General features: G+C 34.3%; 7 protein-coding genes and 1 non-coding gene across 21 annotated transcripts; 4 read left to right on the forward strand and 4 right to left on the reverse strand.

Annotated features, from left to right (window-relative positions):
* The first annotated feature begins 1,316 nt into the window (after window positions 1-1,316).
* On the forward strand, window positions 1,317-68,376 carry LOC126974894 (SEC14-like protein 2). Of its 2 annotated transcripts, XR_007731591.1 has the most exons (11): window positions 1,317-1,466; window positions 41,913-41,982; window positions 55,796-55,839; window positions 57,171-57,291; window positions 58,352-58,503; window positions 60,145-60,283; window positions 61,754-61,953; window positions 62,409-62,563; window positions 63,336-63,484; window positions 64,309-67,497; window positions 67,537-68,376. XR_007731591.1 is itself a non-coding variant. In XM_050822608.1 (10 exons), the coding sequence occupies exons 1-10, from the start codon at window positions 1,404-1,406 to the stop codon at window positions 64,452-64,454; spliced, it is 1,239 nt and encodes a 412-aa protein (XP_050678565.1). In that variant the 5' UTR covers window positions 1,317-1,403; the 3' UTR covers window positions 64,455-68,376. The 2 variants fall into 2 exon arrangements, 1 of the variants encoding a protein (XP_050678565.1); XM_050822608.1 differs by having other exon boundaries at window positions 64,309-68,376.
* Window positions 4,009-4,080, reverse strand: Trnay-aua (transfer RNA tyrosine (anticodon AUA)). The gene has a single exon. It is a non-coding gene; the product is annotated as a tRNA-Tyr (tRNA).
* On the reverse strand, window positions 21,130-40,624 carry LOC126974893 (armadillo repeat-containing protein gudu). Its single transcript, XM_050822607.1, has 6 exons — window positions 39,999-40,624; window positions 39,619-39,925; window positions 39,192-39,537; window positions 38,276-38,659; window positions 36,809-37,023; window positions 21,130-21,417 (listed from the first exon to the last, which is right to left on the reverse strand). The coding sequence occupies exons 1-6, from the start codon at window positions 40,595-40,597 to the stop codon at window positions 21,286-21,288; spliced, it is 1,983 nt and encodes a 660-aa protein (XP_050678564.1). The 5' UTR covers window positions 40,598-40,624; the 3' UTR covers window positions 21,130-21,285.
* A 1,271-nt stretch (window positions 68,377-69,647) lies between the features above and the next one.
* Window positions 69,648-71,628, reverse strand: LOC126974896 (thioredoxin domain-containing protein 17-like). Of its 2 annotated transcripts, none has more exons than XM_050822610.1 (3): window positions 71,210-71,628; window positions 70,503-70,584; window positions 69,648-70,048 (listed from the first exon to the last, which is right to left on the reverse strand). In XM_050822610.1, exons 1-3 carry the CDS (start codon window positions 71,352-71,354, stop codon window positions 69,895-69,897), a joined length of 381 nt encoding a protein of 126 aa, XP_050678567.1. In that variant the 5' UTR covers window positions 71,355-71,628; the 3' UTR covers window positions 69,648-69,894. The 2 variants fall into 2 exon arrangements, with proteins under 2 accessions (XP_050678567.1, XP_050678566.1); XM_050822609.1 differs by lacking the exon at window positions 71,210-71,628 and adding an exon at window positions 70,864-71,095.
* Window positions 71,629-75,881: 4,253 nt separating this feature from the next.
* Window positions 75,882-80,387, forward strand: LOC126975135 (uncharacterized). 2 transcript variants are annotated; one of them, XM_050822944.1, is made up of 5 exons: window positions 75,882-76,068; window positions 76,142-76,273; window positions 76,347-76,519; window positions 77,037-77,130; window positions 77,237-80,387. In XM_050822944.1, the coding sequence occupies exons 1-5, from the start codon at window positions 75,996-75,998 to the stop codon at window positions 78,316-78,318; spliced, it is 1,554 nt and encodes a 517-aa protein (XP_050678901.1). In that variant the 5' UTR covers window positions 75,882-75,995; the 3' UTR covers window positions 78,319-80,387. The 2 variants fall into 2 exon arrangements, with proteins under 2 accessions (XP_050678901.1, XP_050678902.1); XM_050822945.1 differs by having other exon boundaries at window positions 77,040-77,130.
* Window positions 80,388-92,719: 12,332 nt separating this feature from the next.
* LOC126975134 (PXMP2/4 family protein 3) lies at window positions 92,720-97,090 on the forward strand. The gene is made up of 4 exons (XM_050822943.1): window positions 92,720-92,953; window positions 93,034-93,126; window positions 95,790-96,075; window positions 96,594-97,090. Exons 1-4 carry the CDS (start codon window positions 92,865-92,867, stop codon window positions 96,687-96,689), a joined length of 564 nt encoding a protein of 187 aa, XP_050678900.1. The 5' UTR covers window positions 92,720-92,864; the 3' UTR covers window positions 96,690-97,090.
* Window positions 97,091-97,390: 300 nt separating this feature from the next.
* On the reverse strand, window positions 97,391-134,471 carry LOC126974889 (peptidyl-prolyl cis-trans isomerase G). 11 transcript variants are annotated; one of them, XM_050822597.1, is made up of 13 exons: window positions 134,336-134,471; window positions 133,918-134,168; window positions 129,114-129,215; window positions 112,071-112,286; window positions 110,934-110,993; window positions 110,837-110,863; window positions 110,055-110,087; window positions 109,049-109,172; window positions 106,964-107,016; window positions 104,799-106,877; window positions 103,903-103,992; window positions 103,007-103,123; window positions 97,394-99,511 (listed from the first exon to the last, which is right to left on the reverse strand). In XM_050822597.1, exons 2-13 carry the CDS (start codon window positions 134,154-134,156, stop codon window positions 99,388-99,390), a joined length of 3,264 nt encoding a protein of 1,087 aa, XP_050678554.1. In that variant the 5' UTR covers window positions 134,157-134,168; window positions 134,336-134,471; the 3' UTR covers window positions 97,394-99,387. The 11 variants fall into 11 exon arrangements, with proteins under 11 accessions (XP_050678552.1, XP_050678558.1, XP_050678554.1 ...); XM_050822594.1 differs by having other exon boundaries at window positions 103,007-103,156; XM_050822604.1 differs by lacking the exon at window positions 97,394-99,511 and adding an exon at window positions 99,787-99,986.
* A 475-nt stretch (window positions 134,472-134,946) lies between these two features.
* LOC126974828 (THO complex subunit 6 homolog) lies at window positions 134,947-141,327 on the forward strand. The gene is made up of 4 exons (XM_050822497.1): window positions 134,947-135,311; window positions 135,423-135,803; window positions 138,533-138,695; window positions 140,968-141,327. Exons 1-4 carry the CDS (start codon window positions 135,208-135,210, stop codon window positions 141,286-141,288), a joined length of 969 nt encoding a protein of 322 aa, XP_050678454.1. The 5' UTR covers window positions 134,947-135,207; the 3' UTR covers window positions 141,289-141,327.
* Window positions 141,328-144,179: the final 2,852 nt, after the last annotated feature.

Raw genomic sequence — 144,179 nt, forward strand, 5'->3', positions numbered from 1 at the left:
GCGCCCAATGGTTTGCAGATAAATCCCTCAAATCAAATCAACGTATAGCACATAACGCATATTGAGAGCGGTAGAAACTTCAAAATATCTACTATATTTCATATATACCCACAGATATGAAATTACTGACTCACTATATGGTGCGCTCCCGTCTCCCATTTCGTTAAACTTAGGAAAACGGTTGACCCTAAGGGCAATCCCTGTAACTTCCCGCTAATTCCATAGCTAAAAGCTTAAGCAAACTGTACCTATGACAATATTGAGCTCTTCGAGCTCAAAAGTCTGGTAAAAGTTTGATAAAGTTTTCACTTGGTTGGTGGCATTCGACGTTTTTTGAGCCTCATAAAGAATCTGAGTTTCAATTATTGATCGAACTCGGAATTTCGAAGCAATTCCGATTTTTCTTAAACTTAAATTATTATATTATTTATATTTTTTTTTTGGTTTTCTTTCGTCACCGGTAACTAACGAACGAATCAACTAATTTTGACCGGCTTGGTTGCGATCGACGTGGTTTTATGTGTTTTATGTAAAGAGCTTATTAGTTTTTGGAATCGATCGGTAAAGCAGGTCTAAAATTATTATAAAAAACTTTTTCGTAGGTTTTCTTGAGATTTATTAAAATCTACCGGTCCGAATTGTATTCAAAAACTAAGTTTGGTCAAGCCCTTTCGAACGGCGCCAACCACGATAAAATCGGTGGAGCCGTTCAAAAGTTATAAGAGGTGTACATGCAACCATACATACATACATAAAGACGTACGGACACCGTCGCGGGAATAGTCAGGTAAACTTCCAAGGACCTTAAAACGTCGAGATCTGATGAAATTTGATTTTCGAAAAACAGGGTAAAACCAATAACTTCTCGAACTTTCTTTAATTTTAAATTTTCTTGGGAGGAAATTAAAAAAACACACGCAAAATTAATTTTTAAGTCATTGAATTTCTAATATAAGTCTCAATAGTCAAGCCTTGATTATTCAAGAACATATATGTACAATCTAGATGTTCTCATTAGCATCGACCTCAAAACTAATGATCGATTGGCGAACTGAATACTAAATAGATACCTAGGTGGGATCTCCTTATGAATATAGTGTTTCATCCAAATTCTAATCGAATAATCACCAACGTTAAATATCACTTTTCTGCCTGCATCACCTGGATGCTCGAGAATGGATACCTATGTAGTTGAAAAATTAAAATCCATTCGTTCATTCATCATTGATCACTCGATCTATCGATCGTGATTCGTGTTTTCGTGTATCGTGAAACGTCGATCGTCATTCCGAAGCCGAACCGTCATTTAGCAAACCGCAACGCGCATTCGCGTCGTTGCGCGCGCAACCGTTAGACGTGTGGATTATTATATTTTGTGTTTGTGAAATTTATTTCGTACAACTATGGCTCCAATTTCCAACGGTGTCGTGGGAATAGATGATGATCAGCGTTTTGCATTAATGAAGGTATGTTACATAATTATCACCCCGTGATATATATTTAAAGAGGCCTTCGGCGAAGTAAAAAGTAGGGAAAGCTTTATAGATCAGCCTCATCGCAGGTTCTATGAGATTATTAACTTGTCGAGCTTGTTTTAACTATAAATACTGACGACAAAGTTATTTATAACTTAGTATTATTACTTATTTTTAAGTGTAACAATTTAAGAGTTATATATAAAATAGAACTCTAATAGATTATTATTTTATTTTTTTTGTACCTAGTCATTCAAAATCAAATATTTTTATTCATAATAGGATATGATATTGAAAGTTAAAAACTACCATCCATTTCAAAAAGTATGCCGCAGACGTTCAGACCTGAGAAAAACGGGAGCAAGAAACACAGCGGGTTTATTTTTTTTTTCTTTAAAAAATATGGTATCAATGTAGGTAATATCGTATAATAAAATTTCTTATATAATAGCCTAAGGGCAGTCGCTCCATTCCTAATCTGTGGTATCATAAAGTCATTAATTATTATGTTATAGTAATTTATAGGTACATTTGTTTTGAACATTTTCCGGGATCTTGTTATAAAAGAATACATCGCCCCACAAAAGACTTAGGTACTAACGTAGGTTCCTCTAACAATGTTTTTCATTGACACTGCTTATATATGTTTTTTTATATAACATGTAAATATAATATGTACTTAATAATCTATGTAATTTAATTAATATACTTACCCACTGCAACCAAAAGTGCAGGTTGCAGATAACAGTTATGATCGATTCGTTCATCGTAAGTTAATAAGTTAATTATTAATTTTGTAATCTTTTCTTGACCGCTAAAACAGATTTAATTACGTAGATAACACGATAAGTACCGATCAATATATCAAGCACATCTGTGCTTATCTGTAGCTTATGGCACGAAAATATAATAGGTATATTTAAAGGTACGCTTGTTTTTTTAAATATTAATTATAACTTACTCTTACTAGATGCACTAGTGTGTAAAACATACATTAATATTTATTTACGACACCTAAAAATTACATTTCATTAGTATATTGTCATGTATTTTGTTAGTTATATTGACGTTACGAATTATGTATTAGTTAGCTGTTAGGTATGAGTTCAGATTGTTGTAGAGAAACAAATTTGTTTTTTGTTTTCATTTAACACAAAAAAAAACTAATTGGTTCATCAACGGCGGTGATATGAGAACAAACAAGTCAAAAATTAGATTGCATAAGTACCTACTAATTACTTTTCAAAAGAATTAATTCGCATGTTATTTTGAGTTCCACATTTTTCACATTAACTATAGCGGAAACGAAGATTATTTTTATATATATTTACTTCGTGACCCATGAGGCTCGTAACCATGCAGGCAGTATAGGGCACGTGAAATAATAAGAGTCGAAAGGAGACGAGGGTAGTTTAGATAAACATAACTAAAATTTAAGCTTTGCTCTAGTAAATGTCATGAAAAAAACCAATTTGAACCGGTTTTTTATGACAATAATGGACGAGACTAGCAGAACGTTCAGCTGATGGTAATTGATACGCCCTTCCCATTACAATGCAGTGCCGCTCAGGATTCTTGAAAAACCCAAAAATTCTTTTGCGCTCGTCACCTTGAGCTAAGACAGCCCAATGCAAAAGTCAAGTTTGCGTTTTATTACACTCAGCTAAGTTTTACGTACCTAAGTAAAGCCTCAGCAAAGTCTGAGGCGTACCTACATAGCGTACATGTACATCTCAGACTCAGAGTCTGTGAAGACAATTAATTAATACCACTTAAACTAGAAAAAAATTATGTACTATTACATAATATTCTTTGGCTTCACGCGAACGGCTTACGTTACGACTATAAAATAAATAAGAATTACTTACACAAATAAAATTGCTATTGGTCTACTTAATCATTTCGTGGAATTCATAGCTAAACGTTAATATTACATATTTCATCTATATTTAATATGACAAAGTAAACATGTTGTAATCATCCTAAAACATAAAATGATGAAAATATACCGCTTACACTATATTTATATTATTATAAAAAATACTATCTGATACCCGCGACTTCGTCCGCGTACTCACAAAAAAATATGGTTGTTTCTTAAAAGTTCAATAACTTTATATTTAAATGATTTAGTGAAGATATCGATATATATATATTTTTATTGATAAGGGCCAAATGTCTAAGCAATATAACTTCAAGACTTAATTGTGTAACTTTACAGTAGTTTTCCGTGATGCGCGCACACATGAAAACCTCGATTATTTTATTTACCTCTATTATCTTTCAGGATTCCGGTTAGGTTATTAGTGAAATTACTGGGCTAATGTGAGTGAACATCCTCTGTCTTATACTATAAAGTGACGATTTGCAATAACGCTCAGTATTTTATGTTCAACAATCCTAAGCTGTACTGCATTGTAATGGGCAGGGCGTATCACACTTACTATCAGACTAACGTTCTTCTCGTCTCGCCACTTTTATTTATTTAATCGTCGTATCGGAAATATACAAATTTAATAGGTATTAAAATTTATGGCCGATGCGGGATTCGAAACCGCGCCTCTCGGTTTATGTCCCAGCGCTCTACCAACTAAGCCAACCGTCCGTAAATCGGTAAATCTTGGTATGCTTGTTCAACTCTCTGGTTGTGGCTTCATCTACAGGATCTACTTTACAGTTGATTACCTGCTCAACCTCAATAACCGACGGAACGTAGAGCACTGGGACGTTACCTGAAAGGCGCGGGCTCGAATCCCGATTGATTAATCGAATCATAATTGGCTTAAAAATATCTTATCGTATATCTGAATATATTAAATAGATAATACATCGTAACATGAAATTTTATTGCAGTCTATCGTTCATAAATTATTTAATTATTAAAATGGATTCATTTGACCATTTAAAATTTTCCCGACCATTAAATTAGGCCCGGCATCTGATCTGAGCGTCTGTTTTAAAATTTACGAAACGAATAAATTAGCGAATAATTGTGAATAATTGTCATAGGCTAGCCGGTAGATCATAGTTTCTCAACCTTATTTTGCTCACCGCCCACTTTGGGAAATGTGTTTTTTCTAGAGTATTTTCGTGTATTTTTTTGCCTTCTTAGACTATACTTTTTAAACTACCCGCGCCCCACCTGCGCCATATCAATGCCCCCTAGTTTTCTCTGGGTCTTCTACTGCCCCTCCGAAAGTCTCAAACGCAAACAAGGGGGCGCGTTATCGCCCACGTTGAGAACCTATGCGCTAGATGAATAAATAGCCACATAAAAGTTCCAAGTTACATCTGTGTACATTTCACAATCACCTCACCGCTCTGTTTATTTACGAGATGACTCATAGGTAGGACGATTTGGCAACCTCGCATTCTATAGTTCCGTTTGACGTGATGAAAATATTAAAAAAAAAAATCAATTAACATATGTGTGTATACCAGAGTCCACAGGTAAGAAGTAAAACTTCTTTATCACATATCATTTTTCTACTATTTACAATTTCACAGAAATTAGGTAGATAAGAATTAAAAAAATCGGTATTTAATTAAAATTATTTTATTATTATAGCCATGCATACAAATAAGTCTTTTTATTTTATCACATTCAAGCTAATATATTATATATCTTTACTTTGATAAAAACAAGATGGCGCGAAACCAAAAATCGTGACGCATTGTTATAAAATTTCTCTCATACGTCGATAAAGAAATTTCACTTGAAAAAATCTAGTACGAAATAACGAAACAGTATCTTAATAACTTTTAAATGCAATTTTTCATTTGATATCCTATAAAATAGTCAATTGGTATATTTTTGAATAGCAATTCTGCAACTTTTTCATAATCACATAATTGTTATGTACTTTCGTGTAACGAAATTTTAAAATGTCAACTAATCAATTGTCATGAGCCTTTCATAAGTCATAACCATAGACTTAGAATATACTAACGTATAGACGACCTGATGCCATGCGAGACTAATTTCGCTACACTAATAAAATTTTATCAACGATGCGGGACTCGAACACACGACCTCTGGCGTTCCGTGCCAGTGCTCTGCCAACTGAGCTAACCGTTCCAGTGACGTATCGCCATAAAATCTTGTATGCTTTGTTCAACTCTCAGGTTGTGGCTTCAATTTCGATATGTCTATGTGTGGTTTAACCTAGGTTACCACTAGTTTTAATACGTGCGAAATACTAAGGAGCTTAGCCCAAGCGTGGCGGACTGTTTACGACTTGTCAATCAAAATCGGTGACACCACAATAGATTTCTTTCAACCTTTTTCTAACCTACTCCGTTAGAAATGTTCGTCTCTCTTTCGTGCTTTGTTCATCTTCGTATTCTAAGCCGGTTACGATCATGTCATTCCAGTACTTTACATCAGTGTTTTCTATGTGGGTCGCGACCCCTAGTGGCGTCAATAAGCCGTACTTTGGGGGTCACCGGCAGAAGGAAAAAGGCGAGGTTGACTACAATAAAAACACAATTATAGTGAGCAGGATGTGCTTGTTTAACTTTCAAAAATGTATCAAGCCGTGGTGCGATTTTTAAAATGTTAACAAATAAATCATTGTAGAAATGTCAGTTCATACAGGTATGAAGTGTCGAATGGTACTAATATTATTAGAGCCTACCTTGCGAGCTCTGGATATTCTTGTTTTCTTAATTATTATTTTTTTTTTCTGATTGTCAAGGGGGTCGCCAGATTTTTTTAAACTGTAATGGGGTCGCGAAATAGGGTAGTAAGGTTGAAAAACACTGCTTTATTTTTTTTATGAAAATAAGGGAAGAGACGAGCAGTTCAAATCCGAACGTTCAGTTGTTGGTAATTGATACCCTGATGCCCTGCCCATTACGATGCAGTGCCGCTCAGGATTATTGAATAACCCAAAACTTCTGAGCGACACTACAACTGGGCTCGTCACCTTGCGACATAAGTTGTCAACTCTCATTTGCCCAGTAATTTCACTATCTACGGCGCCCTTCAGACCGAAACACAGTAATGCTTACACATTACTGCTTCACGGCAGAAATAGGCGTCGTTGTGGTACCCATAATCTAGCCGGCTTACAGGCAAAGGAGCCTCCCACAATGTAATAGGGGCGCGAAATAAGGTAGTAAGTTTGATAAACACTGCCTTACATAATTATAATTTAAATATTTTGACGATAATATTATAATTAATATTTATTTAGACCATGCAATAACTTTTTTGATAATCTTACACAAAGATGTTCATGATTAATTATTATTATGTTCATGTGAAACTCATTAACTGTAATACACAATGTTTATTACTTATTTTTAAATTGTCAACGGATAATTAAGAATAATGGATACTATGCTTAATATTATGTAGCTGGAAACAATTCCCATTTAGAATGAAAAATTACGGGTTTCTTTGCAAAAATGCCTCCCTCTGTTTGGTATAAGTACATTAATTGTACTGTAATGTCGATTTTCCATAACAAAAAACATTTTTAAACCTCCAAAAACAAATGAAGAGTTTGTGAAAAATTGATTTTCATTCTATTACTGTCTGTACTGACAAAGAAGGCTTACTATAGTATAGATAGACTATAGTAGATAATGATGCATGATTCTTGTCTGGTTTCTGTCACCTGGTGTTAAGTGATCACCGCCGCCCACATTCTTTTGGAACACCGGACGATTCACAGGAGTGTTACAGGCGTTTAAGGAATGTGTACGCGTTTATTTTGAAGGTACCCGTATATAATAACCCGTACATATATAAATTAATTGCTGTTCGTTAGTCTCGCTAAAACTCGAGAACGGCTGGACCGATTTGGCAAATTTAGGTCTTGAATTATTTGTGGAAGTCCAGAGAAGGTTTAAAAGGTGAATAAATAGGAAAATGCTGCTAAATTAAATAAAAACAATAAATTTGTTTTTCCTTTGATGTGTCCATACATAATTTCTATGAGAGAATTTATTGACGCACGGTTTGACAGTTCTGCTGTGAAACAATTTCATTAAGACAGCAGGGTGCATATTTTACGAAGTAATTTTTGATGTTATGATATATTATTGACAAATTCATATAAAAACATTATATTTATTATATACAGAACGTCTGTCGGGTCAGCTAGTGGTAAATAAATAAATTTCTGTATTGTGGAACATCTTTCATATTACTTTGGCGCGTTAGTGATGTACTAGTTATTGTGGTTACCGACAAATAAATCTGTCCTTAGTTTTACGTTGATGACTGTGGAAAACCCAAGACATTAAAGTTTATAATGACAGTTTTTATATTATGGTAGATTAATTTGTTAATATCTTGCATATTAATATAGTTTAATGACGCGTAAATCATTTATTTTAAAATTCATAATATTAATACAAAGGTGTCGTTTGCACTTATATGGCAATCAATATTAAATGATGTGATTGCAAAATGCACGAAATTTTTTGTAGATTATGGAGTTTCGAAAATTCACGTGAACAAGGGCACAGAAAAACAGACAGTTCATTTAAAAAATATGCTTCGGTTTGTGACAACACAGGAAGCTGTGACGAAAACGGTCGTTGATCATACCTTTATGAGGCTGACAATGACATTTTTGCATGCATTGAATTGCGTGTTGCGTCGTTAATGTTTCGAAAACGTTGCAAATTGATATTGAAGTAGGTACTTAGCTGTAAGACACAGTCTTATAATTCACTTATAAAATGTCGTGGTTATGAATGCTTCTGATAGGTCAATTTCAACATTGGGGTAAAGGGTCATTGGGGCATATCTGCGAAATTTTCTTATGCTGAGGCACACCTGAATGGTTAACCTACATGCTCATTCTTGACAATAAAAGGTGAAATACGTGTAAATTCTTATTATTTGAATATATTGTATCATAAAGGCGACAGACAAACTAAGTAAATACTTAAATATAAAATTAATTGTTCCAAATTTCTAATTATGCTCCGAGGATGCATTATATTATAGACTTAAATTTATATAAAAACGTACACTAATATTGGGGATGTTGATATGATTATCATCGATTCCGTCGCGCTTACGACACTCTGCATTATGATGAAGAGCCAATGTATTGGTGCCGCTTAAAGGCAAACCACTACCAGTGCGAGGCTCCTTTGCACAGGATGCCGACTAGATTATGTGTAAGCATTACTGTGTTTCGGTCTGAAGGGCACCGTGGCTAGTGAAATTACTGGGCAAATGAGGCTTAATATCTTGTCTCAGGGTGGTGAACGCAATTGTAGTGCCGCTCGGAGTTTGTGGGTATTTCAAGAATCCTGAGCGGCACTGCATTGTAATGGGCACGGCGTATAAATTACAATCAGTTGAACGTCCTGCTCGTCTCGTCCTTTATTGGCATAAAAAAAAGCTCATGCACACATGGACAAATCAAAAGTAGTCACGCATTATTGCATACAGCATCGTCTATACGCTCGTAAAAGTAGTAGTTAAATGTCCACCATCGCGAATTCGCGATAATGAATGGCGTTTCTCGTTAGTGTGGCCAGAGCGTTAGAGGACAAACGTGTCAAGCTCTATAGAAGAATCCCAAGTATGTTACCGGTCTTAAAGACCCTATCTTTTGATTTAAATATTTTTTTACCTTTGCGCAACTTTTTACCGTTTTACAACTGAGCAGTGCAATATTTTATGTTAAAATGATGTTTGGTAGACTTGAGCATGCTGTTTTTTTTAAACCTTTACAAGAATAACCCAGCGGAAGGTATCAGGTTGAATTGCCCTTTGGAACACTCCGCGTAAAACGGCAGAATTTAACGCATATATTTCATCGTAAAAAGTTATGTATGCAAAACATGTCAGTGGCAGGTCACAATTAAAATATCCTAAGTTGATAAATTTATCTTAGTTACGTCTACAAAAGTATTTAATGGGGACTAATAATGATAATTAATAGGCTTAATATAACTGGTTTCGTTCGTAAAACCTTCACAAATTTTGTTCAATAATAATATTAAAGTACAATTATTATTGTACTTGTGTAAATTGTTATTGTCATGAGAATTTTCTACAATAACCGTTACTATTACGCCAAGAAGAAACAATGTACAAATCTTAAAATATTCAAACATTATTGTTATCGTTATCATACACGCTGTATTGGCAGTTGGAACTATCGAAGCTGTTTGTTCTTTTGAATGAAGAACTTACTAAATATTAGAAAATAAAGTTATGTTTTTCAAATTTAATTTGTGTATTAATCCTAGAAGTGAGGGTTGTCACTTTAAAAACATAACATATTGTTTAGATTTACAAGAGCGACATCTCAAGTAAATTTCCTAATATACAAATATTGGGGTTGAGCAGGTTATCAACTGTAAAGTAGATCCTGTAGATGAAGCCACAACCTGAGAGTTGAACAGGGCAAATAGAATTTTATAGCGAGGCGGTACTGGAACGGTTAGCTCAGTTGGTTAGAGCACCGGCACGGAACCCCGGAGGTCGTGGGTTCGTATCCCGCATCGTTCATAAAGTTTTGTTTTTCAAATTTTATTTGTGAAGAACTTATTGTTTATCATGCAGTATTTTATCTTAATATTTTAGAACTTAGTAATTTATTTTAAGCGCTGTAGATATACTTTTTTTTCAACTATGTCAACTAACACAAGCAAAGTGGCTTAATGCAGTTTCATAATAAAACAAACTGTAAAAAAGTGCCAATTTAAACGAAAAAAAATAAGACTTAAAAGTTCTTATATTATTACTAGCTGTTACCCGCGACTTGGTCCGTATTTACCAGTGTAACCATTAGTTGGTGTTCCAGTGCTGCTACATGCATATATAAAACCAACATATTATTATCTCTCATTGTTAAGGTAGCGTTCCTAAGAAACGTTTTCGTTCGTTTTATCTCTGACTTACTTTCCGACCGAACACCACAAAAAATCTTTTCATTTGATTTAATTGTATGACAGCCTATAACACTCAAAAATAACGTCGCTTTCTATTGGTAGCAGAATTTTCAAAATCGTTTCAGTAAATCCCCCTACAAACTCACAAACTTAACCTCTCTTTTATACAGGGTGTCCCGTAATCAGTGGACCAACGGGATACCCGTGATAGGGGTGGTCATCATCTATCGAAAACACCAAATTTTACTGTTCTAGGGCCAGTAGTTCAAAAGATATGATTTTTTAAGCATTATTTTGAAAATTCTACCCTTATCAACACAAAAGTTGAAAAAAAATATTTTTTATTTTTATTTTGCCCTGTTTCTTAACTTAAGGTGGCTGAGGAAACATGTGTCTTCACAATTAAATCCATTTTTGTGAATAAATATTGCCAAATTAAAAATTAAAAACCAAAACATGCGCAAATATCAAATAACTAAATTTGCAACGTGATGTTTGAAGCAAGCTAGTGCAAAAAAAATGTATGACAGCCTTGCGGACCATTATTTAAAAAACATCTGCAGTTCATACTGATTCCAAAAAGGTATAATTAATCATTATTGTGAAACAATAAAAGACAATAATTATTTTAAATCAACATTAGATAGCAATTTCTTGGCGGAATTTACAATAAAACAAAAGTAAATAGTTAGAATTTTTTTATTTATTTCTTATAATAAATGTTCGAAATGTCTTCCTCTTACTCTAAGGCATAGCCGGCATCTTCTTATAAAATTTCTTTTTAAACTTTTTAACGCCCTTTCATTATTTTTGACTTTTTCACTCACCACATTCAGTTTTTGTCTTAGCTGTCTTTCGTTATCGTTAACGGTTTCATATACGGATTCTTTAAAATATCCCCATAAAAAATAATCCAATGGATTAAGATCAGGTGATCGAGCTGGCCATGGGATTGTACCTCCTCGTCCAATCCACCTACTTGGGTAAGACTCGTTTAAATATTCCCTCACTTGTCTGCAATAATGAGCGGGTGCGCCATCATGCTGTAACCACATCCTCTCACATACCTCCTGTGGTACATTTGCTAATAAATTACTTAAGTCATTTCTTAAAAATTGCAAGTACCGAGCACCATTAAGCCTCGGTGGGAGCTCAAATGGACCAATAAGTTTACCATCTAAGATTCCAGCCCACAAATTGACTCCAAACTGGTGCTGGAATCTATCTTCTCGTACAATACGTGGATTCACAACAGCCCATTCATGTAAATTATGAATGTTAAACACTCCAACTCTTTTAAAACACGATTCATCGCTCCATAATATTGAATTGAAAAATAGTGGATCTTGTCGGCATCGGCGAAGCATCTCTGCACAAAAATCTATCCTCCGTTGATAATCAGCAGGTAATAGTGCCTGCACTCGTTGAATATGATAAGGGTATAAACTGTTTCTTTTTAAAATGCGATGTACTGTTGTTTTTGCTATACCAGTACGTCTTGAAATACGACGAACACTCGTAGAAGGTTCTTCTGTCACTTCGGCCAGTATTTGAAGTTCATCGACTCTTCTAGGTCTTCCCACGTTGTTTGCAGCTCCGGGAATTCTGCCTTCTAAATACGCGTTATTTACACGGAGAAAAATTCGATGATCCGGATAGCGGTCGCGATTAGGATAGCGCTCACGATACGTACGGGCTGCTTGCCGAGCGTTTGCATTACACAGACCGTAAATAAAATACATCTCAGCATATTCACGAGGAGTATAGGTATTAGGCATTTTATAAAATCCGGGCAAACAGTATCCAAATCACAAAGACAAACAAGGTCCAATTCAAGCGTCAGTCACCAAAAAAAAGAGTCGTAATGGTAGCGAAGTAAAAAACACGTGTGCAGCTACGAGCTATGAGCAAGTCTCTGATGAAACTAAGAATAATTTGAAAAATTAGGGTGTGGGGATCATAGGCGTCGACCAATAGGACCCCGTAAACGAAAAAGGTACCTGAGCGAGAAAGAGATAGCATATTGTGTTATCTCTCTCTCGATAACAAAATAATTCTCAGAATAGATAGCGCTTAAATGTTTCTCGCAATTGGAGTCTAAAATTGGTTATTAAGTTATTTTTTTTGTAAAATGTAATATTGTTATACCTTTTTGGAATCAGTATGAACTGCAGATGTTTTTTAAATAATGGTCCGCAAGGCTGTCATACATTTTTTTTGCACTAGCTTGCTTCAAACATCACGTTGCAAATTTAGTTATTTGATATTTGCGCATGTTTTGGTTTTTAATTTTTAATTTGGCAATATTTATTCACAAAAATGGATTTAATTGTGAAGACACATGTTTCCTCAGCCACCTTAAGTTAAGAAACAGGGCAAAATAAAAATAAAAAATATTTTTTTTCAACTTTTGTGTTGATAAGGGTAGAATTTTCAAAATAATGCTTAAAAAATCATATCTTTTGAACTACTGGCCCTAGAACAGTAAAATTTGGTGTTTTCGAGAGATGATGACCACCCCTATCACGGGTATCCCGTTGGTCCACTGATTACGGGACACCCTGTATATTAAAAGGGTCTAACTGGCACGTTGATCACCTCACCTGACGGTAAGAGAAAACCAGCTGTGTTAACCATATCTTCAATACCAGAGGTCAGGTTTTGAGTATAACTCCATCAGAAGTTTATAACAGGACCAAATTAACCTTTCGACTATAACGGCCTAACAAATAAAATTGGCATATAGTTATAACTAATCATAAACCAAGAAAATGCAAAATATTTACAAGACATTTTGCTTATGATTGGTTAATTCGGACGCATAACGTTTCCCGCCTTTATTTGCAAGGCTGCTTGTCATTCGAAAAACGTCATAAATGTCATTGTATTGACAGTGTTGTCAACGATATTGTAAACATTATGCATTTTCTTTGTTTATGCTTATTTATAACTTTATATCAACTTTATTTGTAAGGTCGTAAAAGTTTTACCAATCGGTAACAATTATGAAAAAAAAGAGTAGATAACTAACATTTTTAGAAGTTGGTTGAATAGATAGTTGGCGAAGGTAGGATTAAACTGTTGTCCTTGTACTTAAAATGTACTTAAGTAGTTGTTTTGTACATTACAAATTCAGGACGCCTCAGATAGGGCCTTAGCCATTCTAATATTGCTAATAATTTGAACAAACACAAAAAACAAAACTCTTGCAATCGAAATTAATTTTTAAAAAGTACAATATTTTTTCTGAAATTCGAAACATTTTAAAAGCGACTCCGTTTTTCAAAGCGATTTTGAAGTAAATAAAATGGCGGCAAATGTCAATATTCAACCAAGACTCCGTTTCATTGTTGTCATGAACTATGAGTTCATTGCTCACCAAGTGTATCAAAATGGCATCCGTTTCAAGAGTTCGTGTAGTTTGGCTATTTTATTTTTCAAATACTTTGGGCTACTTTTTCGGCTTTATTTTTATATTTACGTAAACTGTCGAGTAAAATTTATAAGAAACATGTATATTCTCCATTATTGTTGATGTCAGTGACAGCTGAGCGGTTGACCCGCTGAGCGATAACTGTTCATTGCTGACCTCAATAACATCGTGGAAAAATAATCAATGAGTAACCTTAGTTTTATGAATAAATATGGTGGTAATTTGTTAAAGTTTTTGTATGTTTGTTCGGATGAAATTTTGCAACTGCATTTTGTGTCTGTTGTCCATGACAGTTGGAGGTGATAATTTACATGTTGGCTCAGTGCCGATGACATTTTTTTAAAAGGTAAACATGACCCGGAGCTCATGAAGGAATGAGGAACTCGTCCCTGGATATGACTCTTAGTCTGCTAATGTTGGCACCGAACGGCTGAATGAACGAAGGCTAGCCTGATCGAAGCGACCGAATGGCAAAAAAAAGTCGTTTTCTTTTAACACAAATTGACAGTTCAGTTCCAATTGTGATGAAGTTAACTTCCGATTTAGGGAAAATAACGGTTACGTCAAAATAACAGTTACTTCAATTGTTAGGAGATAATTAATGTTTACTCTTAACATCTATCGTTACCGATAGATTCAGAAAACACACTCAAAGCTTGGTAGTCTCTTTTAATGTGACTAAGTTGTGACTAAGTTGTTCACAAAAGCGACAATAGGATAGAGCATAGATAACTATAATTAATATTAGTCGAAATTTTAGATTTGGTAGAACAACATTGGTACCTTCGGGCGAGCTTGTTGTTCAAGTCGTTTCGATCGCGCGGTTTCGATCCAAATATTTCAGTTTATTTATCAAAGTTTCAGTTAAGATTCTAGGGAAATGATAGGAGAATATGAATCTAGAGCAAAATGTGGATATGATTGGAACTTAACGTCAACGATTTTAAAATAACGTGAATAGCACCGAAGATATTTTATTAAACCTCACGGTATTGTAACAATTAGTTCTTATCCGCATATAAGAACTCATCGTTCTATGGTTGGCCGTCAAGCTAAAGAATTAGATTTGAATATTGTCGCGACTGAGAACACGATTGAATAACGAGACAGATGAGAGATTGGAAAATGAAGTAAATCAGAACGGTCGGTCTTCGGCCTAATATTTAATATTTATAATAAATATGTTTAATAGAAAGTGAAAGTGAATATAATACATAATTAAAGAAGTTGTTTAATTATTTTAATTCTGCAACGATCCCGCGTGTGAGGGAGGACTCACGCGCTACAATGGTGGAGGCGCCGGGCAGGATGTAACTTTCCTGTATTATAGTATCAAAAAGATTTACTGAGAAGATTACGAAAAACTATACTTAAATTTAAAAAAAAATATCATTTTATTTATCATTTGTATCAATTTATAAAAGCTTCGAATATTCTTTCGCGTTGTACCGTATAATAATGTTGATATTATATAAAATAGAAATTTGTTTTTATATACTTTTTAGTCACGCTTTCAAACTTAGGCCGCCAACACATCTCTTGTACTGTTCGTTTTTTTTCATTTTCCATCTGGTGATGAATTACCATTCCCGTTTACCCCCTGTAAGTTTCGTCAAAGAAAACAAGAAAAACAATAATTATTATGAAGATAGGGACATAGGTTTATCTCCCTGACAATGCATGGATTTTGACATCGCGGTTCCGTTGTGCAAGGCCGCCATTGTTTAATCTGTGCTCGTATGTTTGCGTGTTGCGAGAGCATTTGGCAAGGTCAAGGGCCAAGGCGAATGAATGTATGAGCAACTCGTTTCTCACTGAACTTGCGTAATCGATATCGCTCTTGGTCGGTGCAGTTGCATCAATGATGCTTTCGTCGCGAGATTCCAGTTGGAGTCTATTATGAACAGGATGCCGGCTGGATTATGGCTAAGCAGTAATGTGTTAGCATTATTGTGTTTCGGTCTCAAGGGCGCCGTAGCTAGTGAAATTTTTTATTTATTTTTTATGATAATAAGGGACGAGACGAGCAGGACGTTCAGCTGATGGTAATTGATACGCCATGCCCATTACAATGTAGTGAAATAACTGGGCAAATGAGATTAACATCATATGTCTCAAGGTGTCGAACGCAATTGTAGTGCCGCTCTGAGTTTTGGGTTTTTCAAGAATCCTGAGCGGCATTGCATTGGCAGGGCGTATTAATTACTATCAGCTGAAAGTCATGCTCGTCTCGTCCCTTATTGTCATAAAAACTATCCTTCTACGGACTTTAAGAGTAGTACCAAACCAGGAAATCTCTGATTTCACCTGCGCGTCTATTGAGCTATGGAGCGATTGCAATAGTTTTTTTTGACAAAATTATTTAAAAATAGGCATTTCCAATTTTCATGGAGTACAAACAAATTTTTAAGGTCACCACTGGTTTAAAATGAATTTAAATTTATTATCCTTATACACGCGAAGATTCCCGAATTAAATTTGATGTGCCTCAAAACATGGTGTTATTACAAAAAAGTTTAACACGTGTTGAATACTTGGTTTAAAAAAGTTCTATTACAAATGCGTATCTTTCTGTTGTTTAGCGTCAATCTCTAGACGTCGCTTAATAGTTAGACACTGTTTAATGAGACATGTTTCTAAGCCATGTTTAATTTATTTTTTGTATTAGCACCGATAGTTTTTACTTAACATTTAACCATATTGGTTATATTATGTTAAATATAGTTCTTTGTAAAGCGCACAGTAGAGGAAGACCTTGTTGGTGACATTGATGGAATTACATAACATTGGCTAAACTCAGACTCACCAAACACTCAGAAAAATACTAATAAGTAGTAAGTACTACTAGTAAGATTTTGTGCGTTGACCGACAATAATGCAAGGACTGTAGACGCGTATAATCCCCGCGTGTTGACATGGGCACAGGCCGTTATGTTAGTGACGTCAGTTACGGGCAGACACGGCCGTTTTCAATAACCTATCTATCCTTAGTTTGACTACTAGAGGTAGACAAATCTTTCCTTTTACGCTTACTTACATTTCAATAACCTATTGACGGATAGCATTGGACTATAACTATATTGGACATAACTATGGATAGATAAGATCTTGTCATTAAACGGTGACAGCAAAGTATCCGTAAGTTAAACTAAGGATACATAGGTTATTGAAAACGGCCGTTAGAAATAGCGACCGTTAGTCTGGTTAGCAATTATCATAGTGATGTCACAGAGAGAATAATAATTCATATTATGCCTTCGTTCCAACGTAAGTTATACAACATTGATAATATTATTGCATTCACCGACAGATATTGATTGTTAACAGGGTGCAATGCCCTCGCGTCACTCAATAACACATTATTCTTATCTTATTAGCATTTAATGTGTGAATTGAAAAGGGAATATTTTGTATTTGTTTTTAAAACACGAACTATTCATAGAGTACAGAGAACATAACTGGGAGAGTCTCTCAGTTCTCTATAATCTCACCGTTGTTTCATTCAAAGTAATGCTTCGTGGTAAATATGGTAAATATTTAAGTTGCGCATCCTTGATCACAGACATGTTAATGAGCTTGGATACTTCAAAAAATTCTAACCGGTTAACGTTTTATGGTCAGAATTACTTATCGGAGGTTTAAAACGTAACTTTTTAAGAAATCTTCATAATCGATATCGTATTATAATACTTATTGTACCATTAGGTATTCTTTGATAATAATGTGACCCTATAGTTGAAGTTGGATGGATGAATGACCCACACATGGACCGACAATCTGGTCAAGATCGCCGGAGTAGACTGGATGAGGGCAGCGCAGGACCAATGGTCATGGCGATCTTTGGGGGAGGCCTTTATCCAGCAGTGGACGTCTTCCGGCTGAAATAATGATGAGGATGATAGTTGAAGTTTTCCGAAAAAAATCGAACTTCTCTGACTTTTTTTATTTAATTACGTTTAGCCAATTTATCGTTATAAAAGTAATATCTAGTATATCTTTGCTGTTGCAAGCGAGTACGAGTTAGGTCAGCGGTGATCAAATCAAAAAACCTTGAAGAGAAGAAGCTTGAGAACATTTTAAAAGAAGGTGCCTACCTACCTACCTAGGTACTATACAACTCATAATCTTACAAATTTCTAGCGACTCTAGTGTATAGACATTAATGAGTGTCCAATGCTGACTTGTCAATATGTGCATTAGCTTGCGGTTTAAGGCCATTGTATGTGCCAACAAGAGGTTTTCTCCGTGTAACTGTTCTTTATTAAGTGAATATAAATGAACAAAAAAATATATGTTATTTATAAGACATTAAATTTTAGTTTGAACGTTTGAAATAATTCATGTAATGTTATAAATAGATGAAAAAACATCTCAAAGTGACGCCTTTTTTGTTTGAATTTTTGTAACTACTTCTAAACGGCATTGAATTTCAGTATTTTTCTTTCGCATAAAGCTTTGACCTGATTTTTTTCACAAAGTGTACGATTGGCGACTCAATATAATGGCTGATTTGGTTAAAAATAGCTATTCCTTGTTTTCTATATAAAGTCGAATGGGCGGGTCCGTACCCGGGCGACGGGCGGCAGTGCAAGTCGGACTATCGGACGGAGAAGTCATGCTACATGTTGTAATTTTATGGTGCACTAATTCGCACATCCCGTCTTAGTGACACTTGTTTTGTTTTAGTATAAGGTACTTGTTGTGTAATAATAAAATATCATTTTCCGCGCTTGGACGCTTATTTGTATTGACTAGCTTTGAATGAGTTTTTGAATTATTGTATTGTACTGAAAATATCGATCCTATAGATAGTTTATCGATACTATTTCGCCTCAATTGTCGATATCTTATTAATAGAGGACTATCGAACTGAAACACTTTCGCATGTCCTGTCACTTTTATTAAGTAGGTACATTTTATTTCTATGGTACAACTCGGGCTTTCAATATTTTGGAGGAGGAGCTAATGCCAAGCGTGGCTGATTGTTTACGACCTGTTAATCAAAATCGGTTACAGAAAATCCGTTAGAGATGTTCTTCTCTTTGGCAAGCTTTGTTTATCTATACTAGTTTAGTATAAAATAAGTCTATGATAAAACTATAACATCTTTGAAAACATATTTTTTTACATCTAGTGACGTCATTTCCGTTGCATCATTTTCCTAATACAAAGCTCTTTGTACGACTTGTATTAAATAAAAGTAGGATTTTTACAGAATGCGCTTATTTACATAATATTATTAAATTTAAAGCAGGACATAAAATGCGAATATTTTTGCATTATCAGTTCAATAATTTCCTTGGCATTTCCGTCTGTTTAACCTTCAACGCCTTTTCGGGTAAAAATATATTAAATTATGCAGTCGTTTTTATATTATTGTTTCGAAAAGATATAATGAGCCCAAATGATTGCGAAACTGAAGTGGCAGTGGGCAGGGCACATAGCCCGACGGACAGATGGTCGTTGGGGAGTAAAGTCCTCGAATGGCGATCACGTACCGGAAGTCGAAGTGTTGGTAGGCCCCCCTCAAGATGGACCGACGATATGGTCTGATCTGGTCAAGATCGCCGGAATACGTTGGATGAGGGCAGCGTAGGACCATCGACGTGGAAATCTTTCGGGAAGGCCTATGTCCAGCAGTGAACGTCTTCCGGCTGATAATGTTGATGATGATACAATGATAAAGAAAATTGCTAAAACAACAGATCGATATGCCTGCAGCAACAAACAATCTCTAATATATCTCATGGTAGAAAGGCATTAACATACAGTACTAGGTCGTACCCCGCGACTGCGTCCGCGTACACACAGGTGATAGGACTGATCACGTAGTAGCGACATTTCAATCAAAATATTAAAATAAAATAATTTTGGAATTGGAAAAAATTTTAAACCAAATGGAGGTTCCATTCCATTCTGCATCGAACTAAAGTTAAAATAACGTAAATCGGATCATAAATCTCAGAGCAATCGGTGTACATACATAAAAAATACCGATCGGATTGATAACCTCCTCCTTTTTTAAGTCGGTTAAAAAAAATACAATATCATATGCACTTGTTTTTGAAATACTGTCAATTTACAAATGAATAAAAAAGGTCTGGATTGATTTAAATAGAGATCTCATAACTTTTTAACAGTAAAAGCAATATGAACCTGTGAGTTTTGCCAACCAACATTAAATGAATTGTTTTTGTTGCGATAGTAAATTTAGTAAACATTTACAATTTGAATTTCGTTTCAAACTTTAATTCTACTCAAAATAACACTCGCATAGCTCTTTGAAATGCAATTTCATTATTACAGTTGACTCGAAATACGCGGCAAAAATCTCGTTTTATTTATGGTTAATTACAGTTGATGAATACCTACAATTGAAAATTGAATGCAAGAGTAAATATATTCTCATAATTTTTATAATTCAAACGATGCGCGAATCATGATTGTTTTCGTGCAGTCAGTAAATAGTCTTGACCGTGACCGGATTGCGATTATTATATGGAAACATTTAGCTTGGATATATTAATCCTGAATAACAAGCCTTAGATCAAAACCTAAAACGTAATTTAAAAAATGATTTACGGGTTAGTAATTATAATAATATATTATAAACAATCTAAATGAAAACTCCTAAAAAGCGGTACACAAACTGTAATAATATCATCCACGTAAACAAAAATATTCATAAAAAATGTTCTTAAAATGAAAACTACTTGTCGAAACTATGTCAAATTTTTATGGGACCAAGTGGCAATTAATCCGCATCAAACCTAAAGAAGAATCACGAAAATTGGATCATAAATCTCAGCGTAATCTGTGTTCATACTTAAAAAAATACCAATCGAACTGAGACCCTTTTCGAAGTCGGTTAAAAAAGGCCTAATGTTTCCACTTAAGTATTTGCCACGACCTCTGCCCTGAAAGATGTAATGTATAAAAGTTACGCTATTCTAGCAAATAGCATTATGCATTTTGTTACTAACACGTAATGATCCCTTGTTGGTCGAAATAAATAATTTATTATTATTATATTATAATAGACCATCAGTTCGCTTCGCCGAAGAGTAGCATCGTGTCACGGTAATTCTATCGATTATCTCGCCGATTATTATCGAAAACTCGCCTAATCGAGTCATGCGAATCGCCTCGTCGATGCGTTTCGATTTGGCGCGCTTCTGCAGTAGTTAACATCAACTGTTACGATGTATTTTTATTATTTGAAGTTTAAAACACTTTTCGCATAAAGATAATTTTGCGATGACAAAAAGCTAGGCAACAACAACAAAAATGAATTGATTATAATGGATATAGTTATTAGAGCGATATAGAATGAATAATAAACAATTATCGATCGAGCAATAATGTAATCCACCCATAATATCCAATGTCATTTTCCGTTCACTATTAAACACAGTCATTATTTTCATGTTATGAAAATGATTGTCTCTATCTAATGATTATGTCTAGTTAGCGTAGCAATACTCTTTGGTCATACACATAACGAAATCATTGCTTCAGCTTTATCTTCTCTGTGGCGAGCGCTAATCTACGAATGTTGCCCAAACAGCCGGCCGACGCTTCTTGTAATATGTGATCCTTGGAACCGATCGTCTCTAGCAGGAATTGCACAACTCCCGCCTGAAATCATAAAAAATGTTTTTTTTGAGTGAAGTAACTGTTTGCATAGACTTACAACATACTAGCGTATAGACAAACAAAGCATGCGAAAGAGAAGGGGGACGAGACGAACAGAACTTTCAGCTGATGGTAATTGATACGCCCTGCCCTGACCCAAAAAATCTGTGCGGCACTGCAATTGCGCTCGTCTTGAGACATAAGATGTTAAGTTTCATTTGCCCAGAAACTTCACTAGCTACCGCGCCCTTCAGACCGAAACACTGCTAACACATTATTGCTTCACGGCAGAAATAGGCGCCGTTGTTACTCATAATCTAGCCGGCATCCTGTGCAAAGGAGCCTCCCACTGGTAACTGGACTGGTGCTGCATTCTGTCTTGAAATGTCGAGACTCAGTAATAGTTTGAGACGTTTATTATTTATCAGTAATAAATAATGAATGTCTCTCTTGGTTCCACATTCGGGTCGACATCCACGAACTCCGAGTTTTGATGATTTAAATTCCACCGGCATCGCGTTCGCACTTTGCGGCGGATTTTTAAGACGATTCTTTTAAGTTATTTAACGAAACTTGTTTTTTTTAAAACATCTAATTAAATTAAGTTCAATGAAGTGCATACTACATATTATGAATATTTTAATATCTACAATTTTTTTAGGTACGAAAAACTGCCGCAGGCTTTAATTAAATACCTACACCTATTCGTTGTGAAAAAAAAATCTTCTACTTATTTCAAATTCTTATGTCGAGCTACCTCCATACTGGGTTATGATTATGAAATAAAAAACGTCATTGTTTAGGGCAAATTTAATTTTCTAGACACAAAAGCTGGATAATTGATAAAAAAGAAACAAATAATTATTAAATTAATTATTTTTAAAGAAACAAAAACTACAAAATTCATCTCTCATTCAATTTGCATTTATGTTTTGCCATAATATGAATCCTCTTAATGACGTAAGACTCGAAACATCACTGATTTTATAGTTTTTACAATGTTATTAGCATATTGACCCTAGCCAGCAATTATTAGCCCCTCAAATTAAAAAATACTTCATTTCATAAATTATATTTATAATAATTGCTTGATAACTTAAAAGTTGTTATTTAACATATTATTTACAGAAATGTCATGTCATTTTTACGGAATATCATATCATCTGAGCGGCACTGCCCTTTACAATGCAGTGCCGCTCAGGATTCTTAAAGACCCAAAATTCTGAGCGGCACTACAACTGCGCTCGTCACCTTGACACATAAGATGTTAAGTCTCATTTGCATTACTGCTTCATAGCAGAAATAGTGGTTAAGTGATCACCGCCGCCCATATTCTCCTACAACACCAGAGGAATCACAGGAGCGTTGCCGGCCTGTTAGGAGTGTACACGTTATTATAAAGGTAGGTACCCAAGTCTCTACGTGAGAACAACTAATTATAGTCTTATTCTGTTGAGTAGGGCTTTGTGAGAACAATACAGACTATGAAGATATGCCTCTATTTTAAATTAATTAATTTTAATTAATGTAAACTGGTAGAGTGAGGAAGTCCCATGACAAGTGTCCTTGATTGCTTATTATAGTTTATTAAATAACACACTATTTATTGATGTAGGCGTTACTTTGCGGAAATCCATAATTATATAAATGATTTGAGTTTTCTTTAGTGTTAATTCCGCCAATATTTGTCTTTAAACAATTCGACACGTGTTTCGCCTCTGCACGAGGCATCCTCAGGACGTGTTGTCTCGCCAAAATCTGGCACGAGACTTAGTCTCTCAGATTTACGTGTCGAATTGCTTAAAGACAAATATTGGCGGAATTAACACTAAAGAAAACTCAAATCATTTATATAACACACTATTATATATTGTGGCTAGATTATGGGTACCACAACGGCGCCTATTTCGGCCGTGAAGCAGTAATGTGTAAACATTACTATGTTTCGGTCTGAAGGGCGCCGTAGCTAGTGGAATCTGGGCAAATGAGACTTAACAACTTATGTCTTAAGGTGACAAGCGCAATTGAAGTGCCGCTCAGAATTTTTGGGTTTTTCAAGAATCCTGCGCTGCACTGCATTGTAATGGGTATGGCGTATCAATTACCATCAGCTGAACGTCCTGCTCGTCTCGTCCCTTATTTTCATATATCACAAACATAGGTTTTAAAATGGAGGGCTAACAACATATAACTGTTATAAAGATATTTGTTTTTCCCAAAATCTAAACGTGCGAGTACTCGCGTAGGAACGTAAAAAAAAAATAGCCTATTCATGATAAGGCTGCTTGGCAGTGCAATAGAATTGGTGTTAATCCTTTTATTGAGTCTCTCTGTTTTTATAATATTATGTGATCAAAAAAAAAAAATCTCAAAGAGTTTCTTTTGGCTTCTTCTCAGCTGAGTCGCGACAGTGAAGTAAAGGCTTCACTATTGCTTTTCAAAGTGATTACATTGATCATATTAAAAAAGGAAATTTTGAATTTAAATTTTTTTAGTATTACATACGGCTGTTTCATTTATATGCGGCCGTTTTCAATAATCTATCTTTTCTTAGTTTAACTTACTAGACGTAGACAAATCTATCCTTTTACGCTTACTTACATTTCAATAACCTATTGGACTATAACTATATTGGACATAACTATGGATAGATGAGATCTTATCATTAAACGGTGACAGCAATGTATCCGTAACTATACATAAATTATTGAAAAAGCCGTTAATAAATAAAATAATACCATCGACTGACATTTTAAAATAACTAGTTATGTTTTACTGATAATCTTAATATATATAAATCTCGTGTCACAATGTTTGTCCTCAATGGACTCCTAAACGAATGAACGGATTTCAATGGGGATTACTTCATGGAGTGCAATTTAGTCCAACTTAAGAGATAGGATAGTTTTTATTTCGATTTGGGACCCAAAATTATTTTTATTTCCAATATTTGTTTTGTTTGGACATATTTTCTGTGAGAGTATTTTTGACGCGCGGTTTGACAGTTCTGCTGTGAAACAATTTCATTATAACAACAAGGAGCATATTATTGTTTCAATGAAAAATTATTGACAAATTCATCAAAAACGGTATTTTATTTATTATGTACAGAACAACGTCTGTCTGGTCAGCTAGTATTAATTAAAATAATTATCACAAGTGTTCTATTCTCATATAAAGTAATTTATGTAAATGCCAAATTCTAATATTTATAGCTCGCGCTTAATATGTATTTTTTGTATCTTTTTTAATATACAATAACACAGAAAGACCGCCGTCGCAAAAAAATGTGGTTTTATTTAACAAATTAAACGTTAATCGGGAAATTAATATAATCAACCTGCATGTGTGTCCTCCATTTTGTAACCCTGCGTTCACAAGGAAGACTTTTACTGCGAATATTACGACTAAAACAACATGGAAACACTTATTATTGAATAATAAAATCAGCCTGTTACAACAACATTTAAAAAGTTTAAAATACGTTTAAAAGCGCTTAAGTATTTAAAATATTTTTTTACTCTAGTTTCAGTCTTTATTTTAATTTTTCGAAATCGAAAACACATTGTTACTTTTTGGGCGAAGATTGAACCGGTGACAAGCTGTCAACTTTTTTTTTTATTTATTTAGATAGTTACACCAACAACGCATCATTATACAATTAAGATTTTAGCAAGTACACAAGGGATAGTACAATATGACATGCCTTTACAGGTGTAAACAACATTTACAATAGTGCGAAAAGAATAACAAAGTTGAACAATTAAACATAATAAAATTCAAGAAATGAAGAGTTAAACAAAAATGATGGTATTAAATGACTTAAATACATTATTACTTTAAAAAATAGAGATTTATAAAATTTATAACTATACATTAATACAATAATTTACTTTATATTTAACTTACGTGACTAAGATCTTAATATTTTAATGCAGTCGGTTTTAAATTTGTTGATATTAGTTATATGAAAAATATCTTTTAAAATATATTTTTGCACTGCTATCGTTATAAGAGCTCATAATTCTGTTTAAGGGGGCGTTTTACCTATATTAGTTCTGCTGATTGTTGGGCTGAAAATATTTTTAATAGGGAATCTTGGTCTATTTCTAGGGACTGTAAGATTTACATTTATAAGACATTCTGGGGATATGATTCTACCATGTATAATTTTATGTAAAGTAGACACATCAGTTATTTTTCGCCTTATCTCCAATTTTTTAGACCGAATATATAATTTTTTGGATTCAGTACCCAACAAATTTATTTTTAGACCATTTCTTTGAATACTTTTTACTGCATTGAGCTTTTATTGATAGGTTTTTATTTAAAAGTAAAATATTACAGTCATAACTATTTTTACAATCTTATTGTAGACTTTTATCTGACCGATACTGGCTCTTTTTATATACTTTGTTCATGACTGTGAATATGCGCTCTGTATGTTGATAAAATATAGTAGTTTCGCCTACTTCAGGCGCTTCCTAAAAAGTAACATTTTTGAAAAACTACTTAAAATACTTCTACAAATACTACGGTTCCAATTTTTTGACATGTTTATCTTCATTTCTTTTTCTAAATTTTTGCTGCAGTTTATTTATAAAAAGCGCGTACACCTTCCTTAAAGGCCGGCAACGCTCTTGTGATTCCTCTTGGTGTTGCAAGAGAATGTGGGCGGCGGTGATCACTTAACACCAGGTGACTCGTACGCTCGTTTGTCCTCCTATTCCATAAAAAAAAAAGTTTCGAAAACACGATTACGAAAAAAAATCTCGATAGATTTATTTTTTGAAAAATAGGCTTTTTTATATGAATTAGTTTAATATTATCATAAAACTATGATGGCTATAAACACAAAACTTATTTTATTCGATAGTTTATTAGTATTTATAAATATTCATCGTGGGTTTTATCAATTCGCTTTGTGAAATATCTTATACTAGCTGACCCGACAGACGTTGTTCTGTATATAATAAATAAAATAATGTTTTTATGAATTTGTCAATAATATAATATCATAACATCAAGAATTGCTTCGTAAAAATGCACTCTGTTGTTGTAATGAAATTGTTTCACAGCATAACACTGTCAAACCGTTGCGTCAATAACTTCGACGGGGGACGCATCAAAGGAAAAACAAATTTGATGTTTTTTATTTAATTCCTAGCATTTTCCTATTTATTCATTCATTCATTTATTTTATTCTTTTAAACCTTCCCTGTACTTCCACAAATAATTCAAGACCGAAATTAGCCAAATCGGTCCAGCCGTTCTCGAGTTTTAGCGAGACTAACGAACAGCAATTCATTTTTATATATTATATAGATAAATTTTTTTCCTAATAAACCAAACGCGACACCTTGGTTGCATGCTCGCTGTTTGCTGCTCGATTTTTAGTACAATAGTAAATTCAAATTCAAATATTTTTATTCAAAATAGGATGTGAAATCACTTATTGAAAGTCAAAAAAAAAAAAACTACCACCCATTCCAAAGTCAATGCCTCAGGCCTGAGAAGAATGGGCGCAACAAACTCCGCGCTCTTTTTTTTTTCATCAAAAATATGTTTTACAATTAAAGTAACATTTACAAAGTAACATTGTACAATTAAACTTATTATTTAATAGCCTGAGGGCGGTCGCTCCATTCCCAATCTGTGGTATCATTAAGAAAGTCATTTATGTTATAGTAACCTTTACCACACAAACGTTTTTCAACAATTCTTTTGAATAACGTAACACCTTTGTTTTGAACATTTTCTGGGATCTTGTTGTAAAAGCATATACATCGCCCCACAAAAGACTTACTAACTCGACTAAGCCGAGTAGTAGGCATCATCAGTTTATGTCTGTTCCTGGTGTTAACATTATGGCTATGACAGTTTCTGGCAAATTCACTTATGTGCCTATGAACATACATTACATTATCAAGAATATATTGAGAAGCAACAGTCAAGATCTTAATTTCTTTGAATTTTGCTCTCAATGATTCTCTAGGACCTAGGTTATAAATAGCGCGAATAGCCCTCTTCTGCAGCACAAATATTGTATTAATATCAGCAGCGTTGCCCCATAGCAACATACCATAGGACATAATACTATGGAAATAACTAAAGTATACTAGTCGCGCCGTATCTATGTCAGTTAATTGTCAAATTTTTTTAACCGCGTATGCTGCAGAACTAAGTCTGTTCGCCAATCTTTCAATATGGGGGCCCCATTGTAATTTGGTAGTACTACCTAAGTAATTAAGTAAGGGCTACCCTTACTGCCGCCGCATGAGAAGCAACGACACTAGACTTGACTAGACATAGTATTTACATTTTACATCCTCTTTGGACAATAGCCACCGACGCTTTCGGACCCGAGGAATATGAGTATTATAAAATATAAGTAGTTGCTACTTTATATTACACCACTTCAAGTTTTTAAACGTTAGACGTGCGTCAAAATTCATTGTTATTTAAAATAAAACTTATTATGATTGAAACTTAATTAGATCGTCATTTATAACATTTTAAAAAGTTAATTACATCATTTCATATAAACATTTTTGTCATGCTAATTTTGAATTATTTATTCGAAGACTTTGTCCCAGGCTAAATCTCCATTACTTGCGGTATAAATCTGAAATATACTAATTATGGGAATACAGGATGGAATAAGCAGATGTCACACCTGATGCTTAGCAGCATCATGTCACCCATGCGATCCCGCTCAGAAACGGCAAATCCGATTTGACTAAATCACTGACGAGTTTGTGAAAAATTACCGTTATATTTAATATGTAATTATTGCATTCTAATCATTTCACAAACAAAATAATACTACTGTTGTTAAAAACAATCCTGCAATCTATCCGGACAACGTTGGGCACGCCCGGGCCCGCTAGTAGTGAATATAATTATTGCTATTGTCCTTAAATGGTGGGTATTGGAAACATATTGGTAATGCAAATATAAGGTATGTCTTATTTCCATTTACATCCACACATAAATCGAACTTAATAGTATTGTCACAGATAATGTTCTTCTATATGTTACCCTCAAGGATAAAGGATGTTTAATGTTAACAACGTATACACATCATTTTTGTGTCAAGGAAAATCAAATATAGACTATGAGTAACATTACAACAATTAAAAAAAAAAAAAACGAACAATGTGAGGAGTTTGCGAATCATTTTATTATGTTTAGATTTTAGACGTCCGCGTCACATGTATTCGCATAGATAACGCAAGAAATAGGTATCAGAAATAATCATTGTTTACAAATATCTGTGTGTCAAGGAAAAACGTTAATTAGATAAATTAGGTACATACATTACACATTATCAATGAGTCAAGCTGTTTTTAATATAATAATATCTACGAATGTATTTTTTTCAACAAAAACTATCTGAGATCTAATTCGATATATATAATTGGGCTGAAGTAAATTTACAAATTACAAATTAGTTACTTTAAATTATTATAGACAGCTAGCCCGCTACAATTAACCTCGCTCGCGGAATAACGTGGGTTCACTTTATTATGCAAGTGTAATATAAATTTATTGTAACGGTTTTTTATTTACGTATACTCATAAAAGTATTTGTAAATAGTCAGAATATGTTTCCATTATAAAAACTGAGCGTAAAAATTTAATTACGTAGACAACGTAAACTGACTTAACAGGTTGGGTAGTAATTACAACAAGGGTTCTAGAAAATTCTAGATCTAGAAATAGACAAAGTGCGTTTAGAGACAACACTTTATATACTCAATAATATAATATCAAAACGTTTTATAATAGTGACATAATTGAACTGAAGCGATTGAACGACGATAAAATGGACTGCTCATGGCATTAACGTTATTATTCTGAAAGGGCATACAAAGACTAGTCGTTGTGCAAGTGTTAATTATTATTAATATGTTTGGAGATATCATACAGCAACGAAAGCAAGTTGAAACGACTAAAAGTACAAGGCACTATCCTGAAAAGGCAAGCAATGACTAGTGTCGAAGCCAGATTAATATCCTCAACCGTATTACGTTTAATTATATTATAATATCGAGCCAGACACCGCAACCAATAAAATTACTTAAGCAGTACTGCGTCACTTGTCAATGACACTATGTCAGTTATACTTCATCTTTCATCTAACTGTCAAATACAACCTTTATTCATCCAGTCAATTCTACTTCAACTACTTGAACACGACACCCACGAAAAGACTATAATTGTAAGCCTGTTAAGATAGACAATATACATATTTGGGAAGATCAAATCTTTCTTTTATAAGGTAATTGGATCGATTAAAAGTACAGGCACTAACGTTTCTATCATGAAAAGGCGAAAAAAGACTAGTCATTGTGCAAGTGTTATTTAATTATGTAATTGGAGATATCATACGGCAACGAAAGGTAATTGGAACGATTAAAAGTACAAGGCAAAGTCAGGTCAACGTTCTCGCGACCGATCACCTACAAGATAGGCCTGCCTTATAAAATTGTCTATAAACTTCGCAAGGGCATGTGCTTATTGGTTAAGTTAGGTGAGTGTTGCCTACCTTATAAAGCGTCAAATAAAATTCTATAATAGGATCAATCTAATGACTTTGAATCGTCAGAATTTAATACTAAACTTTTTTATGGAAGAGAAGGACAGACGATTGTACGGGTCACCTGATGTTAAATGATCACCGCCGCCCACACTCTCCTGCGACACCAGTGGAATTTCAGGAGCGTTGCCGGCCTCCAAGGAAGGTGTACGCGCATTTTTAAAGGTAACCATGCCGTATCATCCCGGAAACACCGCACATGGCAGCTCATTCCGGCTCAGCTTTGTTGTACGTTGAAGAGTGTTCCTTGAAAATCGAAATTTGGAGGAACGCCACACATCCAGATGGTAGGGATGATATTTTAATTCGGCGGCTGGCATCAGGCCAATAGCTCTTCTGTTTTCTTCTGTGCGCCAGACCAGAGATGACAGCAATACTCCATACAGGGCCGGACCTGCGCTTTGTAGAGCGCTAGAATGTGGGCTGGCTTGAAGTATTGCCGTGCTCTATTTATGACGCCCATCTTCTTCGAAGTTTTTGGCTTTGCCTTCCACATGACAGCGGATTTGTAATTAGTAATAATAAATTGTAAGGTATTGCCACCTCGAGATTTCGAGACTCAGTATTTCTATAAGCATGGCTTGAAGGGAAGTTTGGCTTTGTTGAAGTGCCAAATTACCAATTAAGACCATAGCTAGTATAGCTTTGGGTTTAGGTAAGCTACGGGTGCTTGACAACGATATATTGTATACCATATACATACGTAAATATTTGTATAAACATCCATCACTCTAAAACAAACATTAATATTCATAATACGAACGTTTGCACCTACCGGGATTCGAAACCGGGATCCCTAGCTCATTCAGGATAGCTAACCACTGGGCAATATAAGTCGTCAATGTATATAAGTATACATATGAATAGAGAACCGGAAATACATAGGCGAGGTTCGAACCGGGAGCAGAGCCAACGGTTGTATCTATTGAGATGACATCGCGCATGTCAAGGTACCCTCTCTGTTCCAACCCGTAGGGTATGACGAAGTGTTACTTTACAGAATGTACACGCATTGCCAAAAATAGAGATAGATTGATGTCTTGTAGAAGCTACACCCAATCTGTTAGCTGAATCAGGATTAGAACTACTCTGCCAGGACACTCCTAGACAACGAAGACGAGTTATATTAAACATTGTAAATTTACTATCAAATAATATTGCCCGTTAGGAACGTTAAGAAGAAAAAATTGTGGCGATTATTCCATACAAACGTCCTCGACTCTTCTATCCTTGGTTTCAAACCCTAGATGAAAATTATTTTCAAATAAATCAGTATCATCCCTATCTGTGTCGCTCTGTTTTGTTTTTTTGATATTTTAGTTTTTGTAAGTTCTAGAGTACTTCAAAAAGTGTTCAAAACGACTAAATCATATTATAGGCTGCAAACAGAGGACCAGTATATAAATCCGACAAGGCGCGGTCATACCTCAATATCCACAAGAATCGGTTTTTTGAGAGTCGATTACAACATAACGTAATGAAAATATTCCGACGCAAAAAATAAATTACAAAAAGAAGGACTTAAAGAAAAATTGGATCCGAATAGAATATTTAAATATAATTAGAAAAATTAAAAAAAAAATTTGGAAGTTGCTTCCCAAAATTAAACTTTGGAGTTAAAAATCTCTGAATTTTCAGCGATCAACATTCTCTTTGTAAAGAATTTAATAGAATTAGTATTTTTCAAAAACTTAAACCGAACAATTATTAAATTTAATATGTATATTTTGAATAAACAAACGAAAACCAGTAAAAAAATATGTCCATTTGCAGCTTAGACACATGATCAACACCAATATTGTACTATTGGTTGTACGAGCATTTAAAATCCTAGTCATTCCGCGCCTTAAGCGAAAAAATTAAGACGATTGGTTAGGTTTTTGGGGGAGGAAATTGTCGAGAAGGGAACCCTGATTTTTGAGTCTTTTACTCACGATTTTTAGTCGGAGCTGAGGTTTTCCTCACCATACTGATGATTGTCTCGCCCGCGTTAACGCGACGATATGTTGTTATAGAATTCTTAAATCTAAAAATAGTTGGGAGCAGAGGCTAATGTTCTTCTTAATATTTCACACAAAGGAGTAGGCGAATAGAACTTATAAATGTTCGAAGATTTATGGTTTAATAATATCAACATAATATTAATTCAGCTGTTTCAATATATATAAATTATTCAAAATGGCAATGGTTTATTTTGTTTTGCTTCCTTCCACCTCTTCGTTCTTGCGAGAAGTAATTAAAATATATAAATCCAAGTATTAAACACCCTTTATTTGCATAAAATTTTGCTTTGTTTTATACAATATAATTAGTTGTATATATAAACAACGAGTATTGTTAGGACAATAATTATGGCATCGTTACTTAAACCGGACTGAAGGCCTTGACTACAAACTGGATAATATGATCAAAGTTCTAACAAGAATGAACTGTATAATTATGGTCTCATAGTAATGTTTAAGTAATTAATAAGATTGTTAATTAAGCAGTGTTCTTATCAAGATTACATTAGCATCTAATTTGTCGTTTCTTTAGATTTTGCAGTATAGTTTCTAAAGAACTTTCTACCAAGTAGGTACAATCAAATTCTGGATTTATCTTTCTAGCACGGTGTTTAGGACCAAATAGCAAAGGTACAAAAAAAGTGTGTGTACTTATGTGGGACCATAACCAACCAGTGGGAATACACAGGATGCCGGCTAGATTATGGGTACCACAGCGGCACCTATTTCTGCCGTGAAGCAGTAACGTGTTAGGATTATTTTGTTTCGGTCTGAAGGGCGCCGTAGTTAGTGAAATTACTGGGTAAATAAGTCTTAACATCTCATGTCTCAAGGTGACGTGCGCAATTATAATGCCGCTCAGAATTTTTGGGTTTTTCAAGAATCCTGAGTGGCACTGCATTGTACTGGGCAGGGCGTATCATTTACCATCAGCTGAACGTCCTGCTCATCTCGTCCCATACTTTCATTAAAAAAAATGTACGCACACAAGAAGGCTGCATTGCCCTATAACAATATATCATAGGGCATAATACTATGAAAAATTAAAAAAAAACATATGAAAATGAATGTTCACACTAATGAATTTTTTGTCACGGCCGTAGCGCATTGTAATTTCTACTCCAAAAAGTTTACATCTAAAGAGTTCCGTAAGCCAAGACGAGGTATTAAAAGATGAAAGCAAATTCAAAGCATTGCATAATACGATCAGACAAATGCAACGTAGAATTATAATTTTCGTAACAAGTACTTATCATCAAATTAAATGAGCCAGTTAGAAATTAATGATTCGTGCTCAGCATTACTAACCATAACACGAAATTGAAAGCATTTCAAAATAAAAATTTTACACCGTTATTCTCAGAAAATATTTCGCCATTTCTATAACAGTTTATAGGTGCATCAATAATAATGTCACTCTAGTCTAGACATAAATATTGTTACAATCTAAAAATTATTGATTATATAATAATTATATTAGGTATTCGGTTTTTATTTTATTTATTTCAAATTTAGAACGCGTTAATAACGTAAGAAACTTCGTTTATTTCCCGCCATATGACATATTTTCTACGAGAATAACACATTTTTTTTTAATGAAAACTTGCAGCTTAATTTAAAGAAATTAGTCAAAAAAGTTTCCACACATAGAATTTACATATGACAAAGAAAAGACACTCAACTGGGAGAAAGAAAAGTAATAAGGAATACAGGGAAATAAATTGCAAAAAATAAATAAATAATAAAGCTATAAAAAACGCTAATTCAAACAGTAGCAAACGAGTTTCTTAACCAAGTTTAAGGAATTATTTATATGCGTTAAAGAATTGTGTTTTACGAATGGTGGTGGCAGTGATGCAAAAAAGATCCAAATTCTTTATTATTTTTACAAATTTTATTCAAAGATAAGGCAGATTTTACGATATTTGTTAAAAAAATGTTCATATCAAAAGCATTACAATACCTATAAAAACGTTTGTGTGGTAAAGATTTCTAAACCATAAATGACTTTCTTAATGATACCACAGAGTGGGAATGGAGTGACCGCCCTCAGGCTATTAAATAATAAGTTTAATTGTACAATGTTACTTGGCAAACAAATTTTTTTATGAAAAAAAAAGGCCCGTTGAGTTCGCTGCGCCTGTTCTTCTGAGCCATTCATTTTGGAATGGGTGGTAGTTTTTGACTTTCAATAAGTGATGTCACATCCTATTTTGAATAAAAATATTTGATTTTGAAAAATATTACAGAGACTATTGCGTGGCTCTTTGTTATAGGTATATAGATGTGCCTGGAATGCGTTACAATGCCACGTTAAATTATAAAGAGTCGAAAAAAATCATTTACATATAGATAATTTGGGCCAGCAACCGTTGCGGTGTTCCACTGAACACTATGGACGTTTCAATACAATCTGTACAATAGTTTCGGAACGCTAAATAAGTAAACATTGATTTTTATTTATTAGGTATAAATTAAAAAAGGTAGATGACAATATTGTTCAACGTAGCTTTAAGTTGTCTTGATAAAAAAATAAAGGTCCTGCATCACATGAAAGTTGGAACGGCAATCTAAACCTTAACGAGTTTTAAAGTTATTAAATGAACGCATTTCCTTATTACTCTTATAAGTACAGCTTCCGTATAATATCGCGAATAGCTGTTCATCTATCGCAATCAGCTGGTGTTGACAAACAATATTGTGTTCACCTTACTGTTAGCGTTACACAACCTTACCTAACTAGTAACTGTTTAGTAAGCCTTGCTTTGTGAGTGCTTTTCATTTGCAATACTTGCGCACTTGTCGTCATAAAAGACTCATCACCCCAAAGGTCAGAATTATATAAATCTAGCGATTGTGGGCGGTGATTACGACTGTGTTATGTATCAACTAATATTATATATTTATAAAAGGAAAACCTACATCAAATGATACATTGTAATATGTATTACAGAATATAAAACAAATAGCTAATTAACGGTTTTTCACATATAGAAACGGTGAGAAAAAATTAACTAATATCGGTCTCAACTTTTCAAATTCAATTTATTTATACAATATTGAAGAAAATAATTAATACGAAAACAAACAACATTCATATGTACCTCATACCCAAATTATAAGAAAATAAGTACAAAGTTTCCGTAATAAACTAATACATAAACATACAAATGCCTTTCATCCATCCCTATCACAAAAACTCAAACACGTTAAAATGATTTGCATCTATAAGGGATCCGCAATATATCACAAGAGGGCTGGCTTCCAAAAGAGCGTTGATAAGAGAGAGTGACCTCGCTACTATGTGTTGGTTTGAGCCACAGTACGACGAAAATAGAAATAAATAAAAAAGGGAAGTAAGACTCCGCCAATAGTTCGACAGTTGAAATTTTTTCGAACTCCGAACTACCAGAGACGGTATTACTATTGTCGATATAACAAAAGTCACACAAAGTTTATTAGCATACATTTAATTAAAATACTTAATAATATATTCCGAATTTGCCTACTATATCCTATTCTATGCCTGTTTGTACGGTTAGACCAATGAAAAAACCGGAAAAGTACGATGCACCTACTTTTTTCATACTTTTGTATAGAATCATCTATTGTTGCGTGGCAGCCATTTTGAAATATGTCATTTTGTTTTTTTTTATTTGTTGTTATTGCAAGAAATCATTGGCGACATTGGTTGATCCATACGCTCGTTTGTCATTCTTATCAAAAAAAGTTGTAGGTATTTGAAGAAATAATTTTAAATATGAAGAATATTATATTAATAATGCATATTGGTCGAATGTCTATGCCTGATGCCAGCTATTAACTTCACTACACAACAGAACTATCACTTTCTGATTTCCACGAGTACGAAATGGAATCACTTGCACTTTCCAACGGTTTTCTTGTACTTTCGCTTTTACATAGAAGTTTTATATTTACTTGCATCATATTATTATTATCGTATCGTTAAATAAATTGACGGTTATGAGTGGACAAGGGGTCGCATCTAATTTGAGTAGGGATGTACTATCGACAAAATTTAACCGTGATCCCACCTTTATTTAATTTTACTACAGTCTTAATACACAACTTGGTCGAAATTAGTTTGAACGTCATAGTTTATAGGCATATAATGATAGTCCACCAATTGTCATACAATCTTTTTCTTGCCAATATATAAACATATAGTCAATGATAGTCCACCAATTGTCATACAATCTTTTTCGTGCAAATATAAACCTAACTGTTTTTTATACTTATTTTAAAAGAAGTATCAGCGAGGGGCGTCATGAATAAATTTTGTCGATGGAACTGTTTTCGACCATGATAGGTATGACATGCGTCAGTTGGCCTATAGCCCTGAAGTTTAATTATAAAATTAAAAATATACTCCATCAAAGATGTACAGTTTACAGACAGAAGTTATCGTATTGAAGAATAAACGTGAAATAGAAAAAAAAGTTCGTAACAAAAACCTTCCAAAAATTATTAATCGATTAACAACATCGATAGGTATGTACCAATTCCGTTCTGCAATCTGCTTGAAAAAAAATTATATAATTTTATAAAAGTACTAGAGTGATATATTATGTAAGAAAATTCTAAAATTTTAGTGTTTGCTAACACATAATCGTTTAATTACAGTTGAATAATTAAAATATAAAATATACAAAATACACACTACGACAGGCAGATTGTATTTAAAAAAAAAACAATATAATATTTTGCAAGATAAATACCTAGAAATTTTTGGAATAGTGTTTTTTTAATAAAAACTTCGAAGACTTACCGCATGCATTGTGACACAGTTGATAGAATAGAAAGACAGGTGGTAAAGCGCCAGAGCGGTGGCCCGGTGCACATTGGGGTCCCGTGACGTCATGTAGTTGACCAACGGCGTGATCGCTCCCCGCTTTCCAAACTCCTGCCGGTTTTGCGCCCAGTCGCAGCAGTACGCGATTGCGACGCCCAAATTCGCGCGGAGATGATCATCTGTCGTGCTCACTAAAAAAAATAAACGATTATGTGTATCTTTACTTGAGCAGAAATGAAGCTTACATCGATTGACCAAAGAGCTTGTAAAAATATACACTTTATATAAAACAAAACCGGTTTAAGTAATAGGTTATCACGGGCTACTTCTCGACCATAGTGTGCCTATTTTACATAGTGGGGCTGGCTTCTGATCCTGCCATCCCAAGGCCTTAATATCAAACCTCTGATGTTTGATGAACCACCCATGACCTCGGGGACCCAGTTTCATTTCAGTCCTGCCACATTTGCAAGACTTTAAGAAGTTGTGCTTAAAGTGTCTTGTTGCACACAAAATATACTTTTTTATTTACAATTCATGGACAATGCGAGATTCGAATCCGAACCTCTCGGAATACGCCCCAGCGCTTGGAACCACTTAGCCAACCGTCTGAATAACGCGTTATCGCAATAAATTTTCTGTTGGGAAGAATCACATAGCAATGATATGATATAAACACTTATAATAACAATAGTGTACACACTTTTCTATTTTTTCTCAAGGAACATTAATAAACTTTGATACTGGATTAACATGCGAAATAATTTTGTAAGAATAACAAGCTAGATAAGATCTTGCACCGTTTTCAAGTATCACAATATTATTATGCCTAGGACACTATATCATTCATTTGTAAATGGTGTTTGTCATGACATGATTTCAATAGACCATTACTAATAAGATCAACATTTTTATAATTTTCTTATGCTGTTAATAGTTGTCAACACAATTCCTAAGTATTTCTATTCCAAAACCCATGGCGGCGTTAAAAGCTTGCCGTCTTAACAATCGTTCCTCATGTTACATGTTATAAATTTTGCATGAACACAAACAATAGATTCAATGTCGAACTTGTTCAACATCCATATTATTAATTGTGTATGTAAATGTAGGTAAATTATGCTTCAAGTAATATGTAATTTTAGTCTATAAAACTTGAGTTTGCTAATATTATCCTAGTTCAACAAGGTCATGATTGATATACGTCAACAAGATACTAAGTATTAATCGTTTGCTAATCTCATACATTGTAATCTGTAGCGTATGACAAGTATTGCGTAAAAGAGATTTATAGCTTTAAAACCGTTTTTGGTCATGAACGTTTGTAATAAAAGTAAATGGAAAATGTGCAATATTTCAACTCTACGCCATTTAAAGTTGCATGGTGCAGACAATTAATACTTAAATATGCGTCCTTGTCTATTGATTATTTAAAAATGTTACCCAATTTGGAAAGTTTCCCAACGACTCCGTGATCAGATATAACCGCCAGATTCTCGTGATCCTTTGCTATAGTCGCGATTGCAGCGCAAACGGCTGAGAGGACGTCGTGATCGTCAGAATCCAGAAGATCCACTGTTAATTCTAGGGCTCCGACAAATGAGCGCACCATCTCGCCTGAATCAGCCGCATTTTGGACGCAGGGACTCAATGCTAAGGCGGCGTTTGTCTGCACTTTTGTAGAATCATTCTTCAGCAAAGACCACACCAATCTGACACCATCGAGTTCATCTATTTCACTCATGCAGTTTGCATCTTTCGCGCATTCCATCAAAACTAATGGTACATTCTCAAGTAGAGGTTTATGTGTATTATTCAGATGATGAACTAAAAAATTATAATCAATCCAATTAATTAATATGAGAGGTATAATGTATGAATTAATTTGCATCACATCAGCCACTATACGATACATCGTCATCATCAATCAAATCAACATGTACATTACATAGTTTCCGGTTTCCCAATTAATTAGTCCATCAAATTCGTCAAACCAACAGCTCGTTCGTATTTAGGCTACTTTTGCATAAGCAGATTTTTTATGACAATAAGGGATGAGACGAGCAGGACGTTCAGCTGATGGTGATTGATTACAATAAAATTCGTAGGGTTCTTGAAATACCCAAAAATTCTGAGCGGCACCACAATTGCGCTCGTCACCTTGAGACATAAGATGTTAAGTCTCATTTGCCCAGTAATTTCACTAGCTACGGCGCACTTCAGACCGCAACAGAATAATGCTTACACATTACTGCTTGACGGCAGAAACAGACGCTGTTGTGGTACCCATAATCTAGCCGGCATCCTGTGCAGAGGAGCCTACCACTGCTAAGGGGATATATTTTGAGGATTTACTTACTAAGCATAGGTATACCGCCTGCAGCTCTAATTTTTTCACGATTGCTCGGACATTTAGCGCATTCAGCAAGTGCACCAGCCACATTAGTGAGGACACCTTCGTTTTCATCGTCCAACAATCTTACTAGAATTGGAACTGCACCGAGCGAGTCTAATCTCTTCACGCTTTCTTCACTGTTAGCACATTTCCAAAGAGCGCCTGTCACAGCAGCTAGTAGTGGCTTGTTTGCTCTATTGGTACTGTCTTGAGCTGCTTCCACTAAGAGCTCCAAACCACCAGCTATACGTATCATGTCTCTTGTTATAGAATCACTTGCACATTTGTATATGGCTAAGCTGCAGTAAGTCTGAAGAATTAAATGAATATTTATTATTGAATATGATATTAATTCATTTCAAAATAAGACAAGTCCAATATTTTAACTAACCTTCAAATCTTTATCATCATTTCCCAAATGTTTTATTAGATCGTCGACCATTTTTTCAGTTTGGATAGCAAGCTGAAAAGAGGTTTCGTTTGCACACATTTGTAATAAACCGACGGCTGGTATTGCAACGTCTAAATGTATAGTCTTCAACATGCGAGCTATTAAAGGAATCATTCCATATTTCCTCATTGCTTCTCTGTTTCTTTGCGAAGATGACATAGACCATAATGCCTTAGCACCCGCTCTTCCTATATCAAGAAATTGTAGTTCATCTTGATTTAATTCTTCACGAGGGGATATCAAGCATCTGAAATCCAATATTTTTAGTGAACAGAGCACCTTAACGAAGCTTTTACATAATAAAACAATAATTTGCTTACTTTTCCTTCAGGTCTAATAAATCAATTAGTTTGGGAATTCCTCCGAATTTTCTGCAAAACTTTCTGCTTTTTCGAATTCTCCCGAGATTTGCAATTGTTTCGGCAGCCAGAATTTGCACATCCCTCGCTGGATCAGACAACAATCCTACAAGCAATGGTATAGCACCTAGATCTGTTACTTTCTTTCGTATTTCCATGTTTGGAGTGATGTCTTTTAATACAGCCAGTCCACCTAAAATGCAACATAAGTCTCGAGTTTCCAGAAGATTTACCAACAATTCTAATCCACCAATCTCTTGTATGGCTCTCTGGTTAACTTCCACAGTTAGATCATGATCTTTCAAGCATGATAGAGCCACCATGGTTGCCGTTTGATTTCCTGCTTTCATATACTTTACTAGCTTCTGTATATGCCAGTACTCGGGTGGGATTTCGGATGATTTTATAAGATCTCCCCAATTGTCTTCCGATGAAGATGTTGATGACGGTGATGATGCTGAAGTGTCTGAGCCTTCAGTTACCATTACAATACGAGGAAGGCCCACTGTGTCTTGGCCACCATCAGCACTAAACGTAGATATGTTATCCCCTTCCGCCATGGTAAGAATTACAATAATAGTGTAAGATATGTACAGGTATCTGTACTTTGAAATAAATCACTGGCTGTTTGATCAATACGGTTGCTAAGCAACTTTTGAAAGTATTGGCAGACAGCTATAAACTTCAAATCTAATTTTTGATTTGAGTCTTGGAACTAGTGTAAAGATTCTAGGCTTTGAGTATATTTTGTAGACAAGCCGACAGCCCGATAATGCGTGGCAAATAATTTTGAATTGTCAATGTGTGCGTTGGTATAGTACGCATTTCGGAGCTAATGCCAAGTGTGGCTGAGTGTTCCGGTTTCCGCTCCTAAGCTCTTGCAAAATCGAGGGAATTACAGGAGCGTTACCGTTATTTAAGGATAGTGTACGCGCTTTTTTGGAAAATACCAAAATTGTTTCATCAAATTCATTGGTGTCTTTAATTTACAATTAATTATTGCATTCAAAGGTGGAACAGAAAAATACAAGTTCAAAATCGGTGATGTCTATATCATTGTAGCGACTGAAATAGATTTACTTCTCTTTCTACTTTATCGCAAATTTGTGAGGGAGTAGGCAGGATGTTAGGACGTAAAAAGTCATGGACCGTATACAGGGTGTAATCGTTAGTGATGTACATAATGTCAATACTCGATAGAAACATAAACTCGCAATTCCATCTACTAGGCTCCGTAAAATTGCTAAATCTTTTAAAGGGGACCGTGTTATATTTTATGATAAACTCCCAAATGATATTAAAATATTATCAATTAGAAATTTTAAATGTATCGGAAAAAATAAATTAACATCTAAGGCCTATTACAATGTAAGAGATCATCAACATTTGAATGATAAAGATAGTTAGGATTAATGTTTTTAAATTTATTGTTACACTCATTTGAATGCTATTGTAACTTTTGTACTTAATCCTTGCACTAAGTAACATAAAAAGTTTTACAGTGAATAAAGTTTTTTTTTTAATTTGAATTTGAATAAATATGACCAGGCGATTATTCCGTAATTATTACAGCTATCAAAAAAATTTCAACTGATATCGAAAGTACGTTACCTAATCAGTAAACGACATCAATAACTTTTTAAAAATCTAACGAATCTCTAACCGTTTGACGTCAATTTGCCCCTGCACACGTTTTTGTGTCACCACCATAACTCATTAGTTCGTGTTGTAATGTTTTGTTTATAATGAAACTATGGAATATCATTGTGAATATTAATAATGTTTATGTTCAGTTAGAAGCGACCTTTTAGAATAATAATGCCAAACGCGATGTTACTATTGTTAATTAATTGTATTTAATATTTTTTGTTACAGTTTCGGAGGAGCGTTAAAGATGTACTCAAGCCCGAACATAATGATCATTTTTTGCTGAGATGGCTTAGAGGTATTACTTTTACTACATTATTTTTTTCGAGCCACTTGTCTGTCTATTCATGACGGATTAAGGAATATTATATTATATTATACCTTGAGGACTAAATTTGGGTGTCTCCGGCAGAATTTTAGTGAGCAATACCTTGCTTTTTCAAAATAAATCAATTCGTGGTGCTACTTTGCAATGTAAAAAAAATCACATCATTTTCTAATTGAAGTATATTTATCTCCCTATCTCTTTTTAGTTTTAATATCCAACATAATGTCAGTTCACACAGGTATAGAGTGGCGACTGGTACTTAATAATTGTAGAGCTTCCGTTGCCATTTCGGAATATTCTTGGTCTCTTTTCATCCAAAACACGTCGACACTGTCCATAAAATCCTTACAGAAGATAGTAGATCTTTTAGTAGTAATGTGAAATCATTATTGTGTTTTAGTCTGAAGGGCGCCGTAGCCAGTGAAATTACTGGGCAAATGAGACTTAACATGTTATGTCTCAAGGAGACGAGCGCAATTTAAGTGTTGCTCAGAATTTATTTATCTAACTGAAATAGGGTCGTCAGAATTTTTCAAGCTGTAAGTAGGTAATGGGGTCGCGAAATAAATGAGATTGGAAAACTTTACTATCCGAAGATTTTCCGGGCCGAAGATTGTGTTTCTAGTCCCCCACAAGATGGACCGACGATCGCCGGAATACGTTCGATGAGGGTAGCGCAGGACCGATCGTCGTGGAAATCTTTGGGGGAGCCCTTGTCCAGCAGTGGACGTCTTCCGGCTGATGATGATGACGATGATGAAGGAGAATATTTAATAAGACGAAAAACTAACCACCCTTTAATATATGAGTATCTTAGTCTTATCCTAGCTCTCTAACCTTCATTACACATTTGATTTAATTTGGATGTATATATTTTTTATTTATTTATATATATTATTGGAGAATCTACAGCTGAATACTTTACAATAGTTACATGATAAAATAACCGAAAGCAATTTACAGATTCTCACGAGTAGCTATGTAAAATATAAAACAAAAACAATGTGAGAGTTACGTATACGAATATTGGAAAAGGAAGAGCAGTAGAATTACAAGAATATGTGGAAACTCTAATGTGTTAGGACGATGAAAATGAGACCTTATACTAGACTATTAATAACATATTAATGTATAAATGCATGCTTTGGTGATAAACCTTTAAACTTGACACGTCTGCGCGACACATGTCAGTATTATGATTATTCTATCGATATAATTATTATTATGATAACCTCAGATACATAATTCCATGCATAAGTTACACAAAGTATCCTCAGTTGTTTTTATATGTAGACCGTACTTATAATTACTATATATAATACTAGCTGACTGGACAGACGTTGTTCGGCACATATTAAATAATACTGTTTTTTATGAATTGTCAATAATATTTCATAACATCAAGAATTATTTCGTAAAATGTGCTCCCTGTTGTTATAATGAAATAATTGATTCACGGCAGAACTGTCAAACCGTGCGTCAATAAATTTTCTCATAGAAAATATGTCCATACAAAATAAATATTAAAAATAAAAATAATTATGGGTCCCAAATCGAAATAAAAACTATCCTTTCTCTCAAGTTGGACTAAATTGCACCCCATCAAGTAATCCCCATTAAAATTCGTTCATTAGTTTAGGAGACCATCGCGGGCAAACAACCTATCACGTAATTTATATATTAAGATAATATAATCTTCTTAATCTTAATCATCTATTAATTGAACGTATTAGACATAAGGACCTACAAGCTTAGGGCATACTCCCAACTTAAAGGCCGGCAACGCATCTCTTGCCCCAGCTGTGTGGATGTCCATGGCCTTAATACCACATCCTATCACGTGAGCTTTAAGCCCGTTTGCCCCCTCTTATACTATATATATATAATTCTTCTGTACGTGTGTTGACAGTGAACCTAAACGGCTGGAGCTATTTTTATAAAAAATCTATGTGTTATTCAAGTGGATTCGAGGATAGTTAAGATTCACAATTGAACTACCTCCTAAATGGCTGGATCGATATTGATGATTTTTTTGTGTGTTCCAGTGAATTTGAGAATAGTCTAGATCTCAATTTTAGTCCATATATAACTGTCCTGCCCAAGTGAATTTTAGAAAACGGCTGGACCGATTTACAATATAATAAGTGTGTGTACTACCCGGTTACATTATGATCACTGGACCTGTCACTTGACGTCGATGACGTCACAAAGTCTCTTTGTTACGGAGTGCAAAACCAAAGAGAATGTAAATACATACCTTGTAATAAGAGGCGCGACTGCCTTAGTAAAAAATTAAATTAAGTATGAAACGTGAAGTAATTTGGCATACGTTTGGAATAGTCATTACGATTTATGACAACGAAGTATAATCCGGCTACGTTTGAAAGCGAACAGTCGCTTAAAACGTAGTGGATTTCGGCTATCTCCGTTTTTTACAAGATTATAGCCGTCATCTGTAAATCTATCAATCACTCCACGTTTCAGAGAGTTTCGCTAGGCTGTGCAAAACAAGCATCACTTGTTCTTATATGAAATAATCCTATTAATATTATAAATGTGAAAGTTTGTCTTTTGTCTTTGTTTGTCTGGATGTATCTTTGTACTTCTGTAATGCAAAAACTACTGAATGGATTTTGATGAAACTTTGCAATAATATAGCCTTAATACCACATCCTATCACGTGAGTTTGCCCCCTCTCATACAATACATATATATAATTCTTCTGTACGTGTGTTGACAGTGAACTCCTCCTAAACGGCTGGAGCTATTTTTATAAAAAATTCTGTGTGTATTACACCAGAATAACACATAGGCAAAACAACGTTTGCCGGGTCAACTAGTACTACTATGTGTCACTATTATTTTATTATTAATAAAAAAACTACGATTTTTTAAAATTACGATTACATCAATATAATAAGGTGTTTTCTCAAAAGTTTTGCTACTCAGCATAGGTATTAGTTGGGTATAATCCAACAGCGATGTTCACCTTCAAGAATCACGACATGTACCTAACTATAATGAAACTGGAAACCGTACTGATGCAACAGGCTGAGCGCGAGAGGGTGAGAGGGAAACCAGAGTGGCTTTACGTTCTAGCGAGGTCCAGCGAGATAATGTGGCCGTGTAGTACTTCTATACGCAAGAAGTAATACTTCTCCGGCGTAATAAAAGAAAAGTCCTTAAAAAAGTATTCGTCGTGCTGTTTTACGTTTATAGAATTCTTTCTAATATTGTAATAAATAAGGTATTAAATACTTACGAAAATATTATTATAACGCACAAAGAGTTACATGCTATGTATAAGAAATATCAATCTTAATATTATTTTAACTTATTTAAATCACAAAGGTCTCTGTGTAAATCTCTCCATGAAAGAGATGAAAATACTTTCATTAGGGAAACTGAAAATTCGCTTCTTAGTGATGGTTTAAATTTTTATAAATATGTTAATTCGATTGATAGCTGGAGAGAGTTACCTTCGTATTTTCACTCAAATGATATTATTGCCGATAATGGTCAAGATATAGTTGATTTATTTGCCAATAAATTTGGAAGTGTTTATATGAATGTTAATCTTGGCAATACTGAATTACCATTTGATTTTAATGATTGCTACGGAAACTTAACACTCACCAGGGGTGACATTATGATGGAAATTTGTAAGCTTAACGTAAATACAAGTCCAGGTCCAGATTCAATTCACCCACTGATGGTTAGAAAATGCTCAAGTTTTTTTGCCGATCTATTGACTAAGCTATTCAATAGCTCTCTTAAGATTGGCAAGTTTCCTACTGCCAGGAAACTTTCGTATGTTACTCCTTTATATAAAAGTGGGGATAGGTCAGATGTTAGTAATTATAGACCAATTAGTAAATTAAGTGTCATTGCAAAAATGTTCGACTCATTGGTTTATAATAAATTGGTTTCCTACTTATCCAAGTTTATCATTCCCCAACAACATGGTTTCTTGGCGGGTAGATCAACAATGTCCAACCTATGTATCTACCTTGAGTACTTAGTTTCTAATATTAATAAGAATCTGATTGTAGATGCCATTTACACGGATTTAAGCAGAGCTTTTGATGTAGTTAATATTCAACTCTTGATTAGAAAATTAGAGAGATATGGTATTACTGGAAGTTTGTTAAAATGGTTTGAATCATTCTTATCGAATCGCATTCAACGTGTGAAAATTAAAAACTTTTTATCAACGATTATTCATGTCAACTCAGGTGTAGCGCAAGGTACCCATCTAGGTCCATTGTTGTTTTTGGTTTTTATAAATGACATTAATGTTTGCATTAAGTATAGTGAATTCTTGTTATTTGCGGATGATATGAAAATATTTAAAGCAATCGCTAGTGACCATGACCGAATACTCTTACAACTTGATATTGATTCTTTTCAATCTTGGTGCATCCTTAATGGGCTTTCATGCAATATCAAGAAATGTTTTTGTATTTAATTCGGATGGAAACAAGACTCTTCCAGTCGCTATTCGATACATAACATTGCTTTACCGAATGTAACTTCAACTAAAGACTTAGGGGTAATTTTTGACAGCAAACTTTCATTTAATGATCACATAGTCTATATAAAAATCATCACTACAAGAAGAATAAACTTTATTAAAAGATTCACCAAAAAATGTAATAATATTGCTAGTTTTAGAGTGCTTTATTATTCATTTATATATCCCAACTTAATGTATGGTTCAGTAATTTGGAATCCTTACTTAAAATATCAGGTTGATACGCTCGAAAGGCTGAATCATGTTTACTTGAGATATGTGGCTTATCGAATTGGATCTCCTATGTCGTACTCTATTCACGATTATGGTTTTATGCACCGAGTCATGAATATACCCACTCTTTATTCGGCTCGGCTGAGATGTGATTATATTTTTACATTTAAAATTTTATCAAGTAATATTGATTGTAGTCAACTTTTAGCTTTATTAAATTTTTCTGTTCCTAGTAGAATCTTGTTAAAGAGTGACACTTACTTTTCTACTCAATTGTTGAAAACAGGTGTGTATCATCACTCTCCTATTTTTGGCTCAGCGAAGCTACTAACAACCAGATAAACTGGATTGATTTATATAATACTAGTTTACTATCTGTGGCAAGACACACTAAAACCATGTTTATTTATAATTAGAAATTAAGATGTGTTGGTAAATATAATTATTTGTTAGTTAAGTAAATATTGTATCAGTTTCATAGTTTTAATATTGTAAAAAGGGTTCGCCCGTATATAATAAATAAATAAATAACGCATAATTTAGTTAAATAACGTTCTTATTTAAATATCTTTAAATTATTTTTATACAGTTAGAAAGAAATTACACAATATATTGAAATTTATGTAATTCTCGTTCATTGGTAGTGGTTCAGTAGACATTATGAGTTACAGGAGTCTTATAGTTGCTGAAGTATGATACAAGTTGTCTAGTTGACCAACTAAAAAGAAGTATATTCTTCATCATATTAGCCGAAGACGTCCACTGCTGAACAAAGGCCTTCCCCAAAGATCTCCACGACGATCAGTCCTGTGCTGCCCTCATCCAACGTATTCCGGCGATCTTGACCAGTTCATGGATCCATCTTGTATTTTGGTATTTGTGTGCCATCCAAGAATGTCAATCTATATATTTTTCCCAGTATCAGTACTACTTTATCAGTTATGCCTACTACTCGGTTGGGTCGAGTTAGTAAGTCTTTTGTTGGGCGATGTATATGCTTCTACAATATGAAAGAAGAAAGAAAGAAAATGTACAAAACAAAATGTGTTACGAAACTTAAAAGAATTGTCAAGAAACATTTGTGTGGGAAAGGTTACTATAGCATAAACGATTTTCTTAATGACACCACGGACTGGGAATAAAGCTAACACCCTCAGGCTCTTTAATTATTAATGTTTATTGTACGATATCACATTGTAATCCATATTTTTATATAAAAAGAAAGCCCGCTGAGTTTCTTGCGCCCATTCTTCTCAGGTTCTGAGGCAGTCTCTTTTGAATGGGTGGTAGTTTTTGACGGTCAATAAATGATTTTGAATAAAAGTATTTGAATTTCATATTTTTATTTAAATTTTTATGATATATACCTACTGAGAATTGATAAAATACATAATATTGATAAAAACTAACATTAGTAATAGTAATGTTATGTTAATTTATCATTGTTTTTTTATGATAAAGTTATTTATAGTATTTATTAATTGATAGTTTTAAGAATGTTATACTTTCCTATAAGACTGTGATCTTGTGGGGACGGGCCTGCCAACACTGCGTCTTCCGGTACGTAGTCGCCATTCGAGGACTCTACTGTCCCATATCGCAGTGAAATAACCTTGAACAACAATTATTTGCTGTAATTAAAAATACACCGCCACTGATATTAATCTTGAATTATCTTTCAACCCATTGAGGTTCTTGTATTTATGTAATAAACGATTAAAGTTGCAACAAGGCAGTATCTTACAAAAATCAGATAACTCTTGTTCGTTTAAGTAATGTTCTGAATATTTTCGTAGCGATTTGACGTTGTTTATTAAAATGTTGAAATCTTTTATTGAATGCTTGTAAATCTATCTATATCTACACATATACCAGGTCCACATATATCATTTTCTTATTTAGGAAAACAAACTGTTTGTTACAAATTATATTAATATTTAAATTAAGCACAAGCAAACTTAACGTTCCATAAAAAAAAACACAAGCTAAAATTCCAAAGTAAAAAGTAGATCGTTAAATATATTTCACAGAAATTCACTTACAAACTAACATTTACACTGTTACCTACATTAAACATCTAATAATAAAGAAGAAAAAACATCTTAAACAAATATCACTTCACTTACTTATCTTTTATATAAAGTACTACTTAATAATAATATGTCAACATTTTTTAGATCATTTATACGTCTATATAGACTATGACAAATTCAAATATTTTTACTCAAAATAGGATGTGACATCACTTATTGAAAGTCAAAAACTACCACCCATTCGAAAATGAATGACTCAGACCTGCGAAGAACGACACAAACAACAAAAATATTGTACAATATATAAAGTAATAATGTACAATTAAACTTATTATTTAATAGCCTGAGGGCGGTCACTCCCTTCCCAATCTGTATCATTAAGAAAGTCATTTATGTTATAGTAACCTTTACCACAAAAACGTTTTGATTAGCTGTGAAAACGTCGAAAATATTGTATTTAGAACTAACCTCTATTTTGAGAAATGCATGCGCACTGACAGTGTCATACAATTTTTTTTTAATATGATGAAATTGTTGCCCAAGGTTCTCGGGGTAGTAGAATATACGACCATTTTTTAAAGGCTGTTGCATCGTTTATTATTAGTATAAAGATTATAAACGACACACTTTCGGCCTAGACAAACACGAAAGCTGTAAAAAAAATCAGATTTTTTTAAGTTTACGAAAAAAGGGAAAAAAATATATCTGGACACTTTTGGAAATTTGGGAAGTAAATACTAATATACGACGGTAAGTATAGGGAAAATACTGAAAAAGTATTATACAATTATAATTAAATCATAAAAAAAATTACGGAATCGTCGGTGGGCGAGTACGACTTCCACGTGTCTTTTTTTTTTGTAATATATTTTTATTAAAAATCCATTTCTGTTCTTGATTTAAACTAATACAAAAAATATTTTTTTCTGGATGTGTTGCGTTCCTCCACAGTGCAGTTTTCAAGGAACTTTCTTCCACGTACAACCAAGCTGTGGAATAAGCTTCATTAATACGACATGGAAATCTTCAAAAAAAGCGCGTACACCTTCCTCAAAGACCAGCAACGCTCCTGTGATTCCTATGGTGTTGCAAGAAAATGAGAACGACGGTGATCACTTAACATCAGTTGACCCGTACGCTCGTTTGTCCACCTCTTCCATAAAAAAAAACAAATAGATATTTTCACTGTCTCTAGTTTTTACAATGGTCGACTGAGTTAAAAGCAAAAATATCATTGGAATTTGCGAAAGAACATGATATTATAATACTTATTATTATTAATGTTTATCTATTTATATATTTATTAAGAAGCCAACGTGCATACAACTGTCATAATCTACGAACATATTTAAAAAATATTTTATAATGTTGTACACTCCACTTATAGGCTAACTCGACATGCTTAATTCGTATAATATACCTTCTTTGTAATAACAATGATTCGAGGAACTCGGATTCGATATCCATATTGTTGCAATCATAATTTTGTGCGGCGGCCATCTTGGATTTCATAAATGATCCCAAATTCGTTCTCTGCACCCTCGAGTACGTCGGATGCGGTACCCATGTTGTTGAAATCATAATGTTGCGTGCCGGCCATCTTGGATTTCAAAAATGACACCATCTTCGTTCTCTGCACCCACGGGAACCTCGGATACGATACCCATATTGTTGAAATCATAATTTTGCGCGGCGGCTATCTTGGATTTAAAAAATGATTTCAAATTCGTTCTCTGCACCCTCAAGAACCTCGGATACGATACCCATATTGTTGAAGTAATAATTTTGTGCGGCGGCCATCTTGGATTTCAAAAATGATCCCAAATTCGTTCTCTGCAGCCTCGAGAATCTCCGATACGATATCCATAATGTTGAAATAATAATTTTGCTCGTAATATAACATTTCTCTCATACGTCGATAAAAAAGATTTACTTCAAAAATGCATAAAAAATATCACAGTAATTCGTACTGTAAGTTTTAAAAAATATTACGCGGTCCTTGACCCGCATCGCATTTCGTTCTCAATCATGCCCGTGTCCATGCGTACCTATCGAATATTTTAGATATACGTTCGAGCGATTTTTGCCTAAAGTGTTGGGAAAACCTCGCCTTAACCAATACTTTTTACTTTGTGTTACTAACAGCTAAAGACAATTTTGAAAAATATAACATAAGTAAAGTCACAAGCAAAAAACTGTTAAAAAAAATAATTAGGTTTTTACATAATAAAAAAAAAAACAACAATAATTAAGAATAATGACTAACCATCTTGCAGTACTTTCTTAATTTTTTTGACCTCCTTTTTTAAACATGAGGCAGAGTGCCGAAAAATATCTATGCCAGCTCTTTTAACCAAATTGTTGTAGGTGACAACTATTATATATATGACAACTATATACTACAACCACCAATCGAACCCTACTTAACAGATTTGGGAAATCGACCCCTCCATCTTTAATATTTTTCAGGAAAGAGAGATTAATAAATTCTCTGCCATCAGACAGTGGTGACGCTTTGTAAAATTTTAGAAGATGTAGGTGTAGGTGTTAACCATTTTAAGTTTATAATGCCATCACATTATAAACTTGATTTTTCTCCTTTGTTCAATTCACGCTAACGGTAACCAAAGTCGCGCCTCATTGCTAATGGAGGAACAAACAGAAAATATCAAATTCGTATCAATGATTTAGTTATTTGCTGTCTCTTATATTCACGATGTAAAGACAGTAACAAAATATACTTGAACACAGATTAAGTATTCATACACCTTCTGGGATGCAAACTTTAATGTGTTCACTTTCACTAACATAAATTTTAAAAATGAAGGCTATCCGGCTGTGATCACTTAAGGCGAATGGTAAGCAGAAAACGGGCAAACAAGAAAGAAAAGGTTTTTATATAGCTTTGACAATTTTTTGTGTAGGTACATTTATTCAGATTAGTAATCAATAATGAGAATTGTAAGCATATAAACTGTTTGCGCCTGTTAAAATATTACGATTTCCACGCAAGAATTTACAAAATGTTGGCTTTGTTACATAGATCGCGGGCCGGCAGCCGTGAACTCATATCGCTCAAGGTCGCTAGCATTTAGTGTCGCCTTAAGTCCTTATAATCAGATCATCTGCTATAGTGTGCGCGGAAGCGCTAGTCACCGCCTGATGTATGTGAGCGGCAGGGCGGGGGAGGTAGACAAACGTCAATCTAACTTAGTATGCCGTCGACTATATAATATATCGTGTGCGTGTTGTTAATCGCGCCCTCCTGCGTCTCACCACCACCTTGTGCTATCGTTCGGTTGTCCTTCTATTCCATAAAAAATGGGATGATTTTTTTTTATGCGAGAGGGTCACATTCTCTTGCAACACTCGTCGCTTTATAAGGTCGCCAACGCTCGTAAGTTCCTTTGGTGTTACAAGAGCATATAGGCTGCGGTGATCACTTAGGTTACACTTATTTGTCCTCCTCCTTATTAAAAATTAAAAATGTCAAGGAAATAGGTATTGACTGAAAATCCTCATTCAAGTTTGAGATACATAGCCGCTGAACTTTGTGTGTCTCGCAAGTAAATCCGAAATCATTTTAAATAATGACTTGGGAATGAAACATATTGCCGCAAAATTAGCCCCAAAAGATCTGAATTTTCTCCAAAAATTCAATCGTATAAGAGTCGCTGAAAACATTCTGGAACAAGTCAATTATAGCCCAACATTCATAAATCGCGTTGTTACTGGTGTCGATGTGGGTTTACTAGTTTGACATGCAAACTAGTAAACAACCTTCGTATTGACGGCTTCCCATTACTGAACCGAAACCGAAAAAACCATGCCAAAATCTCCTGCAACACCAGAGGAATCACTGTTGTGCACTCTAAATTCCTTCCGGAAGGTCAAACTGTAAATAAGATATATTATTGCTGCGCACTCTAACCCCCTTATTCATAATGGTCCGCTAACTTTAAACAGTCACTTAGGAGTGTTTTTTCTCATTTTGACTTAGGTCAATAGAAGAAGACACAGTGAGAGTTAGCAATGCTATAAGTTAGCAGACTATTATGAATAAGGGGGTTAATGCCGTATCAGAACGTATCGAACTGTTCACATGTACGTTGACTGAGTTCCCAAAGGGGGTCTCTTGTATATTAGAAATTATATGAATATTAAGACAAAATATTGTCTTGTTAAATTTTTTTGTCATATTATGTTCATTACAATTCAGTTAGTTCTATTATATTTCAACTGTTTTTGACATTTGACATTGTGTGACGAATATCTATTTATTATTATTCTTATTGTGTGACTATAACCCCACGTTTACACCAAGGTACTGCGGTAGGTTTACACGTATTTGACAAGACAAGTTTCATACAAATATTGTCTACGACAAGTTTTATGTTTTTGTATTTTGAAAACATTGCATACCACGTCTTGTATTTGTAATTTGCATGGAACTTGTCTTGTTATTTGTATGAAATTGTTTGTACCTATTAGTTGTCTGCATGTATATGATCTAATGTTTTATACTTGTTGTAGGCTTGTTTCTAAACTTGTTTAAGACAGAAGATAATGAATTTGACAACACAATAATTGACTACTGGCACATACTATAGAAAGTGAAGGTACTGCGGAACTTTGCTTCATAAGTGCAGTATACTTGTAGGTACATCATACAGAATGAAATTCAAGAAAACCACGCAAGTACTGGTCGCGATCATTTTTGAGGAGACGACAGCAAGAAGGGGCCTATCGTTCCTTACCTATTGAATGATTTAAGAATAGAAGACAGAAGTGAATTCAGAAATTTTGTTAGAATGAGACCAGTTTTGGAGAATTTGCTTCAAAAAGTTGTACTATACTTTTCTTAACAGAATTCACAGTATGAGACTCCATCCTCTCACGAGACTCACGAGATGCCATCACTCCAGCAGAGCAATTATTTTTTTTATGTAAAAGGAGGACAAACGAGCATACGCACGGGTCACCTGGTGATACATGATCACCGCCGCACACATTCTCTTGCAACACCAGAGAGGCTACTGGTGACTCATATTCTTCTTTGTATTTGCATCGGATATCAAAGGCAAAATGTAGTTAATGCATTACTTACTTATTGACTATTTACAAAATAATAAATTCCAATATTGACTCGCCCTATCTCGTTGAATCGCTTAATTTTAACACTTTTCATAATTCCAGATCACAAAGGACTTTTTCTCTGTGTGTGTACAAAAATAATACCTCGTATTATAATCCCCTTGTAATAATGTAATGTGTAGATATTATAATGAATTATCTCATAAAAATAAAAACCTAGAGATCAAAGAGAGTCAAAGTTTGGCAGAATTCAAGAATATTGTCAAAAAATAATATATTTGAAATTATATTTATAAGACACAATATTGTAATCATTTTAAATGGTTTATGTATAGTTTAATATTTTTCGTTTTTATGTTTATGCTATATTCAGATACTAAAATTTTGTTACCTTTGTAAAAAGCATGCTGTGCACGCTGTTAGTGAACTACAATACAGATATGTAAATATATATATATATATATATATATATATATATTGTATACTATATTATTTAATTCAAAATTTATTGTAGTTTGTTTGTGTGCCTAAATAAATAAATAAATAAATAAATAAATTACTCATGCTTGAGAGTATCGAGTACTAAAAGTATCGAAAGAATCTTAATATAAGCCGAGATAAATATTGCTAAAAATGCTTATGTCTTTGACCACTCCATTTATCTTCTTCTTTTCCACTAAAAAGAAGCGGTCTGTCCGGTAAATGATTAAAACTTTATCCACCAAGCATGGATAGAGTATAAAACTTGTTTTAGATAAGTATTATACATAAACTTCAATAAAATTAACAATATTTGTTAAAAACATATATGTTTTATGTTGGTGTGAACGCAGTCAATGTAATCAGACTGTATCAAACATGTCTCAAATCTATATGTGAACGCACATGTGTTTTATACTTGTATAAAAACTTGTTTGCAACACAGTGTGTACGCAAGAATGTTTCAGACAATAGCATTACATGTTAAAAACAAATAATTATGTTTTGATAAGTATTCTACAAGTTTTGTATAAAACAAGTTTTTGACATGTTTCTTGGTGTAAACGAGGGGTAATAGATATGACTAAGCTTTTAAATTGTACCTATTAATTTGCCATATTGTACCTATTAATTTTTATGGACAACTAGCTGACCCGGCAAACGTTTTGCTATATAAATTATATTGATCTTTTCCTTGCTAGTTGATAAGAGATGGCGCTAGTTGTATTCATTAGTAACAATCACACTTCTTTTATATCTTGTATTATTCGCACTATAGTATTATAAATTATAGCCTATTTGTTATTCTGGTGTGTAAGCTATACTATTGTAAAGTTTCATCAAAATCTATTCAGTAGATTTTGCGTTAAAAAAGTTCAAACATACATCCAGACATACAAACTTTCACATTTATAATATTAGTAGGACTATACTAACGCATTAGGTTCATCCTGTAATGTTAGTGTAAAATTTAAATTATGTATAAATAAATAAATAAATTATTTGAGCGTTATGCGGCGTTTAAGAGGCCTAATTCCCAGCCCCACCAGTGTAAATGTTACGCTGTGGGTTTGGCCACCACGAAAATGGGCAGATTTGTGGAAACAATAATCTTGGATTTTGCAACTTACGCCTTCGCTCAAGGCCATATGAAAGTGTGCATGAAATCGTGCATCGAGCATCGAGCAACCACCTCATTTAGATTTTTAGAAATGGTTCCAGCGTCATTCATTCACAAAAAAGGAATTACAGACAGATGATACAGATTTATATTTTAGTGTTGATATCGATGTTTTTTATTCATATTTTACACGGCTGTGTCGTAATCCCGATAAAGCGAAATTAAAAGTTGCCCAGTGATAAATATACTTTATGATATGAATAAAAGTAGAAATATATTTTAAAAACCATCATTAATTCTTAATTTCAGCGCGACAATGGGATCCCGTAGCAGCGGAGAAAATGCTAAGAGATGTAAGTGTTTTTGATTTCATTTTTTTAAACCCTATAGTGCTACCGGATAGGCTATAGGCTATCCGGTAGCACTATAGAAGCAGGACACCCACATGTATTCCATAATCCTTATTTGTGATTGCCCACCACGTATACAATATGTTAGTAACGCTTTTTAGACTTATCTAGACGTATAAATTATCTAAGCAACATTTTTATGACAATAAGGAACGAGACGAGATGGACGTTCAGGTGATGGTAAATGATACGCCCTGCCCATTACAATGCAGTACCGCTCAGGATTCTTGAAAAAACCCAAAAATCTTTTAGGGCAATACAATTGTGCTCGTCTCCTTGAGACATAAGACGTTAATGTCTCGTTTGCCCGGTAATTTCACTACGGTGCCCTTCATCCGAAACAAAATAATGCTTACAAGTTACTGCTTAACGGCAGAAATAGGCGCTGGTACACATCCAGCCGGGATCCTGTGCATAGGAGTCTCACACTGGTAATTTTTTTTATAACTGGTAGTTATTGTTTCGATTTTCGATATTCTATCTGACATCGTGTACTGGTTTAGGGCTAATAACCTATTGTTAAATAGCAAGAAAACGAATTATATAAAATTTACCGTGCCAAATGTCAAAAATGTTGATGCAAGTGTTTTGTTACGCTGAGAGGTGATAAAACCAATGGAATCTGCTAAATTTCTTGGCATTACTCTGGATTCCAAATTACAATGGGGAAGGAATATAATTAAATTGAAGGATTGGCGAACAGACTTAGTTCTGCAGCATACGCGGTTAAAAAGATTAGACAATTAACTGACATAGATGCGGCGCGACTTGTATACTTTAGTTACTTCCATAGTATTATGTCCTATGGTATATTGCTGTGGGGCAGCGCTGCCGATATTAATGCAATATTTGTGCTGCAGAAGAAGGCTATTCGCGCTATTTATAACCTAGCTTTGAGCAAGTCACACACACTAACAAAGTGTCATACAAATCGCGAGTGTAAGACGTAGCTTGTCACGCACATTAAAGTAATAAACCTGGCCTTTTTTTATCGGTTGTTTAACAGCAAAAGACTATCTAGACGTATAAGTTATGTAAGGTCTTAGATATTCTTCTTTTATTGTATTTTGGTTTAAGCTGATGATCTTGTTACCAATGCTATAAATAAAAGAACCTAACAAACTCTATTGTAACCGCTTGGAAGCGGATACAATAGAGTTATTATTATTTAGGTTCATTAATCTTAACAATAGCTTAGTACATCCATGTATCCATTCTTAAAGCTGACGACGATTTCTTTAAATATTTCCATAACATAATAACAATTCTTGCAGTCAATGAAATGGCGGGAAAAATGGGGTGTAGACACAACCCTGTCGTCATGGCAGCCACCAGAAGTTCTCTTAAAACATTTCCCTAGCGGCACTACGGGTTTTGACAAAGAAGGATCACCAAGTAAGACTAAAACTATTGAATTTAATCAAAATAATAAATATTATTATTATTACTTACAACTTACCGGAAGACGCAGTGTTCTTAGGCCCCCCACAAGATGGACCGACGATCTGGTCAAGATGAGGGCAGCGCAGGACCGATCGTCGTGGAAATCTTTGGTGGAGGCCTTTGTCCAGCAGTGGACGTCTTCCCGGTGATGATGATGAATTAATATTTTTATAGTTGTATAATTTTTAATATTTAGATCGAATGGGTACTTACAACTTAAATGGCTCATTTTGGTCGACACATCAATGCCGCCGCCCTCATTCTCTTGCAACACCAAAGGAATCACAGGAGCGTAGCCACGGCTTTTTAAAAGAAGTGTATACGACAATTACAAAATTCTTAAATAATATCCCAAAAAATTACAAGACCATGGATGGCTGTAGGTATATACACCGCACACTAACTTAGATATCTATCCCAAATACATTAAAATATTGCAGTAACTTCGTAATCATTGTTAAAATTGTGAGTGAAAACCTTTTCTTCTCAAGAAATTGAGCTGTAGAAACAGCTACAGAAACAGAAGACTATGAGCTATTCTTCCTCAAATTGTTAACAATGACATTAAAATAAATAATAGTTAAAAAAAACTAAAAAGCACGCTTTATATAAAATTCAACTAAAAAATAGAAAATAAATTTAAATTGAAAATAGTGTAAAAAAAATATATTGTAAACAAAGCGTGGGGACTTTATCAAATTAGTGTAATGTCATCGGTCCTCGATAAATCTACAAAGTTTGAACGAAAAGTGGGTCAAAATCGCGCCAGAAGAAGTCGGTTACAAACATACAAACATACAGGTGAAGCTAATATAAAGCGTATAAAAACAATACCTTGAATCTTAGTATTACCTACAGTAGGCCGGCGACGCTGTAATTCCTCTGGTGTTGCAGCAGAATGTGGGCGGCGGTGATCACTTATCATCAGGTGAATCTACTATAAAAAATGTATCGAATATAGTAAGTACGAAATAAATCCAAAAATAATCAAAAAATATAATTTACTTTTCAGTTATAATAGTACCATTCGTCGGACTTGATGTTTGGGGCTTACTGCACTCCGTAAGCAGGACCGATCTACTTCGAATGATAATACGGCATTTAGAGAACTATTTGGCTATGGGCAGGAAACAGGCTCTGACGCATGGACCCGCTGCCTTAAAGGTAATATATAATCCATAAACAATTATGTGTTTGATCATATTTATTGTGCTGTCAATCTCTAAATCCTATACTTAGATTTATTTACGTTGAATATAGTTTTAAAAGGCACCACAAGCAGCGACCGTTTAAATAAGTAAATAGCATGCAATAATACAGATGCATATGCATCTATATTATGTGCATTGCATTTGAAAAACGGTGGATTACGACGAGCGACGCAATACGTGATAATTATATTATGTTTATAAGAAAGGTTACATCGAAAAGATAAGAATATAATTAATAATTTCAAATTGTCGGGCGAAATGATAAATAAAAAAACAATGACCCCAGATAAAAAATATGGCATGTGTATGTCAACCCTATTACTTACACTCCGCCCCTTCTTCTGACAGCAAGCTGGTTCTCATAAATTTTAAACTTACTAACTAGCTGTTTACCCGCGACTTCGCGTTGACGTTAAAATGTATCTATCTATGTGTTAGTCCAGCTAACATGTTTCTGTCTGTTTATATCAAATTTCATATAAGCATCCAGCCGTTTTGGCTTAATCAAGGAATAATCATCAAATTCAAATTCAAATATTTTTATTCAAAATAGGATGTGACATCACAAAAGTCAAAAAAACTACCACCCATTCCAAAATGAATGCCTCAGGCCTGAGAAGAATGAAGAATGGGCGCAACAAACTCAGCGGGCTTTTTTTTTATGAAAAATATGTTTTACAATTAAAGTAACATTTACAAAGTTACAAAGTAACATTGTACAATTAAACTTAATATTTAAAAGTTGTTTTATCATAATATAGATATATAAGATAGGCTACATAATGCTTTAAGGGTAAATGTATACACTTTTATAATAAAGTCCCAGCCACTGTTCAGGCATTATCTATATTAAATAAATTTAAATGTTGAGAGAATTTCTTGCGCCGCTTCTTCTCTCTGTGCGCGCCATTTGTTTCCGAAGCGGTCGTAGTGTCTATTATATATTATGCTCTACTAACTACGTATTCTTTTTTTCTCCTCTAGGGTACTTATTATTATAAAACTTACGAGTATATTACAATCTAGCCTGAACTAATAAGTAATTCTACTTTACTGCTAGATAGGATAAACTAATATATATAACTAACTAATATATATGTGTCCATTAACACTTTTCTTGATGTCTCTATTAAGGGGAAGTAACTTTATTCATGTGTCTTTTATAGTATAATAATCTACTTATTCCTAAAATTTATTTAATAAAAAAGTTGTCAGGTGTGGGGTTCGAACCCACACTCCATCTCGGAACAACAACTAAAATCTGGCGCTTTGAGCCTTTTGGCCAATCTAATTTGACAGCAGTACCTAGTTGAAATTAATGATTCAACTTCACCCCATCACTTCGCGGGCGGCTGTGATGCGACATGCGATAGATGGACGAGAAAATTTGAGGCGATGTATATAATATAATAATTAGTTTTACTTTAATATATTAAAAATCATGTTATATCTTGCAGAATGGCACGGAACCCTTCATTTGCGAGTCCACCTAAGAGACAAGTTCTTTATTCTGCTGTTCTTTATGCCCATATTTCTTCTGGAAAGATCTGGCAATTCACTTATATCGCTACATATTATACCAATAATGTTACAGGTGACAGTAATATTTGACTTGGAAGGTTTTAACATTCGTCAATACGCGTGGAAACCCGCGGCTGAAATGGTCTTCACCTTACTGCAGATATATGAAGCGAACTACCCCGAGATATTGAAGACCTGCTTTTTAATTAACGGTGAGTATGTTTCCAATCAATTTTATTGTTTTATTTGACAGGGCGCAACTTGATGAACAAGCGCTTTAAGATTCACATTCAGCCAGTTGTCAACTCGGTGACGCGGACGTCATGTCGTGACGCATACGCTAGTCTGTAGGTACATATATTGCAAGTCTATGATTAACCCATAGACATAAAATATATTAGGGTATAGACGACCTAATAACCCGTGATTGCTATAAATGCTTAGCATGTGTTGACTACAACTCGTGTTACAAATTACAAGGAATAAAAATGAGACGTTTTCTCACTTTGTGTGAACTACATGACCTTCAATAATGTAATAATATAATTTTGTACCTTACTATATAAGTAAAAAGTTAATGTTGTTTTTAGTAATCGTATAATTGGTGGATATACTAATGTAGATACTGTTTGCATGTGTTATATTCTGTACTTAGCTAAGTAAGTCAAGTTGAAATAAACTCATATGAGTTTATAATTGCACAAACCGAATACATGGCTGTAAGGGCATGAACCCTTTGCCTGTCCTAATAATGGAATATTAACCAAAAAAAAATGTATACAAGTCACGACGCATGTTTGAGCAAAAATCTGTACCTTCTTTTTAAAGCAAGATAATACATATTTATAATACAATGCTTGACATTGAATTATTAAATTTATCAATAATTAGTTATTAACTCTGAAAATGATAATGTACTATCTTAATTAATTATTTTTTATGGAAATTACGACGAATTAATTATAAAGGTATTAAATATACAACTGATTGATAAACATTAAAATGTATTTATATTTAGGAAGTGTCTATTCATCCGATTTTCGGCGGAAACGAATTCTAGGCGTTTCCGTTTCTTTCCTCCCCATAAAAATTGTTCCAACCCTTAAAAATGTAATAATTTGTGGTGAGGTTATAATGCTTTTTTCTTGAACTGTTCCAGCATTGTAATTAGAGTGGTAGCATTATAATCGTGGACTAAAGCTCTATCAATTACAATATTTTTTACCACATAATTCGTGTTACGGGATACTAAGTTTTAACCATTTGTCCGACAATTTTTAAAATAAATTCGCTCATTAAAAAATAACTAATATATAATTGACTCTATTTTCATTAATACAAAAATTGTCGGACAAATAGTTATTTATTATTCAGACGATAATCGTATGACTAGAGACAGCCAAGCCAACAGCTAAGTCACTGTTTGGTGTGGAGACATTTGGCCCGTGGGGCCCAGAGGCGCGGAGAATGTACAAAGTGCTATCTTCTCGCCTCAATAGGGCTACTGATAACCCAAGCGGTGGCAGCTATTTCGGGCACAGAGAAGCCTAGCTATCCAAGGCGGAAATGCTGCCAGTATTCTTGGTACGCTTCCCCGTAGTGATAGATTTAATTTTATGTAACCATAATATTGTAAATATAGTTATAAGATTTATATTTATATAATCTATATTATTTTACAGCGCCGAAAGTCTTTTCTCTCGCATTCTCTGTGGTGAAGAAGTTTATGCATGAGTACACGATTTCGAAAATAAAGATATACGGTACGGACCCGAAGAAATACCAACCCCATATATTGGCTATCATTGGCAAAGACCAGCTTCCGGCTCATTTTGGCGGGAACTTAGTCGATGAAAATGGCGACCCGAGGTGTAGCTCTATGGTAAGGATTATTTCGAACTTTCGAATGCATAATTTTTTAAAACAAATCTTACAGGAATATAATATAGAAAACAAGCTGCTGCCCGCGATGTCGTCCACGTGGATAAAATACTAGTATTCTTGCAAAATTTGCCTAAAAATCTATTCTGTAGTTGTGTTTTATCCGGGCAAACACACTGGTAAACAGACAATAATTCTATAAACTACATTTAAGGCTTCCGTATTTATTTAGAACACACAGCGAGTATTTTTGTAAAACTTCAACTAATAATTACTTATTTAGAATAAGTTACAAAAACTCAGTGAGCAAATTTTTTTTTGTGATCACACATAAAAACAGAGAGCCTGAATAAATGATTAACAATTAGAATCAATATAATTGCCAATCTATTTCACTGCCAAGCATCCTTATCTTTTGCTTTCACACTCACCAGATTTCGATTTTTTTTTCATAAGGTTAAACCAGGAGGCAAAGTTCCTAAGTCTTACTACACGCGTAATGCATCTGAAGAAGACGCAGAGAGCAAGTATACCAAAGTGACCGTGAAGACCGGAGAGAAGCACATCGTAGACCTTCTGTGTCCAGACGATACGGACGAGAGCCTCCTGAAGTAGGTTTTTTTTTATTTACTTTAATTCTTGATACAGTTTTTACTGCCGGATTTTACGACATAAAATAATTTAACATGAAATTAACACTAATGAATCTCAAGATTATACATTTTTGGGGCACTTGGCAAATAGTAGTAAAAAGTTGAGCTTTGAAGATTGATTAGAAGAAGTGGCAACTAATTGGGAACCACCATTCTTTTAAAGCAACATTTACAGCATTTGGCATTTTACAAAAACAATATACATTCTATGCAATGCGATCCACCAAAATTACTACCTACTCTACTAATTTATACTACTCTCAAATTAAATACTTTTTTTTAATTTTCATTACTCCAATTACTTTATGACCCTCTCTTTCATTAAAATTTATGAATTTTTCGATATTCAGTTATATCAATATTTCCAAAGTGTTCGTTGAGTATTATGCTATTACCTTATGCACGGTTATTGCAGTTACTAATATCCCACACAAATAGCAAATTATAGACTAATTTTGTTAAATGCACAATTTTGTTCAAAAATCGCTAGTTCCTCGCCCCGCGCTCCTCACTTCCTGCCACCGGTAGGATGCCTAAATTGAAACACTTTCATTAATAAGTATTTTTTAACAATAAGTATTATATACGATAGTATCCATCACCCTACTCTGTGGTATTGTGCCCTCAATTTTAGTCGGGTACTTTGAAAAGTTTTATATGGACGTAATGTTAAAAATTAATGATGAATAAAAAATATTCGTCCAATAATGTATGTGTTTATTATATCCAGGTGGGATGTCGGCGTAGAAAATCATGACATTAAGTTCTCAATTAAAAGACGCGATCAGGAAGGAAACGAGACAGTAGTGGAGGGACCCAGGAAGATCACCGAGGGACCTGCGGATATTGGAGTCATGCCAGTCACTGGACCTGCCACTTGTATGTATTTTATAGTAACTAAACATGTGTACATACCTATAGAGAACGAGCCAATGCGCGCGACCCCGCCGTTTGCTTGGACTGTAAAGCAGCAACAAGACTATGCTTGCATCCATGTGATAATAATTATGTAGCCTATATGTTGTCTCGACATCTTGTTAATATAATTCTGCGATTCAGTAAACATTCAGTAAACTAATTTATGGTGTATGTGGATGATGCAGCTACTGTACTCAATAACTTTTGTATTAATTTACATTTACTTTTTTTACTTACTCGTGTAAGACATTGACTAATTGATGTTTAAGTGTGTTTGTTGCATCATTTTACATATTATATTGTAATTGAAATGATTTGTAAATCGATGTAAATGTAAAACTTGATATAAAAGAGTGGCAATGAGTTTCTTGCTACTTCTTCTCACTAGCTCAACCGTTTAAGAAGTAGCGGTAGATTCAATAAGAAAATATATATATTTTTTTGACATTCATAAGTGTCATTTCCGTGACCTACGTGAATAAACTGATTTTGATTTGATTATAACAAGAAATATTTTACCTCCTCTTCGGAAAAGTTTGAACTTTGATTAGAAGTTTTAAATCTAACTCTTAACAACTATTAAATTAACATTTACAGCTTCATCGTTTTACAACTTATCACTAATTACTATAAGGTGATGCGACAAAAATAACAAATATTAAATACACAATTTAAAATACAATTTCAGAAGCTTTTGGATATTTTTTTTACTACGCACACTACGCTTTAGTTTTAAGAGAATTTAACCTTGATTCTACATAATATTATTATTTTCTTATTTTCAGATTCCGTGGTATTTGACAACAAGAGCTCATTCCTGCGGAGTAAAAAGATCTTTTACGACGTTCTTATTTCTATACCGAGCAGAGATCTGAACATGACAGACATGCCGGAAGATATTGACACTCCTTCTAGCTCTAATGGGCTGTAGGTGGCTTATGGCTATAGGAGTATACACTAAACAGCCTGTTTTACAAACTCTCTATGTGGATTTAAGACTTATTAATACAAATAGGGCATTTATATGATGTTTAAACTAAGTGTTTTATATAAAGTTAACGCGCGAGTTGAGTGCATTCGGGTCCTGGGGTTGACTCACCTCGCGCGCCTACTGTGTAGTGTTGTGCCGTGGTCGTCGATTACCGTGTTTTTGCGCTAATGCAATTTTTTTTTTATTGTAATAATGACTGATCCGAGCCCATCAGGTTCAGTTCCAAAAAAAGTGTGTGTGGACTTAAGTATGTATGCTCACAAGAAGTTATACTTCTTTAGCCAAACAAAGCAAAAATCCTTTAAATTATTTATTCCTCGTGCTATTCTACGTTTCTAGAAAGAACAATATGAAACAAGAAGAAACCAAAAAAAAAATAACGAATGTCGCAAACGTCAGAAAATGTTATGAACCAACTTCACCCTACTTTACTTTTGTGTTACAGTGATGCGCGCGCATCTTAAAATTTCACTCTCATCAAATATATTTTCATAACGCGCCTAAAGAAGTATAACTTCAAAAAACGAGTTTTTATTCATCGCCAAGCACGAGAAATGGCGAAAAATGTTTTAGAGATGTGTGTGGAAGAAAGGCAGAACAAAAATATGATATTTAAGTATTAGTTTAAAATGGTAAACTTAAAGCATTGTTTAAACTTATCGACACACGCATGATTATGGTCATCAATTATAATTAGGTCACATCACTATCGCATTTCTCAACTCTGCATTCAACTCGCGCTTATCTGTAGATACTTATATAGTTAATGAGACAATAAATTTGTAAAAATTGAAAACAGTGGGTATTAAGTACATTTTGTTACGCATATCTTAGGACTACATTGTTTACGATTGAAGTGTAGGTAAATATTTTCTCATTAGAATGAGAATTGTTATAGAGAAATTAAATCACAAAATATTATTAAGATATAAGTAAATATAAAAACTGTTAAATAATTGAAACGCTGTGGTTGGGGCTTTTAGACTGTAAGTTATTAAGTAAGTTTCACAAAAAAAATGACTTAAATTATAATACCAACATATGTAATCGGCCTAAGTGTGCAATAAATTAAACCTATGTAGCTTTAGAGACCCCGCAAACTGCAGACTTTCGATCGGCCCAGAGTTTGGTTGAGTTCGGCTGTTAAGTGTGCACACTGGCCCGACTAAACAGTTGGGTCTGTGATGAGTGCGCATACTAAACAACTATCGGCCGACAGTTTTAGGGACAGTTCGCTATTAGTTTTAAATCGGCTATTGATGAGTCTGGCCGACTAAACAATCGGTGGTGTGCGCGCCTAGAAGAGCGCTGTACTGATTTAACAGTCGGTCGATAATTTGCTGACTTGTTCAGTTTGAAGGCAACCGTGTAGCCCATCAAACTTTTTTGTTGGCCGATACCGAATCGTTATAATGTGCGCACTCTCATACATTTTCATACTGATTAAGATACAATCCGAACTATCGGCCGATCTAAAGTCTGCAGTTTGCGGGGTCTCTTTCTTATATTACAATGACACCAAGTGAGTTCATATGCCGAGAACTGCTACTACAATTTGAGGAGAATACCCAGATCACCATACACCCATACACGGACATGGGAAAAGTTAGTAGGCAACAACCATTTTGTCTTTTTCGTAATTGGTACGTGGTTTCTTTTCTAGGTCATCCAGACTCCCGACTCCAGAGCGCTTAGTTACGTTCTGCGCGCGCAGTCGTGTTTTTTTCGTTTCGTTTCGTGCTGTACGTTTATTTACCAACGACTGTTTTGTATTCTATAGTGGACATTTATTTCGAGTCTTTGTGACATTGGCAATATTATTTCGGATTTTATTCAACAGAGCTGCGTGCGAAACCAACGAATGATAACACAATAGTTTTACTTGTATAATTTTTGACATAATATTTTTGAATGTAGACCAAACTCCATACATTTTTCGGGCATTCTCCTTTGTTTAAAATCTTCATTAGAATACATATTAGCACTTTTGGGTTTGGAGTTGTAATGTTACTTATATTTAAAAAAAACTAGAAATGTTTAGTTAGTAGGTAATTTTAAACAGGGAAAGGAACCTATTCATAAATGAAAAGGCCGTGAAGTTATAATTTCTATACTCAACAGCTCAGAATACAGGACAATGCATAAGGAGTTTTGAATCACATTTGTATTCATCGCTCGCCTGCACAGTGTTACCAGTGTACGATGACTTCACCACTTTCCGGTTACAATTGAAATTGTATATAGGTTACTATAAGTAATTATGAAGTCACTTAATAAAAACTTTAAAAAAGAGAAATGAAAGTATGTAAGGTACCTATGGATTTTGATTGATTGACAATATAATATAAGAAACTTATACTATAGGTACATTGTTTATACTGTCTCACTATTGATAGTGTTGACGGTTTCTGGTTTGTTCTGTACTCTGAGCTCAAAAGCTAAATAAAGTAGATTGGCAGCCCATTATTAATGATAATGATTATTGATCTTAACGCTTAACGCCACTTCTCTTGATTTAACCTCAACGTTTGTCGGTTGATGACTGACATAAAAAAATATAATTGATAATATGCTGAAACAAAGCAAAGCTTTAGCCTGTGATAAATATATTTTGGGGCGACAAATGATAGAATAAAATTAAGAGAATACTATTGAAGGATTATATTATGCAAAGCGGATGTTAATACTACATTATAATATTATGAAGCACATTTGTGTCTAGATTTCTAGACAATACGCAAGTGTTGCCCATCTCTTAAGAGCTTTTTTGCCATTATTTCACAAAACTAACGAGCTGATGATGCAAGTTTTCAACCCCTGATTTGAACTCTTTTTGGCATTATTTACAATTACCAATCACCGAAATAAGGGAACTGTTAACTGTAAAAAATTACAAGGAAGTACCTATGCCAACCTCATGGGAAGTTAAAATAATATTTTATGGGTATTTTAGGTTGAAAACTTTAACGTAAACATAACATTAGTACAAAAGTGCCTACTGCTAGCTAGATGCTAGCAGTAGGTACTTTTAATTGGTGATATTTTTAGCGTTTGCTGCTTGGGCTTGTGATATGAAGTTGCTTGCTATGAAAGAATGTATAAGTATAAAAATAGGGAAATACACTAGAAAAATTAACAATCAAATATACCTAATCTTTAGGTAGTAATAATAGATGCAATGAATAATAAACTGTTGTAGTTTATATATTGGTAACTGAAATATTACCTTTATGTAATTTTCTTTAAGAACATAGAGAACTTATATATAGTAGAATGTATATAGAAAATTCATTTGAAAATACACCAGATACAAGGTGCTAAAGTACTATTTAAAAAGTACTATTTTTTTTTATTTGATGAAGATATGGTTATGTTCTGACATCATTGCTTCTTCATCCTATCCTTACGATAATATAAAGCAAATGTCTTCTTGACCTTGTAAGTTGTTATTGTTTTTTTGTATCAGTTGGCATCCTGAGAGTGTGCTCCTGAAAGATTTAGGGCACCTATATAACAGTTAGAAGGTATTTGTAGTGTCTTCATAATTATATTATTTAATTTTTTAATGAATAATTATTAATTGTACCATTTTTGCGTTTTGGAAAGGAATAAAGGAATCCCGATCCAGATGAACTTTGAAAATTTTTTGCAGATTCTGTGATAAAAAATATCTTATATTAGAACAATTAGTGTTATTTCGGATTTTTTTTATTTATTAATTCCATATAAAAAAATCTACTGCATGCACACTTACATTGAGATTAATAATACATATTTTGACATTATTGTTTTGATATTACATAGACTTTGGTCCTGTTGAATTTATATTGATTGGTTATATAATAAAGATATCATATAAATATATTATCTTTTATTTCTACTTCAAAAAGAGAATAGCATTAAACTGCCTATTATTACAATTATGTTTTTCTAAAGTTATATTTTTATAAGTGACAACACAAGTGGATGACCAACCCGATATGAAAGTGACCATAAAACACATGTGTCAAAACACATCAATAAACATGTTGATTACCTAGTACCTACTACAACATGGCAGTCACACCCTACAAATCAGAACAATAAATGCACCTATATTTAGTAGCACTCTACCATAGAATAAAAGGTCTAGTAACAGAAATTTCACTCAATTACACCTTTTAAAGTAATTGGTACCTTAGGTTTCCACCAATAAGGTTCATATTAATTCATACTCAGTTTGTGACTCCGATGCGCTAATTATACCTACATTGAGAAATTACTTTACACACACCATCATGTTTCACTCTATATTATAGAATCTATAATATTTAGTACTAGCACAGAAGTCTCCTTGAACCCTATTAAGTAAATATCTACTTTATCCCCATGCTAATAAGGTGCTTTTTAAACTGTGCACTTTGTTCACTGCAATGGACGCCTAACACATTGATAAATCACATGAAGCACACTATTATCTACTCGTATATACTTCTTCACAATCAGCTCAGAGGTGACATACCGTTTTTACTAGATTTTTACTAGATAGCTACCCAGTTTAACACCCCCATTATTAATGTGGTAGAAGACACACAATGAAGTGATGTACGCAACTCTTAAGTTTTCTAGCCATTCACAGAGCACTGGGTCCTCAATATGGCAAAACTATAAGAAAACATTTTTCAAATTCACTGAAGGGCTTATATCCATGGTCATCATGTCAAAAACTATGTCTCATATTTAAATGTGATGATGAATATATTTTTTTCTATTCATGACCCAACATGTGAAGAAATTATATACTTTCTGACACATCTTGTTTGTTGTATCGAAAAAAGTAGAAGTGCATAAGCATAAACAGATAATTGTTTTTTTTTGTGACACTATTCATTGTTGTTGATAGCATTCCTAGAAGTTATGCATATAAGTCATCTATGACAAAATATAATAATAATAATGAGAAATTAAGTTCTCCTGAGAATATTTAAATAATAATTCTGATTATTATGTTTTTAATGTACTAGTCATGATATCAGTAAGGATTTAAACCTTAATTATCTTAATCCCTAAACATAATGGATAAGGTAGCAAAACCAAACTCATCAAGATTTGCATCTGGTAATAGATAATGCTCAATAAATGATAATGCAGATATTATTAAAATAATATAATTCATTTATTGAAGGTAGAAGATAGGTAGTGGTAGATATTGTCTTCTTCGGAGCCAGATATTCATTACAGTATAATATTATACTATTATTAATTAGTAAGTTTGACAGTAACAATATGATATATAACAAGCACAATCCCTGGGGACATTTCTCTTAAATACAAATGCATAATTACCATTTTTATCTATAAACATTATTTTTGATTTGTTATTATATACAAAACTATATAATTATTCATCATCTTCAAATAACATTTGCAGTAATTCTCTTTTATTGCATTGGCTACCTTCAAGCCTCTGGACTCCTTTCCATTTAATAAGTGTTGGGATAACCATGAGTTTTATGCGGCTGTCAGTTCTAAATGGGCAAGCCTTGTTCTTCCAACTAAAACACAAATGAATATATGTTTTGTTAACTGGTAAAGTAATATATGCACTCTTATAAAACATGTGATCATAAATCTACATGCAATTTTTTTTTAAATTTAAATGTCTAATTCATCATAGTTGTGCCAAATTTAGTAACTAATAATGGTAACATTTTACTAGTTCATCAATAAAAATATGGTAGTAACATCTGGGTCTACTCTCATGGAAAAATGTGGAAACCAAAGAAACAATAATAATTTGTTAAATTGTATTTATTTAATGGCTCTACTGCATCATCACCACAATCCTGCGAGAAGTGGAGGATTTTGAGTGTAATAGAACCTTGAAAGTGTGGTAATAGAACCAAAGCAAATATAAGAAACTCTATATACTTTAGAATCTCTTCTAGTAGTAAATGTTCTGCATATAAAGCTGTACCAAAATTTTGTATAAGTTTAAAAAATACTTACTAGTCTCTATCACCAACATCAACATACACAAATATTATATTTTTCTGTAGTTCAGTAAAATATGATTTTATTACAGGTTCAGCTGAAAATAAAATGAGTAAATATGACTAAACTTAAAGCTATTATTAAACCTATTATTATTTATATACCTTTAAACTACTACTAACTTCTACTAATTGTGGAAACCTATAATTGGCTCTCTGTAATTATCTTAAGTATCATTTAAGTTTTTAAGGCTGTTGGTTTTCCAAATAAATAAAATAAACATATTATATAGAATATAGTTCTATTTTATCTTATCTTTTTTAAATCATTTTATACAATAATGTAAAAATATGAAAATTGCAGTGTCATGCAGTACCCATTTGACAATAAATGCACCAACTTCTTCCATTCTCCTTGTTGCTACCAGTAAAGAAGAAATACAAATTTTTACTCTTCTTATCAGTTAGCTTATCTATGTAAAGTGTAAACTCATCATAATTTTTTAATTCAATAATTTTAATTTTGGTCATCGTTTATAAAAAAGAAATATCATTTAGAGAAACATAAATTTTGACACTTACATGTAAGTCATTAATATGTAAACAGTATGCTAAATACAACTAGACAAATACATATTTATTTTGCCTTAGACATCTATGGTAGTTTATGTACCCTACCTTTACGTACATACTACAAATATTGATGCTGATAAAACATTTTACCTTCAACACAATCTGGACACCAACTATTGCCATCAGCGTTCTTAGATCCACTGAAATATACAAAAACCGGTGGTCCATTGATGTCCAAACTCTCTACATATTTAACAAAATCCTCATAACCTTTTATATCGACAAAAGCAACCATGGTAAGCCTTTTGCTTGTAGAATGTAGGTTAAGTACCTATTTTGTTATCAATGTTTATTTAGCTTCGCGACAGTTCAGTTTTAAGGGATTGTTAAACAATAATAAATGTACAAAGAATATATTTTGATACTGTACGAGTTTGTCAATAACACCTATTATTTATAATTATTATATTTAGAAAACATAAATTATCAAATTAAAATTTCAAGTTAATAGCCAATTTTAATTATCTTTGTACACACACTTTATGGCCCGGTTACTGGGATTTTTAAGCAAGAGGAACATAGAACGCTTATATTCTCTTTGCAAGAGACTAAAATAGCCGACATTTACCACAGAATAGTATTTTTTATTGATAGACATTAGCATAGTCTATTTAAATATTAGGTACAAGTCCTTACTCAAGTCCTTGCTCGAGTTAATAAGTGCTTTGTTGGGTGATGTACATGCTTTTACAACAAGATTCTAGAAATAGAGATCCCGGCTCCAATCAGTTCTGATCCAGTCATTTGATAAAACAGAGAGTCCAGCGGTGCTATTCTCGTAATTTCAAAATCGTTACGTAATGTTCCAATCCTCTTCACGATTCCTCTAGATTCATATTCTCCTACCATTTCCCTAGAACGTTAACTGAACTATAATTGGATCGGAGCTGAGCGTCAACAACCACTGAACGACAAGCTCGATATATTGCCAATATAGTTCTATATATGTTATTATATCTAACGACCGATATAGCCGAGCGGTAAGGCGATCCTACCTACTAAACTAGAGGTCCCAGGTTCGAATCCCGGTAGGTGCAAGCATTTATATGATGAATATGGATGATTGTTTCCGAGTCATGGATGTTTATATGTATTTATGTATGTTTAAGTAAGTATATTCATTAAATATATCGTTGTCTTGCAACCCATAACACAGCCCATATATGTGCCTAATTTGGGGCAAGATAATTTGTGTAAAAAAAAGTGTGTCAATATTATTATTATTATATCTATAAATTATACTGGAAATTAGTTGTGTGTGTTTTCTATTATATCTATATATTTCTATTATACTGTAATTATTTGGTGATACACGGAAACTGTAACTTTAGAAGAAAATAAACCTCAGAAAGAAAATATGGAAGTTGCTTACATGTTTAAATATATTTATAAATAAGTATAGACAATGTAAGCTAATCCATTTTTTTTCATAAGGGTTAGAATCACTTACTGAGCATAAAATCACAAAATGCATCCATCCATCTTGATAGATCAGCTTATTATCTAGAATTTTTGTCTAATACTTTTTTTCTAATGTCCATACTTTTTGACTTATATGACGTTTAATGTTGGACTATCTGGCGTAAAGTCCGAAATTTCAAGTTAGGTGTACAATATAATGTTACAAATTCAACAAACAATTAATTAAAACAATATCCCGATTGTTTATGTCCTTAAAAATAAGTATTTCATTTCCTTGCCTGCAATAGTAACGAACTTTTTTATATTGAATTTTATTATATTCCGTACAAATACAAAAAATTATTAATTATTATTAATAATGTTCAGATGCAAGAATAAAATGTAAGAAAATAGCATGAATGTAGCGTAACATTATAATAATGAATAATAATCTACAGGTGCTCAGTGTGCTAAGTTGCTAACACTACTATGAGGACGACGGCGGGCTGGGGAACGCGGAGATGGAGAATGGTCGCTTCTTGACTCAGGTCCTGAGTTAGGTTGACCGAGACGTACTATCTATCCTTTATCAATACTTAACATAACATAAGTGCGTACACCTACCTTAAAGGCCGGTAACGCTCCTGTGATTTCTCTGGTGTTGCCAGAGAATGTGGACGGTGGTGATCACTCAACCCCAGGTGACACGTACGTTCGTTGGTCCCTCCTTCTCCATAAAAAATGAAAAAAAAGATGTACTTTTTATTTTTATGACGATATATTGTCTACAGACGAGACATCTGTATTCAACCCACTTATTATTAGGTAATGTAATTGTTTTGTGATTTGGTGGCTGTAGATGTGGTTTTTTAAGGACAAATGGGCACATTGGTTACCTGATGGTAAAGTGATCACTCCCGCATATTATGCTCTCTTGTAACACCAGAATAAATAAAATATAAATGTTATTGTAATTAACATCTAAAACATACAATGATGTAAATAATGTCAGACTTGAAAATTGTAGGCATATGTAAATAACTATTATGTAGGTAACTCACTGTACGAATATTGAATAGATAATTATTAGGTCTAATATTATTATTTACGGCGCGAGCGTTCCCTAGTCTTATCAATAAACCTATTTATTTCCAAAATTAAAAAAAAAGCTCAAAACTTTTACTTCATTCACATTAGCTTAGTTAAACAAAAGTTAAAAATAGTATCTTATGCTCAACAACTCTTCAATTGCCAAAACGTCTAATTGATTTGTCTAAGCCTTCGCACTTTAAATGATTACAAGAATGCCGAAAGCAGGAGTGTTATCAGGCTTGGGTCAATGCGGTGGTGTCTAAGGATGTGAATTCCAGCGAACTTAAAAAACACTTCAATCATGCCTCCAGGTCCTTCAAAAGAGTTATTGCTGACGCGAAGTCGAAGCACATTGGCAGAATTGGCGAGAGACTTGCACGCCTTCCCTCGCATCCAACTCGACTCTGGATGACCAAGGTGCGCTACCACCGCATAATCCGCGGTGCAAGTCATACATGCCGGAGGTAAAAATCCGACATGGCGCCGTGCTTAAGGCGCTTCTCACCTTGGACATTCACAAATCGAGCGGGCCCGATGGCATTCCCCCGATAGTGCTGCGGACATGTGCTCCGGAACTGGCGCCGGTCCTTACCCGTCTTTTGATTCCAGCGGCCGAATTCCACCATCGGACATTACGTGCAAAGTACCATACGCATCACGTAGATGTCTGGCATTCCACAACCACGCGTTTTGTTCGAAATTTCTTGCCTCGCACAGCCACTTTGTGGAATCAACTACCGGCAGCGGTCTTCCCGAACAGATACGACTTAGGGACCTTCAAGAAAAAAGCAAAAAAAAAAATAGGAATTGGGAATTTTCATGGCCTGCGAACATTAGCTGATTGATTCAATTATGTTATGCTACTAGTTAGTGAAATTTTTTGTACAAGTTTGGTTCACTCGAATTAATATAGCCATATATTTCTATATAAGAATTATTCCTATTTTCCATATCCTTATTTCCTTTTAGATTTATAAGAAATATATTATGGCTACAGTAGTTGGACTGATTTTATTATATAGCCATATTTTTGTGTCATAATTGATAGATAAAATATTCAACAACGATAGAAAATATTTGACTGCTAGCTAACATGTTAGAATTGAAAAATCATATACTTATATAATATTTTGAAAAAGTTGAAGTTGAGAGCGAAAATACACCCGAGTATAGAGCTTTATTATAAAAATTAATAAAAACAAATTATTATATTTTTTTTTTTATGGAATAGGAGGACAAAAGAGCATACGGGTCATCTGGTGTTAATGATCACCGCCGCTCACATTCTTTTGCAACACCAGAGGAATCACAGGAGCGTATCCGGCCTTGAATTGTTTATCACTTTTACAAAAAGCAGTCTTCTAGACAGTCCCTAAGAAGATTGAGGCTAACACCTGACCATATGTTTGTATGTAATCCAGTATCGTATTCCGTCAAAATATTCAATATCCAAACAAAACAAAGACATTTTCACTTGGTTCTTAAAACATAAGACAAACTTTCGTTTTTATTTTCGTATCCAATAAAATCAAGATAGCTAAAGATTTTGTAGTGCCATGAAACGGAATGGAAGCATCAATCCACCCTCATAATTTTAGAAGCTTGCCTTGAGAGACGTTTAATTTAGCTTAGATCAGTAGATCTTTTACTTGACAAGAATAAGAAATATTGTATATTAGACAAAAAGAGATAAGAATTCAGGTTCATTATCACTAACCGCAGAAATTGAGCCACTTCTCGCGAATTTCAAAGACTGCACCACTAGTAGTTAAAAGAATTCTTGAGAAAGTGCGAAGAAAGACGCTCGACGTTATTTTTGGCTCATTTTTGTTTAGTTTGTATGTTACGCAGTTGACATAAAGTACGCACGAAATTTCGTTGAGAAAATTCGCTCCCATGCCATTCCACGGTAGTATAAGATGAACCTAAGTTATATTATCATCACTTCTTTGACTCTCTGATATAATCATGTTTTACGATGTGTTATCCTTGGGTAACTTAGCAGTTCATTCGAGAAATTAAGTTATTAACTATAATTTTACACTACGTTACAAGATATTAAATAACCCTTCTAGCTAGGTCCAATGAAGGCTAAAAACCCCAATCAATAGCTTTCATTCAGTAACTATAGAAGCAATATACATCGTTTCCTTCTCGAGTTATTAGTTATACTCTATGGAATTGTCTTCTCCTCCTCCTCCTTGGATGTAAGAGTAGAGTAAAAATATTCTTTGAATGTAACGGTCAACGGTCCTACTGTCAACTGACACTTAGCACTGTTAGCAGCAGATAAATTTTCAAAATTTTGATCGCAATTTTGTTGTATGTTATTAAAAGACGTATTTGATCCTTATGATTCTTGTTTTATATTGTTACTGTTAAGATGGATGCAAAGGTTAACGATAGACCTATGTATCAAGCTAAACCGTTATCAGAATTAATATCTTCAATTACATGTATGTACACTTGCTTACTGTTTTTGTTTTCATTTCGAGCAATCATTTTAAATGTTCATAAATATTCCTTCAGGTCTCCTATCGGACAATGATATTAATTTATTGAAAGCTAAGCAACAAGAAAGAAAAACAATGGCTGTGAGCAGATCTGTAGGCAAATTTGTAAAACCTTTTACTCGTGATGAAATGACTCAAGCTTGCCACGGTAAAGTATATTGTAAACTGCAGTAAGTATAAAGGTTTTTGAGCATTGTTGTTAATTAAAATGCGTAATTTAGATATTGCAGCATCGAGAAAATTATCTCCTAGAAGACAAATGCAATCAAAATCTACATCCAAAAAGAGAACATGGAACTCTTCAGTGAAAGTAGAATGTAAAACTAAAAGTGTTACTGCTAACGGCCAAATGAAGAATACGAATGTCAGAAAGAAGCTTAACTTTCAGCCAAAGGTAATAAAAAATACAATTATTGGTACAAAACAAAATTTTATTAAATGCTACTGTTATCTTACTATTGATAGTATGAGTTGTAGTTACTACTTAGGCTTTCCAGGTTAATTATTTGCCTATTGTATTAAACTAGTTATTGTATTAGATTGAAATTATTATTTTAAAGAATGATTGTTAAGATAATTGTTTTGTTAATTCTTGGAAGAATCATAGCATAAGAAGTTTTATAACAAAATAATATTAATAAAATATGTATAACATACTTAAGGACCACTCAAGAAACACAAACTTAATTATTTTTTTAATGTAGGATTTTTAAATTATTTTAAACTCTACTGTTTAAAATAATTTAAGAATCCTACTTTTTACTATAAATCCTTTGCACTATTTTATTTGCTTTCATTCTATAATATATTTTGTTATGTCGGGGTAAATTTACTGTATGATGAATAATTTAATAAACTGTTTCACAATATTATATATTTTTATATGATAATAGCTTATATATAAATTTTAGCAGGTAACTTATAGCAGGAAGACAGTTCTGAATCCTGAAACACCAACATTTGCAAAACCAGCACCTAAAATAAAGAAACCATTAGATTTCATGGGTAATATTTTTTATTTTATTATTATTTAAAATACAGTGTGGTAGAATGGTAAGTGTAAATTAATTATTTATTTTATAGTTTTTAATATAAAATGTATCTCTTTCAGCTAGGATTAATGTAGCACATAATGATACAAGCGGAATTCATAAACTTTCAGAGACCCCAATGCTAAATCATGGAGTTAAAAGAATGACAATTTTCAATAAAGAAAATGTGAAATTTTCTCTAAACAGTATGAATAAGAAAGCTGAAACTTCTCTTACTCCTTACTTGACAAAGAAACCAACAACACCTAAAAGTATCCTCAAAAGGACTCTTAAACAGCCAATTTTTGATGATGTATCACAGGTAAACTCTTCAATTAAGTCTGATGAGAGTTTTTTACAAAAGGAGAAGGAAGCTAATGAGATAGAAGAAATACCTCAAGCTACCAATGAAAACCTCAACAGAATATCAGTACTGGCACCACTTGCACTTGTTTCACCATCTTTAGAAAATTATAGGAATGTCAATGATTATTTCAATAGTAGTGATAACACATCTGTCATGGCTGATGACTCTACCCTTTACATTGACAGCACTATTTTATCATTTGAGATAATGCCAAATTTTAATGAAAATAATAATAAGGAACAGTGTGATGTATCAAATCTCTGCCATCTGTTAACTAAAGCAAATATTAATATGTTGGAAAGTAAAAACACAGAACTTGAACAGCTGCTAAAAATTGAGAAGCAGCTTGAAAATGGAAGAAAGCTATTAACAAGTATTACAGAATCACAAATGGAGGCATTAAATTCTGTAAGGAAGTTGATTCAAAATCATAAATCCCGAGATGTTTGTGAAATTCAGAATATGGAGACACAAAATAAATGTACGGAAAGTCCAAAGACTAGTCAGCGTTGTTCAGTTATAAAATCACCATCATATAAAATACCTAAAAAGAGTGTAAATTTATCTAGAAAGGTGTTACATGCATCATCGCCAAAGGTGTCTGATATTAACAAAACTCCAGTTAAAGGTATGGATACTAAAGTACTGAGTATGTATATGAAAATGAAAAAGAAGATGAATTTCTTAAATACACCATCAATGGATCGTCACAGGGAGATTCAACCTGACACACCAACAGTTACATCACATAACCTTCAAAAACAGCTGGCAAGCTTATATGATGAAAGCGACTAGAGTTTTTAGTGACTTGGACACTCCTTATAGAATATATATTTTACGAATATTTATTTTAATGAATTTAAATTTTATAATGTGCAACCTGAGCCAATAATAATTCTCTCAGGCACTGATGAGTGATAGTTATTAATTCAAATAGGTATAGATACTTGTACAAATTCACCTCTGGACCTATCCAAGCCAAGCCCTTGATACCTATATCAAGGGCTGTGTTCACTTTTACCAACTTACTGAGCCTAAAATATTAAAACACAAGATCTCAAAATGAAATATTGTCAGATAATATTGCAAATGCAGTGTTTCGTTTTGTACAAAATAATAGCAGTCAATCACAAAACAAAATTTGTCATTTAAAAAAATAGTTCTTGTATAATTTTAAATGGTCTAGAGATGTTACTTAAGTAATTTGGTTAGATTATGTATAACTCATTCATTCCCTCTTCATTTTTATTTTGTATAAAGCTTGAAAATGGTCATATGACATAGCTAAAATGATTGTGTAACTGAAGTGGCCGCTGGGGCAGAAAAGTCGGACCACATACCGGAAGATGCAGTGTTGGTAGGCCCCCCCCCAAGATGGACCGATAATTTGGGCAAGATTGCCGGAATAAGTTGGATGAGGGCAGTGCAGGACTGATCATCATGGAGATCTTTGGGGGACGCCTTTGTCCAGCAGTGTACATCTTCCAGCTGATGTTGATGATGATATTCTTCTGGGGTTTCAAATCCAGTGGTTAATTCATCCAAAAATATGTGTCTTTAAAATATGTCTTTATTAGTTGTTTTGAGAGGTTTGTGTATATTTTAGGCCCAAAACAAAGATATCTCTATTCTGCTAGACCAATATTTACCAATCAACGAATAATATGAACAAGTCTATAATTGAAACAGTGATTGGCAGAATAGCCTATTTAAAATTTCTATATACTTTCCAATTATTTTATTATTCTATATTACTTCCTTTCTTGTGATGTTCATATTCATGAATACCACCCATTTGAAATTGACTGTGACTTTAAAACACTAGAGAAATTGAAAACATTATTAAGAACATTTTAAGATTGTTGAGACCTTAAACTCCCACTTATCTTTGTTAGGTAAAGTTGGCTTCCCATTGCTGATAGTAAATCAAAATATTTATAAAAATATTTCTGCCTGCCACATTGACTTGCTTGAATAAGTAATGGAAACTAACAAATAATTAAAAAAATTGGTTGTAGAATAAATTTTATAAAATTATAATAAAGATAATTATTCTTTATTGAAATTTACATGTGAAGACATACAAGTGATTGCTTTCGTATCGCAGAGTTAACTGCAATGACCACCAGTGTGTAAGAATAGTTTGACACAGACTACCGATTCGAATTTCGCCAGCCACGTTCCAATGTTCATATGTATGGTTATATTCGACGCTTTATAAAGTCGCAACGCTCTTGTGATTCTACTGGTGTTACAAGAGTAAGTACTGTGGTGATCACTTACCATCAGCTGACTTGTATACTCCTTTGACATCCTCTTACATAAAAAAAAAAACAAAATTGTCGGAGGCACCTCCTTCCAGGGGTTGATGACTTCTTAGAATAGCGTTAAGGTCTTCAACGCAGCACTGCCATTATCCTGGAGAAAATCCTGGTATTGTAACCACGCACCTACTCTCCTTCGTATAGTGGAGACTACTTTCTTTAAGGCTACACGCGTGCATTGAAGTATGAGCTGTCAAGGCTATTTGAGTTTAGTTTTGTTAATTGTATGTTAAGTTCAGGCCAAGTTCATAAGTTCTTAACTCTGTGTAACGGCAATTGGACTGTCCGTAGCACGAGTAATACGGTACTCGTGATTTCAAATCACAGTTCACTCATGTTCGTCTTTATAAAGTAGCTTAACTTTTCGACTTATGCATTTATTATTGTAATAATTAATACGTATTCAAAGTATAACTAATTTACTAAAAAAATTATGTAGATAATAAAATATTATATTGAATTTAGTTTAATCCAGTTTTATTTAGAGTAAATTTTAATATAATATGGAACTAACTGGAAATAATAAATCTTTACTTGGTATGCGTGGTTTTTATATTTATTAGATAATAAAATAAAATAAATAGTGGGAGAGTCACGCAGCCGTCTTGACGTCAGCACAATCGGGCCAGACTCGTCCGGGTTAATTACCACACTCGCACAGAATACCGGCGTGAAGTAGCGGCCTAGTGCCGCTATGTTTCGCATAGGTTAATGTCGAGGACCGGAGGCCACCCCCCCCCCCCCCCCCATCCCCAACAAAGATTATGAAAGCGGTCCCTAAAGAGATAGTACCCCAGGAGGGTACCGGCTCTACCAGAGTCGGAGAATCCCTCCCCGAGCACTCTAGCTCGGGCTGCCCTTCGTATTCTGGGGAGGGCACAGTACCGCGCATGACCAAGGACAAACGAGGCAGTAACACCACGGCACCCCGCTCCACACTCAACGTGGACTTTTGCAATACCAGGGGAATTCACTCCAACTTAAACGCCGTCCACCACCACTTTGAGACGGCGAAGCCGGCCTTGTGTTTCCTTACGGAGACGCAGATATCTCCACCTAGCGAAACGTCATATTTAACGTACCCCGGGTACAAAATTGAGCACAATTTTTTGCCTCATGCCGGGGTATGTGTGTACGTTAGGGAGGATATCTGCTGTCGCCGTCTCAGCAATTTTGAGGGTAGGGACCTGTCCACTCTCTGGCTCCACGTAGATTTAGAGGACCGCGTCCGCATCTATGCGTGTGTCTACAGGTCCCATAGTGGTAACGCAGAAACCGATCATCTCATGGGCTGCGTTCAAGCGGCAATTGACGACGTGCTTGCACAGATCCCCTCCGCTGAAATCGTAGTCTTGGGTGATTTCAACGGGCACGATGCCGAATGGCTTGGATCACGTACCACAGACTACGCAGGGCGATCTGTGCATAATTTTGCATTGGCGTACGGTCTGTCCCAATTGGTTGAGTCGCCAACGCGGCTCCCGGATGTGGATAGCCACATGCTGTCCTTATTAGATCTTCTGCTGACTACACATCCCGATGGTTACCAGGTCAATGTCGACGCCCCTCTCGGAACGTCCGACCATTGCCTGGTCAGGAGTGTAGTGCCTATCCGACGCCCACGTCGCAGACCACCAGCGACCCGCCGCGTTTGGCACTACAAGTCAGCAGATTGGGATAGGATGCGTTCCTTTTTTGCATCCTACCCTTGGAGCAGGGTTTGTTTCCCTTCGGATGATCCTAGTGCCTGCGCCGTTACAGTAGCCGATGTGATACTACTGGGCATGGATATTTTTATACCAAGCTCTGTAGTACCGATCGGTGGCAGATCACAGCCCTGGTTCGATGCGTCAGTTAAAGCAGCATCTGACTGCAAAAAACAGGCGTATCGAACTTGGGTTGCGGCGCTGGGCACAAAGGATCCGAACTGCATAGTTCTTAAGAGGAAATACAACCGTGCTTCCAGATTTTTTAAGCGACAAATTGCCCGTGCAAAGTCAAAACACGTCGTCAAAATCGGCGAGCAGCTTTCCAGTTACCCGACCGGAACACGCAAGTTCTGGTCGTTGTCGAAAGCTGCTCTTGGTAACTTCAGCCAGCCGTCCATGCCGCCGTTGCACATGAGGAATGACACCCTGGCCCATACGGCAAAAGAGAAAGCCGATCTCCTGTGCGCTCTTTTCGCCTCCTCAACTCGACTCTTGACGACAACGGAAAAACACCGCCGACCATCCCGCGGTGTCAGAGCCTTATGCCTGAAGTACAGTTCAGACAGAAAACTGTTAGGCGAGCTCTGTTTTCGTTGGAGGTCAGGAAGTCGAGCGGGCCGGATGGCATTTCTCCAATCGTGCTTAGAACTTGTGCCCCTGAGTTGACGCCGGTGCTAAAGCGTTTATTCCGGCACTCTGATTCCAAAGGCGTAGTCCCTGACTCATGGAAGTCAGCCCTTGTCCATCCGATCCAAAAAAAAGGAGACAGTTCGGATCCGGCAAACTACAGGCCTATTGCTATTACCTCCCTGCTCTCCAAAATCATGGAGAGCATAATTAGCCGTCAGCTCTTGGTATACCTAGAGGGTCACCAGTTGATCAACGACCGACAATACGGCTTTCGTCATCGTCGGTCGGCAGGTGATCTTCTGGTATACCTAACACATAGATGGGCTGCGGCTATTGAAAGCAAGGGGGAAGGCCTGGCAGTTAGCCTGGATATAGCGAAGGCCTTTGATCGTGTATGGCACGAGGCGCTCCTCTCTAAACTTCCATCATCTGGGCTTCCCGAGAGCTTGTGCAAGTGGACCTCTAGCTTCCTGACTGGGCGCAGCATACAGGTCGTTGTCGACGAACATTGCTGCTAGAACCCGAAGCACTGGAACTGGACTGGAACTGAAGCTGGAGTGCCCCAAGGCTGTGTGCTATCTCCTACGCTGTTTCTTCTGCATAGCAATGAATGTTGGAGGTGTCCAACATATCATTGATAGATGACAGCACTGGTGATGCCGTATACACGGGCCATGCACGTCTCTCTCGGGAAATCGTCGATCAGTGCCGGGAGAAACTTGTGTCTTCTATCGAGTCCTCTCTTGAGAAGGTCGCGGAATGGGGTAAATTGAACCTTGTCCAATTTAACCCCCAGAAGACTCAAGTTTGCGCGTTTACCACTAAATAAACCCCATTTGTCGCATCACCGCTCTTCGACAACACTTCCCTAAAAGCCTCGCCTAGTATCGGAATACTGGGTCTCGAAATCTCGAGCGATTGCCAATTCCGTGGCCATCTAGAGGGCAAAGCCAAATTGGCTTCAAAGAAACTGGGCGTCATTAATAGAGCACGGCAATACTTCAAGCCGGCCCACATTCTAGCGCTGTACAAAGCGCAGGTCCGGCCACACATGGAGTATTGCTGTCATCTCTGGTCTGGCGCACCCCAGTATCAGCTCGATCCATTTGACCGCGTGCAAAGCAGAGCAGCGCGAAATGTCGGGGACCCAGTACTCTGTGAACGGCTGGATCACTTGGCGTTGCGTAGAGACGTCGCTTCATTGTGTGTCTTCTACCGCATTTATCACGGGGAGTGTTCCGAAGAGCTGTTTTACCTAATTCCTGCCGCCGAATTCTACCTTCGCACGACACGCCACAAGTTAGGATATCATCCTCACCATCTGGATATGTGGCGGTCCTCCACAGTGCGGTCTACAAGGAGCTTTCTTCCACGTACTACAAAGCTGTGGAATGAACTTCCTTGTGCGGTGTTTCCGGGACGATACGACATGGGTACCTTCAAAAAAAGCGCGTACACCTTCCTTAAAGGCCGGCAACGCACCTGTGATTCCTCTGGTGTTGCAAGAGAGTATGGGCGGCGGTGATCACTTAACAACAGGTGACCCGTACGCTCGTTTGTCCTCCTATTCCATAAAAAAAAATCCCCGCAACATCATTAATGTGTATATGCCAGTGGATTGTTTAGACAATCTCCCTGAGTATACTGATGTGTTAGCTAACATGTATTCCATAGTGGAAGACAGTGGCCTGGAAGTGTCTTACATGCTAGGAGACTTCAACTCACATCCCGGTACCAGATTCGCTGATGAAATGTTATCATTTTGTACGGAACAGCAGTTGCTGTGTGCGGATATGGAGTTTCTAGGATCTAACACTGATATCTTTACGTTTATGAGTGACGCCCAATGCCCATGGCTCACGACGCTGGCTAGACCACTGTCTAACTACTTATGCTGCGTGGGACACTGTTACTAAAGTACAGGTAGACTACAATGTTAATTAGTCAGATCATTTCCCACTATTGATGCATTGGAATATGAATGTAATCATATCAAAATCTAGAGTGACCGATGTGCCAAATATTATTAATACTAAGATAAAATGGGGTAAAAGAAATGATGAACAAATTGATAATTAATAAAACATGTAATTATAATTTTATGACTATGCCTCTGAACTGTGATAATTTATCTAGTGATATATGGTTTATTACGTCTATTGACACCTTTTATGCTAAAATTATAAATGTACTTTACACTGCATCCATTTTAACTAGTGGTACTCGCTGTGGTCGTCAGAAAAACAAAAAAGTAGTGGGCTGGAACTACCACGTTCAACAAAGTCATGCAAAAGCGCGCCAAGACTTCACACGTTGGCTTAATAATGGTAAACCTAGAACCGGTTTTATATTTGAAAGAATGTGCAATAGCCGTAAAATTTTTAAGAAAAAGTTAAGGTGGTGTCAGTATAACGAAGAATCTAATGAATATTTTAGCCGAAAGCAGAAAGAATAAAAATTTTAGACAGATACTAAAGTTTTAAATGGTAAATCTAGTGCGCCAATTACTTACAGTTGAAAATTTGGAAAATCGGAAGGATATTGCAGACCTGTTCTCTAAGCATTTCAAGGTTGAGCCATCAGCTCCCACCCGCACTGCTTTGTCTGTGACTGAGGCAGCCACCGACGGGGCTGACGACGTCGCGACTGTAGTGCGTCAAATGAAGCGGGGAAAGTCACCTGGCATCGACTGCCTCAGTATCGAACATATACAGTGTGCGGGTGTTGAAATATCTAGAGTTCTTTCCGAACTCTTTTAATGCATCGCCGAGGCAGGAGTTGCCGATTTTTTTGCGATAATGCGTCTCCGCATCGAGTCGTTCTGGAGTCGTCTGCACGGCGCTCAGAATCGTATCCTTCGAACCATCGGTGATTGCCCGGATAGTCATTTCTTCAGACATTGGTTGTCTGTGTACCACAGCGAGAACCAAAAATGACCGTGTGTAATTTTATTATTTTTAATTATACACTTTTGTTTTATATTTTATATCTTATGTTTTAAACTTCACTTAATATATTTATATCTTATTTGTAATTTTATTTTGTAATATGGATTTGCTCTGAAATAAATGAATAATTATTATTATTATTATTGCTAATTGGTCAAGCTATAGGTAATTACAAAAACGGGACAAATGCAATTTAGTCTTAATATGTTTATAATTACTTTTAATTGGATGTTAACAATGCAAAACATTTTTGTGTTTACTTGAAGATTGCAGGGCTCTCCCTTTCATTCAATATGGTAGGGTACCTGGTTATATATTACAGAGCTATATAACTTTTTTTGTAGAATTGCGCAATCGTGCTTTTGCACTTGGTTTTGATCAGCTTTTAAAGTTTTTTTTATATTTTCTGTAAAATTGATTTTGTAAAAAATGGGAATTGGTTCACAGTGGACTTCTGGATACACATTGAGCCAGGCTATCTACTACAATGAACCACCTTTATCATCATACTGGAATTATGGCGGGTATTAAATATTTTGGTAATAAAATAAAACGATTTGTAATTAAATGTAAAGTATTATTAAACATCTAATTATTATTAATCTGTAATCACTAGAAGGGACCACGGCCTAGTAAAATGTGATATTAGCAAGTGCAGCACCTTTATGCTAGTGTGTGTGCGGTTACGGGGTATACCAGTTACACAATTTTTTCTCCCTTAAATAATCATATATCCACAAATACTTTTATATTGTTGTTTTTACACTTTATCACAACGCAAAGGTTTTTACGGCGAGAAAAATTCGTATAATTGCCGGGAAAACCCTAAAAACAGCTTTTTTATTTTTCCCATACAAACGTTTTCTAACTAAAACGTAGAGTCAATTTGAGCTTTATTGCTATTGTATAAGGTTATATTAAATTACAACTGTCTGTTGTCTAAGCAATGTAGGTGTGTTACTAACGTCAAAGAGTCAATTTGCACTTTAATACAGCTATGCAAAGTTCAAATTCGATCATATCTATCAAAACAGTGTGCGTTGGAGCACAGAATACATCATTGGTGGATTTAATGTCGCGTTCCGAAACACAACAAAAGTGATATCGCGGACCCGACCAAATTGAATAGTCATAAAATAAAATAGATCATTGGTACTGACTTTCAATTTCGTCAGCTTCGCGATATTATTTCTTTTGTTTTACTTTCGGCACGCGACAAAAATGCATCAGTTTTCACGTCATAACATCAGTCAAACACAAACCGCGTTATCAAAAGTGTTTTATTATTTTTAATTATTTATTTTAATTATTCAATATCCCTATTTTATATACAAAAACATTACGGCTTATAGGATTTGACTCCCAAGTCATATCAAATTAAAAAAGCGCGGGAAACTTTGAATCGATTGGTCTTTTTTTGGAATTGATTGGAATTTTTATTTTCGATTTTATCAGTATTAGTATCGTATATTAGTGTAAATTATATTTATATTTAGTGTTAATATATTAGGCTTAGTGTTTAGCTAGAGTCCAGGTAAGTTTTTATGTATATCATAATATGAACAAGCCTTCTGACTTAACCGCCCGGGGGGCTGATATAGTTCCCCCGGCGGTTAATTTTATTATTGTATCGACAGTTAATGAATCGAAAATGGACACGGATAGTTCTCTTTCTTAGCGTACAAGTCGCAAATGATCTCATTTACATAAAATTTGCAAAACCTGTAATATGAAAAAGAGGAAGCACGCTCAGACGGTAGTTGGTTAGACTTGATGTCGTTGTGGGGGCAATGAAATTAGTGATACATCAATAGACATTACTAATAACCCTTTAGAAACATCTTATATCACTAGTAAAAATATTCCAATAATTCCCTTAATACTCTCTATTCGTTCAGATCCCAAAGCTTACATTTCTATTGGAAGGATAAGTAGAAGCAGCTTGGCACTTTAGGAGATAATGCGCATGGGCTTTGTACGAGGAGTGCTCTCGGACTTGTAAATTGAGGATGTTATTGAAAATGTGTCAGTGCCTAGTGGTTGTGGTAAGGTTCTCAAGGTCAGACAAATTATATGACTTTAGTGGAGGGTTCTCCTGTCTGGAAACCTACTCAAAATGTTGTTCTGACATTCGACGGCGAGGTCCTGCCGGAACGTACTCGTATATTGGTTTGTTTTAATTCCTTACCAGTAGAGCTAAACACATACCCAACTATACAATGTTTCAATTGTTATCGATTTGGACATGCGAAATTGCAATGCTAATCAAAATGTAAAAGAGGAGAATGTTACTTGTTGCTATTGCTCAGGTAATCATTTTGCTATTAGTAGATCTTGTCCAGAGTATGAGCGTCAAAAACAAATTAAAATTTCTATGGTACAAAAATGCATCTCATATGGCGAAGCAGCAAAATTGATTCCTCCTATTAATAAATCCTATGCTTATATAGCAGGAAGAACATCAGTTTTATAATACTCCAGTCCATCTATCTACTCGCCCTCTTTCATCTCATCAGTCACAACCAAATTGTTCACATAGGAAAACAATCTTTAGAAATCGTCGTACGGGGTGTACGACGATTTCTAAATCAAATAATGTTTATGATCAAGAGGCTCATCAAAATAAATTCAAAGAATTTCACACTCCTGCAGCCCAAGATGGCTGTGCATTGGAAAATACTTCCACATTGACTACATCAGATTTCATTCAAATTCTCATTCAGACATTAACCCAGTCTAATATTAAAATACCGTACAACAATAATCGATATGTTCAACAATCCAGAAGACCTTAAAAATGGCAGTACTTCAAAAAAAAATTACAATGGACCTGTAGAAGTGCAGTTTTAAAAAAAACCTGAAATAATATACTAAACAAGTATAAGGTTTGTTTATTTGCAAGGCTCCCCTTTTAAAATCCACGGATTTTCTTTCTTAAGAGATGATAGGTCTGATGGGTCTGGTGGTCCCGCTTTACTTATCAGAAACACTATCTCTTTCTATCCTCTATATACACTTCACACACACAGATAAATAATGTTTGTGTAGTTTCTATATACAGTATGGAAACAGCTTATATGAAATAAATGAAAATACAAGTCATACTGGTCCATGGAAGTATAGTTAAATTAATGATTAACTTAAAATCACTAAATTATAAGAAATAAATTTTCAAAGAAACTAATTATCACAATTGAATTGGAAAAAAGAAAACAGTCTGTTTAGACTACGTACTTTGACCCCGACGAGCGACAACGTAGCTCACGGCGGCGAATTGGCTGTTACTTCTCGTAAACAAGCTCCTAACAATAACATAATTATTAGCGAATAAATGAAAATTGATTGAAACATTTCACTTGAACTTTAAGAAAGTTAAATTAATAAATACAACTTTAACTTTTTCAACAAAAACTTGAAACAATCGCGGGCTGCGTAAGGCACTCGCTTGGACGCTCCAGACATCGTACACACATTCCGAAAGCTCGCGTTAAACTGAATAACAAATTACAAATACTTAAATAAAATGGCGAAAATAAATAAAGGCGTAAATAGGGCATACACACAATTCTAGTTTATCGATACTTTATTTACAAATACTAACCAACAATCTAAAAGAGACATTAAAAACTAGTAGTTTTGTGTTATTCGAATGTTTTTATATTTTTAACAATTAATAAATTAATGAATGGATAAGCTTTGTAAAAAAAATTTTTTTTTTACAAAGCTTATCCAAAAGTTTATTTTTGTAAGTTCAATACTTACGAAACCATTGTTTTCTGAGTGATTTCCTGAGCAGGAAACAAGTGGGAGGCTCCTATGCACAGGATGCCAACTAGATTATGGATACCACAACGGCGCCTATTTCTGCCGTGATGCAGTAATGTGTTAGCATTACTGTGTTTCGGTCCGAAGAGTGTAGCTTGTGAAATTACTGGGCAAATGAGACCTAACATCTTATGTCTCAAGGTGACGAGCGCAGTTGTAGTGTCGCTCAGAATTTTTGGGGTTTTCCAAGAATCCTGAGTGGCACTGCATTGTAATGGGCAAGGCGTATCCATTACCTGTTGTGCTGCTGTGCGTCCTGCTCGTCTCGTCCCTTATTTTCATAAAAACAAAATAAAAAAAAGTTGGTACGATTTTTGATAGGTTTCTTTCAAATTACAAACAAGCAATAAATTGTTATTGTTTAGCTCTTCCTTATTCACGATCATTATCTCTAAACTACTTCATAATTTATAAAAATAAAAATTCTGAAGCTGCTTACTTTTAAATACCTAGTAGTAGGTGTAGGTGTTAGTATTTTTACAATAATCATTACAGAAAAATTTCAAAATAGACTTAAACAGCTTATTATTTAACGGTTACAACTCACTTTAAAGAAAGCTAATTATCGATAGAAGATGTCCTTCCCTTCCTTTGAATAGCGCCGCAGTCAAAGAGACACCGCCGGCACGTGTATCTCTTTGACGGCCGCGGGCGGCGCAATTCAAAGGCAGCTAGGAAAGTGGCAACGCCACCTATATTGAAATATTAAAGTTCATTGAATCATTGACCCAGTAACACAAATCTTACAGGACGTTTAAATTTGTTCAAAGTGAAAAGCCTACTTTTTGAAAAAACCACTGCACGGATTTCGTTAATTTTTGGTATATCGTTAGCTAATATGCAAACAAATATGTACCTACATTTATTTCATATAAGCTGTTTCCATACTGTATATTCCTTCCACTTCTTCTTCAGTAGTGAAGAGCACTACTTTAACAGTCTTATCACACGTCTTCCTCGTCCTTTTATAATTTAAGGAGATTTCAACTCCCATCATATTTCTTGGGGATGTTTTATCTCTACATATTGTGGTGAAATGTTGTTAGACATACTTGATTCTCATAATATTTGTATACTTAATTCTGGTGCTCCTACCAGACGCACAGGACCAAACGAAAATATTAGTGCAATAGATCTTGTTCTTTCTTCGCCAAGTTTAGCTTCAGTTATGGCATACGTTATCTAACCCAAATGGAAGTGTTCATTTCCCAATTGTTGTTTCATTTCCGACTAATGATTCGCGTTACTTACAAAATTCTTACAGAAAGCCACATTTGAAATATAAACTCGAAAATGAAAAAATATGGGATAAATTTAAAAGTGCCGTAATTAATATTTCGAATTGACCCAATTTATCGCATGGAGTTAATAATTGTAGCAATGCATTTACAAGTGCACTACTACAAGCTGCAGATGAAACATTCCCTTTGAAAAAGTCATCTAGTCGCCATGTCCCTCCACCTTGGCCGGATAAAGAATGTACTGAAAATAAAAAAGTTAAATTAAGAAAAGAGGCTGAGAAACGGTACGAGACATGTCAGAGGAGAACTTTAGCGCCGTGTCTGATGCAATATCAAGTGCACGCAAATTACTAAAAGAAAAAAAATGCACGGATCGAAAAAAAATTACCTATCCATTTCTCATCATGTTAATTCATCTATTGTTTGGCAAAATATGAGACGATTTAGAAATGGTATCAGTGATAATCGTATTATATCATTAGCTCCAAATTTAAGCCAAACATTTCTGGATCGTCTAGCTCCACCTTCAGTTCCGGAACACAACCTTTTTTGTAGTAATATTGCTTCGTATATCTTCCAAAACCAATGTATCATTAATTCTACCTTCACTATGCAAGAAGTACAAGGTGCTTTAACTTCGATCAAAGACTCTGCCTCAGCTGAAGATGGTATTTCATATTACCACTTTTTTAGCAAACCTTAGTCATCATCATATCGCCCATTAGCATTATCATCTGTAATCGCAAAAGTTGCTGAGAATTTGGTAAAAAATCGTCTTGAATGGTTCATTGAAAATCGTGGAATGCTACCCGAATCACAGTTTGAATTCAGGAAAGGAGCACTTTGGATAGTGCCGGTACCTTTACGACAGATATACGATTGGCTTTTACACGTAATGTATCAGCTATTGCAGTCTTTTTAGACTTGCAATTAGCTTATGAAAATGTCAATCTCCATATTCTTCAACATAAAATGAATAAACTTGCCATTCCGGATATTCTAACTTTATTATAAACCTTCTGTCAGGTAGAACAATAAAACTTGACCAACAACGGGATCAAAGTAGACTTGTATGGAAAGAACTTCCACAAGGATCTGTACTCAGTCCGGTTCTATAACCTATATACTTACTCATGACTTCGAATCTTCACTTCCAAACTCTATTAACATGCTTCAATATGCTAATGATTTAGTAATATATGTCATGGGTAACAAATTTAGTTCATGATGTAGCCGAATAGTATCAAATTCCTTTGATTGTTTAAAACTTTTTATGGTTGAAAATGGTCTCAGCATTCGGTAAGTTCGGTAGTTATCTTCACGTGTCAACATTTACATCCTCCACTTTCCATATTTTACGATAATCGTAGAATAGCAACTAATAATCGTGTCAAGTTTTTGGGACTCGTTTTAGATTCAAAACTGACAGGAATTGGTGGTGGACAGTTTGGTGGGGTGCACATCTGTTTTCCCTGAAGCTATTTTACAATTCTACAGTACGGAGTATCCTTGATTACGGAACCGTCTTGTTAGAGTCCTGTAATTTAGCAGGTCTAAGAAAACTAGATTCTATCCAATCAAAAGCTATGAGAAAAATAATAACTGGGAGCCATGAAATCTAGTCCTTTGAGTGCATTACAAGTAGAGTGTAACGAACCCGCGCTTTATTTAAGGCGATTTTGTAAGTCATACTGCAAGCAATATAATTCCGGATGACAAGAGTTGTCGGACAAAATGAAGCACGGAGATTCCCCGAGCGATAGAGGAGCAAAACATTATGTCCCGACTCCCAAGGTGACCCGAGTACTCTGCGATTAAAAAACCGATTATCAAGTATTTCGAGACGCGATTTTCAAGTACTACTGCATGAATTATACAATAATTTTCTTAACGAATATTTAGTTAACTAGCTTTAATTTACCGTTATGTTATAACCCTAAAAAGTAATTAAGGATCAAAATTAAGAAAAGTCGCCCGGGTTGTTGCGCGAGGCCCCGGGCGATGCCCTGTTCGCCACCTCCTAAGGCCGCCACTGATCACCAACACATAATAACAGAAAAACCTTATTTGAAACTCGCTGCTACTAATGGTACAAATATCATTCTAATCGGGTCAGTAATTTGTCCCAGTATAACCGAAGGAAATAAATCAGCCATACATTTATTAGTACAATATAGATTGTTGATATAGAGTCTGACATCACAGAAACCCCTCGCAAAATAGCATGCTTGAATAGCCGAAATATATTGCCCGGAAAGAATCTTAATTTTTAATTCAATAAGAATGTTTATATCAATAATTTAATTGTGTTTTTTAGGATTTAAAAAATCAAATTAGTTTTTTAAAAATCATACCCTACCCTACTCTAGTATCAACTTTCGTTAGCCGAACTATACTATACACATTATTTAGAATCGTTACATTATTTAATTAATCATTGAGACACTAGACAGTGACAGGACAATCTGAAATGCTTTAATTTGACACTTGACAGTAAAAAATAAATTGACGGCTGATCACTGAAGCACAAATAATAGCTAGTGACTACCTACCAACTATTGTAGTAAACACTGATAAGTCGTGATAATATTTTGCAAATGATAACGCTTCATTATTAAATTATCATTTCAGTTCGCGATTAGCTAAGTACACATATTCTCTAAAATGTCGCTATCAAAACCTGTGATGAATTTAGTTGCCTCGTATTTACAAAACCTTTATTTAAATCCAATAAGAACAAAATCAATTACGAGGCAAGTTGCTTAGACTTATGAGGAAAATCGTAAATGAAGATTTATATATAGATTTAATTTTAACTGAATAAATATTTCAGCTGTGTTGTCGGATGTGCTGGAAGTGTTGCGTCACAAATAGTAGCAGGGGATAATTTGAAGCTCGATCCTATAATTGCATTTGGATTATATGGGTAAATATATATTATAGAATTATTGTATGTATGTATGACGTAGGTATATTGTTAGTAACCTTTGCACCCAACTTAAGTATCATTTTGCACCTTTCTTTTTTGTATGATTTTCATTATTATCATATTTTATACACAGTACATATGAGTTAATAATATTATAGAATCATTGTATGTATGTATGACATAGGTATATTGTTAGTAACCTTTGCACCCAACTTAAGTATGATTTTGCACCTTTCTTTTTTAAATGATTTTCATTATTATCATATTTTATACACAGTACATAAAGTTACTATGATCAGCCTTTTACTATTCACATATGTAGGTTATGGGTTGTAACAAAACATTGACAATTAACTTACATACATATGGCGCCACTAGTATATGTCCTATGGTATATTGATGTGGGGCAGCGCTGTGTTAGTTGCTGCAGAAGAGGGCTATTCACACTATTTATAATCTAGGCCCCAAGGAATCATTGAGAGCAAAATTCAAAGAAATTACCATCTTGACTGTTGCTTCTCAATATATTCTTGATAATGTAATGTATGTTCATAAGCACTTAAGTACATTTGCTAGAAACTGTCATAATCAATGTTAACACCAGGAACAGACATAAGCTTATAATGCCTACTACTCCGCTAAGTTGAGTTAGCAAGTCTTTTGTGGGGCAATGTATATGCTTTTACAACAGGATCCCAGAAAATATTCAAAACAAAAAGTATTATGTTATTCAAAAGAAATGACTTTCTTAATGATACCACAATTGGGAATGGAGCAACCACCCACAGGCTATTAAATAATAAATTTAATTGTACAATGTTACTTTGTAAACATATTTTGATATTATATATTTTGAATAAAAATATTTGAATTGAATTTTAAATTTATTAACATGTTAATATTCACTTGACTTAGATAAATGTTTGTCTGACAAATATTGATGTGAAATGGGTGATTTAAATGTTATGTCAACTTTGCATCATGACCTTAAGTAAATATAAAATCATACTTTACTCTGATTTCAAAAAAGTTTTTAAAAATCATGATAAACATTTACCCCCTTATTCATAATAGTCTAACTTAAAGCATTGCTAATTCTCACACTGTCTTCTTCTATTGACCTAAGTCAGAATGAGAAAAAACACTTCTTAGTGGGTGTTTTAAGTTAGCAGACCATTATGAATAAGGGGGTTAGTTTACAATACTCTTGTTGGGCATAAAAACTTAAAAAAAGTATACTTTATATAATTATTACAAAACTGCGATATTCTATTGAGGGACAATAAATGACTAATATTAATATTTTTTGTGCCTAGTCACAGATACAGATAAGTAAGAAGCATATATGGGCGCAAATTGCCACCTACCGGCAATAGTTTGCAACTATTGATATTTGTTTTAGATTATCGTTAAATAAATACCTGAAAAATATCAGATTAAAATACAAATAGCTATTTGTAAACATAAAATCATTATTTATTAAGGTCTGATATTTAAATTATATTACTGTTTTGAAGATGTTTCATTTTAGCAGCATGTGCATTTAATTTTTAAGAGTTAAATTAAACTTTATACTCACTTGTATATTTGTTTACTTTCCCAACACATCAATTACAAATTACAGAAATTCTCATTAATTGTTATAAGTAGTAGTAACAATAATGTGTTGTCGATATTGCTGTGTTCTTTACTCTCATGATTGAAAAAGTTCAAGTCTCAAAAATTGCAAACTTAGATCATTTATATGTCTAGATGAGCATTGTGCAGCTAGACACCCAATGAAAACAGGCCACATTTATTATTTTACCCCCTTATTCATAATAGTCTGCTAACTTGAAGCATTCTTCTATTGACCTAAGTCAGAATGAGGAAAAACACTCCTCAACTGTCAACCTCAATTATTTCTACTTTTTCATAACTGTCACAATCTTTCTAGACATAATTATATAAATGAGCTAAGATACCAAATAGTCTGCATAATTTTTTAAAAAATAGTGTAAACTGTATTATAGGGTTATTGGTAATTTGATGTATTCTCATTAGAAGGTGAAACCACTATCTGTTTTATAAGCTTTTTTTCAAAATTAGTTAAAATGCAATATTTAATAATAATAAAACTTTTTATTACAAATTATAAACAGTATTTGAAAGAATAAATTTCTTTATAAATATTCAGTATATAAACAAAAAGCGCAAGTACATAGCTTCTTTCAGCTTCAATTCTTAATTCAGCAAATTACTAATTAAGCTTTTTACACAAAATTTTGATGATTTAATAAGTTTGTCAGTATATTTTATAAGTTTTATCAGAATAAATTAAATTTACACCATATTATATGTAATAATTAAATTGTTGCTCCTCATCTTTTAATAAAATTAAATCTAGAGTTTGAAATAAAACTTTTTTTATGAAGTATTTTATTCAGGTTAATATCCTCAACTGAACAGAATTGTCATCAGACCATATGTAATGGTATGTCGCATTATTCATTGCACAAAATTATTATTATTACCGTCTGGACCCTACCGAGTACGACACTATACCTTTTGGTGAGGGGCGCCCACCAGATGGTTAAAATAAAAAATGATTCTTTAATTATGTACTTATATTTGTGTTTAGTTTATTGGTGTAATATATTATTGTTAATTTTATATTTCAGGCTAATATTTGGAGGAACAATACCCCATTTTTTCTATGAATTCATTGAAAGATTGTTCCCACATGAAGTAACAGCTTTTCCCCTGGCGAAAAAATTAATATTTGAGCGCCTTATATTTGCTCCAATTATGCAGGCTTTTTCACTCTACACTCTGGCAAGGTTTGAAGGGAAGACTCATAAAGCTGCATTGAAACAGCTTTCAGCATTATACTTAACGGTATTAGAAGCTAACTGGAAGTGGTTAACTTTATTCCAAGTGATTAACTTAGCTTTTATCCCACCAATGGTATGTTGTTTTTGTTACTATTTTCCTGTACTTAAAGTTGCAAATATAATTATTATATTTTACGTCCAAATAACCGTAATGCTAATAGTAATAATGCAAAATATTGTTACACATATCATCTAGTATTTATATAATCAGATTAAATGATACAATTAGATGATCCAACAGATGTTAAGAGGCATCATCTGCCTTTGACTGTGTCTATATGATTTTAATGCTTCACAAGCTGACCTTAATGAAGCATCACGTTACTGTGGTACATTTACATCATCATGTGTACCTGTTATTAGACTGATATCTCTGAAACATCAGAATTGTACTGACATATTCTACAATTCTATAATATATCAATCAGTATTAGAATTTTAAGGCTAAAATTAATTATTATAAAAAAATTAATCAATCTGGTTTCATTTTATATTTCTGAATTAAAGTGAATATTTTTACTGATTATATCCTAGAATCTCGATTCTAAACAGTCAAATTTATCATACAGTAACACTCCATTTTTTTTTCAGCTAAGAGTTCTTTTTATGAACTTTGTTGGATTTGGATGGGCAATGTTTCTAGCTACGAAGAGGCGTCAACAAGGAACTAAAAAAGAATCATCATAATTATTTTTTATTATAAGTGAAAGGTTACGGTCACAATATTGGGATAGAATACATAAATGTTATCAGGTTGTCAAGAGATAACTTATATTCATAATAAATGTATGTAGCCTTGGCATTATCATATTTTGCTCGGCACAATAATATTAAATTCTTATAAAAAGAAATTATTGAAATATATTTATTAACTTAAAAGACATTCCTATGTGATTATACTATTAAATTTAGGTTTATTGTAGATTAAAACTATGGGTGATATGTTTTAACTATTTATTTTACTATATTGCTGGCATTTGTCTATGTGAAACTTATCTATTGATCTTGAGATGAAGATAATCGACAAAGTCGAAACATATATTTTTTATATACTTATTTGTATGTTTATAATAAAATTATTCCACTGACTCGCGAGTATTATTCTAACAACATCCTTCGTTCCATTTATTGCTTACTTATAATTAAATTAAATAGAAATAATAAATTAACATTGGTAACTAAATAATATGTTTATTTTTGACTAGTAATAATATGTGTTACTATCATATATTATCTGCAATTCAGATTCGTATTGTTATCACAACAATATAAGATCAAATGAGTATTGTTTTAATATTATATTCTATCAAAACAAAACCGAAAAGGGTGACTAGAACTGATAGGACATTGTACATAATGTAATATATAATATATGTATAATATTATAAATGTTATTTACTTGGAATGTATTTTTAAAAATATCAATGAGTATTCACCTTTTATACATGTTAATGTAAAGAACATTTCACAAACATCAATGACTAGCTTTACTTTAAATAAATTAAAGTTCCATCAATAAATATATTGCACATTATTCTAAGACTTACAATATATTATTGTTTTGAGTATTTTGTGGTGCATTTTCTTAAATCTAATAAAATAATATTATCAACAAATAAAATAAATAAAGTAACAAGATTGTACATATTCTAATGTTTTAAAAATGAATATTATATTTCGATTATTACCTATGCAGGTACTTGAGAAAATAAATAAAAAATATCATCCTTTTGACTAGAATCATAGTAATTAATACATAAAAACAATTAGCTATTCGAAATTTCAATATCAATTTGAAAATAGATTTCGCATTGTTTCATTCGATCCTCTTCAATATTATGAACCCAACTGAATCTAGTATGTGTTAGCCTATGTTGAAAAAAATTTAACTAATGATTTACATATTATAAAATCAATATCACTGGGATTAATATATTTAAGTACATAGCGAAGCTTAAGGACATACATTCAAAGTTAATTGAAACCGCATGAGTGTGGATTTATCCGTTTTCACCCTTTGTGGTGGCCTAGGTAGGTACTGACCTAGCAAGAGATAAAAGTGAGCAAAACCGTCAAAAATCAACGTAAGCGCCATATAGTATCTTGTAAAAAACAGTAAAATTTTAACTTTAGTTATATAAGTTGTGAAGTAGTGTATTTTTTTTTCAATATTACATATTTCGGCTCTGTCAAATATTATAAAACCTACAGAAAATAACTCCATTTTTTCAAGGTTAACTCTTAAGCTTCTAGCGTAAATCTTAGGTTATTAAAAGAAACTAATAAAATACCAGTATAATAAAACCACCAACTTATACATGGCGTTTGATCTTATTTCCGTCAATCTGGAATCTACCCACTTCACTGTTTCTAACCATGTCTGTGCTAGGTACATGTCAGGAAAAAAATATGCACTGAAAAGTATGAGCATATGTCCATTAAACCGTTACATAACAACCAACACTGCCGCGTGCACATAAATCCAAATAAGAAGATACATATACAGATAAGAAGTGTTAATTACTTGCGGACCGACTGTCCCCTATGCATTACAAGCTTGCAACGTTTCGGATAATGAGAGACTTGTGCAATAGAGCGCATAATGACCGCAATACGATTACATTAGGAATATCATAGTGTAAAACGATAACCAAACATTTTTAGTCATAAAAACGTTACATATGCATCGTTATGTTGTGAATGGTATAATTGCTGGTTGTGAAGGTAAGAGTTACCGCCGTTACACAATACTAAAACACACCCTATTACGCGTTGTTTAAAGTCCGCCGTTCCGATTGATACTAAACCACTAATTAGTCACAATTGGTTTATAAATCACCTGCGAGGCGTCTAATTAAACGGAGCTGTAACTCCTAGTACCTACCTTCTTATTCAGATTTGTATGGTCACGTGTCATGCTCAGCAATTCAACAATTTGAACGTAATTCCCGAACGTTCCAAACCACAATCAAGTCGAAATTCAGTTAAGAACACAAAACTGGTCACGTGATTCATATCAACGGACTGACAAAAAATGGCAGCCCTACTGTCACTCTTTAAATGACATCATGACTAGTAGCCCAACACACATGTATGGAATACAATAATATTTATTAACTTTAAACACTTAAAATGTAATGTTTGTGGCTTGGTACGTTTTTCAGGAACTATGTCCAATTGTCGTATGATGTGTTGTAGTGTGTGTGTCGTGTTTATTTCCGTTCCTTATGTTCTACTATTAGCATGGTATGGCCTATGGTATAGTGTAGTGGGCTTACTCCTTAATGCCCCAGTCTAAAGTATGATGCTTGTGTTTTTAGCACCACGGCGACGCTACTTTTACACCACATTTCCGAACGACATTAGTAAGCAAGGATTGTTTCTTTTATTCTTTACGATCTGGTCCAGGAGACTGCGACCAACTCTTCTCCGAAGATCTGCTGCTGTAACTTCCACTGGAGGCCGACGACGGCGTGGGTCTTCTATATGGGATGGGGCGTTTACGAGCACTGGTAGAATTAGTAAGTGTTAGTAAGGGAAATTGATTAGTAACAGTAGTAATGATATGAGTCTGCAGATCAATAGATTAATATTATTAATTTTTGAGTAATACTTAAATAAAGTAAAAAATATGACAGTTATGAAATAAAAAATAAAGGGAAATGTATTTATTTCTTACCTTATTTTTTAACTTCTAAACTAGCATTAGAAGCGGAAATATCTAAATACTCAATCGTTGTAAGCCTCGTTCTACCATGCAAGAGCGTAAAAAAATAAACAAAAAATGTGTACAATAAACTTTAATAACACAAATACATATTACATCAAAAAAAAAAACACGCTCGAACTAAAATGTCACAAAAATAGCACATTACAATAATATATCTGGCAACACTTTCACTTTTCCCTACATTAAACCGTTCCGGTTATCTTCTTCTGTATTTGTATTTCTTAGACGAATAAGTTACATCTATAATGGGCGCGCTACGAAAGAAGAAACAAAACATTAAATATATTATAAATAATTAAGCTTTATTTACAATGAATATTGCCCGTTATTAGTTAGTAATTCACACATGATCATTCAAACAAAAAAGAAACACTAAACCGGGTTATTATAACCGACGCACAAACAATTAAAACGAAGCATATGAAATTTATCCAGTAGGCATTATGCAATGCAATGTCGTTCTATACACATTTAAGGACATATCATTCGCGGACTGATAGCGCAACGGCACATTTCATTCTTTTATCGTCATTAGCACATATTTTCTCCTTAGTCGTGTGTCAACTGTCACTGTCAAAATACAAAAACTGAGTTGAGTAAATGTTTTACATAGCTGCTTATTGACCAAGAATATTTTAAACAACTGGAGTAAATGTGTCATTTCATAGATGTACCAGTCGAAGTTCCATATTTCGGCTTTGTTTTTATATGACGTGATTTGTCTATATACATATATAGAACGTCATTGATGCTATGTCTACTTCTGCCTTTGTTACTCCCATGAATAATAAATAAGACGTTCTAAAATCATAAAGCCTAACATTCGTAACAGCCACTTTTATCTCTCTTTATTAAGTAAAAAGCTAATAAGCCAATATAGTAAGTCTTCAGTCAATTCAAAACAAAAGGCCGCGTTCGCCAGTAATAAATTTTAATAGGTCAAAGCGATAGTAACAAAAAGTGTTATGTTACTAAAATAATATTTACAAAATAAAAGATACACTGACACTTAAAACTAAACATAATTTGAAGCAAGCCGCTAATCAGAGCTACTACTAGTGCTGTCCTCGGAACTCGTGCTATATTTCCTTGATTTTTTTCTACAAAAGAAAAAACACACATGACTAAAAGCAAAAATAAAAATAACGAAAGAAAACTGATAAGTCACTTTATACTGATACGTAGTTAGTTGTTGATTGGGTTATTTTAAAAACTAACCAAATATTATTATAAAATGACTTAATAGATAATATGGTCAATGTTTTATAGCTCTTAAATTTTACGCGAATACTAAATGTAGGATTAATATTTGTTCCTAATAATGCCCACTCCAGACACTCACGAGGCGCCTCCTAAAGGCTCTGGGCACGAGACTAGGCCAGTGGATGCGCCAGGAGTTCTACTCTACATTTCTCAACACTCTCTATTTATTCAGTTGAGAGCTACGTCTACTATATATATATATGAACATTGATGATGGATGACGGCGTTAGCTATTCCAAGTGATTGGATGGGGAGTGGTGAGGCAACCACGCATGGACATCCACAACAAGAGGTGTCAAGAGATGCATTGCTGGCCTTTAGGTGAGAGTATGCTTTTTTCTTGCAGATCCCTAAGTCGTATCGGTTCAGGAAAACAGCAGCTTGTAATTGATACCACAAGGTGACTGTGCGAGGCAAGAAATTACTTGAAAAACTCGCGGTTGTGGAATGCCAGACGTCAACGTGATGCGGGTAGTATTTAGCAGTTTGAAGTAATGTCCGGTGGTGAAATTCGGCGGCTGGAACAGCTCCGCTGAGCACTCCCCGAGATAAACGCAATAGAAGATGCAGAGAGAACGCACATCTCTACGCAACGCCAAAGAATTAAGTCGATAGGAGATGAATTGATCGTCGATAGTTCGAGCCGCTCTTCGTTGTATGCGGTCAAATGAAAGAAACTGGTACCCTTATCCTATTTCATAAAAGTGGTGCACAAATCGTTACTTCACTCCCTCATGATAAAAAAAATCGCAAGCGTCCTTACTGCAGCATTCAACAACTCGCGCCCGAGAAACCGACACGAGGCGAAACAACAGTGAGGGAAGACGAGGGGACAGTAGCACATCGACCTCACTCCCGCACTAATGTTCCCTTGAGGAGACTCTGGACCGGGCATAACGTTTTTTAAAGAAGTATTATTATGATCATGCAATGAAGGTAAGTATTGTTCTCATATAAAACATCAACGTCATAGTGAAACTTAACTTAATCCAAACAGACCTCACAGATAATATTAACAATTGTCTAAAGTATAATCCAACCGAAGCCAAACTGCGGGTCATTCTTATAGAAAGTATAATATTGTAATTGAAATTTTTCCTATAACTTTTGTACATGTATGCTTCCAAATAATTTTTGTTTTATAATTTAATTACCAAGGCGACGAGCGCAATTGTAGTGCTGCTCAGAATTTTTGGGTTTTTCAAGAATCCTGAGCTGTACTGGGTGGGGCGTATCAATTACCATCAGCTGTGCGTCCTGCTCATTTCGTCTCTAATTTTCATAAAAAAATCCTCATGGAAAACCAGTTTAGGTCCCAACCATACAATTCCTGAATTTATAAAATATACCTAAAACCTTTTATAGGGAGAATGAAAGTTATTTTAAAACTATTTACACAATATTATCTGTGATTTCTGTATAAGTAACTAATGTTATTTGAATTCCACCCATAAAAGAAAAAACAAATTGCATTTTTCATGTTAATAAAAAAATAATGTTAATCTAAAATAATATTGTAAATGAAATATCAAAGTCTGTTTATAGAAGGCCCTACCGTAAGAAAAAGTGTATGCGTTAAATATCTCCGGTGAATAAAAGTAAACTTGTTCATACCTACACTGGTCACACACTTTGTTATAGATTAGTATAAAAGCATTCAATATTCTACCTGATTGATAATCCAGAGTACCAAATTTACTTTTACAGATTTTTTGACATAGTGGACGTACCTATTCCATCTTTTGAGAAAAAATATTATCGGTAATAGACCCGAGCACACATGAGACCTGTGCGTTTGGCTTCAACTTATCAGATTTAGGTATGGACCGATATATGAGACATCAAACAATTTAAGCCGGGACGCAACGCTCAAGTCGTATGAGTGCCCGCGCTATGAAGAAATCATAAAAAAACTGAAAAGAATGTGCTAGAAGGTCATGAAAGAACAGCAACATAAACACCGTGCGCAACACAAAAACAAAGTGGCCAGCTGATCAGGAGCTAACGGTACCTCGTGATGCGACGCCTGTCTAGGAAACTGGGGGAGCCAGCTCGGCGGGGAATCGACGGCGACCGCGACTTTGACCGTGACTTAGATCGCGACTGCGATCGATGCGATACGCTCGATCTGCGGTAATCCGCGTACACGCCCGTCATTGTTCTGATATTTCGCATGCATGCATATACGGTCACATCGTAGAGGTTTTTGTTTGAAAACAATGATAAATTACATTTTAGTCTCGCTTCACTTATTCACTAATAATATCTAAATCAATACATCACGCCCACGTTACACACTTAAAAAAATAATTCACAAAGCTCATATTAACTCTTCATAATACCTCTATTAACAGTTCAGAATTGTACTTATCATAAATTTTAAAACTGAATTAACTATGGGGTTTCCTACGTTATTATTTATATTATATAGTACTGAGTCTTATATCCTTTTTTATATACATAAAATACGGCTGGCTCTTTTTTAACAACATCATCCGTCAGTACCATTTCTCAATTTCACAATATTATTTGTATGAGTTATAAGGGGTAAACATATTCTGTCGGCTGATCTCATGACAGAGCATTACGAAATGCATTTTTATTTGCCACACAAGATATATTATTTAAATCGCTGCCGATCTATAAGAACGATTTAATGTATGGTAATTTGATTGCTATTAATAATAGCCATACAAATCTGTAATATCAGATGAGACAAAATTTATTGCAAGGCAAGGAAGTTTCATGCGAACCGGATGGTTGTGTAAGGCCAGTCATCATCTTGAAACTAGTGTTACATTTCGCATCTTGGCTTATTAAATTATGTCTCAATTTTTAACTACCATCTACACTCCTTAAAAGTTATATAACGTGGTCGTGACGGCCTCCAATATAACTATAAGTCACCTGGAGGAACGAGTGGAGCGGGAAGAGCTGCGACTCGAGCGAGACGAACTGCGGCTGCTGTACGACGAAGAGCGACTTGAGCGGGACCCTCTGTAATACGATAAGTTGTTATGATATAGTGCAATAGCTCAAATTCTTGGTTAATGGTAAACAAACGGGAGTATTCGGGAGCTATTTTGCGGGAAAGCACTCTGGGTTCTGGTTTAGCCTTTATAAGCCCAGTGCCAGATGGTCAACTTTACACACAATTTATCCCACGTGTGTGTAGGAATTTCTTACACACACATTTCCTCAAGATGTTTCCTTTGCATATTAATTTGAAAAACCGAAAAGACATTAGTACAAAGCGGGCAGGGTTTTAACCAGCGCCTCCCGGATGAAAGGCAACGGTACTCTAGTAGTAGTAGTGGGTATTATAAATAAAAGTGTTGGATAATTAAGTAACATTGATTGCTACGATTACGACAGTAAATAAGCGCACGGGTAGAGCTACTTAACCGTTATAACCATTTTATTCACCTAACTAAATAAATCATAATAATCATAATCAATTTACCATAATCATTTCGGAAAAACCTGTAAGTAATCTGGTAGGCACGTGCTAGCATAGGTACAGCGCGCCGCGCCGTAATCGTTCAGAACTCGTAGGTGAGTTTCTTTGTTTGGAAATTTCAATTATTTACATCAATTTTTTTACGGTAACGGTTAAATAGTAGAGCTATTTCGTGCGTAAAAATATTGGTGTTACTGAAACTGTCTGACAGCCTGACTTGCACACCGAGTGTGAAGCTTCCATTGTATTATAGTTTCTATTTTTGTTAATTTAGTACAGGAAAGTAACGCTAGACCTAGGAAATTAAAATATTAGGTTAGAATAAATTACTGATTATAAGTACCTTGACGAAGAATAAGACCTAGATCTGGACCGCGAAGACCGTGAGCGAGATCTTGATCGTGATGCCGACCGTGATTGAGAACGCGACCGTGACGACTTGACACGAGATTGCGACTTGGATGCTGAGCGTGATCGTGACCGCGAACGCGAACGGGATGGCGTCCGCGACCAGCTTCGATCTGTTCTTTTCTTTGGTAATTTGGTTTCAGGTGAACTTGCTACTTTAACAGGACTTTCTTTTTTAAGAGTTACAATCTTCTGCGAGCTCATTTCAGTAGGAGACATCTCTTTACAATCTTCTTTCGGCGACTTTCTTGCAATGTCAAAATTATTCAGCTCAACATTAGCACTTTGCGACGTAGACGGTTCTATCTGTTCTTCTTCACGCCTGTTTCGTTCGATTGTAGCCTTCGTCAATTTTGCTAACCTCTCCTTGAGTCTATCCAATTCTTTCATATTTAAATCTTCTTGACGCGCCCGGTCATTTATCCTTATGAAATCATCTTCAGAATCGTCATTCTCACTGGACGAACTCCTCATGCAGACTGTCTTCGGTTTATAATTGGCTGAATCTTTTTTATTCTTCTTTTTTGACTTCAAAGCCGATGGTGATTTAATATATTTTCTCTTATCCTTTTCTGGGAGCTTTTCAATAATATCACGGTATCGTTCCGGACTTCTCCGGGCTGGTGAGTAGCTGAGACTAGACGAACTTCGACTCTTCGGTTTTGAACCAGATTTTGAACGTTCACGTTGAGATTCTTTGTGTTCATTGCTTCGCTTTTTTACTTTCTCTTCCTTCTCATTAGTAACTGAATGGTCAAGCTTAGGCGAAGAGTTTCTTCGGTCGGTTCGTGTTCTTATTGGTGTGATACTTTTTCTATCGGTTGGCTGCCTCCGCGCCGATGTAGACCTGCTTCGGGAACGTTTCAGGTTCGACTTAGATCTGTTATTATCTGGAGAGCTTGATCTATGGCCCGATCTACTGCGTTTTCTTTTTTCATCTCTTGATCTGCTATCAGGTTTATCTTTATACCGACGCGGAGAATCTTTACCATTACGTTCTTGTGATACGCTTTGTCTTCGGCCTTTAGATGCACTTCTTTCTTTGCGGTAGGTTTCCTTTACTTTGGCTACTGTGCTTTGCCTTTTTCGAGGAGGTGAAACATCTGAACTTCTCGATGGTGATTTTTCTTCCCTGGACTTTTTGCGAGAACGACTAGGTTCGCGAGGGTCATTTTTATTAGATTTATTAATCTCTCGGTTATTTTCACGTCTTTCCTTAGATCTACTTCTATCTCTATCGCGTCTACTTTCACTCTGATTCTCACGGCTGCTATCCTTTTGTCGATCATTATAAGTTTTCTGCCTATTATCATGATTCGAATTTGACTTTTTATTTTCATTTCTTTCTGGTGTTTCATCTCTTTTTGACACTCGTCTTTCGTAAGAGGGACTTTCTCGACGATTTCTATTGTCTTGTCTTCTATTGTCTTTTTGATAGTAAGATTCATCTTTTCTAGAATCTCTTTGATTATACGAATCATCTCTTCGTGGTTGTATGTTATAGTAAGAGCTTTCGGGTTTCTCGGTGTATGAAGGGCTTCTTCGACGCCTCTTTTCAGGTGGCGGGGACTCACTTATGTCTCTTTGTCTTCTATCTTTTCTGGTTGATTTTACGACTTCTACATCTGAAGACTGTGATCTCTTACGATCTCGTTTCGATTGTCTCTCAGTTGGTTTAAGTATATCTAGATCATCCTTATTGGTTTCATTTCTTTTATTAATTTTATTTACGTATGATCTTTGCTGACGTTCCGGTGATCGACGTTCATTTCGTTGTCTATGCTCAGGCGACCGACGGCGACGGTCGTTAGAATGACTTCTATCTCTCTCCTTAGAATGACGTCTCTCTATATCCTTAGAATGACGTCTCTCTCTCTCGTTAGAATGACGTCTCGCTCGTAAAAGCTCGTCGTTTTTATTGTCTCGATCGTCACGGCCGCGATATTTTCTTTGGTCGACATCTGAAACATCTCTGGAGCGTTCCACGGACTTTTCCTTCGCTTTTTGTGGAGAGCTACAACATTCAAACAATATATTATACAAACATGTACGTATTTAATTACATAATGTCAGCCATTTTGAACAATACATTCTCCATACCTTTCACGACTGTTCTGTTCACTACGTGCACGTCGTTTTCCGCCCGACTTTTTCTGTTTAAAACAAATGATATTGCATTACAATATTGTAGAAATAAGAAGGAACCAAACACCAGTGCCAATACAAGTAGTCTAGTGGATTTGCCAACTAAATTCTTGCTATTAAAGAAATTCCTCAATAAGTCTTAAAATTATATCATTGAAGAATTTCAACAAAAAAATACAAATAAAATTACACATGCACTCTCGAAAACAATATAAATGACTCAAACAAAAAGCTCAAACTTAAATATTTAACAACAAAAGCTACTCACGAAAGCTATTATTACAATAATTATCAATTAATAAATTATTTATATGATATTTTCATTGTATTATTTATTTAATCGTTCAAATAATTATATCCATAACATCCTCGTTTTTTTAACGTATTAAATATAGAAATGATGTTGGCAGTAGTAGTTGAAAAAATATTTTGATGTATATAATATAAAGGTTAGGAATCAGAAAATATTATGCATGGAATAAAATAATTGCTATCACATAGAAAATAAAACACTTAGGGACGTACCTTATACACCAGTCGGTGGTAGTGAATACCATTTAAACATGACGATCCTTAATAAGTTTCGTGACAATGAGAAGAGAGAATGTTATGGATTAGTTAAAATATTCCAAAATCATCTACATACATTTTATTAGACTGGTACAAAAAAGTGCGGGTAGTTTTTAAACAGAGTAATCAACTTTAAATTGGCGCTGTTATGTTCCTTGACACAATAAATTTATATGGTAGCACCTAGAACGCCATGCATTAGATGGAGCACACACATTAGTCCAGCAGTCGTCCTCATACACCACACCTCTCATAGTTAGTCACAGTACGTAGTAAGTACAATGTTAGCACGTAACATGTTTACGTTAGCAGTTGGTCGCCTAACAAGTTTTCTTACGACTGTTATTGCTTTGTGATATACTTACAGTATATGTTATTTCTTCAGATAAAGATGGCTATCCTATGAAATGATGCACAGTTAAACAGATAATTTTTACTATCTAATTCTTGTATGTACAGGAAAAAAAAAATAAAAACAAATTGTTTAAATCGTTACAGAGCACACATAAAGAGGAATGACCCCCACTGGACATTAAAATAAATGTGGGTAGTTTTAAGCAATTTAATATTAAGCTGTAAAATTTGTAAAGCAAATAAATGTCTTTGATCTCTAAGAAATCTTTTATAGCTGCAAATGTTTACATGAAGGAATTGTTCAGATATGTATCAGGTTAAGTAAGGATCGTTGTCTAGAAGTAAAAGTATGCAAAGGAAATACTGAGTATAGGTTGTACGTACGTGTTCATAGTTTCAAGTAAACAAAAAGGGAAAGTGCTGCTTTGAGTTCTCAGTTAGATTATTGATATTCAATGACTATCAACTATTACTTAAACTTCTTATGTATATGTATAGCATCCAAATAGCGCATGTCAATTGAAATACAAAATATTATCGTAATTTTATTAATATTTCTTTTGGTTTTCAAAATAGTATTATAAATCACTCATTGAACTTTAAAATATGTCATTTATTTATATTATCGATGTAATCCATTCTAAAATATATGCCTCACATCCCAGAAAAACGGGCGCAATAAAACTCAGAGGGCCATTTTTTTTAAATTTCGTCAACGTTCATAAAATTTACCTAATAAATCGTTTCTATATAAATGTAACAGTCAATAGTCATTGATGTACCCAATAGTCTAACCTATATTTTTGATCTACTTAAATGAAACAAAAATCCCTAGTGTTTTAATCGTAAACATCAAAAAATTTCGTTAAACAAAATCCTTATATGATTCATTTATATTTGAAGATAATGTTTCAACTATTCAAATAATATTTATAACTTCAATTGAATACAAATAAGATGTTGTTGGCTGATTAAGGCTTGGGCTTTTACTATCATTTATTTACATCTGTGAACTATTAATAAAACATCATCTTCAAAGTATCTCCCCAAAACAAAGAACTTGTGACAAATTAAAAATAGGCAAAAAAGAAATCCATAAGCTTCAAAGTAATTTACCTTTTTATTTTTTTTCTGTTTCTCGTCATCCGAGGAATCCGAGTCGCTGGCGTCGTCTGAGCTACTCGAGGAGTCGGATTCAGAAGATTTGGCACGCTTCTTCTTTTTCTTACTTGATTCGTGCCTGCAAAATAATTAGTACCTATTATATAGACATAGAGCTAAGGAAAATTATGTGACTGAAAAAATATATAACTAAAGGGCTTTAGAAGTGAGTTTAATAAGACATTCAATAAAATAAAAGCATAAAATACGGCATATTGATATTATGTAGACTAAAACACAAATCGGAGTGAATGACGTCACTGCTCAGTAATCACCATGTCTCTTTAAGTATTGTTGTTGTTTTAATTTGTTTTCTGAATTCTCCGTCACTAGCGACCACTATGAAATTTACGACGATTTTACCCAAAATTCCAAGTATTGATTGAAAATGCAATCAAGTAAAGTTTTTTTAAATTTTCATTGGCATGTCAAAGAATGCAACATAATTTATTTGTTCAGCCTTTAGCATTTTATAAAAAAACAACAACTACTGACGACTTAAATGTAATACAAAAATCCTATAAAACTATTTGTATCAATATATTAAGTACTAGCTGACCCAACAGACGTTCTGTATAAATAAAATACTGATTTTCATGATTTTCTGAATAATAATTATTCTTAACATCAAGAATTATTTCGTAAAATATGCTCCCTGTTGTTTTATTAAAACTGTTTCACAGCAGAACTGTCATACCGTGCGTCAATAAATTATCTCATTCAAAATATGTCAATACAAAACAAATATTGGAAATAAAAATAATTATGGGTCCCAAATCGAATTAAAAATATTCTATCTCTCAAGTTGGATTAAACACAACTCCATGACGTAATAATTCCCATTAGAATCCGTTTATTAGTTTAGGAGCACACTAGAAACAAACATCAGGACACTGGATTTATGTATATTAAGAAGATAAGAACCTACACAACACTTAAGAATAAAGTAATACAAAAATACCTCCGTATGAGTCTCCATAACAGGTTCTTTTCGCTGAAATTATTATTTTCTTAAATCACAATATTATTCGACAGGTTCAATGAAAACTAACTAACAACGACTCACTAGTAAGTAATTTTATCAAATAGTAAATATTATAGAAAATAAAAACAATTTGTTATGTTTTTAAAGTGATCACTTCAAGGATTAATACACAAATAAAATTTTGTTTTCCAAATTTTATTTGTGTATAGAAAATACAATAATTTATCTTTGTTGAATCAAAAATTCGATCATAACATTTCTTTACTTTTCTTTGTTCTTAGATTTTATAAAATTATTCTTTTAGCTCTACCAGCGGTAATTGGCAACATTTGACAATCATAACTCGTTAAATGTAAAATAGTGCTTACAATAATATTGCTCTTTTATACGTGACATTGAGATAAATTATGTTTGTACACAAATACAATATATAACTGAATAATGACGACCTTTATAGCCGAGTGGTTAGCGTTCCTACCTACTAAGCTAGAGGTCCCGGATTCGAATCCCGGTGCAAGGTGCAAGCATTTATATGATGAATATGGATGTTTGTTTCCGAGTCATGGATGTTTCAATGTATTTATATATGTTTAAGTAAGTATATTGTATTCAATATATCGTTGTTTTACAACACATAACACATGCTATATATGCTTAATTTGGGGCAAGATAATTTGTGTAAAAAGTGTGTCAATATTATTATTATTATAACTGTCAAACATCTTCAATAAACCTGATGATAATACTGGTTTACTTACTGCAGTGTTAGCTGAAGTTTCACCTGTCTGAACACAAACAAAACGTTTCAATTTTATATTTAAATAATATTAATAACTGATACATAAAAAAACCTACTTCTCTTTTTTATTCTTCTTCGATTTCTTCTTTTTCGACTTCTTGGCCTCCGGTGACGAGCTATAACAAAATACAACATTTAGGAATATATAGCCTCACAAACGTGGGGTTTGAGACATTATTCTTTTGGCAAACACAGCAAGAGCTAACTGGCCTTAATGATCTCAAATCTTAATGACCTCAATGAATGAACTCTCTGAGAACAATACCAATAAAATCTCATGATACTATATACCTCACACTATACTATGATCTAGTTCACAACAGCTCATTTGTAGAAACATATCCACAAATAAGCTATTGTGAACTGGACGTAAAGCATTCGATTGAAGTTTGACGTTTGCTTTTAAATTTGAATTGGTAATTTGGGCGACTGCCAGACAAAGACACTTAACTGGCAAAATAGCAATATAACTAGGACTATTTCAAACTGATAAATCATCAGACCGACACACTACCGACGTGCATTCGTTTTTTACGCAATAGTGGAGAAATTTGCATTGTAGAATTATTTTCAGATTTTCGTTAAGAAAAGTATCTGAAAGAATTTTATAAAATGGCAGTCTTATGAGTTTCATCAAGCATTTTTTGTTTTCTCTCTAAAATTTAGACAATGCACTTAAAAAAAAAGATTTAGTTTGTAACGGAATAAGCTCAAAACGACTTATCGATATTGAAAACTGTTCTTCAAATTCAAGTCTAAAAGGTGACATTTACAACGAACTGTTTTTTAATTTAAAAAAAAATGTGAAAACGTAAACGAAACCTACGCATGTGGGCGCTCGTAAATAATATTTAAAGTATAGAATATTTTTGTAATTTGAGAGTAAACTTTAGCTTTGTTCATTTTAATAGGTTATTGTACCATCGACAAAATTGATTCATGACTCACTTTGCTGATACTTAATTGTTTAAAAATAAAACATTTTTATATTTGATGAAAATGATTGTATGACAAATGGTGGACTCTCAGTGTCTAATAAAATAATAACAGTTAGGTAATGAGGAAATGTATGTTCAAGCAAATTTTGACCTACTCGTAACACCTAAACATTAAGGTGGGTCACGATTCAATTTTGTCGAAAGTACAGCCTTGTGATAGAGACGGAAACAAATCCTGAGAGTATTTCTAATTACCTTCGTTTCTTTTTCTTCTTGGTCAGATGTTGATCGCTGTCGTCTCGCTCGTGGCTCGGCGTCCTCACCAGCGGGTACCTCGCAGCCTCCTCCCGCGCCCTCCTCTCAGGGTCGAGGCTGGTTCCCTCCACGAAACGGGGCGAGATTCCGAACGCGTCCCGAAGCCTCGCATTCTTCTCCTGCTGCGCCTCTGCGACTGCGTGTGTCTCCCGAACACTAGGCGATCATAAAATAATTTAAAGATGGCTCATTTAAACTACATATTTCATTTGCAAACCAAGACATTTCTCAGACCAATAATTTATTTAATACATTAATCATAGTATTAGTATCAAGATTTTAAAAATATAGTTAATTGTTTTTTTTTTTAAATAACTTCTCCTGCGTCTTAAACAAAATAATATTGTTTTCCAAGAAATATAATTACCTGCGTTGCACCTAAAGTGCGCTAAAATACGGAAACATATTGTTAATTACAAAAATAAAGGAAACAATATAAAAATAATAGCTAAAGTTCTAACCGGAGCCTTAACGCGCCTTTAATAATCTTAATTGAGTGTGAAATGAACAACAATCAAACGGTAGAAGCTTGGGATTGCGACCTACATCTCGTGCTGCAATCAATAAGTGCGCACCTGATAACGGAGCGCATTGGTTTCCTCTCGTCAACGGACGGACAGACCTGCAAATTGTCAACATGACTGCGCTCGGTGACGCAATTACATCTACAACAGCACGAGCTCCGCAAGCTGGCGAGGATGGTGCGTAGAGCTGGTTCGAGGGGGTCGACCATGTTGCACGGCTCGTGTCTGTGTGACACGTCCGAGCCGGGCCGGTTGGGGTCGTGGGAGGAAGCCCGCTGTCGAGGGCCGGCGACCACGGCCTGGAAGGTTCCTCGCCAGAGCCGTTCGAACACTACCCTATCGTAGTCGCGGCGCGACACACGGCCCCTTTGCATCTTAAACTATTACTTATACTAATGGAAGACTTAGTTACTACAGACTAGATTGGAAGACGTTGGAAGGCACGGGCCGTGCGACTACATGGTGCGAGGCGGCGCCACTCACTGTGTCGGCCACAGGAAGTTCGCGACGCGCGCACCCTGCGCGGAGTGCCACCACCTCGCCTCTCTAATGGCCCTATTGTGAAGACGCGACGCAATCCTTTTGTTCGTACTAATCAAAAGCATTTTTATCTACAATTTTGCAGATCACTCGAGGAAATTTAATTTAAGCTTGATTGCTAAGTAAATTTCACGGTGTAAACCGTAATGTTGAAATGGGATTTATCAATTATTATTCAATTCAATTATTCAAGATAGGGGACATATTATGTTAAGTGCCATTATCAGAAACTATACGCTTAGAAATGGATTGGACATGGCAAACGTACTATAATGCATACAGTAATAATATGGATCAAATTAAAATACGAAGTATTTCGTGTCAAACTTTTTAACGGCCTTTTTCAATATGCCATCTATCCTTAGTTTAACTTATTAGAGGTAGACAAGTCTATCCTTATACGCATACTTACATTTCAATAACCTATCGACATAAAGCATTGCACTACAGAACTATATTGGACATAACTATGGATAGATCAAATCTTGTCATTAAACGGTGACAGCAATGTATCCGTAACTAGAGACACGTTATTGAAAGCGGCCGTATAACTTTTTATAGTTAAATGATTAGCAGTCATTTGCAATTTATCCGTAAAATTTCATTTTGGGTTCGCCCTTGCGCTATTTTAAATAGGCAAGAGAAGAATCATTTTTTATTTCAAATATTTTATTTACAATGAATGTATAGGCAGCGCACTTATTTATAACAAAAATAGCGTTACAACTCAACTGTTTTAAAGAGCGGCCTTGCCATGAAACCACTTGTTAAAATAATATCACATTTTACAGAACTACAAAATTTCAAATTCAGTTACGAATATCAAACCGATTTTACAACAAAAGAAAACGACCTCGAGAAGATTTCAATATGAAACCATATAAGAGAGTGATTACTTTATTGACCTACACATAAGGATAATCCTGTTTAATACGATCCCAACCATGAAAACATAATGTAAACCACATTTTATAAAGTTTTTTTTCTGTTGGCATCAGAAAACCGATTTATGTAACATCTTAATACATATATATAAATTACGTGACACGTTGTTTGTCCGCGATGGACTACTAATCTAATGAACAGATTTTAATGGGGATTACTTCATCGAGTGCAGATTGGTCCAACTTGAGAGATAGAATAGTTTTTATTTCGATTTGGGACCCATAATTATTTTTATTTTCAATATTTGCTTTGTATGGACATATTTTCTATGAGAGGACATGTGACGCACGCTTTGACAGTTCCGCTGTGAAACAATTTCATTATAACAACAGGGAGCATTTTTTACGAAATAATTCTTGATGTTTTGAAATATTATTGGCAAATTCCTATAAAACAGTTTTTTTTTATTATCTACAGAACAACGTCTGTCGAGTCGGCTAGTATTTTTATATAATGTCAAGGTAGTATATGTGTAAGATACTTCTCTTAGGTAATAATATAAATCTGTGGTATGGTATAATTAATTATATACCTACCTATAAAAACAAACAATTTTACAGCAATATTTAATGGCGTTTCCACGTGTATCATATTTTTTTTACTATAAATTTAGCTTTTATTTACTATCTGTGCCCTCTATATCGTCATCGCGGACTTAATAAAATCTATCCCAGCATGTTAATATAGTAGCTGTTGTCCGCGACGTCGTCCGCGTGAACAATATATTGTCGCCTGATCGTTGTCTGTGTCGTTGTTTGTGTGTAAAGCTAAAGGAAAAATATTTAGTAATAAGATAAATTTGAGGTAAAAAAAGAATTACTACTACTACCTATCAAAATCTATATTTAATTAAACTGTGCTGAAAATGCTTGAACATACTGTATTTCCTAATTAACTGTTATCATTTTATTGACAATGACACTCCACCAAATCTGTTTTTATGATTTTAAAACAATTTATCAATAAACTGGGTTTTGAATGAATTTTGTCGATGCAACGTATACCGGAAATTCTGCATTTTTACATTTCATCAATAAGACTAGTCGTAGATTTAAATAAATATTTCAAGTTTTGTCATAACCCCTTCTTTCGAGTTTACTGTAAGTAAAACGTGTTTTACAAGGATCACACACAATTTTTAGTGATATACAAATTATAAAGTCATTTCAACACCGAATAAATAAGATAGCAAAAGCACAAAACGGTCCAAATGCAATTTTTGTGCAAGTGCCATATATATTTTTCTAATTTGTGATAATATTATTCAATTAAAAGAATATATTTTCTTGTAACATTTTAGTAATACACAGTGATTAGTTAACATAAATTTATCTTAAAATTTTAGGTTATTTAGGTAAAACGATAGAAAACGTCGCGCAAATGGCAAACTGGCATTAGCATTTAGCATAGATAAAATTTATAGTAGGTTTCATTTCATTCATTCATACACTATTATATTTCGGCTCTTATTTTAATTTTTAAATAAATGTATGATATGTCATAAGACCACACTTTTCAACAGGCCACATAATGAGAAACTGAGAAAGAATAAACAAATATTTTTGAAGAGAGACCCTAAAGGAAAATCAACATCGTGGCTAACATCTAACAGTCAATATCTTTTTTTTTACGAGACGAGCAGGACGTTCAGCTGATGGTAATTGATACGTCATGCCCATATTACAATGCAGTGTCGCTCAGGATTCTCAAAAATCCCAAAAATTCTGAGCGGCACTACAATTGCGCTTGTCACCTTGAGACATAAGTTGTTAAGCCTCATTTACCCAGTAATTTCACTAGCTACGGCGCCCTCAGACCGACTTTCTCAAGGACTTGCTCTTAGTCTGCAGCCCCATAACATCGCGTGTATATGTTACAGTTAAAAATAATTATGTGTGCTTGTGGCAACCCTAGGAGCGTCACGTCAGCAAGGCGCGGCGTTCGCGTTTTGGCAGAAGCGCACAGACACCAATTACATTAATTAGAATCAACTTATCACTTGCCACATGAAAGCCGAGTGGAGGGATTATAACATGCGAGCCGTACTTAAATAAAATAAATACACTGGGACATATTTCCATCCAAATCATTACGTAGGTGCACGTGTAAACTTCTTTAAACAGATAGGTAGAGCCAACTACAAATACATCGCTCTTTTTCTTAATTAGCCTATCACAGACGACAGACTACAGACAGAAATTTAAAAAGAAAATTGTGGGATGAAGTGTGCACATTTATTGGGATATACTTTTAGAACTGAATGTTTAATATGAAACAATCTCTTTAATAATCGTTCTGAAAGAATAGGATGAACCCAAAATTCTCTGTTTATTATTATTTTTTATATCTCAAGTTAGTAATAATACACCGAAATCTCTGTACTTCCATTGCGTGTACATCCCTACAGTTCTGCCGAAAGTGTACGCCGTCTGCGTTGAGTCTGTGTAATATCTATATATAGTATATGAGATTGTATTGTTTGCTGATGATACTTCACTTATTTTTAAAGTGAAGCGGCATGCAGATATTGATGACGAGGTAAACAATGCACTCTCAAAGATAGTGAACTAGTAACTTAATGAACTTAAACAGTAAAAAACAAAGTGTTTACGGTTCACTACACCAAACACAGCGGAGGTACAAACCAACGTACTTATAAATGACCAGAGATTGGAACTTGTGGACACTACGCTCTTCTTGGGTATCACGTTAGATTATTAAAGCTTCAGTGGGGTCCACATATTGCCCATCTAGCAGATAGACTCAGCTCTGCGGCATATGCAGTTAGAAAGATTAGAGAGTACACGAATGTTGCGACCGCTAGATTAGTGTACTTTAGTTATTTTCACAGCATCATGACGTACAGTATATTACTATGGGGTCATGCTGCTGACATTGATATAGTGTTTGCACTGCAAAAGAGAGCTGTTCGTGCTATATATCAGCTTTGTTATAGACAGTCTCTCAAAGAAAAATTTAAAGAAATAAATATTATGACTGTTCATTGTCAGTATATTTATGAAAATTTAATATACGTTCACAAAAATCGTCACCTTTTTGCTCTTAATAGTGATTTTCATTATTATAACACTAGAAATAAGGGATTGCTTGCAACTAATTCTAGTAGGCTTCATAAGATACATAATAGCTTTAAGGGTAAATGTATACACTTCTATAATAAAGCCATTGTTCAGGCATTATCTATAAATAAATTTAAATGTTTTATAAAAAAATGGCTCTGTCGTAAATCCTATTACTCCACTGCTGAATATCTAAATGATCGGACAGCCTAGGACAAGATTGTGATTATTTTATAGCGATAGAAATGACTGTACAATATTGTTTATTTTTATTGAAAAGAGCGCAAAAAAAGAATGCTGGGAGAGTTGCTTGCGCCGCTTCTTCTCTCTCAGAGCGCCATTTGTTTCCGAAGCGGTAGTAGTATCTAGTAGTTATTAGAAATGACATCAAAAAGAATTCTAAAGGAATCAATTTTGAGAAAATAAATGCCTTTAATGCCCTTTATCTGCCAAAGACATTTTGCGCGCAATGCAGACACGATAGCACAAAAAGTGTGTCATCTGCGATAAGCCTAAAGCGTAGAAGTATAGTTTTTGAAATTATGAAATAATAATAAAACCTATTTATTTCTAATCTATACTAGTCAAAACAAAATAAGGGCCACTTAATTTTTTTGGCCTCACTAGCGATAATTTATTTTTTATGCATTCTCAAGTAGCTGATAATTTATTGTGGTGTTACCTTACTTGTTTACACACATTTTTTGAGCATTCCACCCTCATAATTGTTTAAAGTAGTTTTAGATAATTTATTGTAACCACTTGATTCTACCCGATTTTAAGACGGATTTCAACTCAGTCAAATTGACGATTCTCTCAGGAACACTGTAAGTTTTGTTTGACTAGTGGCTGAATTAACATTTAAAAAAAAGTTATGCCGAGAATTCGAAGTCATATGGACTTGCCAACCGTAACTAGGGCCGTAACATTGCTTCAAGAAGGCCATTCGCAGCGTTCTGTGGCGTTACAGCTGGGTTTTTCCCGCCGAGCGATCCAGAATGCTTGGAATCGTTTTCAAGAGACTGGGAGACTAACCAGGAGACAAGGATCTGGCAGAGTTCGAGCAACTACAGCACAGGAGGGCCGCTACGTGCGCTTGACTCCGCGTAGAGAACGCTGTATAACAGCCCGTTCTTTACAAAACCGTTTGCGGCAGGCGACCGGTACACGTGTTAGTGATCAAACTATTAGAAATCGTTTACACGAGGACCAGCAGTTCTCCAGGAGACGCGTAGTGCGGATACCATTAACAAGTGCTCATCGTGCAAACCGATTATCATTCGCAAGGCAGCACCTGGCGTGGGATATGAATGATTGGAGGACAGTATTGTTTACGGATGGGTGCAAAGTTAATTTTTTTAGTGATGACCGTCGCATTAGGGTCTGGAGGCGTGAAGGTGAGCGATTTTCGGATGCTTGCATCCATGAAAGTGACAGATTTGGGGGCCCCAATGTTATGATATCGGGAGGAATCTCTATGTCCGGCAGAACCGAGCTGGTAATTCTAAACGAAGGCACAATAACAGCTTAACGTTACATTGAGGAGGTCATAAGACCCCATGTGGTCTCATATGCACACAGAATCGGCGCAAGATTCCACCTGATGCACGATAATGCTCGCGCTCATACATCTAGGGCCACCAGAGAAGCCCTAGAGGAGGCTGGTATACAGGTGTTGGACTGGCCTGCAAACAGTCCGGATCTAAATCCCATTGAACACTTACTGAAACGCAGTGTTCGAAGCACAAACCCACCCGTGCACAATGAAAGACAGCTAATAAACGTTCTGAAATCAAGCTAGAAACAAATTCCTCAAGAAACAGTGGTACACCTGGTGGAGAGTGTACCTTCAAGGCTTCAAAAGTGCATTAGTAATCGAGGACGGCATACTAGATATTGAGGAAAGTCATAAATCAACCGACATTTTAGGTTTTAATTTTTTCAGATTTTTTTTTCCTAATTATTTTCGCAAAAATGTTAATTTTTAGAAAAAGTGGAGAAAAATTATTTTTTTAATGGAATGCATCATTATTTTATTCTATCTACAATAAAAATCAATCAATTTATCCAATTGAATCATTGATCAACCTTAAAACCTCAAGGATTCATGAGAATACTGTAAAAACGTGGTGGCCCTTATTTTGTTTTGACTAGTATATTATTAAATTAAAATCTTATAGTGAAACAATTACTGTCTACAATAACATCCATAAAAAATATTACTTATGTATAATCAAATATATAAAATTCTCGTGTCATGGTGTTAAACATTGAACTCCTCCGAAACGGTAGGTCTGAGAATCGGACAACATCTATTTTTCATCCCCCTAAATGTTAAGGGTCGTCCACACAATTTTTTTATTTATTTTATTTTTTTAAACTTGTTTGATTGTGAGTCAGCATTAAAAAACAGTTACTTTTGTATCACGATTTTAATATCGGCAATACAACGTTTGCTGGGTCAGCTAGTATTGTTATAAGTGTTTATATTATAACGTATATCTACATTCTACATAATTATAAAAATATATATTTATTGGTATTAATCACTGTCGTTATGTACTCCTTTTAATAATGTATGTATATTCATTGTAACCCATTCTTGGATAGTGAATAAATGAGAATAAACATCGAAAAAAAAAGGTTTGAGTTTCCCGATAAAATAAGGCGATGATACTTTTCCCCAACGTATGATAATATTTATTTTAAACAAGTGAAGGTATATAACCTTAACGAAAACTTGGGAGTTTTAGTTATTATTTTTTTATTTATTGTTCAAAATAAACAAGAAACAAACTACTTAACAATTTAAGCCATCCTCATGAAACTTAAGTGTTTATGCGAGTTCACTTATTCTAAACTTAAAATTATATATAGAGACAATGAGACACCCAGGCTATGCTCAATATATTTCCTAGAGTATGGCCATCATCAGCGTTACTCATTCCCAAGATTCATATTTAAAATCGTTCGTGAAGTATCTGGGCCGTACTACAGATCTACAGTCAAGGCATTATTTCTATCAACCTACAACGAATCATGTAATTGTACGATTTATAAAGTGAAATCTTGTATTTAGTTTAGATACCCAAAGATTTAATAATAACTCATATAATAAAATGTGTGTGAACTATTTTTGCAAGCCAGAGTTGCGAACAACAGATTTAGTTTGTATGACCTAGTTTGCGTGACGTAGCACAGTGGACGATGACGTGAGTATTTCGAAGGGTCGAGAGTCGCGACTAATAGGTATGCGGCGCGCAGAAGGGCTGTTGGGGGTTGCTTGCGATCGATATTGGGTATCTACCGACTGTGCTGTACGCTCTTCTCTATTGATTCAAAGTTCAAACCATAGACTTAGGCTGATATCTATAGAGCGTACTTAAGACTTTACTAATGTAAAACTGAGCTGAGTGTTAGCTTAATCTTTGATTTCGTTTTTATAGTCATTCGACAGCTGAAATTATGCTGACCATAAGCTAAGACAGCCCAATGCCAAAGTCAAGTTCACGTTTTATCACACTCAGCAAATTATTACGTAAGTAAAGTCTGAGCAAAGTCTAAGAACGTTTTATAGATCTCAGCCATAGAATATACTAGCATATAGACCTGACATCCCGATAATGTGGGAGTGTCAGTTGGAGGCTCCTTTGCACAGGTTGCCGGCTAGATTATGGGGTACCACAACGGCGCCTATATCTGCCGTGAAGCAGTAATGTGTAAAAGTTATTGTGTTTCGGTCTGAAGGGCGCCATTGCTAGTTAAATTACTGGGCTTAGCATCTTATGTCTCAAGGTGACGAGCGCAATAATTGTATTACCGCTCTGAATTTGTGTTTTTTTCAAGAATCGCATTGTAATGGGCAGGGCGTATCAATTACCATCAACTTAACGTCCTGCTCGTCTCGTCCCTTATTTTCATGCAAAAAAATGTGAGATTAATTTAGATTTTTGCCAATGTGTGCGTTAACTAATGGTTTAATATTCGAAATACTAATATTAACGGACTAGTGCCAAGCGTGGTTGACTGTATACGACCTGTCAACCAAAAACGGTTACGGTCACAATAGATTAGCTTAGCTGTTCTATGTTGTTGTATCATCGTTTGAGATATTCTTTTCTATTTCACGTATGTATACACTAGTATATTGTAAGTGTACGGTTCAAATAATAATCATATATCTGATATCTGTATTAACTTTAATTTTATTACCTAACTAGCTGATACCCGCGAATTCGTCCGCATAAACACATGACAAAACACGTAGTACTTATAAAGATCTTTATTTCTTAAAACTTTATTAACTTTATATTAAATTAAGATATCGCCATATTTTATCAATTCATATAAAAATAATCTGATAGATAGTTAACAGCTGTAAGTAATCTACCAACTATAGTAAGCCTAAATTTAGTTTCTTTTTTACCTCCTGGGAAAGTTGGAAAGATATAAAAATTCTAATTAGCTTATTAATTGTAAACTATTCTTTTAATTTGATTTCTGAACGACGCGACGGGGGATACATCAAAGGAAAAACAAAATTGTTGTTTTTATTTGATTCGGAGCATTTTCATATTTATTTACCTTTTAAACCTTCTCTGGACCTCCACAAATAATTCAAGACCAAAATTAGCCAAATCGGTCCAGCCGTTCTCGAGTTTTAGCGAGACTAATGAACAGCAATTAATTTTAATATATATAGATAGATTATTGTGCTGTTTTTAGTTCAAGTTAAACACAATTCAAAATGTAATACTAATTATTTTTCAACATGAACGGATTCTATTCCGAGTACGGCCCCGTCTTCTTACATAGACACTTCTATATGCATATAAATATTTGCATATAGATCAATTAAAATTAACAAAACTTTTGTTTATCTTAAAAAATACCCTAACTCCGACGATAACCAAGACGTGTAGATAGACTGCGACAGCTGTAAATCCGTCGAAAAAACTCGGCGACCAACACTTAGCCTCTATTTTTAGTAAACTCACGCACATTAAAACATAGTGACCGACGTATCGCGACTGTAAGATGGAGCTTTGATGCACACCAAAATCATTAACCCTGGCCTGTAGTTGTGCGTTACCTAACACCAAGAGGCTCTATCTAGACATATAAATTTTATCTAAGACTAAAGCATATATATAGTATATTAGCAACAATTTAAATATACAATTATTAGTGTGGAAAATCAATAAATCATTTACAAGGTGTTATATGGCTCCATAAAATAACAGGATTTGACACACATATTACGTTGAGGACCGCAGCAACAGATAACATTTGTACACACAGCATTCACATTAAGAAAGCTAAATGTGTAAAAGAGATGCAAATATTTCCAATCTGATAAAACTGATGGATTTGATTTCTTTTTAAATAAGGGCAAGCGTATACTATCCAACTTTGACACACGTAATAATATTGACACAATAATAATAATATTGACACACTTTTTACACAAATTATCTTGCCCCAAGTTAAGCATATATAGCCTGTGTTATGGGTTACAAGACAACGATATATTTAATACAATATACTTACTTAAACATACATAAATACATATAAACATCCATGACTCGGAAACAAACATCCATATTCATCATTAAATGCTTGCACCTACCGGGATTCGAACCCGGGACCTCTAGCTTAGTAGGTAGTAATATGAATAGCGGTACATTGTAAAAGACTTATTGTTTCTGGCTTATTGAAGTAACGGCGCCAGTGCCTAGCTTCTCTTTTTTTGAGCTATTTCCAAAGCAGTGGTAGTGTATCAATATTTACGTTATTTTCATATTAAAACCCAGACTCTTAATACCTACACAGGGGTGAATTTTTTAAGTGGGTCTGGATGGTCAAATATAAAACTATGAGTAATATGTATCTAAAAGTACCTTAAAGTAAAAGTCAAAAACTTTATTCAATATGGCTTTAGAATGGTCACCATTTCTTTTAAAATACTGACTCTACCATATGTTCGGAAAAAGTAGAGCTCGTGAGAAGAACATACAAGTAACTCAACGGCCATTCTTTTCAATCAAATAGAGTATTTTACAATGGCTGTAATATTACAAATTAGTTTGTATATATATATATCGGCGCAAATACTACAACACACCTATTATAAAAACGAGAATAATTCAGTTTAACTAATTTTAGTTAAAATTAGTTCATAATTTATCCTCTAATTACATTGTGACGTGAAAATATTGTAAAAAACAACACGAATTGAAAACACGTGCATGTGCACCAAGTCCTATAAATACAGCCGCACGGTCGATACTTGAGTCAGTCGTGCTGGGGCTGTCGTACGGTACGGACCTCTCTGGGACGTCGTAACGCTTCCCGTTGAATAAACGAAAGTAATAAAATACCTACTCGTGTAGTTTCCTTTAAAAGAACCAATCGCACGGTCGATACTTGAGTCAGTCGTGCTGGGGCTGTCGTACGGTACGGACCTCTCTGGGACGTCGTAACGCTTCCCGTTGAATAAACGAAAGTAATAAAATACCTACTCGTGTAGTTTCCTTTAAAAGAACCAATGAGTGATCTTCAGTAAGATAGCAATAATTGTGATGTCAAGAGTAATGACGTCACACCTTTTAAAATCAATACAGAGGTTCTTTCCTCGTTATATATAAAAGCCCGCTGAGTTTGTTGCGCCCATTCTTCTCAGGTCTGAGGCATTCATATTGGAATGGGTAGTTTTAGACTTTCAATAAGTGATGTCACATCCTATTTTGAATAAAAATATTAGAATTGATATGAATACGTGTTAAATATAATTTATCCTGTATATTGTATGCATCAACCTTTTTAGCTTGAATTCATTGTTTGTGTAAGTATGCATCGTGAACACGAAGGTCGTAATTACTGTCATAATTATTAATTGCATTCAACAAATACAATGATTTCTTAACTCTAACAGGTCGATCTGGCATCACAAGCAGCAGACTTAGAAGCAGCAATCAATATTTCTAAGAATGAGAATAGAATTATAGGAAGTAATTTTTTCTTAATTTTTTCTTATGTTATAATCTACCTATTAAACCTTAAGCTTAACTGATTAATTGTTCAATATTTTGACCATTGTTTTCAATATGTAGCTGGATTCGACGTCTTCAGGATTGTACTGCATTCAGGATTTATTTGCAATGCAAATAATTTATTCATCAAGTGAAGTGAGCGTGCGTGCGGTACTGAATGCTCATTGGCCACGTAATGATTACAACATGTCGGAAACGATCGCTATTGGCTACTGTGTATTCAAATAAGATTTTTGTTCTTAATGTCATATCTCAAAGATTTCGCCATATTTTCATAGGCTTCTGTGTTGTTCGATGGAATGGAGGCATGATGTGTTACCAGTGGAAGGCTCCTTTGCACAGGATGCCGGCTAGATTATGGGTACCACAACGGCGCCTATTTCTGCCGTGAATCAGTAATGTGTAAGCATTACTGTGTTTCAGTCTGAAGGGCGCCGTAGCTAGTGAAATTACTGGCCAAATGAGACTTAACATTACTGGGCAAATGTCTCAAGGTGACGAGCGCAATTGTAGTGCCGCTCAGAATTTTTGGGCTTTTCAAGAATCCTGAGCGGCACTGCATTGTTATGGGCAGGGCGTATCAATTACCATCAGCTGAACGTCCTGCTCGTCTCGTCCTGTATTTTCATAAAAAAAAATGATGTGTTATATAAATATAGTAATAGTATAAAACTATATGAGTAATAAATGGAGATAAATAAGGGCAACAACCAAAGCATCCATTGTATTATAACGGTAACCACTAAAAAAAATACTAATTATCTTTAATAAAAAATACCCTAATTAAATCTACTTATGTTTTACCAGATTATTAGATTCACAATACGCGCCGTATGCGAAAAGTCAATCAAAGAAACAAAATGAGTTCACCAGTTATAAATGGAACAGTAAAAACTTTTTCGAATACACTTCCGATAAAGATAACAAAGAATGAAGTCAATAGCGATATTTCAAGCACAACTATTTCGTGGTTATTATATTTAGCAGTAGGTATCTTGGAAATAAAACTTGTAGTGCGCAACTCGTAAAACTCAACATAAACAAACGAGGCGCGATAGAGAAAAACAAACAATATGTCATCGTTTCGTAGGCGTGCATAATGCATAAGTGTACAGTGTATAAAATAGATATTATTTAAAAAGTATCTACAGTCGAGAGATGTAATTTATTACCCGTCTAAAACAGAAGGTATAGTATAAATGTTATAAGTTATTCGTTGCGGGAGGACTGTTTTGCCTACATACGGCTCATCCGGTGGTATGTGATCGCCGCAGCCCATACTCTTTTTTTTTATCATAATAAGGGACGAGATGAGCAGGACGTTCAGCTGATGGTAATTGATACGCCATGCCCATTACAATGCAGTGCCGCTCAGGATTCTCAAAAATTCTGAGCGGCACTACAATTGCACTCGTCACCTTGAGACATAAGATGTTGAGCCTCATTTGCCCAGTAATTTCACTAGCTACAGCGCCCTTCAGACCGTAACACAGTAATGCTTACACGTTACTGCTTCACGGCAGAAATAGGTGCCTCTATACTCTCCATACGCTTGGTGTTAGTAAAATGTTTGACAGAAAAAGATCGGGAGACGGAGATACCACCTCGAACCATGTCGCATATTTAAAAAGATGACTTAGCACTTGCAGCCTATAAGAGATGTACTAGTCATTTCTTAACTGATGATTTTAAAAAAGAATAGGGCGGTAAAATCGAAACAAATACTGAAGGCTACGCAAAGGGAGGTCACAGAAAATTTTTATTTACGGATGAGATTTTTTTTACAATTGAGCAACATTTTAAAAAACAAAATGACCGTATTTATGCTCAAAGCTCTAAGGAAGCTTCCCTTATTACTTGAAAGAGTACAACGTCCGGCTTATCTATCCGACTTCAGTGATGGTTTGGTGGGGTATTAGCTATGAAGGAGTGACTGAACCATTATTTTGTGAAAAAGCTATCGGCAAAAGTGTACTATTATTGAGAAGTTAGTGAAGCCCCTTACAACACCAAGAATGGTTCTTCCAGCAAGACTCGGCGCCGTCGTCTACTCCCGATCTTAATCTGCTGGATTATGATTTATAGTCAGTTTAAGAGTACGGCTTGCTCTAATCGCAATAATAATTTTAAAAGCCACGCTAAAACAATTCGTACGATTGGAAAGAGTGCGTTTAAAGGACTATATTGCAGACCACTTCGAATAAGCTTTTTATATATAAATTTGTTTTATATTTTTTAAATAATAATAAATAATAAATTTCGTTTATTTCAAATATTACATATTCATTTTTTAGCGGTTGAGACGTCCCAGTAAGTTGTCTTGTAGGACACTTGTATTGGGAATATCTCGCAACTTCCTTAGCAGATACATTTTATTTAGTAAACAATATAGAAATAAACAGAAATGATTAAAAACCAAATTTTACAATTTACAATTAATTGTGTGTGTGTGTGTGTTTGTCTGTGTGAGTGTGTGAGTGTGTGCATGTGGGTTTGAATTAGACCTTTAATTGGGTCCATCTATACAATGCGTGTGTTTATCATGTCAGTCTGATCAGATCAGAAGATTTTCCACTTCATCATAAGCAAGACAAGTTAGCCAATTATTTAAAGCTTTTCTGCAAAGATGTAATGTCATAGGATATATATTTAGGACACGATTAATTTTATTATATAAGAACACTGATTAACAGCTAAACTGTCGTTCAGCAAAAGTAGTGCGAACAGTAATGGTATCTGCTACTTTATCATTTCTTCTACTGATCAATTTGGCGTGGCGACCTGTGGACGGCTGAAATGATGTTAAGAAAACATAGTTCCCTAATTGTCAAAAGATTACAAGTCAAATAGAGTGAATCAGTTGGAAATCTTAAAGGATGACCTTGAGAAGTGATCTTTGAGCTCTTTCCAATTCTAAGAGGCTTATCTTAGTTGCACCGCCCCATACCGGGATGCAGTAGGTGATCACTGATTGAGCCAAAGCGATGTATATTTTATTAAGGACTGTGCTATTCATAACGTGCCGCAGAGTTTTAAAAATCCACATAAGTTTTCTCACCCTGGTTATGACCAGTTCGATTTGGGAATGCCAACTTAACCAATTGGTCAATCAGGATGCCGAGATATTTAGTACAATTCACCTTTTCTATGGAGGGACAATTACAATTCAAATCATGTAATTCTACAAATCTATTTATGTATTAAACTAACAGACTGTTAAGAAGAACTGTTATATGAATCTTTTAAAGGAATTTTATAGTAGGTACATAGTATTTATTTATGACGAACTATTGAGACAACAGGCCAGAAAAGACTTCAAGAGTATTAATAGGTAGCCTATTAATAGCCTATCTTACGAGTCTTGATATCATTTACAAAAAGTTATTTTTTCCAGTCTGACTGGTTCCAGTAATTAGCTCAGGTAAACAAATCGTCAGCTTTACAATATTAGTAATGGTAGAGTGTGTTATATAGACTTTAACACACTCTACTAGAACATCTAGTAGAACATCTTCGCGATTAATATAAGTGGAAAGAGGCGGAAAATTAATTTTGTTTCAATCTGTATATTAAATAATTATACATTATTTTCAAATAGTTAAGTCAAATGTAATTTTTTTTAATATCAGTATTTTCTGTTGTCGTTTTGGGTTGGTCGGTGTTCATGTTAGTATTAGGTTAGCTTGTTTTTAAAGAAAAGGTTTTAAATGAAGTCACAGGAGTTCACGTGTGTCTTATATATTTGATGTCAAAGGTAAGCTTTTCGTTTTGTAGATGTTAATCAAAATTTTTTTTGTAAAACTTCCTTACCGTATTTTTTTTTATTTAAATTGTCTGAGGGTGGTCACTCCATTCCCAATCTGTGGTATAATGATACCTTCATGTTATGGTACATTACCACATAAACATCTTATAACAATTCTATTGAATTTTAACGCTAGCTTTCGAATGGATGGTAGATCTTGATATTCGATAAGTGATCTTAAAATCCTATTTTTAATAAAAATATTTTAATTTGAATACGTTTAAGCATAATATAACTTATTGCTCCATAGGAAATCAGGTATTATTAGTTAGTAGTACCGTGAACTAGCATATTATAATAACCACCGTATTGAATGATAAGGATCTATAACAAATAAATAATCCTACGGAATAACAAACAGTTTGGTTTCCAGAACGTTCCTCACCATACCTACTAAAATTTAAGAATGAAACACCTTCACACTAATTTAACAAAATACAATATACATACTTTAGGAAAAACAAAGAATTAGGCTAGGGGAGCTGAGAGGTAAAAATGAATAACAATGTTGAAATGGTCAACTACGGGAACAATTTTTCTGTGGCTGCGTTTCCATAGGGTAACGATATAGTTATAAAAAAAAACGCTGCCTTATTAAAGGACAGAAAGTCATGTTCTTCCTATGGATAGTGGTTATTGTGAGAAAGCATGGGTAGGTGTCGCCATATTCCACTGGGAAACTATAAATGTTTCTATGTTTCTTAAAACTGTGTGGAGTACAACAGACACCTACTTTGACGTAACACCATGGAGCCAAGTTTTGGTCTAACCAACTCAGGAACATTGCCAATGAACTACTATATTTGGATTCTAGTCAGCTATACCTACATCTATCAAAATGCTTACAAAAATGGCAGATTTTAACAATTAATTCCGAATAAAACTAACAACTAACTTGCAAAGAAACACTACGTATTTATTTCAAAATTCACAGTTCTATGCACAGAAGTAAATAATATATTAATGTATGCTCAATGCTGAACTAGCGAACAACTAAATTATTTTACCGAAAGTTTTATTAATAAAAAGAAACTCACGCAACTCTTCCATATTCATCTCTGGGCACATCTTTGTCGCTGGTCTCCGAGAGCTTAGCTCTGAAGGCCGCAACCCTGGCCGCTATCTCCTCCCGTGGCAACCTGCGCAACCATACCAAAGAAACACTCATTATTGTACTGCGGTGACAAAAAAAAAACTATCAAAACATGTCGCGTCGACACCAATAAGCAATACTTTATAACAATATTTCGTAAATCGATTCCGGATAGAACGTAATTGTAATACCACGCTCGAACATACCAATGCATTATATGTAGTGTTGTAATCGCGAAATTACTTTTAGAAAAACAATAAAATTGGCGATAAGACGGCGCTGGCGTGCCGGCCGCGGCGGTAACTGACGTGGAACATTGGAATAATATAACACAGTCCACGGGGTGCTTTAACCCTGCAACGATATTGATCCGACTCGTGCGCAAGGGCTGTTGCCCTCAAATAGGGTGAAATATAATAGATCGTTTGGACAATAGCATAGACGTCATACAAATCGATAAGGCACATGTTCAACCTGCTGTTAACTTCAATTAACAGGCAGACAGAGAAAAAGATCGAAAACAAGTCTGAAAAATATTTTTCAACACACTCGTAAAGTGAGCCTTATTACATCGTTCGTAGGGCCATAAACCGAAATATAACACACACGTGCATAACAATATTACACACTATAATATAATACAATTATCCCAACAAAGTCAGTACCTAACTGCAAATTATATAAGTGTAAACAGAGCATTTTCAATTTAACCGAATAATACAGTTTTTTTGCAACAACAAAGAGGTTTTATGTCGCTGTAAAACCATTTAACTTTTTTGGAATAAATATATGTGTAAATTAGACGAATATTTATAATTATCAAATCACTACATAATATATAACAAAGGCCTCCGCCGAGTATATCTGTCTGTCTGTTCGCGATGAATTCAAAAACTACTGTACCGATTTTCATGCTGTTTTTACTAATTGATAGCGTGGTTCTCGAGGAAGGTTTGAGTATATACTTTATTAAGTTTTTGTATACATACTTAATAGGTTCAATAAACGATATTTAAACAGAAAAATAAGCCTTCTGGCAGCTTTAAACGAAAACGATATCGAAGCCCTTTGAAATATAATAAAATAATGTATGGTGGAATTGTGCATCTTATACATATAAGTCTATAGAAAAGTCAATCACAGCGCGTCATTTCATGGGACGAGGGTATAAAAGAGCGGCTTCTGGTTCATTTCATTTATCCACTACTCCACAAGGAGTGCCGCTTGCGCCTCTCTCTCCCCAAGAGAAGGTCGCCTTCGATGAAGGCTTAGAGGAAACCTGCCCAAGGCCAACTGCAGGTGGTGTGTAGTGGGTAGGCACCTAGGTTTTCATGTGAGTCCCACATAACCAACGCAGACTTCGGCTGCGTTGGTATGCATGAGCATTCATCACCTCCCTCCCGTCCTATCCCAGAGGGTAGCCCTTTCCCGTTGTTTGGGCGCAAAAAAAAATCTCATTCGATTCAGTCTCGTGCCAGATTTTGGCAAGACAACACGTCCTGAGGATGCCTCGTGTAGAGGCGAAACACATGTCGAATTGTTTAAAGACAATTATGGCGGAATTAACACTAAAGAAAACTCAAATAATTTGTATTTGAATACTATATAAATTGTTTCATTTTTAATTAATTAAATAATAATAACACATTCCCGATGGCTTTATACTACATTATTCCCGAATTCTAACATCATATTTTATTTCTATTGACAGAAAAGCGTCTGTCGGGTAGTTATTTACATATGTATGTATAATACACAATAATTTGTTACAAAAGTACATACATTTAATCACTAAAATTATAATTTTATAGTAGGGTGTATGTCTATATGTAATCAATCACCTTACATTTGTCGCATCAAACAAATACTTGCGCGCCATTTTCGATAATTTTCAAATTTTGTTTGGACTATTTATGCATTACATGTATTACATACATTTTTAAACTATGCAGGTATTATTAGGCCTCGTTTGCATTTTGAACTGCATTTAGTACTTCTGGAGTTACATCTTTCTACTGTTCATTTTCTGTACTAAAACTTGACATTTTTTTACAGAATTATTTACCTCACAGCAACAAACGCGATATAAACAAAATATGAAAATTATGGGAAATGGCGCGCAAGTTTTTTTTAACTCTAAGCACAATAATATAAGGTCCACTTTACGAGCAAGTCTGTTGAAAAATTTATAATAAAATACTTTGTTTTATTACATTATCGTCGAAATATTATAACCTTTAGAATTGTAATAATTATAATTACTTTGGCATACAATTTGACGTAAGTTATATCAAAACAAATGAATGTCACATCAAAAACAGTCCCCCGCCGCGACTGCCTGTCTGTTCGCCATTAACTCAAAAACCACTGAACTGATTTGTTTTAATAAATCATTGTATTTATTGGATGTGATTACTAATTATATGACAGTAATGACGACCATCATGTTCACAAAGTATTCTTAAACAAACAATGAATTAATTCTCTAAAGGTTGATGCATCCATTATAGGATAATTTATATTTATATTGTTTATTCTTTATTACTTTTTATGAAATATTTGTTAATTAAAACTTTCACAATTCATATATTGGACGCAGCACCTTACAAACTAATTTGTTTTGTATATTACAGCCATTAAAATATGCTATTGATTAAAAACTCAAGTTTTCCGAACAAAATATTACATTTTTTCAGTAATTTAAAAGACATATTTAGAGACAATTCAAAAGCGCTTAGTTTAAGCCTAATTGAATGTTAATTTGAATTTGACTATGTCAGAAGAAATCAAGTGTTCAATTACCATATCAATCAGAAAAAACTTTCATCAAAACACTACAGGCTAATAATCATTAATTGTATATTTGGTGGGATTGGTCCACTTTTATTCACAATTCTACTACTTCTACTATACTATTCTGTAGACCCCTGACGGTAGAGTCCCTGACCGTACATGTCTATAAAATAAAAAACTTTTTTATGTGAGAGGAGGACAAACAAGTATATGGGTCACATCATGGTCATCAGTTATCACCACAGCCTATACTATCTTGTAGCACCAGATAACTCACAAGAGCTTTGACAACATTATAAAAAGTCGAATAAGTGTACCTATATGTGTGTTTGAAAATAGAAAACACATAAGTATATGACGGACGAGGATCAAACAACCTAATAGTCCTATTGTAATATCAGAAATTGTCCCATGTTAGTCACATTATAAGCAATTCGTGCACATAATGGTAGCTTTTTCCACTATACAATTACACCCTTATTCATAATGGTCCGCTAACTTTAAACAGCCGCTAAGGAGTGTTTTTTCTTATTCTGACTTAGGTCAATAGAAGAAGACAGAGTGAGAATTAGCAATGCTTTAAGTTAGCAGACTATTAAAAATAAGGGGGTTTAAGTACATAGGCACCATAAAAAACGCGAGTTTGACTTAACTTTTAGCCTGGTGGTAACCAGAAGGCAGGAACAAAAACTAGATAAGATTTTATAATGATCAATAAACTGAGAAATGTTACAAATCTAAAAATTTAAACACTATAAACTTCTCATCAGACATTAGATTTATCTGAGTCTCCTTAACAATCGAGAAACAAAAACTGAGTGGAAAACTATTAAATCACCAATAACAATACCAAAATCCAAAAATAAGATAGATGAATACATAAAAAACCTGTCAATTACATAATATTATGAAAAATCAGAAGAATTTCTAAGTGAACAATTCAAATGGTTTTTAAATTGGGAGAATTCCTACAGCAATGGTGCTGATCTGAAATTGTATTACTCCATAAAAAGGGAAATCTTACATTCACAATTATAGGCCTATCAGCTGACTCTCTGTCATTAATAAGTTCATCACTGCTTCTAAGCTAAATAACAGAACAAATAGATCAGAGGCACCCAATAGAACAAGCAGGTTTCTGCTTTAAATTTTCTAGTATAGACCACATACAAGCTATAGAGCAACTGTAAGAGGAATTTAAATTGAATTTAACCAAAACCCTTTTGAGTAGGTTGTGTTGATCATAAAACTGCATTTGACACTATCTAACTAAACTAAGGTTATGTCAATAAGGTGTTAAATATGTTAAAGTCTACATTTACCTAATAAAACTGATACCATTCATACAAGTGACAAAGGAGGTAGAATGAAGGATCAAAAATTCATGGAAATTCTTTTGGGTGCATAAAGAAATAATCAAAGCAACCACAGCACAGATATAAAAGAACAAGTGATTGTCTATCACTCACACTTGTATTACAGAAATAGAAAAAAAATGGAGGATGCTTTTATCCAGATGGGATCAAAACTTTTACTTTAAAAATAACAATGACATATTACAAATTGCTCTTTATTGTAATATCTGTATGATTATGTTGTAATTTACTTTTAATCCATTAATCACTTTTAGATTTATAAAGTAATGTTGAACGAAATTAGAATGTAGAGTTTTACTCTGAATGATTTTGTAAATTGTAAAGAAATATTAAAGTAAAATATAAATAGTAAAATTGCTGCTAGACCCACTAAATAAATTAATTAATAATATTTAACTACATGTTAATATTATCTGATTAAAAGCTTTATTCATTGATACAGTGGGCATCTTGGGCATGTGATAGAATGCCAAAACTGGGAAGTAGGGACTGTGAAATAGATATAGAAAGTGGTGGCGGCCGTATTTAACCTAATATAAGCAAGAAAATTACGCAACTAAAAAAAGCAATGAAACATACCCTTGCTCCTCAAGTGTATCTTCGAATTCAGTACACTTTACTTCGATTTTCCTTTTTCTCTCATGATCAAGAATTTCTCGATTTGGTTGTTTATTAGTCACAGCATCTAACTTGGCTATCTCTTCCTCGGTACGGTAATTTGCCGAGTCCTTAGTTTTCCTGACCGTCGCCCAGTTTCTCTGTACGTAGCCGTTAGTACCAGAACCCCTGGGAGTTGTAAGCCCTATGCCGTTATACATCTCGGAGTCAACCTACAATTTGGAATAATTCTTATTAAAGTACCTACTACTACGCTCCGTTTTTGCGCTGAAAATTGAAATACTAAAATGATATTTCAAAATTGTATCATATTGCAGAGTACATTTTACAAGAATTAAAACCAAATATTTAGAACTATTGTGATGATTTTGTAACTCACCAGTCCAAAATTATTTATAGTATATAGCCCACGTCCATTTTTATTTTTGCGTCGACATCAGACAAACACGCACTGAAAATTGAAATAATGAAATGTCAAATGAAATCTGAATTTGACAATGGAATGGAGTACATGGACTAAAGAGACTCGTCTACACAGACGTATAAAAGGGAAGCTCGTCTAAGTCCGAGGATGTGATTTTTTCGTAGATTATTCTAGTACTTACATCCTCTTTGGATGCAGTCAATATTATTTTGTTTCAAAATTGAAATGTTTATACGAGTGAATAATAAAAATCAGACAAAGTGGTGGGAAAGCCATAATCTGTAAAGGCTCCTCTCTTTGTTTTGGATGATAATTCAGGTTTATTTTTGAGTTTAACGGGCCACACTAATTTAGATCAAAATGGTCATAGATATTTACATCGGCTAAATTATAGCAGCCACAAAAGCCTCTATAAAAAGAATAGAATTGAACTTTTATTTTTATGTAGACAAGTAGGTCCCTCTAGGGTCCGTTTTTGGTATGAAGTTTGTGGTTATTTCTTGTAGTATATTGAAAAATGATAAATAATTTGGTTTGTTCTGATGATCTTGTTACTAATGCTCTAAAATCGAAATAAATAAAACAAACGTAAAAAAATTACGTAGTGACTAGTGTGAAATAGTGCCTAGTGTTTGAACGTAGTAACTAGTGGTTAAATTCTCTTTGGTGTTTACTGTTTACAAAATAAAATACGGATTAAAGTGAACTAAATTACGATAACTGAAATCGGAAACAACTATAATTTGTAACCTTTTCACTTTACCCTTTTGCAATTTGCGTTGAATTTAGAGTTAGGAACTAATAGAAAAGGTAACGCAAATATCAATATGATCGGTAAAATGTTTTATAACACTATAACTTGTCAAACTTTCTCGCCCTGTGGAAAATATTTAGTTGCCGGCAATATCTATGGACAATTAGCTGTTTTTGAGTAAGTTCAAGCGAGGGGAAGATATGTTATAAATAACTTTTCATTGGTTGGTTTTTAGATTCGTTCTTCACTTCTAATGGTACAATGTAAATTGTAAATATTTATTTTCAGCTTAAGTAGTTTGTTGAATCCAGATAAAGATAAAATTACTGCTGACTACGATAAACCTAAACGTATTCATAATTTGCCCAAAAACACAGGCTTTATATGTAGTCTAGCTAGCTCTGAAAAGTTTTTAATAGTTGGGATAGACAATGAAATTCAAGGTTGGAATTGGAAAGAGATACATTCAAAACCTGGGAAAGTTGTATGGAGAATTAAAATAAAAACTTCAGGACAGTGTGAAGTAAATAGTCTTTGGTTATCAGATGATGAGGAACAATTATATGCTGGCTGTGGTGATAATAATGTCTATGTCTACAATTTAGAGGATGGAACACTAATCTCGAAATATAGCGGTCATGAAGAGTATATTCATTGTATTCATGGAAAGTAAGTTCAATATTTTGTACTTGACCTTATTATTTCATTATATTATAACATTCTGTTTGCTTTGTTCAACTCTCAGGTTGTGGCTTCATGAAGCCGAGTTCGGATCACACATCATTCATAAAATTTTGTTTTTCAAATTTTATTTGTGTATTAATCCTTGAAGTGAGGGTTATCACTTTAAAAACATAACATATTGTTTAGATTTACAAGAGCGACATCTCAAGTCAATTTCCTAATATGCAAATATTGGGGTTGAGCAGGTTATCAACTGTAAAGTAGATCCTGTAGATGAAGCCACAACCTGAGAGTTGAACAAAGCAAACAGACTTTTATAACGAGGCAGTATTTGAATGGTTAACTCAGTTGGTTAGAGCACTAGTACAGAATGTGGGAGGTTGTGGGTTCGAATCCTGCATTGTTCATAAAATTTTGTTTTTCAAATTTTATTTTTGTATTAATCCTAGAAGTGAGGGTGAGTATCACTTTAAAAACATAACATATTGTTTATATTATAACATGAAAAGTTTGTAAATTTAGACATTAGAAGTAATTAATAATATTTGATTAAATAAAAATACCATATTTTGATCTTCAGGGTACGTCAGGCTGTAAATATCAGTTTAAAGAACTTTATTTCTCATTAAAACACTTATTACTTGTATAAAATTATTTCGTGAGAAGTGAGTTCACTTATAACTATTAACATGGGCCAGTGCAACTTATAACATAATGTTTGTTGGTACATATGTGATGTTCAATATTATTCATTAGGTGGTTGAGTATGATATAGCAACTTTTTAATGATGTTGAGTGATATCGCCTTACAGTTTTTGAAATCAGCATTCCATTAACCATAGTTGCTTCTTATACTGGAAAATACAAAGTGACTAGTGTGATGTGATAAGCAAAACAAAGTATGGTATGCACAACTCAACGTAGCCTTTGTTTTTCTTGATTATTTCATGTATTTATTAGGCTATATTTGATTTAGATATTCAGTGGTTTGTCAGGAGTTTATGGAATTGGAGGACAAACAAGCGTACAGGTCACCTGGTGTTAAGTGATCACCGCCACCCACATTATCTTGCAACACCAGAGGAATCACAAGAATGTTGCCGGCCTTAAACTTAAACATTGATTGTTTCATTCAGAGCTTTTACTATGTCTTGTAATATATTGAGTATGATTTCAAAAATCAAATTCTTGGTAAAAAAAATAACTTTGACTGAACTCAATATCATTGTGTAGCTAATGACATTATATTATAAATTAAAATGAATAAGCCTATGAAATAATAACTATTGTATGATTGATGTTTATTTAAGTTTGTTTGGGATGTATACCTTTTTTTAGTATAGTTTTTAGTATATTATAATTGTTACAGAAATTAAAACGTGAACTGACTATGTATTCCACTATAAGTTTGCATGCCTTATTGGTTAGGATAAGAGCACCTGTTAATTATAAGCCAACAACATATTATTACCTTATCTTGCAAATAAAGATGATTTGATTTGATTTTAATAATTTCATAGGACTTTTAGTCAGTATGATTGCTATAAAGTTGGTGCTGAGTCTTTTTGAGTAATGTGAAACTTGCAATACAAGCCACTGCTTTATCTCATCTAGGAAATTGAGCCAGCCAAGGCCACCCATTATGATAAAGTCGATTATTTGGCGTTTGGTTAGGGTTTGTAGACCAATTTGTTGGTTCTGCAGTTAATATTCTGTAAGTTCTCTGCCACTAGTAGTTTTAAGTCTATATCCCCAATGAATAATTATTCACTTTTGTGGTGTAGTTCTTTTTTCATAACGTGAACCTTTAACAATACTCAGTTTAATATAAACCAAAACAGTTCAGCAAAACTACTTACCTATAAGATCAGATAGGGATAAGAGAGAATGTTACAAACTCTTCTTTAATTATTAGTTAGTTTGTTGTAGAACATCAACCTAACCATTGCTACATAGTAATTCTATAATAGGATAAGTCTACACAAAACATGTGCATTTTCAAAAAAATACCTTAAACAGTGAGGGTTGGTAAAAGAGTTATAACATTTTCATTTGCATTCAAAAGAAATCCTACTTATAAGTAGTTATTCAAAATAATTAACATTAAATAAAAATATCCTATTTTCGGCATAGAATCAAGAAAGGTAATGTATAAAAATCTATACATATATACTAGAAAACTATAGTATGGTATATTCCTAGGGATATAACTTTATTACATCTTTAAATATCTTTATTGTGACATAAATGTCTTGGCAATTATGGTGCTCATGATGTAATATCTATCTATATAATAATCTTAATCTTGGAAATGGCTCCAACGATTTGAATGAAATGTAGTATACAGGTAGTTTCAGGGGTGAGAAATTAGAATTGAAAAATGTAGTTTTATCCGTGTTTTAATGAGAAACAGCTGCAATAACATTAGAATACAAAGGTAAATTTGGCACTATATACAAGACTATAATAGTTTAGATGGGACATTGGTTGATCCGGAAAGCAGAAGACCCCGGTTTGAATCCAGATGTCCTATTAGTTTTTTTTGTTCAAGTTTTGTACATTCTTAAAAATCCGAGCAAGGCTCAGTCGTCCAGATATTATTTATAATATGAGTATAATATGTTGGTGGATTTTCCTAACATGCAATTGAACAGAAAATAACCTAATATTAACCCTACTTGAATAAAGGATATTTTATATGATAATACTTTCAGAAATCAGCAGCTCATATCCTCTGGAGAAGATGGTTTGGTTTTGCTGTGGGATATGAGAACGGGAAAGGCAGAAAATAAATTGAAGCCGTATAAAGAGGATAAACTAGCCCGGCCTGACATTGGAAAGTGGATAGGTTCAGTTGCTTTAGGAGATGATTGGATCGTGAGTTTAAGATATAGTCCTACTTTTGTAAATGTCTTAAAAGTTCACAGCAGCCTAGTTCTATTTGCAATGATGTCAGTAAAAAAAAATAAACAAAGTTATACAGAACTTAAATAGGCCACTTAAATAAAATATATTTAAAAAATAAAAATTTGTGAGACCAATAATCTAGCAGCATACAGATTGTGGTCAACATTTATTGCTTGAACCCGAACCCCATGAATGCTGGAGTGGAGGCTGTGTGCTATCTCCCACACTGTTTCTTCTGCATATCAATGGTATGTTGGACCTATACCTCCAACACACATTGCTATGCAGACCATAGTACGGACAATGTCGTCTACATTGGCCATGCAGGTCTCTCTAGCAAAATCGATGACCAGTGCTAGGAGAATCTTGTATCTTATATCGAGTCCTCTTGTCTTGAGAAGAGTTGTCGAGTGAGTCTTGAGAAGGTCGCGTAATGGGGTAAATTGAACCTTGTCCAACTTAACCCCCAAGAGACTCTAGCTTGCGCGTTTACCACTAAAAACAACCCCATTTGTAGTATCACCGCTCTTCGACAACACTTCCCTTACAGCCTCGCCTAGTATCGGAAAACTGGGTCTCGAAATCTAGAGCGACTTCCAATTCCGCGGTAATCTGAAGAGCAAAGCCAAATTGGCTTCGAAAAAACTGGTCGTCATAAATAAATTGAGCACGTCAATACTTCAAGCCGGCCGACATTCTAGCGCTTTAAGATACGGACAGACGTGCTCATAGTAATGAGTAATAGTAATTAAGTAATATATTTAAAAATAGTAAGCACGCATAAATTAAGTAATAGTAAGCACGGAAGCATGCTTTTATTGAGCATGTGATCATTAGTAGCACGTGTGTACTGTAATGAGCATACTTATTTAAAGCGTGCTTAAAAATCAACCGACGTTTGATTTTCGAGCATGCTACCTGAGACGTGGGTAGAAGGAGACGTGCTCCGAGCGCGTCTGAACAGGTTTGCTTATTAGCATGCTATTATCGATTTGATCTCGATCCGCGGCGGGCGACTGTTTTTGCGTCAAATTAAAATAAAAACGAAAATTCAACCCTCAATATATATGAGTATGCTTAAACAAGCATGCTTATTGCTGGAAAATGTGAACAGTTGCATGAGCATGCTTACTTTAAGCATACTTAAAAGCACGCTTTTTTGGAGCACGTCTGTCCGTACCTGTACAAAGCGCAGGTCCGGCCACATATGGAATATTGCTGTCATCTCTGGTCTGGCGCACCCCAATATCTGCTCTATCCATTTGATGACGTGCAACACAGAGCAGCTTGAATTGTCGGGGACCCAGTGCTATGTGATGTCGGTTGGATCACGAAGAGTGTTCTGAAGAGCTGTTTCACCTGATTCCTGCCGCCGATTTTCAATTTCGCCCGACACGCCACAAATTAGGACATCATCCACACCATCTGTGCGGTTTTCTAGGAAGTTTCTTCCACAGCTTTGTAGTACACAAAGCTGTGGAATGAGCTTTTTTGTGCGGTGTTTCCGGGACGATACGACATGGGTATCTTCAAAAAAAGCGCGTACACCTTCTTTAAAGGCTGATCACTTAACACCAAGGGACCCGGACGCTCATTTGTCCTCCTTTTCCATAAAAAAATCTAAGGCACAAATTTTCATCTCATATGTCAGCGTAAATGAAAACACTGTTGCTATAGTTTCTAGTGAGATAAAGACTGCATTGAATCATGTTAATTTGAGGATCAATATCGTAATTTTCATACAGTAAAAGGTCTTTATTTTCGTGGGGTATATGTTCCGTAAATATGCCGCGAATATGGAATGGTAATTTATATGGGTTTATAGGTGATACATTCCTAGGTGACAATAAAAAAAACGAATAATTATAAAAAATCAATTTTATTGAAGTTTTTAACCATATTAATTAATTATTATCTTCAGGCTAAGGTAATGGTATACAGAGTTTTGTAATTTTTTTAATCCGCGAATAGTCAAAACGCGAATAAGGACCTTTTACTATAGTGTAGTGTACAACCTGACTATCTGAAGTACTAACTGAATAGTATGACATCGTTGGCTATTGCATTTTAGAATTGCAAGGTGTGGCAAATTCTTGGGAATCTCCGTGAGACATAGGGACATTTAGCTTTGTGATATCGCACTGTGGTTCGGTTTTGCCGTATGCAGCAGTTTTGTTTAAGCAAGTAGTTTTCTTTTTGTAGCTACGCATATACCAACGTTTTATAATAATTATTGTTATAGGTCTGTGGTGGCGGTCCTCGGCTTGCGCTTTGGCACCTGCGGTCGCTCGATGCAGTAACAGTGTTCGACTTGCCAGACCGAGGAATACACGTGTCTTTCTTCTATGACGACTGCGTGGTGGCCGGCGGGACTGCTAAACACCTGTACCAGTTGAGCTACTCCGGTGACGTGCGCGTGGAACTGCCAGTGTCCTCCACTACGGTGTACTCGGCTATTCTGCGAACGAGCCCCAATAAGGTGCTGTCTATCGCCGGTTCCAGCCCCGATATAGATCTCTGCACGACATTTAACTATAGGGATCAAGTGTTGCGATTTATATGAGTTACATAAAAATATTAATAAATGTGTGTTTAAATGGTCTGATTATGGTTTTATTTGACGCAAGATGAAGAATAACGGCCATACAAATATACTAGTTATAACTATATGCCAATTTGGCATAAAGTTATAACTAAGCATAAACCAAGAATATGTAAAATGTTTACGAATAGACATTTTGATTACGAATGGTTTGTTCGGACGTATAACGTTTCCCGCGTTTATTTGCAAGGCAGCTTGTCATTCGAAAAACTTCAGAATTATCATGGTATTGACAGTGTTGTCAACGATATTGTAAATATTTTGTGTTTTCTTTGTTTATCATCAGTTATAACTTTATACCACGTTTATTTGTAAGGCCGTGTTTGTTATGAGTATGTACATAAAAAACCGGGAAGTGCGAGTGGGACTCCTCCACCGAGGGTTCCATATATATTATTAGGTAACTAGTACCTATACCTATAAAAAAGGGAATGTTTTTCATTCTTCGTCATAAATCGAAAATTATAATTGTACATCATAAAAACATATTTAAAATCTGAGGTGTTTGTACTGGTGGTCACTGACAATGATATTTAAAAGTATAGATAGGTTACCTAGACTAAATTCGATGTTTAAAAAAGGTTCACTTACGCACACATTAATCATTTAACATTTCAATAGCACACTACATTACGATTATATCTGAAAGAAGCATAGCATGATAGAATTATCGCAAGCGAGAAAGAGATAAATCTAACTTGCTGATTGCGTCTTCGTTTAAATTGAAACAACATAGAGTAATTCATCAGTAAAAGAAGTTTTCACTTCAAACACATACAGACAGAATAAAATAAAACCGGAATTTGTTTACAATAAGAGTTCCATTTTTACAATTTTACTAACGACTGATCCCAAAAAGAGCTCAGCTTTTATACAATAAAGTAGGTTCTTTAATAAATTATGTTTGTTCTAAGATTTAATTGCTTTTTTTTTGTTTAATTAATAATTTTTAATTACCTTAATACAAATTTGCAAAAACTTGCATTGCGCATGCGTCGCCTTTGCGTTCAAGGCGGTCAAATTACTTGTCACATTTATGTGAGATTGTGTTTGACTGTAAATTTAAATAAATATATGATTTATTATTATCTATATATATTATATAATGATTTTTATTGATGAAACTCTTCAGTGGTTTAACTGAATTTGGAGTATGTGAAAAAAATAAAAAGTATAGCTTTTAATTTTAATTTTTTACACATGAAATATTTTTTAAATTTTTTTGACAGCTGTCTATAATATATATATATATATATTTATTGGTGGTCCATGTTTCAAAGTTATCCTCTTGGATACTTTTGTTTATGTTGAATCGAACAAAAAATTTAATCGAATTTGAATTCATAAAAATCTATTTATTTAACAAGAAAATCAATGTTTCTTGTAATTTCCCGCTAAGAAAATTGAAAAATACACTCAAAATATTGTTGACTGATAATAATTTATCCAAGAATTTTATATACAAGATTTGTATTAGTTAAAATTCATAATAATTATTTTTAGCTTATAAATCACAATTGTTTATAACGATATACTTGTAAAAATATATCCTGTAACTTCAATTTAATTACTGTGCTTGTCATTATAATTTTCAAAAAGACCGCGCTAAAAGCCTAAACGTAATGTTGACGCATGCGCAGTGCAAGTATTTAGAACACAAATATTCAAGTAATTAAAAATAATTAATTAATTAAAAAATAAACAATGTCAAATGGGAACAAACGTTTGTTATACATGAACAATCATAAACAGAGGTTTATTGGCCCGTATTGCTAAAAAAATATTAAAAAATGGGATAGGGGGGGCTAACTTAAGGGCACATTTTTAATATTTTTTTTTAAATAAATAAATCGAGAATAAACAAATGTTTATAGAGAACAATCAAGAACAAATGGCGAACTAACGATGTAATAAAAAAAATAAAAAATCTGGGGGCTAACTTTCGTGAGCTGCTTATGGCGTGTATCGGAATGCTTGAATGGGGACTGTTAACGTGTTAATGTATCATAAATGCGTCGTTCTTGCGTTTACTGTTATTTTAAAATTTAAACACAAGAAAAAAGTTTCCAAACGCAAAGGTGGCGCTTTATCGGGATTGCCAATAACATGGCTTAACTAAAAGTAGGTAGGTACCTTCTATGTGACGGCGCTGTTGGCACATTCTTCTGAATTCGAAATATAATGAATAATTAAAGTTTATCAGCTTATATTACCAAATACCTACAGTAAGCAGTTAAAAAAAGGTTCAAGGTTGCAAGGTGGCTGATTTCGACGGGTCGGTCAAGTGCAAATGATTGTTGGAACTACCTCTGCTTGTTTAGCCAGATACAAACTAGGTGGTGCTGTGTACGCATTTAAATAAAAACAGAAACGCGCTATTAAAATTTTTTTCGTATTTGTTAGGCAGATGGAGACATTGAATACCATAATATTGTTTTATTATTACACAGCATTTTTTGTAGAGGAGAATCTGATACTTGTGGGTTGTGGTTCTTCTTAAATTAATAGTACTGATTGGATTATGTTAGTTTATTAATTCACGTTATATATTGATTATAAATATTTTAGTGGCTTGTGACGAATACCTCGAATTTATCTTTATTCCTTGGGAATAAATAAAAGTCGCAGGTCGCCAGGTCTGCAGTCTGGACTATATATGGCGGACGACTCATTATCTTCTGCCATAGTTAAATATTCACAGTCCGTTTTGAAGAGTGCGCTGAAGCATATTGTCGTTGTGAAGGAGGATCCTGTTTCGAGGCCGCTGCTGTCGAAATTTTTCCAAGACAACAGGCAACAAGCGATTGACACCAGTCTGCAGTAACTGTCCTTCCATCTTCGAGCACAACTGT

This window comes from Leptidea sinapis, chromosome 34 (assembly GCF_905404315.1).
Source record: "Leptidea sinapis chromosome 34, ilLepSina1.1, whole genome shotgun sequence".
Taxonomy (NCBI): domain Eukaryota; kingdom Metazoa; phylum Arthropoda; class Insecta; order Lepidoptera; family Pieridae; genus Leptidea; species Leptidea sinapis.

Excerpts from the sequence above, each read along its gene's own strand:
- LOC126975134 (XM_050822943.1), top strand. The coding sequence starts at position 92,865 with ATGTCGCTATCAAAACCTGTGATGAATTTAGTTGCCTCGTATTTACAA. Across the intron at positions 93,127-95,789 it reads ATTGCATTTGGATTATATGG|GCTAATATTTGGAGGAACAA; the intron begins GTAAATATATAT and ends TTTATATTTCAG. Across the intron at positions 96,076-96,593 it reads TAGCTTTTATCCCACCAATG|CTAAGAGTTCTTTTTATGAA; the intron begins GTATGTTGTTTT and ends TTTTTTTTTCAG.
- LOC126974828 (XM_050822497.1), top strand. The coding sequence starts at position 135,208 with ATGATCGGTAAAATGTTTTATAACACTATAACTTGTCAAACTTTCTCG. Across the intron at positions 135,312-135,422 it reads GGACAATTAGCTGTTTTTGA|CTTAAGTAGTTTGTTGAATC; the intron begins GTAAGTTCAAGC and ends ATTTATTTTCAG. Across the intron at positions 138,696-140,967 it reads CTTTAGGAGATGATTGGATC|GTCTGTGGTGGCGGTCCTCG; the intron begins GTGAGTTTAAGA and ends TTATTGTTATAG.
- LOC126974893 (XM_050822607.1), bottom strand. The coding sequence starts at position 40,597 with ATGGCGGAAGGGGATAACATATCTACGTTTAGTGCTGATGGTGGCCAA. Across the intron at positions 39,926-39,998 it reads TTATTAGACCTGAAGGAAAA|ATGCTTGATATCCCCTCGTG; the intron begins GTAAGCAAATTA and ends ATTGGATTTCAG. Across the intron at positions 38,660-39,191 it reads AGGCGGTATACCTATGCTTA|TTCATCATCTGAATAATACA; the intron begins GTAAGTAAATCC and ends ATAATTTTTTAG.
- LOC126974894 (XM_050822608.1), top strand. The coding sequence starts at position 1,404 with ATGGCTCCAATTTCCAACGGTGTCGTGGGAATAGATGATGATCAGCGT. Across the intron at positions 1,467-41,912 it reads AGCGTTTTGCATTAATGAAG|TTTCGGAGGAGCGTTAAAGA; the intron begins GTATGTTACATA and ends TTTTTGTTACAG. Across the intron at positions 57,292-58,351 it reads TGACAAAGAAGGATCACCAA|TTATAATAGTACCATTCGTC; the intron begins GTAAGACTAAAA and ends TTTACTTTTCAG.
- LOC126975135 (XM_050822944.1), top strand. The coding sequence starts at position 75,996 with ATGGATGCAAAGGTTAACGATAGACCTATGTATCAAGCTAAACCGTTA. Across the intron at positions 76,069-76,141 it reads ATTAATATCTTCAATTACAT|GTCTCCTATCGGACAATGAT; the intron begins GTATGTACACTT and ends ATATTCCTTCAG. Across the intron at positions 77,131-77,236 it reads GAAACCATTAGATTTCATGG|CTAGGATTAATGTAGCACAT; the intron begins GTAATATTTTTT and ends TATCTCTTTCAG.
- LOC126974896 (XM_050822609.1), bottom strand. The coding sequence starts at position 71,017 with ATGACCAAAATTAAAATTATTGAATTAAAAAATTATGATGAGTTTACA. Across the intron at positions 70,585-70,863 it reads GTGCATTTATTGTCAAATGG|CTGAACCTGTAATAAAATCA; the intron begins GTACTGCATGAC and ends TTTTATTTTCAG. Across the intron at positions 70,049-70,502 it reads GATGTTGGTGATAGAGACTA|TTGGAAGAACAAGGCTTGCC; the intron begins GTAAGTATTTTT and ends TTTGTGTTTTAG.
- LOC126974889 (XM_050822594.1), bottom strand. The coding sequence starts at position 134,156 with ATGTATAACGGCATAGGGCTTACAACTCCCAGGGGTTCTGGTACTAAC. Across the intron at positions 112,287-129,113 it reads GATGAATATGGAAGAGTTGC|TGTTCGGGAGACACACGCAG; the intron begins GTGAGTTTCTTT and ends ATGATCGCCTAG. Across the intron at positions 99,512-103,006 it reads GACAGGCGTCGCATCACGAG|TGCTCGTAAACGCCCCATCC; the intron begins GTACCGTTAGCT and ends TAATTCTACCAG.